Raw genomic sequence first — 140,146 nt, forward strand, 5'->3', positions numbered from 1 at the left:
AGTTCCCTCTTCCAGGCCTCTGGGAGGAGGGGACAAGATCCTGCCAACAGGGACCTGGGGCCCTACCCCCACCCCCCACCCCCCGCCTGGAACGCCAGGCCTGGGAGGGCAGGGAGGGCCTGGGGCAGGGCAGCCTCCTGTCCTTCCTGGCCCGCTGGGGTCTTCAAGGGAAAGGGGGAAGGGTGCGCTTGGGCGGGGTAGGATTGGGAATCACGTGGATTCCCTGCTGGTAGCATCACCGCGAGACACTGGCATGCACCCAGCTGCCTGTGCCGAGGTGCAGGTGGCTTTCTCTAGCTTTGCCCCTCATGGGTGCCTGAAGTCAGGACTGAGATCCAAGTGCTAAGCCCACACGAGTCATCAAAATATTGACTTGCTCCCTAGAGGGGCTGGTGAAGGGCCCTGGAGCTGGCCTTCTAGTCTCTCTGCCCTGCACGGGCTGCCCCGCCCCTTCCCTGGCATCTCTCCGGCCCCTGCCCCCAGTGACAGAGAGGTGAGGCCTCCAGCAGGCAGCATCAGCCCCTGGCTGGCTGTTGGATTGGCCAGCGCCTGAGCACATGACTTAGCTGAACACACAGATCTCATTCCTGCCCAGCTATGTCACACGACTCTAGCTTGCTATTGCCCCTGTGCACCTGCAGTCCCAGCAGGGGCACGATTTTGTGGACTGGGACCCGGGGACAGGGGTGGGGAGTCATGTGGGGCCAAACTGCCCGAGGAACTACCCCACTGCTGCGTAATGGTCTTTCCCTGCTCAGGGCTCCCAGCACCTGCCAGGTGGGCCAGGCCTGGCGGGGAGGGGTGAGTCCCACGGTGGAGCCCAAGTACCCACCAGAAGGAAGCTGAGGGTTCCGGTTGGACTGGGGGTCTCCGATGGGGCTGGAGATGGTGGGCATCCCCATCAGACAGCGAGACAAGGGTGTGGACTCAGGCAAGGGTGCCATAGAGAACTCGTCCCTGACGACACAGACGGGCTTCCCGGTTAGATCTGTGAAGGGTTACAGGCTGTAGGATGGGAGGCATGGGGGCACCCGGCAGCTCTGGAGAAAACTTCCATTGCTTGGCAGCCTAGGCAAGGCCGTGAGCCAGGCAGCCCAGAGGTGAGGGGACCTTGCCACCTGAGGGACCTTGCCCCAGAGTCTGGGTGACTGTTAGGTGATTCCTGATGGCTCACCCTCAAGGACCAAGCGACTCAATGCTTCCTGAGCTGCCTGCCTGCGGGACTCAGGACCCCACTCTGTCGGCCCCTCCCCGCTCAGTGGCCTCTGCTCATCTCTTCATCTTGAGATCCCCGGGCCCAGGCCCCGGGCTTCTCTTCTGAGCCCATCCAGGCACACCAGGTGAAATACCATCTCTCCCCAAGTGGCTCTCACATTTGTACACAGGACTTCAAAAAAGGTCATGGGAAACGGAATGAAAGGTACGCTTCCAGGGGACAGCTTCGTGGCGCTTGCTATGCTGGCTTCCCGTTTGGAGCACCAGCTTCAGTCCTGGCTGCTGCGCTTCTGGTGCGGCTTCCTGTTAATGCACCTGAACGGGCAGTGCATGATGCTCAAATGTTTGGGCCCCTGCCGTCCATGTGGGCCATTTGGATGGCGTTTCTGGCTTCTGGCGTCATGACGCCTGGCCCTGCCCTAGCTGTTACAGCCACTGGGGAGTGAATGAATCAGTAGCTGGACCATCTCTCTTTCTCTTTCGCCTTCCCTCTGATTCTCTGCCTTTCGAGCGAATCTTTTTTTTTTTTTTTTAAGTATGAGTTTCTTTGGGTGCAAATTTTTAAACAAATTCATGCAAGTTGTTTTTAATAATATGCAATTTCTACATTTTAGGAAAAAAAATTGTGAGCCGAAATGAACTCAAACTTTTTTTTTTTTTAAGTTACTTTTTTTATTTGAGAGGCACTGAGAGAGAGTGAACTTCCACCCACTGGCTCACTCCTCAAATGCCTACAACAGCTAGGGTTGGGCCGGGCTGAAATTGAGAGCTGAGGACTCAGTGCAGGTCTCCCACGTGGGAGACAGGGACCCGAGTACTTGGCCGTCACTGCTGCCCCTCAGGGTGTGCACTGGAGGAAGCTGGAGTCAGGGGCTTGGACTGGAAATCGAACTCAGCCACTTTGATGTAGGAGGCAGCAACTTGCCCAGGAGGCTAAATGCCTGCCCCAACTCATACCTTGAATTCCGTTTTTCACGAACTTCTAGAAGCACACTCTTATCTCTCTCCCAGATCTGGCACCTCTAGTGGCAGCTCACACTCATACCAAACCCCTGGCGCTCCATCCCACCCCGCCTGGCCCCGGGATGGTCCGGCAGATGGAGTAGCCTGGGTTCAAGGACAGAGCAGAGCTGACTTGTAAAATGGGAGGATCTGGCAGTGAGGGAATTCCCGTGGGGCAGCCGTGCTCTGCCCTCGGAGTCCGTGCTTCGGTCCTCACCTGGCCACTCAGCTGCTCTGGGACTTGGCCAGGCCCCATGCTCGGTGGCCTCAGCCTGGAAAGCGGGGCTGGGCTCCATTCTTCCTTCCCAGTCCTCAGACCAATTAGTGATCCCCCACCCCCAGCCCCCATCCAGCCCCCCGGGGCGGGCTGTCCCTACCTTGGATGTGGGTCACGTGCTGAGGGTGAGGGTGGTGCCGGGAGAAGAAGGAGTGGTGGCTGAGGCGGCCAAAGCGGTAGGAGCCAGGGGTTTGGGGCTTGGGGGTCGTCACCGTCTCTGGGATCAGCTCAAAATCCACGACCCCTGGGATCACCAGCTCTCTCTGTGGCCCTCCGTCCCCCTGGCTCCGTGGCCTGTGGCCTGGCTTCTTCTCGGGTTTCAGCTCAGCCTTTGGACTGAAGGAGAGGGTTTGAGAGAGGGGCGTGGAGCTGCCTCTGGCTGCTGTGCGCGCCCGGTCAGAGCTCCACGCTTCTTCCACCCTGAAATCTCGCTTCTGGATTTCACCACCAGCTCCAAGGCGCCCGAAGCTGGGCCCTCCCCAAGCCCCTTCCCAGGGGCTGCTGCACGCCAGCCCCTGCGAGCCTCGGTCTTCCTGGGATCCACAGCGGGAACTCGCGTGGAACAACCAGGGCCCCTGGTTGCTCCCACAGACCAAATCTAAAAGCAGAAACAGAAGCCCACACCTACCTTCCCCTCTGAACACCTGGGATGGAGCAAAACCCCCTTAAATAGGGCCTCTGGGGGCAAGGGGCTGGCCCCACTAAGGGCTTCCCCAAGCCAAACTCTTGACAGCCCTGTAGAAGCCAGCTGCGGGCCGTCACCCTGCTGTGCACCCCCATGCTCAGCCTGCAGAGCCAGAGCCAAAGCCAAGGCCGACAGGTCCTTCCCCCACCAGGTCCCCCCAGGAGAGGCCACAGGGAAGCGTCAAGCTCTCGTTGGGCTTCGCTGGAGACGGCTTGTCTCTGGCGTTCTGTTCCCCCTCCTCCCCGACACACCCTGGCCCTGTCCTGGGACACTGCCCCTGGAGGACGTGGAGGAGGCCAGTCGGGCCCAGCAGGGACGCCGTGGTGGGCTGCTCGGGCGGGGCCTGGTGGGAGCACCTGCCTGGTGGCTGTCTGCACTCCCTGCTGGCGGCCCTGGCTGGAGGGTGTCCCTCTGCAGGAGTACAGATGGACTCTGGATATGCTAAGCAGCGTTCGCTGCCCCTGGGCCCTCTGGGGACTCCGCTGGCCCGGCCCCTGGGTTTCCTGTTCCAGTCTCGATTCGTCTCTAGAGAGTCTGGGACTTAAAGAAATAAAATCTGAAAATCGCAGTCAGTTGGCTCCCTCTGCCCCCAGCTAACAGAGGAAATCCCTTGCAGAGAAACCCCAGCATGCCTGTGCGCTGAGCTCCTGCCTCCTGCCCATATGCCCTCCCCATCCCTGGAGGGGCCCTGCCGTAACCGCAGCTGATGCGGGCCTGGGCTGGCGGGCAAGGGCGAGGAAGAGCTGCCTGTGTCGGGGGCCCCAGGCTACCCAGCTCCCCCAAGGCCACCCGGGTCTTCTGCCCCTCCCCGCCGCCCGCCACCCTCAGTCGGCAGAGGAGCTGCTGAGGGCCTCACCTCGGCAGTGGGTGTTCAGCCAGCTGAGCCGTCACCTCCGTAGCCATTGCAGAGTTCCTGACGCTGTGCAGGCCAGCGCCCCGGCACCAGTGTTGAGGATGCAGAACTGGAAGTCTCGAGGTCTGACGGGGGTGGGGGGGTGGGGGTGGGCGTAGGGACTGGAGCAGACGCTTTGGGGGAACAAAGGGTAGTAGCTTGTGAACTGAACGTTTGCACGCTGTACCGCCAGCAACGTCTCTCCCAGATGTGAGACAAGCTTGCAGATGTACACAGGGGGTATTTTAAAGACTATTCCTACTGACGTTGCTCCAATGTAGCAAACATCTGGTCCAAACCAAATGTCCATTGGCAAAAGAAAAAGTGGGTAAGCTGTGGTGCCTTCAGACAGGGGATTCTTATTGCTATGGAAACACAGCGACAGGGGTGAGTCCTGTAAACACATGTCAAGTCAAGGAGGGCCATTTCCAGAGAACTGAAGAGCCTCAGACACTCTTTAAAAACAAAACTTCAGGGGTCGGCGTTGTGGGGCAGCAGGTTAAGCTGCTACCTCTGATGCCAAAGCACCAGTTCAAGTTCCCTGCTGCTCTGTTTCCCATCCAGCTAATACACCTGGGAAGGCAGCGGAGGATGGCCCAAGTACTTGGGCATTTGGGCCCCTGCCACCCATGTGAGAGATCTGGATGGAGCTCCTGGCTTCAGTCTGACCCAGTCCTGGCTGTTGCAGTCATTTGAACCAGTGGGTGGCAGATTTTTCTCTTTCTCTCTGTCTCTTCCTCTCTGTCACTCTGCCTTTTAAATCAACAAAATAAATCTTCAAAAAGTAGATAAAAATACAAGCTCAAAAGCAAGCAAACAAAAAAATCATAAATATATGATAACAGCAACAAAATGGAAGGGGGTGCAAAATCTTCCTGTGGGGGGCAGGGGAGAGGGCAACCAAAGAGGGTAGCGAGGTACCTGAGCGACAGCATTCTAGTTCTTGGCTTAGGGGTGCGTTCCCCAGGGCTTTTGTAGTATTGAATAAATTAATTAAAAAGATGAGAGATGGCGGGTGTGAAACCCAAGCACTGCAGGGCAGGCACTTGAAATAGTGTGTGCGCTCGGGCTGCTTGCGCCCCATGCCGGCGTGGCTGAGCTTGAGCCACAGCTCCGCTCCTGAGTCCAGCTTCCTGCCGATTGCCCGTCTCTGCCAGCCAGGTGGGAGACCCAGATCGAGTTCCTGGTTTCTGGCTGCAGCTTGGTTCATCGCTGCTATTATTGGAATTTAGGGGAATGAACCAGTGGATGGGTTTTCTGCCTTTCAAATATAATAAATAAAAATTTTAAAAAGCCAAACAAATCAGGAATTGAGGTCCATCTACATCTATGTAACCAAAGTGCTAGGGATGGGGTTGGGATAGGAAATGGGTGCATCATGAGAATTAACCCCCAGAGTCCCAGAACCTGCATGGAAGCTCAGCCATGCCCCTCCTTCAAGTGCTGGCCACTGTCAGGTTGGAGTGGGGTGAGTCCCCTTTGTCTGAGACCATGGAAGAGGAGATGTCCGCTGAGTGACACAGCCAGGGACGGGAGCCCCGGCACTCTGACCTACAGGCCTCTCATGTTTCCTCTAAAAGCAGTCAACAGAGCTGTCTTCTCAGCAAGCTTGGGACAGCCTCTAGGACAAGGCCTGGGTGCTAGGGTGTGTGATGCTGCGAACTTCCGGGCAAGGCATTTGCAAGCCCCAGACCCACCCGCCCACAGGAAAAGGGTCCTTACAGAATCGGGACTTTCAAATACTTCTGACTCTGACCATGGAAGAAATCCAGTTTTCCATCACAGCCCAGTTCACACGTGTGTGTGTGTGTGTGCACACCTGTGTGTAAGTGTGATGCTGAAATAACATCCTGAAGCAGCACTCACCGTGCTCCGTGGGAGGCACACTGACACTCAGAATGATCTAATAAGTCAGCCACGAGTCAGAACCTACAGCTGCTGTGTAGAGGTCCTCAAGGACTCTAACAGGCCAGGCCTGCCCCTTCCCCAGCACAGGACAGACGGGATCCACTGTGGTCTGCCCCGTCCCGCCCAGACTCCGTCCCTGGGCCACCAGCCAGCCAGGCACAGGGGCTCCAGAGGCTCCCAGCAAAGAACTGCGCCTCCCACAGCCACCTGTCTGGGCCCTCTGCCGGGGCCTGACCTGGCTCTGGGCTCTGTTCCCTCCCGAGAGACCCCCGGACTCACCAAGGAAGGTGCCAGCTATGGCTTGTGGGTGAGGAGTCCCTGCTGCCAGAGCAAGAACGGGCAAGAGGGCAAACAGGGAGAAGGCTCATGGGCTCTGTGGCAAGGCTGGCCGCTTTGTGACAGCGCTGAGCCTGCTGGTTGCTAGGTTACTCCTCCCCACAGCTGCACAACTGTTCCCCAGCACCCCTCTCTCTCACCCCCTGCGCAGAGGGCAGCAGGACTCCCTCCAAGCCCCCACTCCGCCTCCCAAGCAGCACTTGCAGTGGGAACGAGGCAGGGGAAGGAGAGTGTGGGGCTGGCCTCTGGCGGCGAGCAGCGGGCAGATGGAGAGAACTGGCCGCGGGTGTTGCTCAGGCTGGAGCCCTGCTTGGTCCGCGTGACCCAGCCTAGTGTAGTGTGCAGGGATCTTCCTCCATGCACCCTGTGCCTGGGGTGAATCTTCAGAGGCTGGCTCCCAGAGACGGGGCGGCCACCTGTGACCCAGAGCGGCTCTCGGCAGGGCAGGAAGACTCTGGGTTTTCAATTAGGCAAGGAGTTCCCACCAGACTCTGATACCTTCTAGAAGCCGTCACCTTGGTGAATTGCCTGGACTGCCGGAGATGCAGAATAGTCGTAAGAATCCTGCGTTCAAATCTTTGCTCTACTTCCTCGATGTGTGGCCTCAGACAACTCACCTGATGTCTCTGGGCCTCAGTCCCGTATCTTTGAACTAGAGATTATAGTTGCTCTTATTTTCACAGGGTCATTGGGAATATTAGATGAGAGAATACATATCACAGTGTTCAGAATCATGCCTGGCACCAAGTGTGATCACTTCCTGGTATCACCCCCTATGGGGGCTGGCACTGTGGAACACTGGGTTAAGCTGCAGCCTGCAGTACCAGCAACGCACATGGGAGCACCGGTTTGGGTCCCAGCCGCTCCATGTCTGAGCCAGCTCCTTTCTGATGTGCCTGAGAAAGCAGCAGGCAATGACCCAAGTCTTTGAGCCCCTGCCACCCACGTGGGAGACATGGGTGGAGTTCTCAGCTCTTGGCTTCTACCTTGTCCAGCCCCAGCTGTTGTGGGCACCTGGAGAGTGGACCAGTGGGTGGAAAATATCTCTCTCTGTTTCTATCTCTCCCTATCTCTCTGTTATTCTGTCCTTCAGGTAAATAAATAAATTTTAAAATCAAGATTTAAAAAGTCTACAAGGTATTCAGATTGAAATAGTTATTCCGGATTTCAGAAACAAGCTTTAGAAAAGAGAAACAACTGAGGTCAGCTTTGAGGTATAGCGGGTTAAGCCACCACCCACGATGTCGGAATCCCATATGAGTACTGGTTCAAGTCCCCCCTGCTCCATTTCTGATCCAGCTCCCTGCTAGTGCACCTGGGAAAGCAGTGGAAGATGGCCCAAATGCTTGGGCCCCTGCACCCACGTGGAGACCTGGATGAAGTTCCAGGCTCCTAGCTTCAGCTTGGCCCAGTCCCGACTGTTCTGGCCATTTGGGAAGTGAACCAGTGGATGGATGGAAGATTCTCTCTCTCTCTCTCTCTCTCTCTCTCTTACTCTGCCTCTCAAATAAATAAAAATTACCTCTTCTGAGCCTGAGCATTGGGTACCCTCACCTACTTCTGGCCCCTTAGACATGCTTAAACAGGTAAGCCAGCATTGCTGTTGCAAACTTGATGGAGTAGGATCACAAAGTGGGGTACTTGTTTTTAGTCTGAGGGCTATCTTGGATAATTCACTTTATTTTTCTGAGATCCACTTGGACAGCTCTTAAGTTGGGGGTGAGGCTGGTCCTCACCCCACAGAGCTGGGATGACATCAGAGGCCCTGTAACCAATGAAAGGTCTGTGGTGGTGCTTGGTGCTGTTCTAGGAGCGAGATCGGTGTCTACTAGCTGAGCCTCAGACCAGTGGGCAGTCAGCACCCCTGGCTACGCATCAGTATCCCAAGGCTCTGAGTCTGGGTTCAGCTCCAGGCAAGACAGGATGCCAGGGGCCAAACCCAAGCCCAGGCCAAGTTCTGTGCCTCCCAATTGAATGCAAACCTCTGTGGTGGCCCAGCGAAGGTGGCCTCTGATCTTGGCTTTGTTCCAATGGCTTCTCCATTCACAGGGGTCAGTGTGTGCCCCGTGTACCCTATGACTTTGCCAGCCTGACTCTCCAAGGACGAGGCGACCTCTTTGAAGCAAGCCTGAACACTCCCTCTTGCACGCTTCTGGGCTTGCTGGTGAGTGTCAAGCTCAACAAGACTACGCTTGGAAGATGAGAAGGCTTGTTGCCCCGGGGCCAGCGGCTTCCCCTTGGGGGATTCTCCACAGCGCAATTGATGCACAAGAAAGGGAAACCCCATCCCACCCTACCCGGGTGCCTGTGTTCTCTATTCACTTCTTCAAGTTTTTATTTATTTGAAAGGCAGGGAGAGACAGAGAGATCTTCCATCTGGGGGGGTTGCTTCCCAAAAGGCCACAACATCCAGGGCTGGGCCAGGCCAACACGTGGAGCCAGGAGCTCAATTCAGGCCTCCCACAGGGATCAAACTACTTGGGCCATCACCAGCTGCCTCCCAGGGTCGGCTTTAGCAGGAATCTGGAATGTGGAACAGAGCCAGAACCTGAACCCAAGCACTCCCGAATGGGATGTGAGTTTCCCCATCAGTGTCTTAACTTGCACCAAATGCATACCTGCCCCCCACCCCCCATGTTATTTAGAACTGAAGGCGGAGTCTGCTTGTGGACAGCAGCTGGGGGCTGGGAAGGGAGTGCCTTAAGATAGGTCTACAACTCTGGTTTGTAGAAGAGTAACTGGAGAAGCCCTCCTGACTCTTGTGGAACGTGGGGAAGAGCAGAGAGGCCTGCTACCTGGGAACAGCTTGAGGGTCTGTTCTGAACCTGGATGTCCCAGTTGTGAGAGGAGCACTGTAAAATATTACTGCCTGGGTGGCAGGCACAGTGCTTTTCCCTTTAGAAGCATTACTTCATTTAATCACACAGATGGGGAAATTCATGATCAGGATATATATTCTCCTCTCATGAGACAGGGGAGAGAGAGAGAGGGGGGAGGAGAGAGAGAGAGAGAGATCTTCCATCCACTGGTTCACTCCCCAAATGCTGACGACAGCCAGGATTGGGCTAGGCTGGAGCCAGGAGCCTGGAACTCCACTTGAAACTCTCTGTGGGTGGCAGGGGCCCAAGTATTTGAGCTGTCAACTGCTGCCTCCCAGGATGTGTTAGCATGGAGCTGGAGCAGAAGTAGAAGAGCTGGGACTCAAACCAGCACTTTGCTATGGGATGTGGGCATTCCACGTGGTAGCTTAACCTGCTGTGCCACAACACTAGTCCCAATTTGCATTTTGTTTAGGATTACTGCATTACTCTTCATGAGGGATACTGATCTGTTACTTCCTTTTTGTAGTAGCTGTGTCTGGTTTTGGTATCAGAATAATATTAGCTTCATAAAATGAATTGAGAAGTGTTCTTTCCTTTTCCATTTTCTTGATGAGATTTGTGTTCATTTTTCTCTAAATGCTTGCTGGATGTCTCCAGTGAAGCCATATGGACCTGGAGATTTATTTATTTGCAATTTTAAAATTAAAAATTCTATTTCTTAATAGTTATAGGACTATTCGAAGGATCTATTTCTTATCGAGTAACTTATATCTTTTTGTATTTTTGAAAAAGATGGTCCATTTTCCCTAAACTATCAGGTTAATTTGTGTAAAGTTGTTGTAATATTTCCTTATTATGCCTTTGATATTCCTTGTTCCGTTCCTGATATTATTAATTTGCATTATCTCTTTTCTTCTTTATCAGTCTTATTGGGTAGAATAAGATCAATTTTATTGATCTTTTTAAAGAACCAGCTCTTTGTTTATAATGTTTTTTCCCATTCATCTCATTTGTGCTCTGATTGCTCATTGAAGATTTATGTCTATTTCTCCATAGCTGCTCTAACATATCTGTCAGGTAACTCTAACATTCAGTCATTTTTCTAAGAACTTCTCCACATCATCTATATTTTCAGGTGTATTGAGTGAAGGCTATGTATTTGTGATGTTTCTAGAACTATAGTGGTGTCTCATATCGGATTGGACCTGTCCTCTCTCTTTTTCTCTCTCAATCAGTACTGCTGGGATTATTTTTACTGTTTTCTTTCTCCAAATAACCAATTTTTAATTTCCTGTTCCTCTTAGTATCATCCTCCTCTTGTCTTTTGGTTTAGCTTGGTGTTCTTTTTATAGTTTGTTGATATTGATGGGTATTTAAGTCATTGACTGTCAATCACTCTCTCCTCAATCATTGTGTATGGTTAAGGCTGTGATGGCTGCACCATACGAGTTTCTCAAGTTCATAGGAGACAGGTGTCACCTTAGAGTAGCTGTAATCTGCATTTTTCCAGTGAGTCCTTTGAGTGTGTTTTCATACGTGTAAGCACTATTTGTGTCTATTTTCTGTGAGCTTTTAAACTATCTCTTACCTGTTTTTCTGTTGGCTAGTCTTTCTCACATGGATATATACATTTATATATTGGAAGAAGCATCCCTTTATAACGGGAGCAATAAAAACATTTGGTACGACTTTGTTTTCATTTTGCCCTTGCCCGTGCTGTGGACTGGTATTTGCGTTCCTCTCTTGCTAAGTGTTGCTGCGCTGAGAACTCACTCCTACCTTTGGAGTTCTGAGAGCATAGCTCCTTCAACTCACTCTGCTTTGATGGGTATTCATTCGCTTCTATGAAAGTGTTCATGCAACAGAAGCATGAGCTCTGCAGATACTCTGACCCTTTTTCTCTGATAAATTTTGACAATTTCTAAGCCTCGGTGTACATATATGATCGCCCAGCACAGGCCTGGCCCGTGGTAAAGACCTGATGAACTGGACTTAGCCGTGGCTTAACAGGCTAATCCTCCACCTTGCGGCGCCGGCACACCAGGTTCTAGTCCTGGTCGGGGCGCCGGATTCTGTCCCGGTTGCTCCTCTTCCAGGCCAGCTCTCTGCTATGGCCCGGGAGTGCAGTGGAGGATGGCCCAAGTGCTTGGGCCCTGCACCCGTATGGGAGACCAGGAGAAGCACCTGGCTCCTGGCTTCGGATCAGCGAGATGCGCTGGCCACAGTGGCCATTGGAGGGTGAACCAACGGCAAAAAGGAAGACCTTTCTGTCTGTCTCTCTCTCTCACTATCCACTCTGCCTGTCAAAAAAAAAAACAAACAAACAAACAAAAAAAAAACAAAAAAAAACAAAAAAAAACCTGATGAATGGGATTTGTTTCCTATTGTTTTTGTCTACCAAAATCAAGCAAACCTTTCATGAATGGCTGCTGTACTATTCTGATATTGTTCCTCATAGCGTATGGGAGAAAATGCTCTGACCACATGCCCCCTGTCTCACCTGCTTTTCTATCTTCTGCTTTGTACACGGAATTCTGGGTTCTGGCCAGTGCATGGGGTGTTTTGAAGAGGGCTGGCCATTCTGAGAGCTTGAGTCTCTGCCAGGCTCTTGGGGTGTACCTGCCGAGGCATCGCCTGTCTTTGTTGTCCTGAGGTTTATGTGGCTAGCAGAGACGTTCTAATGGTCTTTCAGAGAAGTCAGGATGGAAACAGGGGGTGAGCTACAGACACCCCCCCCCCACAATGGCTCACCCAGCCATTGCCCTGGGATGGCCAAAGTCACCTGGTTACCTGTCATCTGAGCAGGGCTCAGAGCTCGGGAGCTGACATGTATGGGCTGGTCGAAGCCAGCGCTCAGCCAGGTCACTCGACTGGAATAACAGGCATCGGAGTAGGAAGAAGCAGTCTGGGCTCTCCTGAAAGTCTAGGCCCATGGATCAAATCAAGCTTCCTGTGTTCATTCCTTTTCAACTTAAATGTCTGTTCTCTGACCCTCTGCCTCCTTTGCCCCTTGCATTTTTAGTGCCCAGTAATTCTTGTAATTATTTGTATCTCTTCTGCAATCCTGTAAGCTCCAAAAGGTTAGAGGCCACCTTTATCATATTTATCACCGAACATAGGACCTTGACCCGTGTGGTGATGACATGGGCATGTTGGCTTAGTGTTAACTCCTCAAAGTCATGGTACAGCCTGGTGCCCACTCGTCACTGAATGAATCCAGCAGTCAATCATTCACAGAGTCTCAGCTGTGTCTCCACATCATTACCTGCTGTATGCTTGTGTCCTTGCCTCATTCCCACGAAATGCTTGCTAGTATTTGTCAGTTAGTCACCTCCAACGGTAGGGAGCTCTCGACTGCCCAAGGCTGACCATTCGTTTTCTATGTAGTCTGTCCATTGGACAGAAAGTTCTTAATATTGAGTTGAAATAGATCTCTGAGATTTCTGGTTGGTATTCTTGTTCTATCCTTTCTGGCCACACAAATCTCATCTAGGCCTTCTTTGCCATGACAACCCTTGAGCCACTTGAAAAGAGTAAAATTCTCAAAACCATTGATGAGATACTATTTGTTAGGTATCTATGACACGGACTACAGGATACAAGGATCAAAAGATGTAATACCTGTCCTCACGTGGTTGTCGGCCTCGTGGGGAGCCAGAGAAACAAAGGTAGAATGTGAGAGGTGTCAGGAGTGTGCAGGCACAAGGGCAGAGAACCCACACCCACCCAGGGTTCTTGGGGAAGGTTCCACAGAGGAGTGGGCTGGGAATTCTCTCTGAGGGGATCAAGAAGAGGAGGAGGGTCGCAAAACGCTGGGCGTAGGACAGCCCGTGGCATGCTGTGGGCCCTCGCAGTAGTTCTGTGTGGCTAGGGAGACCAGCAGCCCTGGGGTATTTGGGACGGTCCGGGAGATGGCTGTTGGTCTGGAGAACTTACTACGTCCTCCGTCTCAGAAGTGTCTCAGCTTGGCTGGTGCATGCTCCGGGTCACTCTACATGGGGCTGGGTACGATGTCCGAGGGTGAGACAGAAATGGCAGGGATAGAGGCGCGGAAAGGCGGGTGCTGATCATGAGGGGTTCTGTGGGTCAAGTTCAAGAAGAGCTTTCGTTTTAACAGGGCTTCCCTCTGAGGTCTTCTCCTCCAGACGTGCTGTAAGTCACAGATAGTGCACGCATGGTGCACGCCTCTGGAGGGGGTTCTTGCTGTGGGCTATCATTCACGTAGGGCAGGTGATTTCCACACGGCCTGGGGCGAGGCCCGGGAGCCTCTGCGGACCCTCTTTTGTGCTTGTCCCCTAACTGATTCTCTGCCAGTCAGCCTTGGGGTTTGACTTGTTTGTGTGGATGTGAGGCTGCGACATTGAGCAATCCCCACAGGGCCTTCTGTCCCCAGCAAAGCGAGGCTGGCTTACCTGGCGGGGAGCAGCTGGGTCAGGAACAGGTCTGCTGTTGTAAACAATTCGTCTTCCAGGACCGGTGTGACCTGTGCACTGAAGCAATTTGTAAGAAAATGCAGATAAAATGAGTTTAATTGCCTCTAAGATGATGAAATAACGGAGGGTGTTTAGATGTGCGATTGGGAAACACTGGAAGTGATTTTTTTTTTTTTTAAAAGATTCATTGATTGATTTGAAAGGCAGAGTTACACAGAGGCAGAGGCTCAGAGAGAGAGGGAGAGAGAGGTCTTCCATTTGCTGGCTCACTCCCCAGATGGCTGCAAAGACGGGAGCTGTGCTGATCCGAAGCCAGGAGCCAGGAGCTTCTTCCAGGTCTCACATGTGGGTACAGGGGCCCAAGGACTTGGGCCGTCTTCTATTGCTTTCCCAGGCCAAGGCAGAGAGCTGGATGGGAAGTGGATCGGCCAGGACTCGAACCAGCACCCATAGGGGATGCTGGCACTGCAGGCGGTGCTTCACCTGCTTCCTCACAATGCTGGCCCTGGGAGTGATTTAAACAGTTGAATTTAATGGATAACGGAGAGTGAGAGGGAGCATTTGAAATGCAGTGAGCAGTTTTCTCAGCAGGGCCCCTGTGATTCCTGGCAGCAGGTGGCAGGGAGCGGCTTGCACCCCAAAATGAAAGTGTCCGTTTCCTCCGGGCAGCCCAGCAGGGCCAGCTGCAGGCGGCTTTGCCCACCAGGAAGCCATGCCAGTGGCCCCAGGAGCACTCTGGAGGCCTCCCCCCAACACACACCTATGCCGCTGCTCTTCGACTTGGATGCTGAGCAGGACAGGAAGCCACTGAGACTGGCTCTGTTACCTGGTTTCTCACTCCTTGGCCATCCTACTGAAGCTCGGGGCTATATCTTGGTCCACTTAGAGGTGCTGTAATAAACCGGGTGATTTATGATGAGCAGAAATGTATTGGCTCACCATTCGGGAGGCTGGGAAGAGCAGGCTGGAGGGGCCAGGACCCGCCGAGGGACCCCTGCTGCATCGTTCCACAGAGTCCGTGGTGAGCAACAGACACAAGAGGAGGCTGCTCCCGTTCTTTTGTAAGGAACCCACCCGGAATAATGGGGCCACCCCGTGACCATGTCGCAGGCCCATGGACAAAGGCAGACCTCTCCTGGTTTAACCATCTCTGGAAGGTCCCACGTCCTGGCACCAGGGCTCAAGTTTCCAACACATGAGCTTCCAGGGACACTTTCATGCCACTGCAAGGCACGATGGAGAACACAGGTGTGTCTGACAGTCAGGCTGTTGTAACCAAATGGGGTGGCTTGAGCCACAGAAATGCATTGCCCCACAGATCTGAATCCAGATGCCCGAGATCAAGGCCTTAGCAAGGCTGGTTTGTCTGAGCCCTGTCTGTCCCCTGCTGCTGCTGATTTGCTGGCAATCTGGCGTTCTTTGGCCTACAAGTCATCACCCTGCTCTCTGCCTTCATCGTCACGTGGCATTTGTCGTACAGGCATGTCTGCTCAACTTTCCCCTTTTCGTGAGGACACTGGCTGTATCGGGTCAGGGGCCCAGTCTCCTCCAGCACTGCCTTGTCTTAACACCTGCTACAACCCCACAGAAAGGGAACTTTCCGAGGTACTGGAGGTTTGGAGTTCAACATAAGAGGACATCATTGAACCCATAATACTGAGGGTAGATCAGTAAGCATTAACGTAAGTGTAGTACCCTGTTGGCCACTACAGCAGTCAAGTCTGTTTGATGGGAAACTGTGAGGGGAAGAGATACCCTAACCCGGCTGCAGCCAGTGAAAGGTGCAGCCCACTGCCCTCCTGCTGCTTCGCCCTGCACTGTGTGTGTGGCTCTTCACCCGTGCCTTGGCTTGGGGGCTTATGTGAGAGCCTGCTGGCTCAGGCACAGCCTGTGGCTTTAGGAGCTTTATTTTCAATCTGTTACCTCCCTCAAAGGGCCATATTTTAAGCCTATGCTAGCATTCTAGAACCAACTGTCTTTATTACTTGCCTGGGTGAATGTAGAAACCTACAGACTGGTTTGTCCATCTGGATCTTCTCCCAGCCATCTCCACACCACACAGAGCGCTTCCTGGGGCTGGTGCCCCAGGAAAAGTCCAGGCTTCTCCACTTCCTGTCCGGGCCCTGCTCATGCACCTGGGAAAGCTGCAGAGGATTGTCCAAGGATGGGGTCCCTGCCACCCACATGGGAGACTCAGGTGGTGTTCCAGGCTCCTGGCTTTGGCCTGGCCCTGAGCCCTGGCCGCTGTGACCATTTGGGGAGTGAATCAGAGAATGGAAGAGTTCTCTCTCTCTCTCCCTCTGCTCTCTCTCTCTCTTTTTCCCTCTCTCTCTCTCTCTCTCTGCGTGTGTGTGTGTATGTGTGTGTGTCTCCCTGCATGTCTCTCCCTCTCTCTCTGTAACTCTTCCTTTAAATAAATAAATCTTTTTAAAATTTTTCAATTTTATTAAAAAGATATTTTATTTCTTTGAAAGGCAGAGTTACAGAGAGAGAGGGAAGAGACACACAGAGAGATTTTCCATCTGCTGGTTCACTCTCCACATGGCCACAATGGCCAGGACTGGGCCAGGCTGAAGCCAGAAGCCAGGAGTTCTGGGTCTCCCACGTGGGTGCAGGGACCTGAGGACTTGGGCCATCTTCTGCTGCTTCCCAGGTGCATTAGCAGGGAGCTGGGTTGGAAGTGGAGCAGCTGGGGGTCAAACTGGCACCCACCCATATGGGATGCTGGCATTGCAGATGGCAGTTTTACCCACTGTGCCACAATGCTGACCCCAAACAATCACAAATGCGGTACTGCTTGGCTCCTTGATGAAAACTTCCTCCATGGCAGTTGTTCTTTGGGCAAAGATCAAAATACGGTATCTTACAAGACCCTGAAGCCTGCTTTCCAGCTTTGGTTTCATTTATTAAAAAACAAAAACAAAAACAAAACAAAACAAAACATAACAAAAAATTTAACCCAGTTGCAGCAGTGATGTCCTGCTGGTTCTGGATCTGGGTGGTGCTGGACAACTGTGCTTGATCTGGGAGCATCCGCCCACCTCTGCCTTTGATATGCGACTTGTCTGCACAGGTGGTGTGGTCAATTAAGTCAACACACAAGCAAAACTTTGATGAGTTGTCCAAAGTCCTCGGAGTCCCTTGTCATATTTCCTTTGTGACCTTGTTTCATGGTCACAAGACCACTTACACAGATTATGACAAGGAGATCACTGTGCCTGTTTGTCCAGTCCTTGGGCTGGCTTGCTATTTCCTGGTGCTAGCAGAGAATATGGAGGGCCTGCGTGTGGCACCTGCCCCGGCACCCAGAGGGGATGGGGAAGGCGTTCGTGGGAGGCAGCACCGAGCATCATTTCTGCAGGGAGGGCATAGTTCCCTTTGCAAGCATCAGCCCCTGGCTTCCCATCTGCCCTAAGAAAATGGCAGGTGTTTTTAAAATTGATTTATTTACTCATTTGATAAGCAGAGAGAGAGAGAGAGAGAATGAGAGAGAAAGAGAGGGGGAGAGCTCCCAACCACTGCCTTGTTTTTCAAATGCCCACAACAACCTGGACGGAGTGGGGGCAGCCCAAACTCAGGGGCCCAGGACTCAGTCTGGGTCTCCCACATGGGTGGCAGGGACCCGAGTACTGGAGCCATCACCTGCTGCCTCCCAGGGTGTGCATTAGCAGGAAGCTGGATTCAGGAGTGGAGCTGGGACTTGAACCCAGGGATTCTGATATGGCATACTGGAGTAGCAAGTGGTGTCTTAACCCCTGTGACAAATGCCAACACCTAAACGGAAGTCCTAAGCAGTTTGGGTGCACGGAAAAAGGAAGTGCTCTCCCTCAAAGGCTAAAAAGGCATCGTTAGTAACCTCTGAAGGTTGCATCTGTGGGGCAGCAACAAGCCCTGGGCTGAGCTGTTTCTTGGAGTGCTGAAACTGTTCCCGTCGTTTCAAACAAGCAATCAACACAGTCGTGGCAAAGAGAACAGGAACAGTCCCTGACTCAGGCGGGCTCCTGGACGTCACAACGTTAAAGCTGAAAGAGTTTGCACAACATTGGATTCTGTCTTTCCTCGGAATGTTGAGGGGCCTAGAAACCCTTCTGTTAAAGTGGTACTATCCATGCCCACGGCTCCAAGCCCCCGCTTCCTGTTCCCGGGCTCCGGGAGGTTCTCTCTTTTCCATAGCCCTCAGCACCATCTAACTTATTGTGCTCTTTCCCCGCTGATGCTGCTGTTTTGTCTACTTCCGCCACAATGTCTGTTGCATGAGGAACAAGACCTTTGTTTTGCTCAGTGAGCCACTCCAGGCCCAAAATGTCACAACCAGCTCTGAATAATCGAATGAGCGAGCCCGAGGTCGATATTCCCAAATGGCAAGTGCTTCTCCCTGAAGGCAGGTGCATGGGGCGCCCTGGCCTGCACATCTGCTTTTACTGATCCGTGCACTGGCCTCCACCCCCTCTCCTCCACTGTCTCTCTGGCCACATGGGCCTTCCTGCCCCCGCCACTGGCCTTGGCACATGCAGGTTTTCTCTGCCTGGTTGACTCCTGCTTGTCCTACACTCAACTCACCCTGACCTTGATTCCACTGCCTAGGCCAATTGCCTGAGCATCGAGAGTAATTCTGCCCATAAATCTTGAAAAAAAACCTTTTAGAGAAAACTCCTTCTACCCAGTTTTCAAAGACATAAGGGCTTTCCGTCGTGGCGCCATGAGGATGGGCGACCTCTGGCTCCCTTGACCTCTGAACTGGAGTACAGGTGCTTCTGCAGCCTTCCCAAGCCCAACCCGGCTGAGTCAGCCTGGGAACCCGTTCTGCAGGGCCAGGCAAGGAGCAACCGTGGGAGGAGGTTGTGATGACCCCATGGGCTCTCTCTTCAGCTGCGACTCAGGTTTCACAGCTCCCATCTGTGTCAACAAGGCACAGATGGGAGTGTGTGTGTGACATGTAGGGGTGTGTGCGTGTGTGACACGGTTTTGGTAGTCTTCCTGCAGCACACCTACTCTGTTGAAAGTGTCTTGTAAGCTATCCTTTATCTTGTTTGGAATTTCACCAGCTGTTAACACACAGTGTTGGGAGAATCCGTGGCAATGCTCTATCCTGGTCTACTGAACATAGTTACAAGACTGTCTTTATCAGGCCTTATTTAAAAATGTTGGACAATCGGGCTGGCGCTGTGGCACAGCTGGTTAAGCCGCTGGATGCAAGACAGCCCATGATTCCATCATCCCATCAGAGTCCTGGTCTGAGTCCTGGCTGTTCTGCTTCCCATCCAGCTCCCTGTTAATGGGCCTAGGAAATCAGTGCAAGATTGTCCAAGTTTTGGGTTCCTGCCACCCATGTGGGAAGCCCAGACATAGTTCCTGGCTCCTGGTTTCAGCCTGGCCAGGCACTGGCCATTGTGGCCATTTAGAGAATGAACCAGCAGACGGAAGATCTCTTTCTCTCTCTGTCTCTCCTTCTCTCTCTGTCATTCTGCCTTTCAAATAAATAAATCTTTTTAAAAGAGGTCCAACACAAAGGGAAAAGTGGTGCCACCATTCAGCTAATCATGATCTTCAATACACACTGATCCCTTGTAAGTTGATGCATCTGCTCACTTCATGTACGATTGTATTATGATGTTTGCTTTCTTAAAAACATATTTATTTATTTGAAAGAGGCAGAAGCAGAGCAAGCGAGAGCGAGAGACAGAGAAAGAGAGAGAGAGGTCTTCCATCTGCTGGTTCACTCCCCAGATGGCCGCAACGGCCTCAATGGACCAATCTGAAGCCAGGAGCCAGGGCCTTCTTCTGGGTCTCCCACACGAGTGCAGGGGTCCAGGACTTGGGCCATCTCCCACTGCTTTCCCAGGCCACAGCAGAGAGCTGGATTGGAAGTGGAGCAGCTGGGACTCGAACTGGCGCCCATATGGGATGCCGGCACTGCGAGCGGAGGCTTTACCAGCTACGCCACAACGCCGGCCCTGACACTTGCTCTTAGAGTACAATATGGCGTGATAAAAAGAATTATATGTGCAGGTGGGTTCTGTTGGGACTCAGAAACCAATGCCCCAAGCATGGCGCTCGGGTGTGCCGAGGCCTTAAAATAAAGAACCAAAATTCCTTTGACCTGCTGCTGCCCTGCTCTCTCACCCCAAAGCAAGGAAGCAGCTTCCTTTGAGCCTCCCTTATCTGTCTAAAGATAGAGGCTTCCAAGAGGAAGTCAGCTGTCGTGTCACAGGGTCATCACAACTCCCCTCCCTGGGGAAGCCCATCAACCAGGGCGGCTCACTGTGGCAGGACAAGAGGCTGGCGGTGGACACCCCAGACTTTGTCACTGGCTGGGCCCTGTGCTTCTGAGGGCTGCTCTGGGACAGCTTATTACCTGAGACTCCTCCTCTGTGCTTTCTCTCCCTCACCCTCCCATAACATCACTGTCATCCCCAAAGGCCAGGTTCCTGTTCCTTTCTGTAGGATGCTGTCATCCCTTCAATTATCTGGCCCTCCTTCAAACCTCAGACCTACGGGACACCGGCACATATGCACATCATAAATTGTATGGTTTTTCTCTTGCTAAGCTGTTTACTGTCAGTTTATCAGACCTTCACAAGGTCTTACAGTTTCACTCCCTTACAGTTTCTAAGAATCTGATTCCAGTTAGAAAAAAGCTATTTTATTTTTTTAAAAAAATTATTTATTTACTTGAAATGCAGAGTTACAGAGATAGGAAAGGGGGGGGGAGAGAGAGAGAGAGAGAGAGAGAGAGAGAGAGAGAGAATCTCCCATCCACTAGTTCATTCACCAAATAGACACAATGGCTAGGGCTGGGCCAGGCCAAATCCATGGGCCAGGAACACTGCCTGGGTCTCTTACAGGGGTGAAGGGGCCCAAGCACTTGGGTCATCTTCCACTGCTTTGCCAGGCACATTAGCAGGAAGCTGGATTGGAAGTAGAGCAGCCAGGAGTGGACCAGAGCTCATATATGGGACCCTGGTGTCCCAGCCAGTGGCTTAACCCACTGCACCGCAACACTGGCCCAAGACTGTTGTCATTAACAGGGCTGTGTTGGATCCAGTTGGTTTGGGAGTTCCCATCTGTCAGCAATGCATGGTGCAGGAACACAGTAGATCTGTAGCTCTCAAAGAAGCTTTGGAGAGACCTGGGGTGCTATAAGAGGCGGGGGCATGTTGGCAGGAGTAATCAACTTGTCCAGATCTGATCGTGATGGGGATGGAAGCCAGACCTTCAGCAATAAGGTGAGAACTGGGCTGGGCGGGCGGAACTGATCCAAGCTCAGATTAGAATCTCATCTGAGCACGCCCTGGATGCAGATGGAGTGGGGTAGACTAGCAGTTCTCGGGGGTGCACTGTGGGTCAGGCCCATATGTGTTGAGTAAACGTATCTACCTCTGGCAATTGTCCCAACAGTTACAAGATAGATGCTATTAACCCTTGTTGTACGACGGAGGAAGCCCAGGCTCAGACGGTTAACATACCTTGGGGGGAGACAGGACTCTACTCACTGGCTTTGCTTCAGTTCCTCTACACCGCGCCTGACAAACCTTCCAGGGCTGAGACAGAGAAATTGGGTGGGTTGCAATGGAAGAAGACAGAAATGTGATAGCAAAATCTGCTACCTTCCGTTGAAATGGTGGAACAGAAATGTGAGCAGGAGGACCAGAATGAGGTGCGAGCCGCCGGCAGGCACGGTGCATTACCACAAGCAGTGCCTTCTCGTTTTACTTCCTTGAGCTGTTCAAGTATGCACGCTGCAAAGAGAGGGGCTCAAGTTCAAAGGACTGTGTTGCCGCACAGTGGAGAACCAGTAACCAAGGGGCTTGAGCCTGCCTCTCCCATCTGCCTGCCTGGCTGGCAGGATGGAAAAGCACATGTAGACGCTGGTGAAGGAGGAAGCAAGTGGGATGATGGCAGATCTAGAGGAAAATCCAAGCTGGTCCAGAGCGCCTTGCACTCTAAAATATGCGGTGTAATCACAGTGCCATTTTTTTCCCAAATTATTTCAATCGCGGAAATGCATTTCTTACAATATGCAAATAAAAGATTTTAAGGCCTGGAGAAAGAACTTGCTGAAAGCCACGCATTGATTTCTGGGTAAAGGCCCCTCTGCCTGCCTTCAAACCTGCTTTGTCACTGCAGGTCACAGCAGGCATCCTTCTGCCAGAGGAAGTTTGTCTTCTGATAAAGTCTCTCTGTTTCTGATGTTTCGCTAGGAGTGAGTGTGCAGCCCATGGAGAGCTTCTTTGAGAAAGGTGGGGCTTCCTTGGGAAATTGCTCTTGGTTCTCTGAGGGTTTTGTTACTCTGGTTTTGATTGGACTGGTGCCCGGGCAAGGCCAGAAGACCCAGTCAATCAATGTAACTCAGTGGCCCCACTGCCCTTCGCTTCTCATTCTGGGGTGGCCATGTCTGTGCACTTGCTCCTGGCTGGGGGTGCTCCCGTGGCTGGCTGGCTCTCGGCCTCTCCTTCTCGTGGTAGCTGACTGTGCTGTGGCCACCCCGCCGGCCACTGGAGCTGACTGCTGGTCTCTGGGCCCTGCCTGGGTTCAGGACTCCACCAACTGCTTGCTGGTTTCCCGCAGGGAGCTTTGCTACGGGCTGCTTCTCCACGGGTGAAGTGCAAAGGCCACAAATCTCCTAAACTCTGTCTGTGCACAGTCCTGTCCTGAAGCGAGCTTCCCAGGAAGATCCCTGGGTGCTCGAGAACCAGGGGTGGAAGTGTGAGGGAGTGTGCCCCTGCTCTTTAGAATCAGAGTATATGCTCACAACCAGGCGCGGGGAGTCACAGACTTGGCCATTTTAGTCAGAACCATATTTGCCAGCATGAATTGTTTTAACCATCAGCAGAGGCAAGCACTCAGTGAGAGTCTCCCAGCCTGAACGAAAGAAGCTGCTGGGGGAGCCTCAGGCCCTCTTCACTACAGGGCCCACCCCTCCCCAGCCCTTGGTCGGCAAGTGTTCCGGCTCCTCAGTGCGTTTCCAGTCCCTCCCAATCTTTTGTTGATGGGACCAAAGGACAACTGGGGAGCACTGGGCCCCCCAAACAACCTCCCCCCACAGTTTCTTCATGGGCTTCCTTAAACCGTCTCGGACAAACACACACAATCTTAATAAAACGTTGTGCTTTCTCGGCACGCTGAGAAGCGCGTTGAAGGAAGGACCTGCAACCCCCTCTTGCGCATACCCCGCCCCGGGGGCTTGTTCACGTGGGCCTCCCGGCGGGCGGCGCAGGAGCTCTGCTGTGAGGCTCCGAGAACCTGCTTTTCTGGCAAGCTCCCAGGAGATGCCAAGCTGCTCTTGGGAAAACACACTTGAGGTATCGAGGCTCCAGGCCACCCCACCTCTGCCTCCCACCAGCCAGCTTGGTCCTTCCTAGTGTTACTCTGCAGTTCGAGGGAATGTGGGCACGGGGGCAGTACGGTCCAGGGTCAGTGTCTGCCCGTCTGCCTGTCTGTCTGTCTCCCCTGGCAGCCTCATGGACTCATGGAGTTGCAAGCCCAGGCCCACTCAACAGTCCGGGTGTTGCCAGGAGTCTTGCTCTACTTTGAGCCTCATTTTCTGGGGCCGACTTGGAAAATAGCTGAAGGCCCCTCTGGGTCTATCTTTGATTCTAATTCAACAACAAGCTCATCTGAGCCTCTCCCTATGAAGCCTTGGCTTCAGCACAGAGCCCCACCCCATCCTACTTGGGTGTCTTTGGTAGGAACACCGCCTTCTCTGGCCTTGGAGCCCTTGTTGACAGGTTGGGGCTGATGTGAGTCACCTGATCTGGGCAAGTCAAGACGTAAACAGGGCCTTGTGTGTAAAGATGCCTATTACAGTTCTCGGCAAAATAACGACCAGTCAGTAGGGTTGAAAAGGGTTGTGCATCTAGGAAGAGAGAACAGATGGCATGCCGTCCATGTATGGGGTGCACGTGGGCAGGAATCAGACACGACCCACCCTCCAGGCATCGGGGGGTGCACAGCTCCACACTGAGGACTGGAAGTGGCAGCTAATCAGAGACTTGGGATCCGAAGAAGCTATAAGGCAGAGGTGGGGTGTGGGGCAAGGGGAGCCCAGGGCAACTTCTGATGAGTAGTGTCCTAATGAACACTCTGTTCCTACAAATGGAGGTTGCTTGTCTGCCTGGGGACAGCATTAAGAGGGGGAAGGGTCCAGGGGTGTCAGTACTTGACTCTGAGGCTCTGGATGGTAGAGATGGCTGGGACTTGGGGGGGGGGGTTAAGGAAGGGCAGAGGGACTGGGACAGGCTGATGGGCTGTGCTGAGGAGGGCAGCTGTGATAACAAAAAACCTCATCCCAAAAGCAGAAGGTGAGGATCCTGACGCTCTAATTTCACCCTCATGACAACTCTGCAAGGGGTTCCTTGTTGTATTGTTTCTGATTGAAATGTTCCAAGGTTCACTTTTTTTAAAAGACTTATTTATTTATTTGAAAGTCAAAGTTACAGAGAGGGAAGTCTAAGAGAGAGAGAGAGAGAGGGAGGGAGAGAGAGAGAGTTTCCAACCTCTGACTGACTCCCTTAGTGGCTGCAACTGCTAGGGCTGAGCCAGCTGAAGCCAGGAGCCAGGAGCTTCATCTGAGTCTCCAACGTAGGTGGCAGGGATCCAAGTACTTGGTCCATCTTCCACTGCTTTTCCCAAGCCATCAACCGGGAACTGGACCGAACTGCAGCAGCCAGGACACGAACTGGCACCCGTGAGGGATGCTGGTGTTGCCGGCAGTGGCTTGACGTGTTATACCACAATGCCAGGCCCTAAAATTATTAAAAAAAAAAAAAAGTGGTGGGCAGGTTGCTGATCTGTTAGTTATACATAATTATGCTGCCTTCCACTTGCACTAACTTGGTGTCATGACTACATGTGCAAGTCATGGGACACTTATTTGGCTTTTAATTTTTTCATCTGAAGGTGAAAGGTGACCTTTATGATCTGGGTGGGCCGGGAATGTTAGGTGATTCCCTACATTGCAGAGGAGAGAGCTTTTTTGCCCAACACCTGTAGTCTCTGCTCTCCATTTATTGAGGGAGAGGACGGGAGAAGGACATGGTGTTTGCACTAAATGAGTTTCCTGTTGCTTGACTTAAGTGGAAAAAACCAAGGTCTCTATTAAAATCTCCAACCCCTGCTTAGAGACCCATCTCTGGGCGTGGCTCTGGATCAGATCGGCTGTCTCCGGGGCTCTAAGGGGCAACTGTGACCAGAAAGATGGTTTTCAGAAAGTCCGCCTGAAACAGAGGTTGGTGACCACCTGCCTGGCGACCAAGCACGCCCCAGGCTAGCCTGGGAGAGACCAGCGCTGGAGGACCTGGAGCCGCTCCCTGCCTGGCCAGCAGGTGGCGTGCACGCGCACTGGGGCTCCGCGGGAGCGTGCGCGCGCGCGGCCTTCGGCGCGGGGCCGCGCACGTCGGGGCCCGGCGAGGCGGGTCGGCACCGGGGGGGGGGCTGTTTCCGGGAGGGGCGGGGCCGCCGGCGGCCGCACCTCCAATCTCGGCGGCGGCGGCGGCGGCGGCAGGGGGAGCCCGAGCCCCGCGGCGCGCGAGTCGGTGGCGAGCTGAGGAAGCGAGGCGGGAGGTGGAGCCGACCGGCGAGGGACCGTGCCGGAGGAAAGGAGCGGGGACGCTGGTTCCGGCCTGAGGAGGTGGACGGGCCGCCGCGGGCTCCGGGGGAGGGGGCGGGTCGGGACGGCGGGGCCGGGGAGGGCGAGGCCCGGGCGGCCGAGGCCCGGGGCCGGCGCGCGAGGGGCGCTGAGGGAGAGGATGGAGCCGGGTCCGGGCCCCGGCGCGCTGCGGAGGGCTCGGCCGCCGGGTTTGCGGACCTCAGCCCCGGGGACTGGCCGTGGGGACGGCGGGTGAAGGCGAGCGCCGGGCCGGGTTGCGGTGGCCGGAGTCCGGCCCTGGTGGGGTGAGGGGCGGCGCTCGGGGCGCGGGACCCCGGCCGGGACGGGCTGGGCGTGTCCCCCGGCGGCGCCCACCTGCGTGGACGGCGCCGTGGGCCCCGGGTCTGGGCGCGCGAGTCGCCGGCGAGGGTGGGGTGCGGCCCGAGCCCGCGCGGGGGACCCCGCGTGGGCCGCCGGGCAGAGCCTCGCGCGTGAACAGACGTGTCTCCCTTTGACAGACGCCGAGAGGACGTGGGCGAGGCGATGCCCGGCTCGGACCTGCTGGCGCTGGTGAGTCCCGGCCGGCCGGCCTGCAGCGCCGTGCGGAGGGTCGCCCTCGACGCTGGCCTTGGGTAGCCGAGCGGTTATTTCTGCCACGTTTTACTTGGGGCTCCGTGGTCAGGGTGAATACAGGACCTCTTCAGTTCGGGAGAACTTACCCACTCTCTTTTTCTTGGGTTCCGTCTCTCCCTGGCTACCCGGACAGTTAAAAAAACAACAACAACAACAACAACAGAAACCTGTTACTGAGTGTGGTCGGGGTCTGCCGTGTCTTTGTACGTCTTTGTCTCCCAGACCGGAGTTAGAATCCCGGGAAGCAGATCCCATGCCTGAATTGTTTGAAGATGAATAAGCGCTTACTGTGGCGCTGCGCACACAGCCAGGGCTTAGCAAACGCCGGGGAACTCGAGCTCTTCAGTGGCCCACAAGTGTGCCCGCTGTGGTGGAGGCTGTGCCCTCCCGCCGAGAGCTTTCTGTGCTGGGCGGAAAAGCTTTGCAGATGAGCGTTTACCGTGATACCATTTTATTCTTGGGACATTGGTGATTCCACGGAAGCTCTTTAGTGTCAGATTTGTGGGGAGCCCGTAGCTTTCACATAGAGATACAGGAAAAGTATCTGGGTTTATTGAGTTCTGGTTGAATAAGTTTGATAGCTGCTTGTGTAAAATCGGTGATTTACATATAATTATTTTCTCTATCTCACCGACCAGGAGGTCGGTTGGCCCTGGGAAATTGGGAAACACGGCTAGTGAGGGTTGCTTATATCCGAGCAGGAGGGATAGAGAAGAGGGAGATTGAGTTTGAGGTGGGCATGAGGATGGCCTTAGGTTGTGTTTGGGAGACACAGATCCCCATGAAAAGTTCACCTAAAATAGCTCCTTGCCCCAAATTACCTGAATTTTTAAGAGCTCATTAATAGACATGCAATTTTAAATTTTCATTCCAAGAGCGTTATGTTAGAAACATTGGCAACTAAATTGCAAAAGGAAACAGCCCCTTCCCCCCAGTGCCCTCCATCCTGTCCGCCTTCACCCCCACTGCAGTGGTTCCATCACCCAGGGGTAAATGCCGCCAGCATCTTGGAGGGGGAGGCTGTGACTTGTGACTGTTTCTCCTGTCAGAGCGCAGCACAGCGTGTCTGTGTGTGGTAGGTCGCCGCCTGTGAGTAGGATCTCTCTGTGCGGAGATGTGCTTGTTACTTCTTGGGCCTCTGAGTTGACTTTCAGTGAGCAGAGGTTGCTTTTATTCATGTTAACTTTGGAATCTGTTCTGAAGCTTTTCTCTGTCTGTCGCCATCCCTTTCCCGTCCTCAGTGGATAATCTCAGATATTTAGGGGTTTGCTTTGTTGCTTTAGGGGCTAATCCATGGAGGAGCGGCCCTGAACAGCCACCACTTTCAGAAGCCGGCATTCTCGTTGCGTGAAGGGCTTTCACTGAAGCGCTCATCCCTTCCTTGACTCGAATGTGCTGTTTGGAGCCGAACTGCAAAGAACTGATGACTAGGGCTGGGTCTTCAGCGGCACAGCAACCCACCCCGGGCAGAGCGCATGGTGTTTCTCCAACCACTTTATGTGATAAGTTCTTGGTCCTCCACCGTGGAAGAAAGGACCCACGTGATAGCTTGAGTGCAGAGCAGCATCCCAATAGTCGTAGGAGTTAGAGCAGCCTCTTCTGTATTAGTGGTTTGGAATGTCTCTAATGGCTGTCAGCCACCTGTCCTTTCTGCTAATGGGATAAATTAGCAAAAGCTAGGAAACAGTACCGGGTAGATACAGGAGTAATAAAATAACTCCTGAGGTTTACATCTTTGAGCTTATGGTACATGCCAGGCGCGGAAGTAGGTACTCTACAAACTTCATTTTAACAAAAACCTTTGAAAAGCGCACTGACATCTTCCTAGTTTTGCTCAGGTGACCTGACTTCAGGTCCCTCCTTCTCACTACTTGTTGGTGACAGTTTTCATGGTAGGGGTCAGAGGTTGCTGGTGGTTGTGTCTGGTGGGAGAGAACTGGTGCAGAGCAGAAAGGGTGGACTAGCTCTGCCCTCCAGGGGGCACTTTGTGAAAGTGGAGAGGTGGTAGGAGTCCTTGTCTTGTCTTCTGGCATACATGTTTCATTATAAAATCTCGTTTTTTTTTTTTTTTTTTTTTTTTCCGTTTAACACTGTAGAGAGGCCAATTATCTTGAGAATCTTAAAGTTAGTATCTGTAAATATGATGGTGTAGTCTTTGAATTTCATTTCAGAAGAGTAGAGGGCATTACAAAATGAAAAAAATTTTAAAGATTACAGATTAGCAGGATTGAGAGATCTTCCATCTGCTGGTCCATTCCCCAGTTGGCAGTGACAGCCAGGGCTGGGCCAGGCTGAAGCCAGGAACCTGGAATTCCATCCCTGTCTTCCATAGGGACCCAAGTGTTGGACCATCTGCTTTCCCAGGTGCATTGGCAGGGAGCTGGATTGGAAGTGAAGTGGTACTCCAATCAGTACTCATATGGGATACTGTTGCTGTTGCCAGAGCGGCAGCTTAACCTGCTGGCCTCAAAAATACTTTTTTTTTTTTTTTTTTTTTTTTATAACAAAAGGAAGTTGGGTCTGATAGGGTGTAAAGTCACTGTGTTTGGAGTAAAACATGGAGATCACCTGGAGTACATATATAGCAGAACTCGAATCCAGACCCGGGAGCTTGGGCTGTCGGCCTCAGTGTGTTCCTGCTGCCACTTTGGTCTTCGTTCGATTGCCTGCCTTTCCCATTTGCTCTTTTGTGACGTGTGGACCGTAACACTTTCTACCGACGTCTCAGAATACCGGGTAGTCATGTTCTTCTCTGAGAGCTGCGGTGCTTTCAGGATTCTAGTCCGGCGATGTTGTAGCAGCCTTTCTCTGTGTTGCCTGCCATTCATCTCGTCTGTATTATTCTCCTCTGTGGAGGGTGGCGTCACTTTGCAAGTTATGAAACCCTTAGGATTTTTAAGGAAAAGGTGCATTATAAAGCCAAATCTATTCCTTTGGTGGCTTTTCTTTTTTCCCTTCCAAAGATGATGAATAAATTAGCTGGTATTCATAGGTGCATCAGGGTTATTAACAAGTGCACTCTGGGAGATCTGGGTGGGGTTTGAGTGACCAGTGTCTATAGAGGGTAGGGGTTTTCAGCCAGGGACAGTTTTGCCCCCCAAGGACATCTGGCAATGTCTGGAGACATCTTTGGTTGTCACAGCTGTCTGGTGCTACTGGCATTTAGTGGCTAGAAGTCGGGATGCAGCTGGGTATTGTGTGATGTGCCTCGTCCCCTATGATGGGGCTTAGAACCTCATACTACTGAGGCTGAGAAACCCTGCTGTGGGCAGGAGATGACCAGGTGTCTGGGTGGTATGTGCTATGGTATGGGTGGGGACTGAGTCTTGGGGCCTGATGGGAATGCTACAGTGTTGCTTGGGCATGTTTTGCCCATAGGCCCAGTGCTGTTGGAAAGTGTCCAGCACCGTCTCCTGCAGCAAAGCACCATTCTTAGGGAAGGTTTGCCTTCTTAGCATTTCTGCAGCACTCGCGATTCGATCACAGCAAGCCTCTCTTGGCTATGGCTTTTTGTTTGTTTTTTTTGATTTGAAAATGGAATCTTTCCAGTTCTTTGAGCTTTATCTTTGACCTTTGATTCTTTTTCAGGGAAACTTTCTTTCTGATCTGAAGTGGGATTTTAGTATAAAGCTGAAAGATTGACATTAAAAGCTCATTTCTGTTATTTGAAGCTGATGCGTTGTTTATAGAACTAGGTAGAAGAAAGAGAAAATTCACTGGGACTGGCAGATAGGACATTTAAAATTCTGTTGATGATTTGCCATGTAGGATGAGCACTATGTTTGGCACTTGTCCATTCTTATAAATGAAGTAGAATAGTAATAATTTCTCCAGCCTTTGTTCTAGGGGCAGGGGGAGTTATAAATAAACTCCAAATCCCAGTGTTTGGCTTAGCTTTGCAGTCTGCATGTCAGGAATTTTTAGTAACATTTATCTTCTTAATTAGGCTTTGCCCAATCTAGTATTGCATACAGTTTGTACACATAGGTGGCATAATTGAGAATTGGCCTGGCGTTAAGAATTTTCCATAGGGAGCTGATTTGTAGTGAATCAGCTTGTATGTGTAAACATACAGAGCCCATTTACTGAGAGACCAGCCATGCCATGGGGTGAGGGGAGGTCGGGGCCATCTGGGAGCATGGAACAGTGAAGGCTGAAGGTAGCTGATGAACTGTGTCAGTCATCTGGCGCCCTCCTGCAGTGTGGCTGAGGAGGTCAGGGATATTCACAAAGGCTGGGCAGGTGAGGGAAAACCAGCAGGGCATGGTGAAACAGCCCAGGGCCAGCAGCCAGAGATACCATCACTCTCAGACCTGAGGGGACAAAGGAGAGCGTAGCTTCTGGAATCTAGAGAGTGTAGCTGGAGGAGAAAGTCAGCTGTATGAGAGTAGCCGCTGCCTGCCAGTGCCCCGGCAGAGAGGGAGTCCAGGGGAGTAAATGCCTCCAGCTCTTCCCTACTCTGATTTCCATTGGCCAACCCAGCTGGAACACAGAGGACGGAGCGCCTGGGGGGGCCATAGCACAGCTGGAGAAGTTTCCGTGGAGGCTGTGGAGGAGAGAGGGGGAACGCCCAGCATGCCGAAGCTGAGGTCAAGTTAGTTTTAAAAAGCAAAGCAGGAAGATAGGACTCGGGCTCAGTCCTGAAAATGGATAGGATATAAATTGTTAGGGAAGAGCAGTGTTCTTGCTGATAGCAACAGGAGGAAGGTAGACTCAGAGGCAAAGTGTCACTGGCTTTGGCAAGCCCGGAACGGCTTTGTGCCAGTGGTGGGTAGCCATGGAATCAGACTCGCTGAGAGGGCCTGTAGAAGTCCTGTGGTCCAGCTTTCTTGCTGTGTAGGCGCCCTTGCACAGTGCTCTGTCCTGTGTGAGTGCCGAGTGCTTTCTCAGGAAGTCCTTTCTGCGGTTGGAAGCTTATGCGCTGGAAAGGTTTTCACCTGTCCAAATCACCAAAGGAGTCAGTTAGGATAGATTTGGCTGGATGAGTATGTAACAGAAAAAGCAAACGCAATAGAGAGATTTTTAAAAAAGTTCTATTTCTCTGAAGGCAGAGAAATGTGGCCCACGTGGTCATTCTCAGATGTTTGAGATTCCAGGCTGTGGCGTCCCCACCAGGGGTGCATCCTCTCCTGGTGCAGGGTAGCTGTGGGTTCCGCCTGTCAAGGTCATGTTTTGTTCAATAGCAAGAGGAAAGGGGAGAAGGAATTACCTTTCTTTTTAATTAAAGATGCTTTTGTGTGAAATTTATGAAACAGGCAAAATTGTGTTTAAAGCACGTCTACATTTTAAAGAATGTTACAGAAAACAACCCTATATTTGCTGCCCATGTTAAGAAATGGAACATTTACCCCAATGCCATGTGCCCTACCTTGTCACATACCTCCCGTCTTCCCTTCATCAAGATGTAACCACGATCCCGACCTTTAGAATAATTACTCCCTTGCTGCTGTTTTTAAATTAGTATTACCACCTACATATGCATAGTTTAGTTTTGTTTTTTAACTTGATATAAATGGATTTATATGTATTTTTTGAGATTTTCCTATGTTCAGTATTTGTGAGATTCATCCAATATTACTTGCATGTAGTTCATTCGTTTTCATGCTGTTCAGTATTTTAATTATTTGACTACAATATAGTTTATTTATCTACTTGATTAATAGTGGACGTTTGAATTGTTTCCAAGTGGGGGCTTTTTTGAACTTTACCATTATGAACTTTATTTTTTTTAAAGATTTATTTATTTGAAAGGCAGGGTTAAAGAGAGAGAGAGAAATCTTCCATCTTACTGGTTCATTTTCCAAATGCCCGCAAAGGCTGGGGCTGGGCCATGCTGAAACCAGGAACCAGGTGCTTCATCCTGGTCTCCCATGTGGGTGCAGGGGCCCAAGGACTTGGATCTGCTGCTTTCGCAGGCACGTTAGCAGGAATCTGGATCAGAAGTGGAGCAGCCACAGCACCGGCCCTTTTGCTCAACCTTTGTGAGTCAGGGATGCTCTTGTGTTCCACTACTTTTTTTCTTACTGCTGTGTAGTATTACTGTGTATAAATATGTTGCAACTGATTTATTCCTTCTGCAGTTGATGAACAACTGTTTTCAGTAATTTTGACTGTTGTGAATGACACTGTTGGCTTCCTGAATGTGTCTTTCGGTACTCATAAATAGAATTGCTAGAGTAATGTATACTACCAAATTGCTTTCCAAAGTCATTGTGCCAGTTTATACTCTTTTAGAGTCTTCTGTAATAATATTTTTGGGTCTACCTTTGGATAATGCTTGTTAAATTTCTGCTGTCTGCATCCTGGACTTAGAGAGAGCACTGAGCACACTTTCTCAAAGTAGCATAGGACCTTTTTAAATGTGAAATGTGCTTAATTTTCTGTAATTTCCCCAGAGAATGAAGCCTGCTGCATTTTTGTTCATCTAGTCTATACATAATAATAAACGTTTGGGATCAAGCAAGCTTGATTATTTTTTAGTATTAAGAGGGCAGTGATGAGGGCAGGATTTTAGTGTTGCAAAGTAACATTTGTACTAGCATGGAAGTGGCTCTTGTTAACGCTTTCTCTCAGTGCTGGGGGAAGCACGCTCTGTGGAGATGGCTCTGAAAAGGAACAGACCAGTGCTGTGGTGCGTTCCAGTCTTAATGGCACCTAGCCTTTGAGACACTTGAGGCAAATAGAAAATTCTGTTTTCAGTTTCTCACAGAATGGAATCTAGGGCAAATAGGAGAATGCCCTGGTGGACTTGCTCCTTATCTGGCTGGTGTGGCCAGGGAGAAGAAAGCCTCAGAGTTCACATCCCCCAGCTCTTCGTGGAAGCGTGTCCGATGGTGCCCTTTGCAGTCAGCGTGGGCTGTTTGGATGACTGAATGCGTACAGGTTTATGATGTGTACACAGAGTAGGTGACTGATTTTATCCTGTTTTGTTGGTGGGTAAGAGGGCGTTGTAGCCTTCTGATTTATTTAGTAGATTGTCGAAGGTTAAGAGTAGACTTCTCATGTTCTTTACAGGTATCTGAGGAGCACCACATTACTAATATGTGTTTTATCACAACTGTCTATAAGGAAATACAACGTAGGCATGGCAGGCAAACTATCTAAGCCTCTCCCACGCCTTTGGGATTCTCTTAGGCCTTTGCAGAAGTTGTTTTCCCTAGCTATCATCAGAGAATTAAAATCCATCAAATATTTGATAAATTTATTCTCTGTGGTTGTTTCCTTACTCTTTTATCTCATTTAATATTCACAGCAAACCTATGAATGGTTTCTTTTTCTTGTCAGTCTTTTGTTGAGTTGTGACAGTGGCATTCTGCAGGTGAGGAGACTCCAGTTGCAGAGGTTCAGTCACGTGGCAAAGGTCACACTGCTTCTCGGTGAGACTGAATATCAGTGCAGACTTTGTGGGACACCATGGCTACCTTTTTGTGGCTCTTGGAGGGTCCCCGGGAGGAGTGACGAAGTGTCCTTCAGGGAGAGTACTCACCGGTGACTGCCCTTCGCACATATCTTGGGCAGTTGCTGTTTAGGATGTGCTTAGGAACGACCAAAGATAAAAATCAGTTTTAAGCTTTTCTCATTTTAGCAGTTAGTGATGAATGTTTATGAATCCTAAGGGATATGTTTTTAGACAATAATGGCCCTCTTTGTCCAGTTGTACATAATTGCCCTATGGATTTTGAAGTTACTACTCATGGTCGCTTTTACTTGGAGTCCAGAGCATTTCTCTCTCTGGAATTGCCGTTTCTGCTTTGTCCCTTTTGGAAACTTTTTCAGTAGGCTTTTTCTTTCTTTTCTTTCTTTCTTTTTTTTTTTTTTAAAGGAAACCTGGGAATCCAAAGAATCTTAGGCCATTTGTCTTAGAGTACATTTGGTGAACACAAATGGAATTGTTTGGTCATGGTTCTTTTTTAAGTGTACAATTCTGTGTGTGTATGTGTGTGTGTGTGTTGACAGAGTTGTGCAGCCACCACAACACATTTTTAAAAAATTATTTCTTTATTTGAAAGGCACAGAGAAAGAGAGCCAGAGGGGAGGGAGAGATCTTCCATCTGTTGATTCACTTCCCTAATTCCTGCAACAGTTGGGGCTGGAAGCCTGGAACTCAGTCCAGGGACCCAACTACTTGAACCTTCTCCTGCTGCCTCCCAGGGCGTGCAGTAGTGGGAAGCTTGGAATCACAAGAGGGAGCCAGCACTTGAACTTGGCCATTCTGATACGGGTTGTGGGCATCCCAGGCAGCATCTTAATTACTGTGCCAAATGCCCAGCCTCACAATCAGTTTGAGGACATTTTTCCAAAGGAATTCAGTACTCACCAGTCACTTCCTTATTTCCCCCCAGTCTACTTTCTGTCTGTAGATTTGTTTATTCAGGACATTCCATGTGAAAGTTTCATATAATCTCATACAATGTGTGTCTTTCATGATTGACTTTTTCACTTCTTATAATGTTTTCAAGGTCTACCATGTTGTGGCATGAACCAGAACTGTGCTTTTTTTTTTTAATTGCAGTTATTGGGCTTACCTTGAAAATTTTAGGTAATGGATTTGTCTAATAATGTTTCTGTTTTGTTCTCACTTGTAGGATATATAGTATAGAGATCTTGGACTTATTTTACAAATAATAGGACCTTTTGTAATACTAAGGCTACTTCTGTGATTAATTTTAGAGCAGGGATTATTAATTGGGAACTATAGACCTCAATGATTGGCCTTCAGGATGTCCTGAACTCTTTGTAAATATTTTGCAAGATTTTATAACCACAAGGATTTTTTGAAAGGAAATTTTCGGACCTCTGAAGCTCTCTAGATTTTGTTAAGAGATAATGTTCTTTTTTTTTTTTCTTTTTTAAATTTTTGTTTATTTATTTATTTATTTATTTATTTTGACCGGTAGAGTTAGAGAGACAGAGAGAAAGGTCTTCCTTTTCCGTTGGTTCATCCCCCAAATGGCCACTATGGCAGGAGCTACGCCAGTGCGCTACACTGATCCGATGCCAGGAGCCAGGTGCTTCCTCCTGGTTTCCCATGGGGGTGAAGGGCCCAAGCACTTGGGCCATCCTCCACTGCCTTCCTGGGCCACAACAGAGAGCTAGACTGGAAGAGGAGCAACCGGGACAGAATCTGGCGCCCCAACTGGGACTAGAACCCAGTGTGCCAGCGCCGCAGGCGGAGGATTAGCCTAGTGAGCCATGGTGCCGGCCAAGAGATAATTTTCAAAAACAAAATCATGGGGCCAGTATTGTGGCACAGCAGGTTAAGCAGCTGCTTGCAACACTGGTATCCCATACTAGAGTACTGGTTTTAGCTCCAGTTGCCACACTTGTGATCCAACTTGCTGCTTGTGCAAAGCTTGGGAAAGCAGTGGAAGATGGGCCTAAGTGCTTGCGCTCCTGCTGTCCACCTGGGAGACCTGGAGTTCCTGGCTACCACCAGGCCCAGCAGCCATTGCAGCCAAGTGGAGCGTGAACCAACAGATGGAAGATCTCTCTCTCTCTTTTTCTCTCTGTCACTTTGCCTTTCAAATGAATAAAACTTTAAAAGTATTTTAAAAAATTATAACCTGCATACAGATTTGAAATGAAAACACATTAAAGATTTTGTTTTACTCATAAGAAGAAACCAGGTTCATGTTAACCAGTTCAAAGGAGAAGTCCAAAGAACCATACATTTATATATCAGGAATGTTGAATTTACAAGTGGAGGAGAAGTGCTTCCCTAGTAAGGAGGGAAGTCATCTGAACCTTTGCTGGACCTGGTAGAATTTGTTTATGGATGAAAATTTAATTTGCATTGCTTTCAGTCCCCTATAACTTTCAGATTTCTCCAGTCAGAATCAGGTAACCCAGAAAGATATCTTAGATAATGCATACTTTTCCATTTGAGGCAAACATCCTCCACCCTTTAACAGTTTATCTGAAACTTTGGAGTGCTAACTTTAAATTCCCTCAACTGCTTATTTCAGGTTTTAAAAGTAGCTCCTTGGTGACTGGATTTTGAAGGCAGTCTTTCCAAAGGATGTTTATCTGGGTTGAGGGTCAGAGGCCCAGGGAGAGATCTCTGTTTATACTTCTGAACAAGATTTCACGTTAGCCGTCTCCAGAGAAGGAGCTGTTGTAGCTTCTTTAAGTCACATTTCTCAGTGTGTACTCAGTATGTCTCATCCATGAGAGCCACTTGGCCATTGCAGGGAGTTCCTGCAAGTGGTTATGAATTTGGAAAGTCTCGGTGTCTTTCTGTAACAAAGAAAGATAATCCTGTTAGCAAGATGAGTATGGGAAGAAAGACACTCAGCTGACCTCTTCCCCAACTATGACAACCTCAAGGAAGTCAAGACTTCTCCTTTCGGTATGAAGAACAGGGGATTATTTCTGCCAGAGCTTGCTTATCTGGAAGTTCTCATTTTTAGTCTTCAGAGGATAGTAAAATTTCTACTTTTTTTTTTTTTTTAAGTTTAGTTTTATTTATTTGAAAGGCAGAGTGACAGAGACAGAGAGAGACTGAGACAGAGACAGACAGACCTTCCATATACTGGTTCACTCCCCAAATGCCCACAACAGCCAGGGCTGGGTCAGACTGAAGCCGGGAGCCTGTTACATCTTCTGGGTTTCCCATGTAAGAGGTAGGTACTCGAGTACTTTAACTGTTGTTTGCGGCCTCCTGGGATATGCATTGGCAAGAATCTACATCAGAAGCAGAGCATGGTGTGGAACCAAGCACTCTTATGTGGAATGCAGGTGTTCTGAGCGGCAACTTAGTGCACTGTGCTGCAGTGCTTACCCCGTGTGTACTCTGAAGATAGCATCTGTGCTTCTGCACATTGAGTCACGTCCAGCTTTATTACAAGAGACTCCGGGAATTCATAGCAAGTTTAGCAATGTACCATGTGCAAGTTTGCAGAGAATTATTTCCCTGCATCCATCCTACTTGCCTTACCCATAATTACTGTCCCCTCTCTCATTAAACTTGTTGTATGCGTTTTGGTCTTTCCTAATTCAGGGCCCTTTCTGATGTGGTTCAGAAGAGAGTTGTTCAGAGTGTTACTTGACAGAATCAGCATCTGTCTTACTTGATGTGTTGTCCTGAGTACAAAAAGTAATTAAGTAATGGATTAAATGCTGTGATCATTTAGCAGTGTTTAGGGCCATCAGCTTTTATGAGCTTAGAACCTTTGATTTTTCCATGAGTGCATTCCTGATGAGTTGGGAAAGTTGCATATCTGTCTCTTTGGGCAGGATTGTTTGTATCTCAGTGATGGAAAGATACTTTGCCTGGATACCCCAGGGCCAGGTAGAGAGCCCCGTTAGAATTAAAAGTACGTGTGGAATAGTGCTGGTCATATCTGGGAACATGCGGACTCTTAAGTGCTTGGAGTTGCACTTCTCATCCTGCATCCCTGACTCACGTAGTGGAATTTTAGGGGAAGTATGTGGTTTGCTCTTTATCTCCCAAAAAATGATGATTCAGTCGCTTCAGACATTGCTGTATCACCATTACTTCTGATTGCTTGTAGTGGCTGTTTGGTTTTGTTGCTCAATCCTTACTTCTTCTTTAGTGACCCATGGGAGTTTTTCCTTTGGGCTGTGATGTTTTTGCCGGGACACTTAATACCCTTTCAGGCTCTGCAGGCGGCACTGTTTTTTTCACCTGTTTTACTTTGCCCTTTGAAGTTCTACAGAATGTGACATGAAAGAGAATCAGACCATTTAGCTTTGTTTTTCATGCTTTTAAAGGAAGAAGTAGAGTAAGCATAAGTGTACTGACCCCTCTGGACTCTTAACTTGGCCCTACTTAACCCCAGGCTCAGTCCTTAGGGTACCATTTGATTTTAAGCTTTTCAGGCAGTGGGTAAACTGAGTAAAACAGGTTTTTGTTTTCCTCAACAGCTCATTCCTGTTTTAAAGCTCAAATTTCTGGCTTTTCGGGAAAAACTATATGGCTATTGAATCGTGCCATTATCCTAGAGGTGAAGAGGAAAACAAGTCCTTTGCTCGCTATAGGATCACGTGGTGGAGGTTTTGATTTTCATTAGTGTCTCGCCTGGGATAGATATTAGCCAGGAATAGTTAGTTGATCTAGAGGACTGATGGGGCTAGGCTCTGACTTTAACACTTAGCAGGAAAGCCTGGTAGGTGTCTCTTTCTCCAGTGTCTGAGAGCTGGGTAGCACCAAGTGGGTGCTTGGCTCTCAGGCTGATTCTAGAGAAAGGACTAGACCCACTTCAAGGGAAGAAGCAACATCTAGTATAGGTCTGGAAGAGTTTACTATGTAGCTTTTCTGTCTTAGTCATGTTAAGTTACAGGATGTCTCTCTTTTTTTTTAATTTAAAGATTTATTTATTTTATTTGAAAGGCAACATTACAGAGCATTACAGAGAGAGAGAGAGAGAGAGAGAGATTGAGAGAACCAGAGGAATGAATACTTCTGGATCCAGAGTATTCCTTCCTCTGGTTCGTCCCCCAAATGGCCTCAACAGCCAGAGCTGGGCCCATCTGAAACCAAGATCCAAGAGCTTCTCCTGGATCTCCCACATGAGTGCAGTGGCCCAAAGGCTTAGGCCATTTTCTGCACATTAGGAGCTGGATTAGAAGTGGAGCAGCCAGTACTTGAACTGAATCGGTGCCCATATAGGATGCTGGCACCACAAGTGGTGGATTTATCTGCTATGACACAGTGCTGGCCCCAGGATGTTTCTTTAGGTGTAAATTACTGATGAGGAAATTAATCAGGAAAAAAAAACCAAACAAACAGTAATTGTCAGTTGGTCAGAGCTGCATCAGTTCTCCAAAAAGGTGTGTTTGTGGGGAGAGGAGGCAGAGAATGCCACAGTGGGAAGTTTGCTTATGGATCTTTTGTTCTTTGGGAAGTGATTTGGGGGCTGAGAGAGTTTAATATCATTAGAATAGCTGTGGGCTAGTACCCATAAGAAAGTAACTGGCCACTGGGTAGAATGCTGAATCTCCTGGGCCTGTCATTTCAAACCATAATCCCAGCCTCACCAAAACATGGAGAGAAGAGGTCATAAGTATACAAAAGCATTGAGATCGTGTGGAGTGGAAACTAACACAAGCGTTAGTTCCCTTCATTGCATTACATAAGCTTGCCAGATGAAAGGGAACCAGGAGTAAAGTCACTGTGAGGCGAGAGTCTAAAACTACAGGTCATGCTTCATTTAGAGGGACACGGAACCAAGGTCGCAGGTCAGACATTAAAAACAAAGAAAGAAGAAATGGAAATGTATTTTACAAGTCATGTGGTGTTAGATATTATTTCGGAAACATTTAGGGTTTTAAAATCTGTTTCCATGTTCACTAGATTGTGTTGTAAGGTGTGTCTCTGTGGGCTGTGTTTGAAAAGTTGGAAACTCAGTGGTCCAGCAGCTTCAGGTTTACTATACGAGTAGACTTCTGCTCTGTCATCTTATGTTCATGAACGTATCTTGCTCCCTTGATGTGATTGGGGGCCAAGGAGTTCAGTGTCACTGGGGATGGAGGGTACCAGGTGCCCATACATTCTGGCAGCTGCCTTTTGTCTAATGATGAGGTTTACTGAGTACTGTTCTGTACTGAGCATTTTGGGCATCAGCTGAAACCTGATCATTAGATTGGAAATAAAATGAACGAGAAGAGAAAGGCTGATAACTCATTTTTGACAACAGCTGCTGCATTTTTAAAAAGATTTATTTATTTATTTGAAAGGCAAAGTTATAGAGAGCAGAGAGAACAAGAGAAAGAGAAGTATCTTCCATCCGCTAGTTCACTCCCCAAATGGCCGCAACACCCAGAGCTGCGCCGATCCAAAGGCAGAGCCAGGAGCTTCTTCTGGGTCTCCCACGCAGGTGCAGGGTCCCAAGTGTCTGGGCCATCTTCTGCTTTCCCAGGCCATAGCAGAGAGCTGGATGGGAAGTAGAGCAGCCGGGACTTGAACTGGCGCCCATATGGGATGCTGGCACTGCAGGTGCTGCTACACCTGCTACATCACAGCACTGGCTGACAACAGCTTCTTAAAGTAGTTAATATTTTGAATCTTCATGCTAAGGTTTATCATAGCTTTTCTTTTAATTGTTATACTTTTAAAAGACTTAGATTATTCTTAACTATCATTTTATATACATTGATTGGGAAAGTAGTTTATTCCCCCCCACCCTCCCTCCAGTAGTACATTTCCAGTTTTATAGCATGCTTTCCTTGTGGAAAGACTACTAAAACTACTGTTCTGTTGAGTGGGGGCTGGAGGTACACAGCCACACCTGCCCTTGATTCTTCACTGTTTTCAGAATACTAGTTACATTATACTCTCTTGTTCAGTGCTGTGAAGAGTGGAGAATATCTATAGTTTATAGAATATCTGCTGGTTGGGACTGCACATAGAAACAGATGCTGTGTATTTACTCTGTGTCCTTTCTTCTGGCTAGGTAACACAGAAGTACCAACTGGTGAAGTAACGTGCTGAAGTTGAAGTTAGCTAGTGGTCCTCACATACAGCTCTTGTGTTTCCTGAGAGAAAATACATAGATCAAGTTGAAATAAATAGAAGTCTAAGTACTGTAATTATAAATATGCATGAAAGGTGTGAATAGATGGAAAGTGTATTGCCATAAGCAAAAAGACAGTGGGAAATGTAGCTATAATAACAATAAGTTCTTGTGCAATCTCCATGTGCGAGATTATCTATAGTCATGGCCTGGCTGTGCAGCTTTGGTTTGTTATGAATGGGAACATGCACCCAAGGTCGATTGTGCTCAGAACATTGGATTGTGATGTGTTGAATGATGTTCTGCCTGTGAACACTGGGAATCAGTATGGAATACGGAGGAGGTGTGGGCTCCGCTTTGTCTCAGACTCATCTCCAAGAGCTGAGGGACACCGTTTCCCTTTAAGGCCTCTGCCTGTGAAGTGAAAATGTTGGACTTTTTCTCAGAGGTTCCTTTTAGCTCTTAGATTTTGTGTTTCCCAAGGGCTGAAGTGTTGCATCAGGACCCAACCTGGGGTTTGTGCTGATTTGAAGCCCAAAGGAGTGCCCTGTCCTCTCCCCCCCGCCCCCCAGGAGATTGGTTACGTTACCCCACAGAGCCCAATAATGCAGTGAGCTGTCAGTGCTGTAGTGCTTCTGCACTGGGGACTGGTCCTGGCTTGTTTGTAATAACCTTATAATGATGCCAGAGGATGTAATTTCTGTGATCAACTGTTGCCTACTCAGAAAGCTTGTCAGGACTTATCTACATCAGTACCATTGTCCTTATAGTTAGAGAAGTTAGAGGTAGCTCCTTTAAAAATAGCCCCTTGGAATTTAAGGAGTCCCCATTATCTTCTTAAGAACAAAAGCAATTTACCGAGAAAATAGATTCTGCTGAATATAGTTTTATAGATGTTAGTAAGGCATGTCTTCATTTTAAGGCTTTCAAAAAACTAGTTTACATTTGCTGATTCTTCACTGTCTTCTGAATACTAGTTACTTTACACTCTCTTGTTCAGTGCTGTGAAGAGTGGAGGTTATCTATAGTTTTCTTTTGACATTGGTAACCTTTGTTTTCTGGGTAAATTAGGAATTAGCATCACCACAAGAAATGCTCATCTGGCACTATTCATATATACTATCTCACTGTGTGGTTTGATTGCAGCCTTTACACTAGAAGATTCTTTATCCTGATGGAAATCATGACATACCTTTAATGCTGATGGCCCCCTCTGGGCTCTCTCAGGTTTCCTCTAGTCTGTCACTGCTTTGCGGGATTGATGTTGTTCATAGCAACAGTGGGCTTTGGGGAATGGCCAAAAGGAGCCCCGGGGGCAAGGTGTAGATAAGCTGTTTCCATGGGTGTCTCTCTAGGGAACCCAGCACTTGCCTAATGTGAATTGCTTTACCCCCCAGTCTAATTACTGAGGGTACCCCCTTAGTTCACAGAGCCGCTGTGACAGTGCCATAAACTGCCTGGTCTTTGAACAAGAAAAATGCCTTCCTCAGCTTCCCTCTTTTCCAGTCTTACACATGGTTAATGGTGATACCACTTAATCAAGTCTTGACCCTGAGCTTGAAAATTTGGAATTATCTGTACTCTTCCTACTCCATACATCCTATAGCGAATAAGTTACCAAGTTCTATTTGCTTGTTCTAGCCGCAGAAATCTCTTTCAAATCCTACTACTGTCTCATCTCCAATGTCATTGATTTCTCCCCTAGACTGTTTCAGCATCTCTCTCTCTCTCTCTCTCTTTTTTTTTTTTTTTTTTTTTTGGACAGGCAGAGTGGACAGTGAGAGAGAGAGACAGAGAGAAAGGTCTTCCTTTTTCCATTGGTTCACCCCCAGTGGCCACTGTGGCCGGCTGGCGCGCTGCGGCCAGTGCATCGCACTGATCCGAAGCCAGGAGCCAGGTGCTTCTCCTGGTCTTCCATGCCGGTGCAGGGCCCAAGCACTTGGGCCATCCTCCACTGCCTTCCTGGGCCACAGCAGAGAGCTGGCCTGGAAGAGGGGCAACCGGGACAGAATCCAGCGCCCTGACCGGGACTAGAACCCGGGGTGCTGGCGCCATAGGTGGAGGATTAGCCTATTAAGCTGTAGCGCCGGCTCAGCATCTCTTAACTAAGATTTTTATTGCCAGTCTTTCTCTTCTGTCACCACATTATCTTTTTTTAAGTTAAAAATTCATGCCTTTTGCTTTGTTTTATTGTTATTGTTTTGTAATTTGTTTCTTTTAAAAAAAGTTTACTTTTATTTCTTGTCATCTGCTTGAAAGAATAAGAGCAAGAGAAGGAGAGAGAGCGAGCTAGAGTGAGCTCCCATTTACTGGTTCACTCCCCAAATGCCTGCAGTCGCAGAGACTAGACCAGGCCACAGCCAGGAGTCAGGAACTAAATCCGAGTCTCCAGCTACTTGAGCCATCATCTGCTGCCTGCCAGGATGTGCACTGGTACAAGCTAGAATCAGAAGTAGAACCAGAACTCGAACCCAAAGACTCTGATATGGGATATGGGCCTCCCAAGTAGCATCTTAACCTCTACCCCAATGCCTACCCCCTTTTAATCCTGTTAAAATAGTATAAGTTTTATTCTCCGTTATTGTTATTGTCCCCTGGGTAGATAGGCCTTCCTCTGCGCTCATAGCGCTTAAGCATTCTTTCTATTGCTTTTCCCTGAAGAGTTAATTTGTGTGTGTGCCTGTGTATGTGTGTACAGGTTCGTGTGTACCTGTCCCAGTAGATGTACTCACGACCAGGAACGAGGATATTTACCTGGATGCTTCCCCAGCTTCATGCCTTGAAATGGTGTGAACTTATTTTGTGCAGGCCAGTATGGAGGATTGTAAACAGGATTAGGAACTGGTCTATCTGTCCTCAAGGCTCTCACCAGGGAGATAAGAAAGAGGTGAACTGGGCAGGTTGTGATAACCTCACAGAGCTGTAGAGAGCTTATCACAAATGAATATTTGAGGAGAGCTGACAGGGAGAGATGAATTCTCATGAATGAGATAGGTGAGTTCACAGGTGGAAGGCCTTTCTCTCGCTTGTGCCAGATCTGAGGCTGCATTCCATGGTAAGATCTGGTCCCTGAGTTTATGAATTTTGCAGTCAGGTGGGGCCATAGAGCAGGGATTGGCAGACTGTTGCCTGTTGCCAGATCTGGCTCTCTGCCTGTTTTTGTGTGGACTATGAGCTGAGAATGATTTTTATGGTTTTTTTTTTTTTTAAGAATATTTTATGACACATGAAAATTGTGTGAAATTGAAGTTTCAGTGCTATAACCAAATGAACAGTGACTGCATTTGCACAATAGCAGAACTTATTTGTAACAGAGCATGCTTGGTTTGCAGGGCCTAAAATATTTACTGTCTGGCTCTTGTTGCTGCTGCTGGGTTAGAGGATGAGAAAGATTGAAATAAAGTAGAGAAGAAGAGAAATGCTGTTCATATTGAAAGAACTGGTTTGGGTTAGGAGAGTGGCTTGTTCACCACTTGGCAGGCAGGTAGAAGCTTTAGGCCTGACGTGATGATCTAGTTCAACCCCTCATTTTCCAGAAGAGGCAGAAGGTCAGAAATCCTGTCAAAGTCCACATGGCTCGTAAGTGGCAGTGTCAGATGGAGTGACTGGTACAGCCTAGGGCTGTTGAGGGTGATAAGATTATTGCTGAGGTGGGGCAGAGCCTCAGTGACCTTGCTCTTGAAAAATAAGTGGAACAAAAGACTGTCTTTCTCTTCCTGAATGTAATGTTTCTGATTTGTTTTTTGTATTTCTAGAAGGCCTTTGAGCCCTACTTTGAGATTTTGGAAGCATACTCCACGAAAGCCAAGAATTATGTTAATGGGCACTGCACCAAATACGAACCCTGGCAGCTGATTGCATGGAGTGTCCTCTGGACTCTGCTGTTGGTCTGGGTTTATCAGTTTGTCTTCCAGCCTGAGAGTAAGTATACTGTTGTCTCCGTAAAGGTACAGTGGAGCGTCGCTAACCTTGGGACTCATAGCTAAAGGATTGGACTGATTTCTTGCCTTTTGTTTGGGTTTTGGTTTTAAAATCTATTTAAATGGAAATCAGTACAATGTCTTCTGATTGGAAAGGTTATAATAAAACTGTTGTGTAACTGTTTCTGTTCTGTTTTTTTTTATTTTATTTTTAAATATCTATAGCTGAAGTAAAACTCTTTGAAAGTTAGTTATTGCCAGATGCACAGAAATCCTGGAGGATGGCTTAGGCCTTCTTCAGTACCAGTTTCTTTCCTAAACATAATGGCATCGTAATGGAGTTCCTAGAGTAGAAATGTGCTGCTTTTGTTTGGGGCCATCTTTTTCAATAAGCATTGTAAAAATTGAAGCAGCACTCATGTGGTGGTCCCTTGACTGCTTGTTTTGTGCCAGGTACTGCAGTGGGGATATCTGTACAGGAAATGCAAGGCTGCTGACCTCCTGAATTGAACTTCAGATGTGAGGGGCCCGTGTACTTTGAGCTTTCCTGGTAGTGACAGGTTGACAGGGAGAAACAGGAAGCCACTTCTCAGGGAGTGCGGGTCAGTCTCCTAGTGATGCCCTTGTAAATCCTCGGCCCTTCCTGAGCCCCTTCCCTACCCACTGGCGTCCTGCCCCCAGACACCTGGTTGCCTGCGGCCATGTGGTTACTGCTTCCTGCTCCCCCACTGGCTGTGCTTGGGGAGTTTCGATTGTGTCTGAATAGAAATAGTAGATGTAGTGCCCTGCACCCTGCCCCCCTCTTGCTGGGGTATGTCTGCAGTAACTTTCTTAGGATAAGAAACAAGTAACATTGGAGAGAATTCCTGATCGTTTTTCATTGTTTGAAATGTCCACAATGCTCTGCTGCTTTGATAACATCTGTTTGAACCAGCTCTTTAACTGTACTTTTCTGCTTTTCTTTGTTTTCCCGAAAAAAATCTGATTTAGAAGCCAGATTCTGTTTTTACCTCTTTACGATACAGATGGCCATCGAGCTGCTCTAGGCACAATTACACAGTTACAGTGTGGTAAACATTGTAAAACGCGACAACCAAGAAGTATATGCCACTGCCGCCAGAGCTTTTTAATTAGAGTGGAAATGAGATGGGACTGTCCTGTCTGAAAACTCAGTCCTCAGTTCCTGCCCCTTGTCCTTCCCAGAGGCTCTTAGACTTTGACAGGTGAGGCTGATGGCCCTTCTGCTGCTTCTGCTCAGTGGTTTGGACAAGGACACATCCCACATGGTTCTGCCCAGGCTAATTCCTTTCCCAGGAAGCATTTGATTTGATGAGTGGGATGCTCTGGTCCAGAGGACTCTAAAAAGCAGCGGTAGATGTATTTTTCTTTCTTACACAATAAATGTGATTATATATATTTATTATATATTTATATATTTATAATATATTTAGATATAACATTTATATATTATGTAAATATAACATAGTTTATAAATTTAATATATATTTATATATTATATATTATATATAAAACTTAAAATTTACCATTTGAACTGTTAAATTTTTTTATTTAGTTATTGGATGCAGTAGGGCAGAGAGAGAGAGAGAGAGAGAGAGAGAGAGAGAATGTCAAGAGAGCTCACATCTACTGATTTACTCCCTGTGTGCCTGCAATGGCTGGGACTGGGCTAGAGCCAGGAGCTTGGGACAGAATCTGGATCTTCCACACAGGTGACAGAAACCCAGTCCCTTGAGCCATCATCACGGCCTCCCCGGCTTTGCATTAGCAGGAATGCTGGATTAGGAACCTGAAATCAAAACCAGGCACTTCAATGTGGAATACTGGTGTCTTAACCATTAGGCTAAACGTCCAGCCATGTTGCTTTGAACACATTGTATGTGTACATGTCTGTGTAAGTGGAGCTGAGAAAATGCATTACCTCACATGATTCTCATCAGCTGTGGGCAGGTATTTCTGTGTTCAGTTTCATAGCTCACTGTGCCTGTGTTTTGCTTATCTGGGAGTGTAGAGGCACAGCCATCTTAGGTGTATTTACTTAGCTGCCTTTCGTGTTAAAAAGAAATATGCTGGCCTGTGAGGATTGCATGAGAAAAATAATCATAGTGAAACTGGAATATGGGGTGCCATATGATATCACTGTGTGCTTATTAATAAATTCCCAATATTAATAAGCCCATGTGGGTTCTTCCCTAATATCAGAGAAGAATTCTGAATACCGGCATAAATGAACGAGGCAGCATGGTACATTTTTTTTTTTTTTTTTAATTTGACAGCTGTAGACAGTGAGAGAGAAAGACAGAGAGAAATGTCTTCCTTCCGTTGGTTCACTCCTCAAATGACCACTATGGCCGGCGCTGTGCCCATCTGAAGTCAGGAGCCAGGTACTTCTTCCTGGTTTCCCATGCGGGTGCAGGGGCCCAAGCACTCGGGCCATCCTCACTGCCCTCCTGGGCCACAGCAGAGAGCTGGACTGGAAGAGGAGCAACCGGAACTAGAACCTGGTGCTCATATGGGTTGCCGGCACCGCAGATGGAGGATTAACCAAGTGAGCCACGGTGCTGGCCCCAAGCATGGTACATTTTTAAGCTTTTATTCAGTGAGAAAGATGCATAGGAGAGTGAGGGCTTTATCTAGGAAAGAGGTAAATAGTAAACTCCCCGAAGGCCATGCACCCTGGAAGCACAAGGTGGCCACAAGCCCCTACTGGCAAAAGCAAGGAAGGGATGGGCACACCTAGGTACCAAGCAAGGAAGGGGTGGGCACAATGTTTCCCAGGCTTTTAATTCACTTTCAAAGGGGAGTGGTTAATTAACATGATTGGCCAGTGGTTTCATATGTGTGGCCAGATAGGGGTAGGAGGGGCGTGGTGAAGGCGTGGTCTTCCAGCTCACTAACCTAATCAATTTTAGCATGTATGCCTGCCTACATCAATAGCAGTGTATTAATGATACGTCATCTAACTTTCTGAACTGAATGGACTCTAAGTTAGTATTTTTTTTTAATTAATTAATTTATTTAAAAAGGAAGAGAGAGGTCTCCCATCTGCTGGTTCGCTCCCCAAATGGCCACAATAGCCAGAGCTGGGCTGATCCAAAGGCAGGAGCCAGGAGCCTCTTCTGGGTCTCCCATGCAGGGGCCCAAGGAGTTGGACCTTCTTCTACTGCTTTCCCAGGCCATAATAGAGAGCTGGATGGGAAGTGGAGCAGCTGGGACTCAAACTGGCACCCATGCGGGATGCTAGTGCTGCTGGTGGCTTTCCCTGCTACACAACAGTGCCGGACCCCAAGTTAGTGATTTTTAATAACAGATTTCTTTTTATTGTAGAAACAGTGCATATTGACTGTAGGAAATTTAAACAATATGGATAAGCCGTAAGAACAAAAGTAAACCCTTGCCACTGGGGGATGCTACTTTTTGTATATCTATGTCTACAGCTGGATCAGGTTGAACCATATGAAATGCACATTTATAGATCAAAAGTTATCGAATGTTTTCAGAGTCATACAGTTTAACACAAAGACACACAGCACATTTTTATGTTGTACTTCCAAAATAAATTTTAGACATATACAAAAATGTCTTCCCTCCAGAGATCAGGGAAAACTTGGACAGATTGCCATTTTTTTTTTTCCGCCACCTTATTCAGGTTGTATTATGCTACATATCACTGAATAATCAAGCTATGCTTAGTATATTGATTAGAATAACCTTAAATCTGGACTGAATTTTGCTGATGTTTAAACTTTGAATTCCCTCCTGGGTGGAAGAGCACGTAATCCTGGAGCAAAGACCGGGAGCTGGGATGTGAGAACTGAAAGGCCCTGGAGTTTGGGTGGAGCTGTTATCTTTTCCTCACCTCTGCTGTATGAAAAATCAGCACAGAGCTGATAGCTTTCAAAAACAGGTTGCTGATTTGACCTGTGGCATTGTCCATAGTTTATCACCAGAATCGAATTTTACCTGGGGGGAGGAGGTGATAAATACTTGGCATTGTAATGCCTGCCTCACCCACTCACAGGTGGGGGTGGTGGTGGATGAATGTCATTTGCATGAAAGGAACTTGTAGAGAGCCGCACACTGTTGTTATAATGGCATTTCCTATATATTTTTTTTAATGGACAAAAATTGCGTTCCTTTGTACAACATGACATTTTGTAATATGTATACATTGCTAAGTCAAGCTGATCTAATGCATATGTTACCTCATGTCCATATTTTTCTGTGGTGGAAACACTTTCCTGCTCTGTTAGCAATTTGCCCATCTGGAAATTGTCATTACTTACTATGTCCACCATATTGTAAGGTAGATTTCTTGAGCTGATTCCTGCCATGTAACTGGAATTTTGTATCCTTTGACCAATACCTCCATAAGCCTCGCCTCCCTGCCCAGCTTCCAGTAACCACTGCTAGAAAACTCTAATTACTTTTCTTTCTGTGCCTCTGAGGACTTCTACTTTTTTTTTTAAAGATTTATTTATTTACTTGAAAGTCAGAGTTACACAGAGAGAGAAGGAGAAGCAGAGAGAGAGGTCTTCCATCTGCTAGTAAACTCCCCAGATGGCCGCAGTGGCCAGAGCTGAGCCAGTCCAAAGCCAGGAGCCAGGCCGGGTCTCCCATGTGGGGGCAGGAGCCCAAGGACTTGGGTCATCTTCTACTGCTTTACCAGGCCATAGCAGAGAGCTGGACTGGAAGTGGAGCAGCCGGGACTCGGACCAGCGCCCTTGTAGGATGCTGGCACTGCAGGCGGCGGCTTTACCTGTTACACCACAGTGTCAGCCCCAACTTCTGCTTTTGAGGTCATGACCACGTGATCTGTTCATTTTAAGTATCTCCATTTCTGATCCTGTGTCTTTTTCTTTTTGCCTTGTGCCTTTTTTTTCTCACAAGTTTCACAATCTCATTATATTCTTTTGTCCTCTTCCTAGTCACATTACTGGTTTGCTGAATTTTAGACTTCTTGTCTTCTTATTAATTAGTTTGTTTAACTTTGTCAGAAATGGTTTAGTAATAAGAAGCTTAACTATGCAAATTTAGAGTATACTTATTTGATGGCCTATGATAACAATTAAAATATATTTGGGAAGAGTTTGCAACATAGAGAATGCTTTATGAGAGAAGAGGATATAGTTGCTTTACATAAAATAAGATCTCAGCGGTGTATTACAATATGTAGGACATAGGACAGGAAGGAAATGCTTCAAGAGTTAGAGAAAAAAGTAACCACAAACACGTGATTTCAGTCCCTTTGTCTTACTGTTCAGTCTTCAGCTGATTCTGTCCCAGGCATTTACAGCAGTGCCTACAGGTGAGGCACTGTCGGGTGAGATGGAAAGACAGGGATGCATCCTAAGCAGAACCAACCAGCAAAGATGCAAGACATCTTTATGAAGACTTGAATTAAATCGCTGCTCGGTCACTGATCATCGGATCTTGGGACGTTTCAGTGCCGCCTTTTGTGTCACTCTTAATCAGTATGCGAGGTAATGCCTCCTGTGCTCACCTCGTGGGTGGTTAAAGTTATCATCAGCGCCGCCGGATGAGATACATTGCGTGTGAATGTGTTAAAAGGCAGGCCAGGCTATTTAGATGCAGTCTTTGTGATTGCTGTAACTGACAGGGTTAGAATTCTGTATTTGTCCTTTATGCTGCCAGACAGAACGGACCCTGATTGGTGTCCTTGGTGTTGAAAGGCTTCTTAGGTCCAGGCAGTGCTAATAGGTCTGGTGTTGGATGAGAGACTGGAGTGTTGATGCTAAAACAGATCTGGGTTGGTCACATGCTGGGCAGAGGGAAGAGAAATGTGAGGTTTCTGGACACCTTGCAGGGTCAGATACTCTGGGATATATACATCATTTGACCTTGGTGTTCTTGGGGAACATCTTGTAGATGACATGTGTGTATACCATGTAGTGTGTGTTACAAGGTTGTTTATTTGGCATGGTTTGTATAACAGACAAATATTAGAAACAACCCACATCCATTAGAAAGGGGCAACTTGAGTAAATTATGGTAAACTTGTATAATGGAACACTCCAGCTATAAAAATGAAGAAGCTCTCACCTTTAAGGTTGAAAAACAAGGTCTATTCTAGTACTAGAGTATGGTACCTTTTGGCTAAAATGGAGACTGGAATGTGTGCACATCAAGGAACTCTGGAAGCTCTAGAAGGGTATACTGAAGCTAAGGTAGTACTTACCTCCAGTGAGGGTGAGCTTCTCTGGGGATAGGTGCAAGAAAAAGAAACTCATCATTGTGTGTGCTTTTCTTCTGTAATACAAAACTTAAATATATTACTTATTCAAAAAATCAAATTGAAAAAGTCTTTATTTTGGAAGAACCTACCTTTGCTATCGGAAGGCAGGTGAGGTTGTGGGAGACACATTGCCTAGTAGGCCTTATCCACTTAATATTTGAATAATAAAGCGTTTGTTTCTTTTAGGCTTGTGGTCAAGATTTAAAAAAAAATGGTTTAAGCTCACCAGAAAGATGCCTATTATTGGCCGCAAGGTAAGTAGGATCTACCTGGATCTCTTCTCTTTCTGTTTATTTAACCTAGTATTTTGAAAGGTGAAGTGTAATTCTGTCCTCCAGCTCCAGGGGACATTTGGCCATGGTTGTGATGAGGTGAGTAGCAGAGTGATACTGGCATCTGGTGGACAGTGGCCAAGGAGGTACCAACCATCCTACACTGCTCACGGCAGCCCCCGTAACAGAGAGCTATCTGGGTGATAACCACAGAAAGGGCTATTGTTGTGGCAGAGTGGGTTAAGGCTCTGTGCCGTGCCAGCATCCCATGTGTTTGCTAGTTCAAGTCTCAGCTGCTCCACTTCCAATCCAACTCCCTGCTAATGCACCTGGGAAAGCAGTAGAAGATGGCGTAAGTGCCTCGGCCCCTGTACTCACCCAGACGGAGTTCCTGGCTCCTGGCTTCGTCTTGGCCCAGCCCATGCTGTTGTGGTCACTTGGGGAGTGAACCAGCAGATGGAAGATCTGTCTGACTCTCCCTTTCTCTGTCAGTCTGCCTTTCAGATGAATACATAAATCTTGAAAACACACACACACACTCCAAATGGCCCAAGTTGAAAATCCCAAACTTAACCCTTTCTCCAACATGTTTGACCAAAGGACAGAAGAAAAGTCTGTTAAGGAGGAAAAATTCAAAATTAGAGCATGTGACTTAAATGTTATCGTGCTTCAGAACAATACTTGACTGTGGTGAATTTAGATATTTATCTAGGAGTTGGGTGATTACATGGTTCAGGTCAGGGTTGACAAACTTTCCAGGGCTAGCTAGTAAACATTTGAGGCTCTGTGATGTCTGTTCTTACTGTATCTGTGACAGCTTCTCAACTCTATCCCTGTAAAGGAAAGCAGCAAAAGGAAGATAGGGTAAGGAATGAGCCTGGGGGCCGGCGCCATGGCTCACTTGGTTAATCCTCTGCCTGCAGTGCCGGCATCCCACATGAGTGCCAGGTTCTAGTGCCAGTTGCTCCTCTTCCAGTCCAGCTCTCTGCTGTGGTCCAGGAAGCACTTGGGCCATCCTCCACTGCCTTCCCGGGCCACAGCAGAGAGCTGGACTGGAAGAGGAGCAACTGGGACAGAATATGGCACCCCAACTGGGACTAGAACCCGGGGTGCTGGCGCTGCAGGCGGAGGATTAGCCAAGTGAGCCGCGGCACCAGCCAAGAAGAGCTCTTTCTCTGTCTTTCCCCCTCTGTCACTCTGCCTTTCAAATAAGTAAATCTTAAAAAATAAAAAGATAAACAGGGAAACAGGGCAGGCTGCTTGCAAGCTCTGAAGAAGGCAGGTGAGGCCTTGGTGTCTGCCTCTTCCCCAGTGCCCTGTCTTGCCCCTCAGCTTTCCTTTACTCTTTTTTTTTTTTTAATTAAAGGTTTATTTATTTATTTGAAAGGCAGAGTTAGAGAGAGAGAGATCTTTCATCTGTTGGTTTACTTCCTAGATGGCTGCAAAAGCCAGAGCTGGGCCGATCTGAAGCCAGGCGCTTCATCTGGGTTTCCCATGTGAGTACAGGAGCCCAAGCACTAGGACCATCTTCGGATGCTCTCCTAGGCAGTTGTGCAGAGAGCTGGATCAGAAGTGGAGCAGCCAGGACACGAACTGGCACCCATATGGGATGCTGGCACTGCAGGCAGTGGCTTTACCTGCTGTGTCACAGCACCAGCCCTTCTTTTGCTCTTTCCCACCCTTACCTACCTTCAAGTTTCATTTCACTTCTGACTTTTAATTTCCCTTCCTTTTTCCTGACAAAACCAGAAAAGATGGCAAGTATCTTTAGCCTTTGGCCTGAATCCATTCAGGTAACTGCTTACTGTCCTAGAAATCTGTTTTCAGGTTCATTTCCTCTTGTGGAAGTGGTAACAAGGGTGCTGAGGGCAGTGAGGCTTCTGCTTGCTCCCTAAATCATATTGAACCTTCAGTTCAATCTGCTGTAGTCTAGAGTAAGGGATGGAGCAGGGAGGAGAGTGCAGGGGATGGACTGAGTCACGGGACAGTGGGATTTCCTTCCACACCTACGTTTCTTCTGTCCTTTCCTTTCTCATTTTTCTATTTCAATTTCTAGATTTTGAGAGAAAAAAATACTAGGATTCTAGAACCTGTTCTTAAATTTAGAAGAAATAACAGAATTGGAAGATCCTTAGTGACTGTCCGATCACCCCTCATTTTTCAGTAGCAGATTCTGAGACTTAGGGATGGTGTTGTTTCATGTGTGTGTGGGCAGGTGCACCTGCCTGTATCCTTCTCTCACTCACACTCTGCACTCAGCACGTGTTCACTGAGTACCAGCTGAGCCTCAGATGCTTTGCTAGATGCGAGCTAGACCAAACCCTTCCTTTCATAGAACTTACATTTTAGTATGAAAGACAAGCCCATAAGAATTGCATTTTAGAATGAATGCTATGAAGAAAGTAAAATTGAGTAGTGCAGCTGAGGCTCTGAGGCAAGGATTGGGAGTGTTTTCTCACAGTCACATGGCATTGTGACTTTATTGGTGTTCTATGGGAACAGCATTGTCTATACATGGAAGCTCGGCTCTCACAGTTTGTTTCTGGTGCATGGTCACCATTTATGCTGTATAGTTTTTTATTTACAACTTTAAAAATACCTCCATGTGCTCTTGGCATGCACTGGCATTACTTGGGATTGTGGTCCTGTTACCTGCCAACCTTGCCTGTTTGACTCCTGCAGATGTCACATAAGTGGCTTCATGGGGGCGGCTGGGAACAGGGAGTGTACAGATCTAAGAAGATCCTCTTGTGCTCTCACCTGTGGCTAGAGCTGAGAAAAATCTGTATTAGAGATCTGAAGCATCCCATGTTAACAGATATGAGAGGGTACTTCAAAAAAGTTTGTAGAAAATTTGAGTTAATCGTAAGTTTAATTTTATGCAAAGAAAATTGGCAATCTGTGCATAGTTTTTTCATAATGGTCATTTTCCACATACTTTCGGAAGATCTGTTGTATTGTTGAAACTAGTACTGTGGCGTGAATTGTGACATGTAGCCTCTCTACCGAAAAGTCTCTGCCCAGGAATAGCCGCCCTGCCACTCTGCCTCCCTACTTTGATCTGGTCTTCTTCCCCACTTTTTATTGCATGGATTTTGCTTTCTGTATCTCCTGCTAACAATAAGCTTCATGCGAACAGAGGTTTCTTTTCACCGTGTTGTTTTATTCACTCTGTATACCTATCCTAAGGTCGCTGTTCAGCATGCACTTGTTAAGCAGGTTGAATGAGTGAAGGAGTGAAAGACAGTGACTCAGAAGCTGAGGCTGGGATCCTGGGAAAGCAGTAACCACAGCTGATAAATTACGTTACTAAAAGGACCTTAGTTTCTTCTAGCATTTCACGGTCAGGCAGTACAAGCTGTCCATAGCACCCTAAGGAGCTAGAATGCAGACTTGCTGGCCATTCTTAATCCTTGTGCCTGTGTACAGAGAGTCATGTGAGCCTTCCAAATTCCTGGTATGCTCTGTGCATGTCTGTGGAAGGAACTCATCACTTACACAGGGACCACAACCTTTTTTACTACATCTTGGCTAGTTTTCCTAACTACTATTCGTGACTGCACCTTTTTTGCTGTCTCACATACATACTGTATCTGCTGCCAAGGCAGGAATGAGGTCCAAACACTGCCCTCAGAGAAGTGCTGAGCTCAGCAAATGCAAACCAGATCTAGCAGTGGTGATGTCAACAGGGCAGAGAAAAGAGGTGTGGGGAAATTTAGTGCATCTTTGACCTTTAGGGAGAAGGTTAACCTTCCAAACTTCTGGGAGACGGTTGTATATGCCAGAAAACAGCTGAATGGTGGAAATATCATTGGATCTTTGAAAAGAACCTTATTTATGTATTCTCATTTTGTTTGAAAGAGAGACAGAGAAGACCTTCTGTCTGCTCATTCAGTATGCCAATACCCACAGCAGCCAGGGCTAGGCCAAGCCAAAGCCAGGAGTCCAGAACTTCATCCAGGTTCTTAAGTAGGTGGCAGGAACGCAAGTACCTAAGCCGTCATCTGCTTCTTCCCAGGGTACACATTAGCAGTAAACTGGATAGGAAGTGCAGTAGCCAAGATTGGGACTCCAGTCAGCACTCTGGTATAGGATGCGGTGTCCCAAGCTGTGACTTAACTACTGCACCCAACACCTGCCCCATACCACATGTTTTTAAGAAGAAACCTGCGATCCTAGTTCAGTTGACTGGACATTATAACTGCTTGTTCTGTTCTTTGTACTGCACTTTTTGCTAACTTTGTCTTTCTTTCCTTTGGAGATTGAAGACAAGTTGAACCAGACCAAGGATGATATTAGCAAGCACTTGTCCTTCCTGAAAGTGGACAAGGAGTATGTGAAAGCCTTGCCCTCCCAGGGTCTGAGCTCATCTGCAGTTCTGGAGAAACTCAAGGAGTACAGCTCTATGGGTACGTGCTCAGCCTGCACAGGGTCTGCTTCCATAAAATGGCTAGTTTGGGGGTCATTTACTGTTTGAACATTATTAACTCATCCCTGCTACTTCCAGCATATGGTCAGGAGGGCCCACTCTCTCAGGCTGAATTTAATATTTTTAAAAATTATGTGAGATTAATCTTTTATCTACAAGGCAAGCGAATACTAGACAGTGGAACTTGGTTCTGTTTTCTCTTACAAGCATGAATAAAATGTGTATTTGTGTTTTAAAAAAGAATCCATGTGTTTTAAAAAAGAATCCATTGTGAAATCAGTGTAAAGGCACCAAAGGAAAAGTCACTGTATTTCCATAATCAAAAGGTAAACACAGGTGTTAGGTTTATATCTGTCCGTATGCACAGGTGTAGAGACAGTTCTCTCTGTATATATATCTCAGAATGTTGGAGTACAGTGTGTGAGTGTGGGTACACATGTCTGTGATCGTGGTGGGAGAGATAGATTGACCAGGTAGCTTAGTGTTACGAGTGTAGCCTGTAGAAGCAGTCTGGAGTCATGTCCTGGTTTTGCCACTTAAAGGATGGCTTTGGGGGAGTTACTCAAATTCTGAATGCCACAGTTTCTGTGTGTCTACAGTCTCTACTTACCTGAAAGGATGGTTGAGATTAAATGAGATCTTAAGTGTAAATGGTGGATAGAGCATGTCATATTGTAAGTGCTTAATAAATGTTAACTATTGTTGCTGCTGTTACTAACACAAACACATGCGTATTTATTACAGGTTGAAGTCATAGTTTTAGAAATAAGCTTTTTAGTTTGGTAGTATTTTAGATTTATAGAAAAGTAGAGGGGCCGGTGCTGTGGCGTAGCAGGTTAAGCTGCTGTCTACAGTGCTGGCATCCTATATGGGTCCGGTCGAGTCCCAACTGCTCCAATTCTTATCCAACTCCCTGCTAATGTGCCTAGGAAAGCAGCAGAAGATGGCCCAAGTCCTTGGACCCCTGTACCCACGTAGGAGACCTGGATGAAGGTCCTGGCTCCTGGCTTTAGCCTGGCCGTTGTGGCCATTTGGGGAGTGAACCTGTGGATGGAAGATCTCTGTCTGTGTCTCCCTTTCATTCAGGAATTCTGACTTTCAAATAAATAAGTAAATTGTTAGAAGAAAAAAGGAAAGTAGAATGATGACAGAGATTTCTCATATGCTACTCACCCAACTTCATCTGATAATAATATTCTGTATAACCGTGGTACATTTGTCAAAATTGAAGAATTAACATTGGCACACTATTAGCAACTAAACTATAAATTCTATTTTATTTCATCAGTTTTTATACTCATGTCATTTTCATTATTCCAGGATCTAATCGAGGATACCATGTTGCATTTTAGCAAATACCTTGTAAAATTTCTAATTGATGTGTATTGAGTTTTTTGCCATTAGGTGGCACAAAAGTAGACACAGTTTAGGAAATAGAATACATAAAACAAGATTAGTACCCTGAGACCTGTCTTAAATATTTCTGTGATTTTGAGGGCTGCTGTTTGCTGCCACCCGATTTCCTTCCCTTCAGTTTTTAAGTCACTGTCCCCGGCACCAGTGAAAGAACAGGAAATGAAACCTTGTGTACTATTTTTGAAAGGCTGGTGACTGCGGGTCCAAAGACAAGCATGGTACCTATCAGCATCTTCTAAAGAAAGTGCAAATCAGACTGGCAGCTAACCGGAGCTTGGCAGGTTGCTGTGAGCATGAGGAATTTGTCCAAATGCTCACTACTCAACCTTCTGCTCTCGTTAGCCTGCAGATCGTTGGTGGTAGAGCTCATGGGTGTGTGCAGTTTCTAGCTGGTGTGTTTCTGTGATTGCTTTCTCACTAACCACTTTCAGTAGGGCATAGCCGTGCTATAGCCAGAAGACTGAGACACCTGTATCAACAGGTTGTTGGGCTGTGTAGAATGTCTCTCCGGGTGCACCTCATACAGGAAGTGAAAAACCTGATTTTGTATTCTGGTCAGGGACTTGACTGTTGCAATCTTGAAGGACACAACATAAGCTGCTGGAAGCAAGCTGTTTTGTGGGGCCCCTGAAACTAGGGTGCCTGTGATTCATTCCTGCTCTGGTTTGTTTTGTTCTTTTCTACTGACTACTTGTCGCTGTTTCCACACTTTCCTGTGACGGGCTAGGATGGGAGAGGAGGAGGAAGCTATTGCAGAAAAGGCCGCTGTGAAGCTCTGCTGAGAACAGGAAGTGGCGGCAGACAAAGGACAGTTTTCCTGCTGTTAGAAGGCAGTTGAGGATATGCAGTGCTATCTTTATTGGCCTCCATGCTGTTTATTCCTTTCCCACATTGTTGTTGACACTAATTGATGGTCTCTTATCTTGCTATAGGTGCTGTTAATATCTTCACACAGTTGTCCATACTAATGGATGAGCTTTCTTTCCTCTTATGTGACTGTGATAGCTGTTGATTGACATTCTTTCTTTCTTGATTTACTGTGAGAATGCCACTGGGTTTCAACTGGTGGTTTTTTTTCTTTCTTTTGTACCCAGAGGGGTGTCTTCCTGATTCTGCTTTTTTTTTTTTTTTTTTGACAGGCAGAGTTAGAGAGAGAGAGAGACAGAGAGAAAGGTCTTCCTTTTTCTGTTGGTTCACCCCCCAAGTGGCCGCTACGGCCAGCATGTTGCGGTGCGCTGATCCGAAGCCAGGAGCCAGGTGCTTCCTCCTGGTCTCCCATGCGGGTGCAGGGCCCAAGGACCTGGGCCATCCTCCACCGCACTCCCGGGCCACAGCAGAGAGCTGGACTGGAAGAGGAGCAACCAGGACAGAATCTGGCGTCCCAACCAGGACTAGAACCTGGGGTGCTGGTGCCGCAGGTGGAGGATTAGCCTAGTGAGCCGCGGCACCAGCCCCTGATTCTGCTTTGCTAGTACCTGCCTTCCCGGTGATCCCTGCTTACTCACCCGTGCCCTCACCTTTCTCTGCAGATGTCTTTTGGCAAGAAGGGAAGGCCTCTGGAGCAGTGTACAGTGGCGAGGAGAAGCTCACTGAGCTGCTCATCAAGGTGAGCGGCAGGGGCTGGAGGGCAGCGCAGATGCCCTGTGCTGGTTTGTGTGACCTTGACCTTCCTCTATACTTCTGCAGTTTAAAAAGTGACATATGGAAAATGTATTGTTACAACAAAACCATAGAAACAGAAAGTGTCTGCCCAAACATATGCAGGTGTGTGTAATGCTGTCAAAGACACTTTTGGTCTGTAAGGAGTAACATTACGTGTGTCCAGGCTTCATAGGTGTCACTTGGGAAGGCGGCCCTATCGTTTGAGGATTTTAATGGTAGGATACTTAGTGATTGATAAGAGACAAGGTGGGGACACGCAGTTATAATTTCCTCCAGTCACATGACCTGAGATAGTGCAGTTGTCTCACATATCAGGTAATTACCATTCTTTGTCAACTTTAGAATTATCTTTAGTTTCTTTCATTTCTGATCAGACTTAGCTTTGAAGCTCTACTTCATCACCCACAATTGAGGTTGGACTGATGAGCTCTAAAGCCTTTGTTTCACTATCATTGTTATGACGCTGTGCTCACACCTTGTTAAGTATTGCACATTTTTACTTAGCGATAGCTTGGTATAATGGTCTTGTGTCTGTACTTAAAGTCTTCCAGTTGCTTCCTGTTATGCAGGGGATGAAACCAAGTTCTGTGTAGCAGAGAATACAAGGCCTTCGGGAGCCAGATCCCGCCTGTTGTATTAACCACTGCTTTTATTTGCCACATAAACATTAATCCTGTCGTATTTCTTTACTCAATACTCCACTCATGTTGTTCTCCCACATGTCCCAAGTGAAGAACCCCTGCTCTCAAGGTTCCACTCGACAGATACCCCCAGAACACTCAGGGAGTTAGTCCCTCTTCAAGACCCTTTGCACTGTGCACGTGAAGCTGGTATTGCACTCATTTACTAGAGCTGCCTGGTGCTGGACACACACTAGGAAGGGCTTTGCATGCATTACGTGTGATTTCATTATTGTTCAAGCCCTACTAGGTGGAGACCATAATTTCCCCTCTTGGTGGATGAGGAAACTGAACCTCAGACAGTTATTTGACCCACACAACTAAAAGTCCTAGGCAAAGCTGTGACTTCAAACTGGTCTGGTTAGTGTTATAGCCTGTGCCTTTCACTGCATTTGTACTTGCCTGTGCCACATTGTCAAATTGTTTATTTATTTGAGCATCTGTCTCCTCTGCTGTATGTTGATTTTTTTGGTTGGGGAACATCTGACCTTTTTCTAGTTCCCAGCATTGTGTTGATACCTAGAAAGTTTGGTTCAGTGCGTGATTCTGTGTCCGACCCAGTGTAGTCCGCCCTCACATCTGCTTGCGTTTCTTTGCAGGCTTACGGAGACTTTGCATGGAGTAACTCACTACATCCAGATATCTTCCCAGGATTGCGTAAGATAGAAGCTGAGATTGTGAGAATGGCTTGTTCCCTCTTCAATGGGGGACCGGATTCCTGTGGGTGTGTAAGTATGTGCAAGCAACATGCAATAATCTTTTTTTAGCTTAAAATAGAAGTGTATTTAAAATATTTTAGTACAAGGTTATGATTATTGTAGAAAGATCAGATTAAGTGCAGTTTTAAAATGTTACTTGTAATTTTGTAATTCAGAAAGTATCAACATTTTGGTATGTATTTTTCTAGATATTTTATCTCTTTACCTTTTTATTTAAAAATTTTTTAATCTACATAAAATTGCTGTGATAGTTTAAAAACCACCCTAGGCTCATCAAATATAAATATTTTACCTCATCTACTCTCTACTTTCTTCCTTTCTCCCCTGCCTACCCACACACTACCTACCAGCTACTTATCTGTATATAGTTTTTTGAATTACCTAGCAGTCTTTTTTGCTAAACTATTATACTTGAGCTGGAAGTTTATTATTTTGCTGTAAACCAGACTTCATTTAGTTGGCATCAGGAATGAGAAAGAGAGTGTAACTGTATTTAAGGACACATAGGAGGATTCCTTGTTTCTTCTGTTTTTTCAAATATATCATTATTTGTTTTCCTGAATTGTGGTGGACAAACTTCTGTTTGAGTTTGTCACTGCGAACTGACATTGCCTTCTCTAGGGAAAAAAACCAAACCTTAGCTTGTATAGTGTAACTGTATTTAACTCAGTGTGCTGTGGTGGCGACCCGGAGGTGCTAGTTCTCTCACACATGTTTACAATCCAATATTTATTTTGAAGGCACAGTTAGAAAGAGATGGAGAGATGGGGTTGGGGAGATCAGTGTCCCATCTGCTGGTCCATTCCCCAAATGGCCACAATGACCAGTGCTGGGCCAGGCCAAAGCCTGGAGCCAGGAGCTTCATCTGGATCTCCTACATGGGTGGCAAGTGGCCCAGGTACTTGGACCGTCAGTCTCCATCTTTGACCAGGCAGGAGCATCTTCACTGTGGCTCCCGGGTCCTTCTGTGTGACCCAGGTCAGCTTTGGAAGCCTTCTTTGGGCAGAATATTCCAGATTCACCAGATATATTTCCTGCTCCTGACACAGTGTCTGCTGTTTGTCCATGGAGCCCAAGTTCCATTTAAACTATGTAAATCACAAGAGTAGTTCAAAAGGTTTGTGGAAAATGGAACTATAAGAAAAATTTATTTTGATACAGAAAAATTTGATGCAGAAAAATGTGTGTAATGGGAAAGCAGCATGATGGAGATACGGGTACCTATTATTGTTTTAAACTGTATGACCCACACATTTTCTTGGGAACTTATAGGGATTCTTTGAGGCCTCATTTGAAGTTAAATTCTTTTAGAGGAGATTTTTGAAGACTTTTACCAGTCACTAGAGTTCTCTTGGACCCAGTTTGTGTCAATCAGTTTGTCATTTTGTAACATCCAGGTGGTGTAGACCAGACCACAAATCCACCTAAAGGCCGTCATCTTTCACACCCTTGATAGAGTCTTATTCTTCTTTACCTGAATGTCAGGGTTGAGAACAGCAGTTTTTCTTGTTATCCTTTTTGGTGCAAGTTGAGTTTATTTCTAGTACTCCAAGGAGGGTGGATTTTTTCAGTGATTTCTTCCCTGTTAGACTTAATACCTTGAGCAGGCCCTAAATTTATCATTGATCTCTATTCTGTTCCTTTGTGAGCACAGGAGTTTGAGGTCTCCTGGGGTTGGCACCATCCTCAGGGGGAAAGCTAGCTTTGATAATCACTTATCAAGCAGGATTATAGACATTGCTTTGTTTGGGGATTTAGTATATTCCTTAGTTCATGGAAAAAATATTTTTAAAGTATTTATTTGTGAGGCAGAGAGAGCTCTCTCCATTTTCTAATTCAGTTCTCAAACACCTGCAATGGCCAGGGCTGGCCCAGGCCAAAGCCAGGACCTGGGAACTCAGTCTAGGTCTCCCGTGGGGGTGGCAGGGACCCAGCTACTTGAGCCATCCTGTGCTACCCTCTAGGATGTACACCACCAGGAAGCTGGAAATGGGAGCAGAGCTGAGACTTAGACCAGGAACTTGATATGGGACATGGACATCCAACTGGCATCTTTTAAGATTAATTTATTTACTTTAAAAGGCAGAGTTACAGAGAGAGAGGGAGAGACAGAGAGAGATCTTCCATCTGCTGGTTCATTCCCCAAATGGCTGCAATGACCAGGGCTGGGCCAAGCCGAACCCAGGAGCCAGGAGCGTCATCTGGGTCTCCCATGTGGGTGCAGGGGCCTGAGGACTTGGGCCATTTTCTGCTTTCCCAGGTGCTGGATTGGAAGTGAAGTGGAGAAGCTGGCACTTGAACTGCCGGCATTGCAGATCATGGCTTAACCCACTGCACCATGGTGCTGGTCCCCCAGCTGGCATCTTAGCTGCCAAGCACCAGTCCCTTAAAAAATTATTTGAAAAAATGTTTTACCAAACTTTTTAGTTGCTCAAGAAATATAACCTATATTGCTGGAGATAGAAGTTCCATAATTGCTTTTCCCGACCAAAGACCTTTGTAGATATGAAAACCCTCTTCACCCTGAATCATCTCTCCCCACGTCTTTCCTGTTACTCAGCTGCTCGTATGAGTTCACAGGTTTCCAGTCATCCTGGTCCTTCTGTGACAAATGCCTTGGGGCTGTCTCTGGTTGGCCAGGTGTACTCAGTTCTCCCAGTGGGGAATGGATTGATCTTTCAGTCTTTTTAAAATCTGCGTTCACTAAATGTATCTCAGACCTTTTCTAAGTATTTTTCTCCTTAACTGTTTATTCTGTTTCTAGTGTACTTACTGGTTCTGTATTGGTACATATGCTACTTTGTTGTTGTAGGTTGTATTCTCATTCTGTTGGTTTACTCTCCAGTCTTTTGAACTCTGGTTTCTTATGAATTCATGTTCTTATGACATTGTCCTAGAGTGGGAGCACTTCGTTCCCTAGCTTGTTTCCTTCAAGTTGGGCTTTAATTTTGCATGTTACCTAGCACTGCCTCCCCTTCAGTATGCTTCGTCTTAGCTCATCCCGCGGTGGCCCTCTCCAGGTGTCCCATTTGTTCTGATGCACGGTAAGTGGTTTGGGGCAGGATTCCGCTAAGTGCTACGTCTGCCTGACGATCTCTGGGCCTGGTGTGAGCCTCTGTGGGAACCTAGCAGGATTAGAGTACACTGCCCAGTTTGAAGAACCAATACCCTGTGACCACTGATTATGTCTTAGTTCATCCTGTATCCCTGAGGTCTTCATTCTGGATGTCAGTGCAGTTCTCGCTCCCCATTTTGTTCTATCCTACCTAGCAGCCTTGTCACCATTCACCAAGCAGAAGAGGAAGAACATAAGTGAGCGGCCCCTGGCTCCTCTGAGGTTTTGCAGGGTGTCAGAATCCCTGACTCCTCTGAGGGTTGCGGGGTATCAGTGAGAATCCCTGGCTCTGAAGGTTTGCAGGGTGTCAGTGAGAATCCTCGGGAATTTGTTGACTCTCCGGCCTGACGATGACCTCTGTGTTGCTGTACCTCTGTGCTCCTTGGGCATTAATGTTTCTCTTTGTTTGTTTGCTTGCCAGTGTTTGTTTATTGTATCAGATTATTTCTCTTTCCTTATTTGGTTGTCAATATTGCAGGTTTCAACTTTTTTCCCCCCTCAGTATTTCAGATACTGAGGGAGAGAAAAATCCATGAAGGAATTTCTACCTTCCATCTTGATCCAGAAGAAGCCCAGCCCTGTGGGGGTTTTGCATGGCTGCAGTTAAACCTTGTCTCTCTCCTTGTGATCTTTAGTGGGTACTGGAGAAGGGACGAGTCTGAGACCCAGTCATTTCAGATAGTTGCTTGTCGACTCTGCTGTTATTTGAGTCTGTCTCTCTTTAGTATCCCTGCCCCTCTTTGGTGAAATAAGAGTTCAGTGTGCAGAGGTGGGAAGCCAGGAGACAGTTCTAACCAGCTGGGCAGTCTTTACACTGTCCGCGGGGTGAGCATCTTAAGCTCCTCTCATTCTTGGTTCTTAAGCCTTGTTTCTTTTAGCTCCTTCCTCAGTCACCATGATGATTTCATATGCTAAAACACACCAGGTTGCCATGGAAACCCTCTTGGCATGTGCCATCAGGTCTCAACAGCCTCTGAAAGGAAGTTTGCCAAGTAGGTCATGTGCTGCTTTTGTTTTCTGAACTACATACGTTAGTGTTTTAATACCCTCTGAAGAAAGTTGAAAATAACAAGTAGCTACTGAAGCCACTGTTTTCTCACCTCAGTAAGTTTCTTTTTTTTTTTTTTTTTTGCACATGGGGATGGGGTGAAGAGAGGATTGGGAATGTAGAATTAGGTATTTTTGCTTTTATAGTTGAAGATCCACTGGAATTCACCTTTTGACTTGACTGGTTTTGGACCTAATAACGGGTTGTGCGAAGTGGGTGACCTGGGATTTAGGGGAGTTTTGCTGGGAGGTTGATGCGCAGTGCTGCCCCAGCCTTCTGCACAGCTGGCTTGTCTCCTCATGTGATCTCTGGGGTTTTACCCTGAACCAGAGGACACACTGCTGACTTGAGAGCTGACCTCAGCTGTGAGTGCTCTGTCTTCTCTAGGACAGAAAGCAGGGGCCAGCAGTGAGTGCCCCATGCCCAGGTCTAGTGTGTGGTTTGTGGGTGATGGCCACATGTTTCATGAAGACTCCTGGAGTCCAGAAATGACTTAACTTTTTTGAGCTGATCTTCCATATAACTTCTGATGACTGCGATTTTGTGTCTAGTGATGTTTTTTCAATAATCCTTTCTGATTCCATTTCATAGTAAGCTCTACATAATACTAAACCTAGAAAGTTTTGTTTATCATCAAGTGAATCACTTTGTCTCTGAAGGACTCGTTTTTCTCAACTGTAAAGTGAAAAAGTTACCTGAGAGTGTGACTCTTCAGAGGTGGTAAGCTGTCGGTTCAGGGATCGTTTTGTTTTTTTTAAGATTTATTTATTTATTTGAAAGAGTTACACAGAGAGGAGAGGTAGAGAGAGAGAGGCCTTCTATCCACTGGTTCACTCTCCAATTGGCCTCAATAGCTGGAGCTGAGCTGATCTGAAGCCAGGAGCCAGGAGCTGCTTCCAGGTCTCTCATGTGGGCGCAGGGGCCCAAGGACTTGGGCCATGTTCTACTGATCTCCCAGGCCATAGCAGAGAGCTGGATTGGAAGTGGAGCAGCCAGGACTTGAACCAGTGCCCAGATGGGATGCCGGCACTGCAGGAAGCTGCCTTACCTGCTATGCCACAGTGATGGCCCCAGTTTTTTGTTTTGAAAGCACTCATTCTCGGTTATTATGGGAAGACAGCCGGTGGCTCTGATGTGCCTGGTTGATCACAGTTTACTGAGAGTCAAGTCTGGCATCAAGAACTGTCGATGGAGGCTGGGTCTGTTAGGTGTCAGCTCCCAGCCCAGGTCTGGAATATCACAAACAGATATCCACCTTGATGAGTTTGTAGTCAGTGAGGAACACACTCTGCATCTTTTGTTTGGACTCGTCTGTCAGAGAGGCAAGGCCTAGCTTTAGGGAATTGTTTCACTTCATTTAAAGACTGTAGGATTTTTGTTTTGATTTCAGATAAGTAAGACAACAGACTTCTAAGTAGAAACTTCTGTTTTTCTGGCATTCAAATTTGTCAAAACTGCAAGTTCACTTCAGAAAGTCTGAAAGTCTTCTTGATCTTGTAATATATTGCATAACTTACTAAAATTGTAACTTCACAGTTTCACATGATGCTTCAACAAGCTTTAAGAAATTAAGATTAAAATCAGTAATCCAGATGTTTTTGAGTGGCTTGTGCTATCCTGTCTGAAAATGGGAGAATTAACATGGAGATGTGAGTGGGCTGTCAGGAGGTGGAGCTGGGCAGGTGTGCCTTTGTGCAGACAGTGCAGACAGTGCAGAGCGTCTGCGCATTCTTAGTAGTTTTTCTTTCTTCTCCTGAGCCAGGATCGGACTTAGCCAACAAAGCCAAATTTTCCTCCTGGAAGAAGTAGCAACATCTGCCCTGCAGCATGACCCAAGTCCTCATCTGTTTCTGCATCCAACCTTGTCAAGGTCAGGGCAGGAAGTGCATGCTTGTATCTGTCCCTAAGTAGCCCTACAGATGGCATCTCTTCTTCATTATAGGTGACCTCAGGGGGCACAGAAAGCATACTGATGGCCTGCAAAGCTTATCGGGACCTGGCTCTAGAGAAGGGGATCAAAACTCCAGAGATGTATGTATGCCTGGCTCTTCTCCCCCACTCTGGGTTTGCCTCTTTGGAGCATTGCTGTGTGAAACTGAGCCTCATCGTCTCTCTTCCCTTTCCTTCTCCTCCTCTGGCAATCCCAGTTCTCTCTTCTCCTGTCCTGGCCCCTCTGGCCTCGTGCAGCACGGTTCTGGAGGGGTCGGCCAGTTATTCTTCAAGATTGTTCCCAGCTGCACAGCGTTTATCCCTGGCATATACTCCAAGCCGGAGTGACATCATTTTCCCAAAAGTGGCAGAGTTAGAACGCTCTTTGAATCCTGTGATATTGTCAGTTCTGCAGCCTAAGGAAAGCTCTGCCTGTCTCAGTTCAATGAGCATTCCTTCCATAGTACAGGCTCCACAGGGAGCTTACAGGTGCCCCGGCAAGTTGTATTCTAAACACTTCTTCTGTGCAGAACTTTCAGCAGTCTTCCTGAGGTTTACCCACTTGGTCACCTGTGGGCATATTTTGGTGTTTGGTGACATGTTCTCCAGACCCTCTCATGTGCAGTGTGCTTACACTGTGTGTTTGGGTTAGTGCTTTTCCCACAAGTGGCAGTGACGGAGGGGTTTGGCCCGTAGTCCCGTGCTACAGTTCATACTTGGCCTAGGAGAGGAACTCGGTTCTCCAGTCTCTCTGCGTCTTGGGTCTTGGTGCTTGTTCGGTGGTAATGGAGATGAGCTGTTTTCCCCTAAAGGGAACAGACTCATGACAGGAGTGGAGTAACAGATACATCTGGAAGCACACATTTCCTCCCAACTCTGTTTGCTCTTCAAATACTACTTACAAGTGGTATAGGAGAAATGAGGACTGGAGTTTCTTGTGGTTCTATGGTCTCACCGAGGGGACAGCTGCTGTGATGCTTGGCTGCCGCGGTGACATTCCTGTCCAGCAGCCTTGCGTCTGCCTTGGCGTGTGTTCTGTCAGGACGCTCGCCTCTCACTGAGGTGCCTGTCTCTCAACAGCCGACTGTTAGGACCCTTACCTTGTGCTGCTGTCATCCAGGTGCTCTGTCCTAGAATTTTCCTCCCATCAGCCCTCATTTGTGCTGTGGATCCATTGGTGTGGAAATACTCCCCTTTAAAAAAAAAGATTCATTTATTTACTTATTTATGTACTTCACAGAGCGGGAGAGACAGAGAAATCTTCCATTTGCTGGTCTACTCCCCAAATGGCAACAACAGCCAGGTTTGGGACAGACTGAAGCCAGGAGCCAGGAACCCCATCTTGGTCTCCCAGGTGGATGGCAGGGGTCCGAGTATTTGGGCCATTTTCTGCTGCTTTCCCAGGCATATTAGCAGGGAGCTGGAGCCAGGATTGGAACTGGCACTCTGCTAGAGGATGCAGGTGTCATAAGTGGTGGCTTAACTCTCTGTATCACATTGCCAGCCCCTGAAAATACTTCTGAGTTCTCTTTTTTGCTAAAATGATTTCCTAACTAGTAGGGAAAAGGTTTCCACAGAAAACCAGTAGGTGAACACGTACAATAGTTTGGGGGAAATGAATCAGAAGTTTACTCCTGGCAATTTAATTTAGCTGCCAACTGTGTCCACTTTTGAATCCCATTTTGGTTTGAATTCCATTATTCTCCTTCACCCAACCCTCTAGTGTGGCTCCCCAGAGTGCTCACGCCGCATTTGACAAGGCAGCCTGCTATTTCGGCATGAAGATTGTGCGGGTTCCGCTGAACAAGATGATGGAGGTGGATGTGCGGGTGAGTCCCCTGGTGCCCGAGAGGCAGGAGGTGCCTCTCTGACTTGGGTTGTGGTTGCTGCTGGCGTTGGGGACCCCCTGCGGCTGCCGCCTTTTCGGTAGTTGATGAATCCTGACTCAGGGCTGGAAAGGCCTGGGTTTGCTTTCAGCTTCATCACTTTCCTTTGCTTTCTCTCTTTTTAAAATGGATGTGGACTGACTTGCCCAAGATTCACTGTAATTTTGATTGGTTTGAATTGGTTCCATGCGATTTTGGTAGTCATTATTTTTGTGCCTCACATTTGTGTGGAAGAACTGCCTGGTTTGTCAGGATCACACTTGAGCCATTCACAGATGAGGAGCTCGATTGACGTCAGTTCACAAGGTGTTCTGGTTGGTTGTGGGGCTGGGAGTCTGTCTGAGTCTTCTGCCCCTGAGCTCAGTATTGATTTCGTCCCCTCAATGTTGGTGGTATTGCTTGCGGACAATTCTCCCCAAACACACCTCTCTGGCCCTGCTTCTGTATCGCCCCATGATAGGGGCACAGGCTTCGGCCAGGTTGGAGTGGTGAAGAAGTGGGCATCGGCGGGATGGGTGCTCTGAGCTTTGCTACCCAGAGTGCTCTTGGCAGCCAAAGGGGAGAGTGATTATCAAGCAGATTCTCAGTTTGCTTTGCACCTTAACTCTGTAGGCGATGAGGAGAGCCATTTCCAGGAACACAGCCATGCTCGTCTGCTCTGCTCCACAGTTTGCTCACGGCGTGATAGATCCCATCCCCGAGGTGGCCAAGGTACGTCAGGGAGATGGGCTCCTTTCATAGTCACATTGAGATCTTAAAATAGACTAATGGTGCTGTGCTTGGCAGATAGAAGCAGGTTTGATTTTAGGTTTGACTATCCTCGTGAGAACAGCTCCCATGAGCACTGGGATAAGCCCTGCAGCTCTGTTGGGAGCCACTGCCTACCTAGCCTCCTTCACAAGCCTAGAACTTCCCTTAAGCTGAAGAATACTACTATTCTGGAGTAGTACTGACTTGTTGATGCAGGTTCAGGAAGTAATTTGCATTTAGGAACATGCCCCAGGAGGGTGGTGTTCCACGTGGGGCAGGCTTCCACAGCACCTTCAACTACCCCACCCCAACCCCTCCACCCCACCCCCCGCCTCCCCTCTCCTGCTGTGACCAAAGCAGGGCCTTTTTCCCTTCCAGAGGCAGCCTCCATCAGAGCTCTACCCGTTTCCTAGTTGATTTTGCGGGGAGTTTGGGGTCATGCATATCAAATAGATAGCACATTGCAGATGGATTATTTTTCAGACAAAATATATTTCAAGGATAAACCTTGCTAGAAATGTTAAAAATAGCCAGTTGTTTAAAACCTGGAAACTTGGGACAAAATAGCCTGATGTTTATAGTCCCCTAACCAGCTGTGTTCTGAAGAATTTGTAGTGTTGGGGTCTGAGATGAAGTATTTTTATGTTGTTTGTTTTTGGACCCAGCTGGCTGTCAAATACAAAATCCCTCTGCATGTAGACGCATGTCTGGGCGGCTTCCTCATCGTCTTTATGGAGAAAGCAGGGTACCCACTGGAGCAGCCATTCGACTTCCGGGTGGAAGGTGTGACCAGCATTTCAGCTGATACCCATAAGGTGAGCCAAGGAGGAGGGCGAATGTGAGCAGCTGATTGTTTTCACTGTTATTGAGAGGATAAACTTCTTAGGCATAGCTTTCCCCCAGAGTATAAAATGAAGTCTGGCTCTTTGCTCTTACCAGGTCAGCTAATTTAGGTGATGGGGTACAGGGGTAAAGGTGACCAGTAACAGTGAAAAGTTTCCTTTATCTCCCACTGGCCAAGACATTTTCTGTGTGCACTGATCGTGTGTAGCTTGGGCAAGCTAGTGTAGTGGCCCTTCTGAGGCACAGTTGCCTGGGGCCTTGGGATTTTTTGAGGAAGAGGAAGTGAGGATGACCCTGGGCCTCCTGAGGGGTGGGTGTTAGCGCTGTGGCTCCTGAGCTGGAGTGGTCAGGAGCGTGCTGGTGGAGAGTCCTTTGGGCAGAAGGAAGAACCTGTGTGCTCAGGAACGGCCAGCCTAGGATGTTCAAAGTCGCCGCGCCTGCCATCCCTGGTGCACTGAGGTGCGGTCCAGGCAGTGGAAGCTCCTGTGAGAGTGTGTCCCCATGTGGATGGAGCATTATGTCTGCCTTGCTTTGACTGCATTTCTGGATTGCATTTGAAACTAGAATATAGTAGAGACCTGCTTTTCACACTCTAAATGATGTGCAAAAAATTTTCAGTCAACTTTCTGCCTTATGCCCCCTGCCCATTTTCCTCAGCCATCCGTTTTATGTGGTTTGGGAATGACGTGAGCTCCACGTTAGCTTCTGTAGGAGTTACTCAGAGGGTGCTTTTCTATGTAGAAACTGGCTACATGCATTATTTCAAAGCTGGTTTAAGTAGCTTTTAGATTCTGAGTACCATTATGGTCTTAAAAAGAAGCACAATTATAAAAGGTGGTAATTTTAGTAGCTCCAAGTGACTTGAGTGCAGTCTTTCTTTGCTTTCAGTGGAAATTTATCCTTGTTTCCATCTGGACATACTATCCCAGAAAAACATTTTAAGTAAGGTAGACCACATGTTAGGAGTGGGAGGGGCTAAGTCACACATTAACTGGGCTGTTCTGCTCTGGCCTCAGCTCCCTCTTCCTGAACAGGGAATTTAAACTCCATCCCTTAACTTCCTTGTCCCCTTTGGTATTCCGAGTTTGTCTTTAACGTGGGTGAGAAACGTTAGAGGGCAGCTGCAGCTAAGTCGGCATTACTTTGCATGAAGAGGGCTCTGGGAGAGGCTGGCCAGACAGAACCACACTTTGACCTGTCTGCTTCTTTTTCTCAGTATGGCTACGCCCCCAAAGGCTCTTCTGTGGTGCTGTACAGTGAGAAGAAGTACAGGAATTACCAGTTCTTCGTTAGTACGGATTGGCAGGGCGGCATCTATGCCTCCCCAAGCATCGCAGGCTCACGGCCTGGGGGCATCAGTGCAGCCTGTTGGGCTGCCTTGATGTACTTCGGGGAGAACGGCTACGTTGAATCTACTAAGCAGATCATCAAAACTGCTCGCTTCCTCAAGTCAGAGTATGTGTGCAAGATTTGAATTCTGCCTTGTCTTTTTTTTTCTGCTGGTGGGCTCAAGGCACGTACCTGGTCATGTTCTCACGACCCTTGGTCATTTGCTATCTCCTGATAGACCAAACGTTTTAGGACACAGTCTAGAAGTGATCTTCAGAGGCGGGGTGTCTTTTGGAGATCTTCCTGTCTCTATGGCTACCTCTGAACAATGGTAGCTCTTCCTGTTGTTGATGTACAGTCTAATGGTTAAGATAGTGGTTGTGAAACTTGAGTGTGCTTCCTGATCACCCAGAGGGCTCACGCCCTGCTCCTAGAATTTCTAATTCATTAGATTGGGAAGAGGGTCTGAAGGTTTCCATTTCTAGTAAGATCGCAGGAGACATTGATGGCACTAGAGCAGGCATCACCACCTGGAGAGTCACCGGGGTCGGCAGAGACTGGAAATGAGACAGAAGGAAAGGGGAGAGGAGGACGCTGGCTTCTGGGTTGGGGGGGTGGGTAGCCAACGCTAGAAGTGGCTGCAGCTCTGTCTGATGTGTCTGTTAGGACATCACTAGCAGACGCTGTTTCAGAATGTAGTCCTGTCTCCTGTGGAAAAGGTCCCGTGCAGTTCCACGAGGGCCCTCTGTTGTGAACCACTGTACAGGCTCTTGCTTTAGGGATTACATGTATAATTTTTTTTTAACCACTACAGAGATGGAGGAATCGTTTTTCTGGGATTTTTTTTTGTTGTTGTTACTGTTATATCTTTAATCCCTCAGATGTCCCTAGGGGAGTTTAACTTGAGAGTTGAGTAGACAAGTTAGAAGCCAGTGGTTTGGATTCGTTAGGTCTAGATGGGGGTGGGCTGGGCCTTGGAATATTGTTAACGTTCTGTCTGTGATTCTGATCTCCACAATATCCACTGGTCCCATCCTAGCCTCCTTATTTTAGACAATGAGAACAGCAAAGCCCCCAAAGGTTGCACTGTACTGTAAGGGAGACTTTGGAGATGATTAAAGAGACTATAACCAGAGGACGGTATGTGGCTGAATTTCCTTTTTGTTCCTTTTATTTGTTTAAGACTGGAGAATATCAAAGGCATCTTTGTTTTTGGGAATCCTCAATTGTCAGTCATTGCTCTGGGCTCCCGAGAATTTGACATCTTCCGACTTTCTAACATGATGACTGCTAAGGGGTGGAACTTGAACCAGTTACAGTTTCCGCCCAGGTAAGTTGGAGAAGCCGCTTTGCCTTCCTTTACTCCGTGACTTGAAGAACCTGAGTAGCTAAGTAGGAAGCCTGAAATATGGTCTGACTGCTTTAGTCCAGCACGTTGGTAGCAACTGTAGTATCTGCAGGTTTCCATTTTGCCACGTGGAGCTACTAGTTATAGAGAAGAGACTGTTACCTTTAGTTCTGGCAGCATTAGGTGGTAGCCTCCTGAGACCAATAGTCAGCTGAGATTTTTCTCCCACTCTCTCTGTATACTCTGCAGTCAGACTGTTCTTACAAAAACTCACTTCCTGGGTCATGGCTTGTGAAAACACTCCAGAGGTTTGCCGTCGTGCAGGCCTGCTGTCGTCCTCTCAGGCGCCTCTCCAGCCTTGTCTTCGCTGGTGCCTGGAGGGTGGATTCGGTGTCTCTGTTCAGCTCAGCTTGGTACATGTTGGTGCCATTGCCAGTCCCATCTGGACTGTGTCTCTTCCTCTGCACATCTGTGTACACCCAGTCCTCACTCCAGAGCGAGTTAGAGTTCCTTCCTGAAGTCCTGCAAGACTGCAGCCACGTAGTCCTCTTCCCTCGAGGCTGTGGCCTGTAAGTGTCCCATTGGTGGTCAGTAATTGACAGTTGGTGAGGGGAGGGGCAGGACAAAACAGTTGTGGTTCTTGATCATGCTGAGAGGCCCTGGATCAAGCCCAGGATTTGAGCCCCCTGATTCCCACGGTTGGGAGCACTGCAGATGAAGGAACCTGTCATAAGTAGTGTGCAGCCAGTCATTTCCTGCATTTGGGGCGGCTTTATTTTGGAACATCTTTTCTGCCTTATTTCAAGGTTTGTCTCGCTCTCTGTTCTCCCGTAGTATTCATTTCTGCATCACATTAGTACACACCCGGAAGCGAGTAGCCATACAGTTCCTGAAGGACGTCCGGGAGTCTGTCACACAAATCATGAAGAATCCTAAAGCAAAGACCACAGGAATGGTAAGGACATTCGGAGATTGCTTTTCCTTGCAAAGTTAGGTGTCGGTGTGCAGGTTTGAAGGAATCGAATGGCCCAGAACGTCGTCCTGCCCCTGCCCTTCTCACCCTAGCCTGTCTCGTTAATTGGAGCTGGTACTTTGTGCCTCCCCATTCCCAGGGTCGCTGGGAGCCTCAGTGAGGTAACTGACATATAAACATCTTGCAGACTAGACACAGGAAAGGCAATAATTTTCTCTGGAATTTTCGATAGCAAATCCCATGGAGTAGTTACTTTATGCAAGAAGGGAGAGTGGAAAGAACCTGTGAAAAATAGACTGTGCCAGCCGGTTTTCTGCCAGAATGATGCCTAGAGCTCTAGGACCGGAGGAGAAGGGGCTTGTCGCCATGGCTTTGTCCCTGCTGTGTATGTGTCGTCACTAATGATGGATTCTTGGTTGGATTTGTAGGGTGCCATCTACGGCATGGCCCAGGCAATCGTCGACAGGAATTTGGTTGTGGAATTGACGTCGGTCTTCCTGAACAGCCTGTACAGCACAGACACAGTGACCCAGGGCCCCCAGATGAATGGTTCTCCAAAGCCCCGCTGAGCCTGGACCCTTTCTAGCCCCAGGGGCTTCTGGCCTTCAGAAGGTTCTGGGGGTACGGAATAGCCATGTACAACTTTGACCTCTGGTCTTGGCCCAGAGCACAACCAGATAGACCGCAAGACAGCTTGAACCTCAGGATTCTTGTCTCTCTTTTTGTTATCCTTCTATGGTTTCTAATTTAAATGCCCCAGAGGTTTCTGTCATATAATGGATTTGCCCTTGTTACAGACATTGCCCTAGGAATTACTGTAATCATTGCCTTCTCTAACTTCTCTGACTGTCAGCTTCACTTCATCACCGTGTGGCCGCTCTGGCCTGTCCTGACTCCCTAGGGAAGCTGGGCTCCAGTGTGCGAGAGTGGCAGGGTTGCTCTGTGAGGTCATGCACGTTTCAGCTAGTCAGTAAGAGCAGCCGTGTCACAGGTGGTTCCCAGGTAGCGTGGGCGCTCTAAGCAGGAGGCTTCTCCAGCTCTGTCCAAGGGTAGCTTAGCTGTGTGTGTCAGCGTCACTTTGTGACTTCTTTCACTTGTTCCCTTCTGGGACGGGGGCGGTTCAGCCGTCGGCCCAGTCTCCCACGGCAGGGTTTGTGGTGGGCCGGTGATCCTCTTCTGGGCTTGCAGGCCCCATTTGATGCTTGTTGCCATCATCATTGGAGACTCAGAACTGATGCTCCCGTTAGTTTCATGGACCAGGATGGGAACATGGTTTCCAGAGGATCTGGGACTTTCTGGCAAGACGCTGCCTCCCAAGTGGAGCCCCTCCTGGGCAGAATACAGACTAGTTTCTGTCCTTTTCTGAACATCCCAGTAGAGTGAGCACACAGGTTCAAATGTGGGTCACTAAAGCTGGTGGTGGTCTGCCCGTCCTCCCTGCTTTAAGCCCTCATGTCCTGAGGATATGTTTGCTTGAGGGGAGCAGCGCAAAGCCCCTCCACAAGTGGCCTTGACTCACCCTAGGGGGGTGTGAGGAGAGGTGGGAGAGCCCCGTGGCAAGGAGAATTTCCTCTCCGTTAGTGTGCCTGTCCTGCCCTTCCCCCTTGCTCGGCTTCCAGAGGTACTACGGCAGTTTCACCTCAGGCGCTGGACCGCTGGGCCCTGACCAAAAGGGAGCAGTGCAGGCAAAGCTACACATTTTGGAATAGGAAGGCTGATGGCAAGTAGCCATGTGGCCTAGAGCCTGGAATTCCTTCCCTAAGACTCAGGGTGGTGCAGGGGCAGGGCCAACCCTGCACCCACTTCCTGCCCTCTTCTTCCCTGTCTGGGGCCGTGATCCGGGTTGAACCACTGTCCTGCTGTAATGACATCATATCATGTGCCTTTCTCCTCAGCAGTGAGCAGGCCCCAGGGGAGTGGACCCGTTCGCGAGGTTTCTGTTTGGATTGGGGAGAGCTTAGGACAAGTGAGGAGAGACCTCCCTCAGGGACTCTGGCACATTCAGCCTCTCCAAGCTGCCTCCCCAGGCATGTTGGCTGGGAGAGCCTGGGCTACCAGACTGTTCCTTAAGCTCCTTAGCACGTTTGTCCGACTGTCCTTTAGCACTGCGCTTCTCAGCTGTGGACTGTGACTAGCTGGACGTGTCATTGCAGAGCTGGAGTGAGTGAGTGTGTGTGTGTGAGAGAGAGAGAGAGGTGGAGAGATGGCGAGACGGAGAGGCTGAGAACCTTAGGATGTGGGAGTCGCACAGTTGCTGAACTGGCAGGCGCCTGCCTGAGAGTGACTGTGGTCAGACCTGTTGCAAGGATTGTCTCAGAGTCTCCAGAGCGTCGTGTTGGACAAGGTCTGACGACATCACCGTGGCTTGCCAGCTGCTGGAGTGGAGAAGCATGTTCCCTAAGTGTGCGGACGCTTCCAGTGTCTCCCCAGAACCAGACTCCTGAGCTGCTCGCGTCCTTGTGTGGTGACAGCATTGGTGCCCCCGGGGTGGTGATGTTTTTCAAAGGGACCTACTGTAGCCACTTTATGATGAAGAGCCTTAAATTGACTTAATGCTTTGGCAGGCTTTCCACTTGGTGCGTGTCCATGTGTGTGTGCATGCACTCAGTCATACCCAGGCTATGGCACGGGTGGGTGGGGTGTCTCAGTGGTATCATGTTGCTAGCAGATGGCCCTCTGGCTTCTGCAAAAACTGTACTGTTTTGATTCTGCTTTAGAAGTAGTCATGTGAATATACTGCCATGTGACTTTTAATATTGCCAGTTTTATACTTGGAAAATGGTACTTACCTTTTTTTAAATCTTCTGTCTTCTCTAACCTCTCCCTTTCTCTCTCCATGCCCCCCTCCTAATTGCAGCAATAATCTCTAAAAGCAATTAAATAATTAAATGTCTCAAATTAAATCGTTGTGGATGGTTGCATTTGTTGGTTTATTTGGGCATAGAGATCACAAATGGGATGGTGGTGGCACGTGAATGGGCTGTGAGAGAGCGCCTCCTGGTGGTGAAATGGTTGTGCGTGGCCAGATAGGAAGGCTAACAGACAGTGAGTAGCAGTCCATGGCCATGCATTTTAATAGGTAGCTTGCGAACTGATCTTCACACCAGGAGTGGTGGGCACACCTGTTTTAGGGAGGTCTAGAACTGAGGCCCTTAAACCCCAGGACCTGGGCCCTGTCCTTTGTTTTCTGCCGTTTTCAGTGTCCACTTCCGTTCGCGACTTCCTGATGGATTGAGCCATTCTTGGTGATCTCTGATCAGCTGGGCAGTACGACTGTGTTTAATCAAAGGCCGCTGACTGATCCCTGCATTTGCTCTGGGGGCTAATAGAGCACTTAAGATACCTTCACACCCACAGCCGCTGCTGGGCGTCTTGTTCTGGTATGAATTAGAAACAAGAAGTCTTTCCAAAGAGTGAGTCCGGGTCTAAGGGCCGTCATTCAACACATTCCCATTCAGGCTTTGCCAGAACTAAGCCCAGGACTGCTGCCTTTGCTCAAGGTCCTGCCACATGGTCTGGATCCTTGAGGGTCTGTAAGCCCAGAGAAACAGGCAGGGTAGGCTGACACAGGAAGGCTGGCCCATCTCAGAGCCGTCTGCTCCCTACAGCCTTGAGCCCCATCGCCTTCTTTCTGGTTCTTGGTAGCCAGCAGCAGCTTTCAGCTAGACCTAGCAGTGGCCCAAGTCACCACGGAAGCCAGCTACCACCCGGATGGGCAAAAGCCTCTTTAAAAAAATCTTGAAAAAGGATTATTTATTTGAAAGGCAGTGTGTGTGAGAAAGAGGAGAGAGAACGAGAACGAGAGTCCATCTCCTGCTTACTCCCCAGATGGCTGCAACAGCCAGGGCTGAACCGTGCCCAAGCCAGGAACCAAGAACTCCCTGACTTGGGGGTCTGGGAACCACGTATTTGGGCCCAAGTTCCCGTGCTTTCCCAGGCACAATGAGCAGGGAACTGTGACTCAAACTGGTGCTCTGATACGGGATGCTGGCATCTCAAGAGGTGGCTAAACCCACTGCACCACAGTGCTGGCCCCAAAGCCAGCTTAGTGAGAGCCTTTTCTTGGAGTATCCATGCCTTGTTTTCTTTTACGCTTTCCTCATTGTCATATCTTTTTTTTTAATATCCTCCCCTGGCCAGTGCCGCGGCTCACTAGGCTAATCCTCCACCTGTGGCACCGGCACACCAAGTTCTAGTCCTGGTCAGGGCGCCGGATTCTGTCCCGGTTGCCCCTCTTCCAGGCCAGCTCTCTGCTGTGGCCCAGGAGTGCAGTGGAGGATGGCCGAAGTGCTTGGGCCCTGCACCCCATGGGAGACCAGGAGAAGCACCTGGCTCCTGGCTTCGGATCAGTGCGGTGCGCCGGCCACAGCATGCCGGCCGCGGCGGCCATTGGACAGCGAACCAACGGTAAAGGAAGACCTTTCTGTCTGTCTCTCTCTCTCACTGTCCACTCTGTCAAAAAAAAAAATCCTCCCCCTAATCTTAATTATTTGGATTAATTTTAGGATAAACCTATTTATTTCTAAATGTGTTGCCTGGGTCTTTGTCCCACACGAAGGTACTTTACCCAACTGTGGTGCCACCTGTGTTGGCATTTTTCAATTTTTGATCCATAGTAAAGCAGGAAGGTGGTATAACAGTGCAGTCTGTACCTCTGCACGTGTCCCCTAGGCCCCAGTCATCAGATCAAAGCACACTTAGAAACGTGTAAGAACAGAGCAGATGGGATGAATTCTTGTGGATGCTGAACTTGGCAGAGGTGTTGCCATCAACATAGGTGTTGACAATCTTTTACTAGCATATGGGCTGGCGGGGGGGGGGGGGTGTCCTGCTATCTTTTCTTTTATTTCCTTAAGATTTATTTATTTATTTGAAAGGCAGAGTTAGATCTTCTACCCACTGGCTCACTCTCAAAATAGCTGCAATGGCCAGGGCTGGGCCAAGCCAAAGCCAAGAGCTAGGAGCTTCATCCACTTCTCCCATGTGGATACAGGGGCCCAAGTACCTGGGCCATCTTCTGCTGCTTTCCCAGGTGCATTAGCAGGGAGCTGGATTGGAAGTGGAGCAGGCAGGACTTGAACCAGTGCCATATGGGATTCCGGAGCTGCAGGGGCCAGCCCCCCTGCTATCCTTACTCTTCCTGACAGTATGCTTCTCAGTCACCAACCTCTTTGTCCTGGCCGTGGTTGGAGTTTACAGACTCCCGGCTGACTGTTGGTGACAGTGTCAGACGCCTGCTCCAAATGACCCTGGTATTTATGAGTCTCCGTAGTACCCAGGCAGTGCTTGAGGTTAGTCACAGGTGAGAGCTGGGACAAGGGCTAGTCCACCTCTGTATCAGAGCATATGTGACATGAGGGGAAGGGATGTGACATGCACACTGGCTGCCCTTAGCGCTGCCTCCTGCCAGCCATGGCTCATCAGTGCACACATCCTGTGCCAGGGTCACTGGCTGGAACCTGCGCGAACCAGCTCCTCTGCTGCTCAGACGGTCAACAGCCTGTCAACTCCTAAACTCTACCTCTGGCTTCTCCCTTGTGGAGTGCAGCAGGTGAGCCGTGAGACCTTTGCTGTGGTTCTAAGAAACAACAGAGACCACCAGGGTTAGAAGTCTCATCTTGGGGGGCCGGCACTGTGGCACAGTGGGTTAACGCCGAAGCACTGGCATCCTATATGGGTACCAGTTCAAGACCCGGCTGCTCCACTTCTGATCCAGCTCTCTGCTGTGGCCTGGGAAGGCAGTAGAGGATGGCCCAAGTCTTTGGGTCCCTGCACCCACGTGGGAGACCCGGAAGAAGCTCCTGGCTCCTGGCTTTGGATCGGCACAGCTCCAGCTGTTGCGGCCAGTTGGGGAGTGAACCATTGGATGGAAGACCCCCCCACCTCTGTAACTCTGACTTTCAAATAAATAAATAAATCTTTAAAAAAAAAAAAAGAAGTCTCATGTTACAAGCCAGTGTACAAGGGCAAATGGAATTAAGAGATGTTTATTTTGGTGCAAAAAAAATGATAGAAACCCAAGCAAAGTGTTTTTGTAGTTTTCCTTTTTGAGGACCCCTCAAATGCATAGATTTCACCAAATTTTTGCATCAAAATAAATGTACCTTTTAATTGCATTTTCCATGAACTTTTTGAAGTTGTCTCCCGTTAGTCAGTGTTCTCTGGAGAAACAGAAGCAACATCCACACACAGAGAGAAGGGAGAGTTTAATAACGAACTGGCTCATCAGATTCCGCAGGCTGAAGCTCAAGGTCTGCATCTGGAAGCTGGGGACGCAGGGGAGGTGATGCCATCCTCCCAGGGCGGGGGCCAGAGGTTCCAGAAGACTGGATGTTTTCTGCTGGGCCCTCAGACCAGGAAGAGTAAGGCCCCAGCTCTAGGCAGTCGAGTGGGCAATGTACGTACTGGGTGTACGGTCAGCCCTTCTGTTTATGTCTTCCGCTGAATGGGTGGGAGAATCTCACAGACACCCAGAACCAAAGGCCCGGGCAGCCCATGACCCGGTCAGCCAGTCACATGACACTACAGTTAGCTGGGAAGATGACATAAGGCCCCAGAGTGCCTTTGCAGACATTGGGCCCACAGGCACAGCAGACACATGCCCCGCGCACCTTCGTGTGTGTTCACATGCTCCTCAGCCACTCTGCCTCAGGAAGCCCACTCGAGTCTTGGAGGCTCAGCTCAGCTTGGCCCTGGAAGCCATTCATCACTGAAAGCACACTTTTTACCCAGCTGTGTGCCCGATCCCCCGAGGTAATAAGGAACCTGAAAGCAGGCTGGTGGTCCCTCCTTTCCCCACCCCATGCCTTGAGCGGTGCCTCATACAGGCTGCTTTAACTTAAATGCCTGTTGGCTCCGACTGGGATTGACCTGTGGAAATGAAGGTTCTAGAGCCTGAGACCAAGGGATACAGTAGTTTTATTTGAGGCATTAAAGCTCATGTGCTTCCATGGCGTAGGCTGAGGTTTACTTTGGGGTCCTGGGTTCTAAGAGAAGACTTTATTTCACCTTATACCATAGCTTCTTGGGAAATGAGTTTGAAAGGAAACTAGACAGCCTGTTAGGAAATCGTTACTGTTACAGGAAAGTTATCAAAGAAAGGGGAGAGCTTATTCAAATTAGTGTAACACAATAGCCCCAAGGCGAAGAGTGGCACAGGGGAAAGGTCCCAGTTCCAGGGGTCGCAGATGCAGGGACTCACCCCTACGACGCAGGCACAGGGGCTTGGGGCCCAGGGCTCCTCCGTCCCCTCCCTGCCACGGAATTCAAAGGACAGGGTCTATGTCATGGACACTGCTACTTGTTCGATGAAACTGGCCAGGTTTATGTCCCGCTCTGAGAGGCCTGCACACTCATGGGTGCTCAGGGTGATGTGGACCTGAAACAAACAGATTCCGGTCACTGACTCCATCATCGTCACTTAGGAGGGTCACTGGTGGTTGGGCTTAGGGCCACCGTGAGCTCCAGAGTGGCAGCCAGACACCACCAGCTCTCCCTGCACGTTAGTGGCAACAATGCCACCTTGTCGTCTGTGTCTCCCCATGGATGTTCTTCAAAAATAATGGCTATGGGATAAAAATTTAACATGCACATATCAAGAGCAACCTAACAGATAAAGACAAAACCAGCAGTAACTTGTAAACACCATCTATTCCATGCCTAATGCTTTTATCAACAGTCCAACAGAGCTCTTGGCACATGGCAGGCATGTAACGCCTGCTGCACTAGGAAGACAGTCTGATCTGCTATATGCATGCATATTCTGAGTTCAAGTTTATTCCTGCCCGATTCTCCTATACCTCCAGAGACTTTACAGTGAACAGGGACGCCTGACTCCCAGAGCCTTGCCTTTCTTGGGTTTTGGTTTTCAATGTGTACTCAAACCACAGGTATCTCACAGATGCTTTCATTTGCATTTCCCGAATCTGACTTGTTTCCAGGAGGCATTATATGTTGATTTCTAGGCACAAGGGGAAAGGACCAGAAGGAGTAGACAGCCATCCTGTGAGTGAGGAGGGCCCAGAGTTAAGTGCACGGAAGAGGACTTCAGAACGTGGACGGGGCCGAGCACCTTGGAGTGGCCGCCGTCACTCACCTTGTTGTACACGTTAAACCATTCAGGATGGTGGTCCAGTTTCTCAGCCTGCAGGGCCACTCTTGTCATGAACCCAAAAGCCTATGAAGTGAAGCGAGACCCAGGGCTTAGTGTTCTGAGAGAAAGGACTCCTAGGAACTTTTTGACCACGAAAGGCCTAGATGCAGGAGGATGGGCCGGCTTCCTTCAGGGGGACCCTCCCAGCTCTAATCATGTCCCCCCGGCATCCTCCACTGGTTCTGAGGCTTGGGCCAGAGGCTGTCTCTGCAGCTGCATGAAAGCCTTGGTACTAGGCTCACAGACAAGGCACACACCCCACGAGAGGCTTTTAGCCTTGGCCAATCGTGGCCATCTATCAGAAGGTCCCGGATGTACATCTGTTCGGCACTGGAAAAGTCTCAGGTAGGGAGAGCCCCTGACCCATCCTCAGTACCAAGGGGTGACAATTCCCAAGCTAGCCCGGCACAGTGCCCAAACCAGTAGCTTGGCGTAGCGTCTGCGAGTCTTGGCTAACAGGACTTTATGGAGATACAGGTCCGGAGTGAGACCCCATCAGCCCAGCCTGAAACCCGCCCACTTTGGTGTCTGTCGTACCCTGTTGAAGTCTTTGAAGTGGAACTGCTTGAAGATGGCGTCGCGGCCCTCCAGCTCGTTCCACCCCACGGCCCGCAGGTTTGGCAGCAGCTGGTCCCGCTCCTCAGCGCTCAGCCTGTGTGCTTTGCCAGCCTGCAGGAGGGAGAAGACACAGGCCCAGGGCCTTTCTTTCTGCAGGCAGATGGGGCCCTGCTTTCCTGGTGCAGGCTACAGATGTGTGGAGTCGTCATCTGGGTTTCCGAGACTCAAACGTTGGGGTCTTCTGTGCACGCAGGAGGCTGCACCAGGCAGCTCTAAGGCAGTCACCAGGCCACAAAACAAATACATTGACTTACACAGGCAAGGCTATGCGTATTGCAATGAGAAAGAGAAAGCAAAGCCAGGAGGCTCCTGGAGGAAGGCAAAAGAATGATTGATCTGCAGGCCAAGCTCTACCACAGCAGTCACCAGGCTGAGAAAATACAGAGGAAAAAGACTCAATTTGCATGAAAAGAGAAACACCAAGCAGAATGGTCCAAACACTTCCCAAGGGAGCAGCAGCTGCTCATCTGCTGGACAGAGAGGGACAGTCCCCAGCTAACGTCCTTCCAACCTGATGAAACAGAAAGCAGGGAGAACGGGAAGTCCCTCTGCCTCAAGTTTGTGCCCAGGGAGGAAGGGGAGTATTAGAAGTCGTCTGGACAGGAAAGAGAGGAGGCCTGAGAGGACGGCTGCTGATGCCTGCTTGGTTGGAGATGGCTGTATGAGAAAACCGCCTTAGCATGAAGGCCACGTAACACTCGCTGAGCTAAAGCCGCCTTCTGGGCTGCCAGTGCTTGGAACAAGAGGAATCGCCACTCCCATTAAGTGCAACTTCGGGTGTAACTAGCAAAGGGACTGTCGCTGAGGTGGAGGTGAGCGGGCCTTGGGACACAAGGAGACAAGGTTGTGTGGGGGACGGATGCCGAGGCCCCAGCAGTCCTGACGACAGAGGCGTAAGCGCAGCCCTACTTGTTGGACTGCAGTTCCGTGCCGGTAACCTCTAACGGTTGAAGACTACGAACTAAGTGGGAAGGCTACCCTTATTGTGCTTGTCTTAACCCGGCAAGCAGCCTCACATACCAGCAGTCATATCCCAAGAGAAGGAGTAAGCTGTAAAATTATTAAATAGCCCAGTTTAAAAAAAAAGGGAGAGATCTTTCATGGAATTAAAAAGATTTACTTATTTATTTGTTTGAAAGGCAGAGTGACAGAGAGGGAGAGAGAGCGCTTCATTTGCTGTTTCATTCATTCCCCAGATGGCTGCAGCAGCTAAGGCTGGGCCGTGCCGGAGCCAGGAGTCTGGAATTCCATCCGAGCCTCCCATGTGGGTGGCAAGGCCATCACTTGGGCCATCATCTGCTACTTTCCCAGGCACATTAGCAGGGACTTGGATCAGAAGCTGAGCAGCAGGGACTTGAACCAGCACTCAGATATGGGATGTGAGTAGCAGCTTAACCTATTGTTGCACAGTGCTGGCCCCTTTGGGGGCTTTAGCCTGCCTCCACTGGCTGCTCTGGATGTGCATAACCAAAGGGCAGCTGGTCTTTAGGCCACAGGCTGGGATGTCTCCAAGGTGGTATCCTGCCCAGGAGGTAGAGTGAGGCTTGTTCACTGATAGGTTCTCAGGTCTAATACACTCAGAGAGAGAAAATCCCAAAGGAAGTGTAATTTGCATCCCAGCCACCCCCCACCTCCCAAACTAAGAGTCATTACTTTAATGAGAAAGAAAAAGCAAAATTCTGTCCCATGCAAATGAACCCCAACACAACCGCTCAGGAAGCAAGTACTCCCACGATCCAGCCTGCCTTCCTCTAGCACCATCCTGTCTACCCCACGCTCTCCCCAGAACTCTAAGGTGTGCTGAAGAGGAAACTGGGGCCTAGAGAGGGGAGTTCATTTGGGCACTGCTCTCATCACCCCCAGCCCAGTGATGGCACAGGCAGCCTTGCCAAAGTGAGGTTTGTGTGCCAGTGTCCGAGGCTAGACCCAACTTCCAGGAACTTAGCCACACTGCACCACGGTACCATGTGACCTCTGGGCCTGAGCTGCCAGGCCTAGGTCTCAGATTTGCCACGTGCTTTCTCTGGAAGCTTGGGACACGGCTGCCCGGGCTCAGTCCCCAAAGTGGAATTAACCTGGCCAAGGACAACTGGCCAATCCAATGCCGTTTCCTATTTACCTATTGTGCAAAGTGCCCTCCAGGCGGCCCACACTGGCACTGTTCAGGCCAATAGTGGAACCTCAGAAAAGACAAGGGAGCAAGGGTCAGTTTGTGCCCTAGAAGGGTCCAGGTGTGGGAGCTTAAGGGAGCCCAGAAGCTGGGCTCCTGCAGTGGAGTCATGCCAGGGGCAGAAATGGATGGAGGGCTAGACTGAGAGCTAAGCACTTAGGTGTGGATGGAAGGGAAGGCAGCCAACAGAATGGATGACCTGGGTTGAGTGGGTGGGGCAGGTGCAAGCCCCAGTTCCACCATTTACCAGCCATGTGGCAATATGGCAGTCACCTCTTCTGGCTTCATGACTAAAGGGACAGGAGACTCCAGAGGTGCGAGAGACAGTTCAGTAAACTGCATTGTTGTTAGGCAATGCCACCCACTTTTGAAAAAATACTTTCTGAGGCCGGCATTGTGGAATAGTATGTAGAGCTGCCACCTACGATGCTGGCATCCCTTATGGATGCCGGTTTGAGTCCCAGCTGCTCCACTTCTGATCCAGCTCCTTTCTAATACACCTGGGAAAGCAGTGGAAGATGGCCCAGGTTCTTGGGCCCCTGCACCCATGTGGGAGACTCAGAGGAAGCTCCTAACTTTTGCCTGGCTCAGGCCTGGCCCTTGCTGCTACATGGGGAGTGAACCACCAGATGGAAGACATCTCCTCTGTCTCTGTAACTCTGACTTTCAAATAAATAATAAATCTTTTAAAAATATTTCCTTGGGCAAGTAAGCAGTGTGTGTGTGTGTGTGTGTGTGTTGGGGGGCTTGCAGCATTGGGGTGGTCACAGGGCTCTTATGCTCTAGACCCGTGGGGCTTGGTCCCTCTCCCGTTGGCTCCAGGTGGCAGCAGATACGCTGCACAGGCCTGCATCGCCCACCCAAAGAGCAGCCTCCTCTCCAGCTGCCCATTCCCAGTGGCTGCAGCTATGTCTGTGTTCCCAGCAACAACCTTCAGCCACGGCATCGATACGTTTTTTTGGTGCTGAAAGGGGTGGGTGGGCATCCCTGAGCTCCCTTCCTCTTTAGAGCCTGCTAGAGCCCTCCAAGCGGTACTACCTGGGATCCTGGGATGGAGTTGGGGGTAGGGCCTTGTTTGTCCCATCACCCGTCAGGCTTAGCGGAGTGTGTGGAGGGGTTACTGATTACCCAGGTCTGCATCTTTAGGGACTCACGTTCCCTCCCGGGCCCTCTGGGCCAGGAATGCACTGTTTGGTGCAGCTTCCAGGTCTAGCTGCGGAGAATCTACGCAGGGTGCACGGAGACACCCCCGCCCCGCCGCACAGGCACAGCTCGGTCTCCGGTTCCCCACCCCATTCCACCCCACCCCCGCCGCCGCCCCCCTGCTGCTGGGCACAGGCCTCAGGCCAGGCGCAGGGCGGGCTTCGAGGCCGGGGCAGCCAGCCCGTGCACTCAGGAGTGCGAGCGAGAAGGGACAGCAGCCAGACCATTCACCCATTCAGCCTCCCCGCCTCCGCCGCCGCCGGTGCCTGTGGAAAGCGCAGGCGCCACCCCAGCGCGCGTCGCCGCCGGACGAGCAGGGCCTGGGAATGGGCGGTAGGCCCGGGTCGCCGCCCCTCTGCTGGCCTCAGCTTCTCCCTGGGCACCGCCTGCAGTCGGGACTGGGGCGGAGACCCCAGTTTTCCGAGCCCGGCCGTTGCGGCCCTGCCAGGGGCTCGGGGGACCCTCCCCTACCCGCTCCGCGTCCCCGCGCGCGGTCGCGGGGGTCCCTCCGCTCACCATGTCGCGGCGCAGGCGGGCGGGCAGCAGCAGGTGGCGGCCCAGCTAGCGAGCGGTCGGGCGCACTGTGGCCGCCCTGGGGCGGGGCCGCGCTCGGGCCGCCCCCTGGTAATGATTAACGGCGGGCGGGGCTCCGCTGGGCTCCCTTCCAGCACTTTCCTCGCCCGCAGAGACACTCCCCACGCAAGTGACAGGGTTTGGGGTGATGCTAAGACCCCGGGTGCGCATCATCCAACTTGAAAAAACAAACCTCTGTATTCAGATGTGATTGACAGACAATAAACTGCACAGGTTTTAAATACACAGTTTGCTAAGTGTTGGCACAGGGCTGCCCTGGGACACCCCGCTCCCCAGTTCCCTTCTGCCTGTCCCTGCCTCAGGAAGCCCCTCCCGAGGCCCCACACCTGCGTTTCTTTCATGTGAATGGAGCCATACACATCCACTAGAGGGAGCTTCATAAAGTTCATGGAAAATGCACGTTATAAGAAACTGTTATGCAGTTAGTATTCTTTTGCACCAAAATAAACTTAATTTTTAAAAAGATTTGTATCTTTATTTGAAAGGCAGCGTAACAGAGACTGAGAGGCAGAGACAGTGACTGATTTTGGATCCACTGGTTCACAACCCAGATGGCTACAACAGCTGCCAGGTCAAAGCCAGGAGCCTGGAGCTCCATCCTGGTCTCCCACATGGATGGCAGGGGACCAGGCACTTTGGCCATCTCTGTGGCTCTCCCAGGCGTGTTAGCAGGAGCTGGATCAGGCACAGGGCAGCAGGGGCTCAAACCAGCGCCCACATGGAATGCTCGTGTCACAGGTGGCGACTTAACCCGCTACACCACAGCACCGGCCCCAATAAACTTGTTTTAATTCCACTTTCCATGAACTTTATGAAGTCTGCCCACGTTAATATTGCAGACATAGGTGAACTCCAATTTGTCAGTTCACTGTTGACGGACAGTTGGGTTGTTTTGGCTTACAGACAAAGCTGCTGGGAACATTCCTGCAGGCTTTGTGTAGACACATGCTTTCATGTTTTCTAGGGTGAATTCCTAGGAATGGAATGTCTGGCTTGTAGGAGAGATGTGTAACTTGTTAGGAAGCCACCAAACTGTTTTCCCAAGCGGTTGTATCCGTTTACATTCCCACCAGCAGTGTGTGGGAGTTCCAGTTGTATGTTCTCCCCAACACTTGAGGTAGTCAGTCATTTTAATTTTACCCATTCTAACTGGTGGCGCAGGTTGAGTATCCCTTATGTGAAATGTATGTGAGCAGAAGTGCTTCATATTTTGTATTTAAATATTGTTTTCATATGTGTTATATTTGTATATACATCTTGGGGGTGGGACTGAAGACTAAACATGAAATTCATTTGTGCTTTATATATACCTCCCGAAGATAATTTTATACAATATTGTTTTCAAAATCTTTATCTTTTTTTTTACTAGAGAGAGAGAGAGAGAGAGATCTTCTATCTGCTAGTTCGCTCCTTAAATACCTTTGGCAGTCACGGGCCAGGCCAGTGGCAGAGCTAGGATCTCCATCTGGGTCTCCCATGTGGGTGGCTAGTAGGATTCCAGCTGCTTGGACCATCACCTGCTGCCGCCCACGGTGTGCAGTGCAGGAAGCGGGCAGTGGGAGTGGAGTGAGGCCTTGAACCCAGGCACCGAGGTTCGGGATCCGAGTGTCCCAGGTGGCGTCTTAACCACTGCACCAAGCACCTGCCCCATCCACAGCATTTTTTTTTTTTTTTTGACAGGCAGAGTGGACAGTGAGAGAGAGAGAGACAGAGAGAAAGGTCTTCCTTTGCCGTTGGTTCACCCTCCAATGGCCGCCTTGGCTGGTGCACTGCGGCCAGCGCACCGCACTGATCTGAAGGCAGGAGCCAGGTGCTTCTCCTGGATTCCCATGGGGTGCAGGGCCCAAGGACCTGGGCCATCCTCCACTGCACTCCCGGGCCACAGCAGAGAGCTGGCCTGGAAGAGGGGCAACCGGGATAGAATCCGGCGCCCCAGCCGGGACTAGAACCTGGTGTGCCGGGGCCGCAAGGCGAAGGATTAGCCTATTGAGCCCTGGCGCAGGCCCATCATCCACAGCATTTTTAATGTGTTTGTGTTCTGACTACAGTCACGCAGGAGCTCAGGTGCGGGATTTACAGTTCTGGTGTCACGTCAGCACTCAGAATGTCCCGGATTTGGGAGTATTCAGATTTTGGATTTTCGGAGGGGGGGTACCCAGCCGTCATCTCACTGTGGCTTTGGGTTTCCTTGGTGACTCGATGATGACTGTCCTTTGAGATGCTTATTTGCTGGAGGTAAATCTTCCGTGAGTTTCCTCTTCTGCTCTCCTGCCTTTAAAAAAAAAATTGGGTTATTTGTTTCATATTGAGTTTGAGAGTTTTTATTTGGGATACAAGAACATCATCAGATACATGATTTGTCGGCATTCACTGCATGCCCGACCAGTGCCTTTGGAAGAGCAGACGTTTCCAATTTTGATGCAATCCAGCTTATAAAACGTTTCTGTTCTGGACTGCTCTTTTGGTTGTTGTAGCTAAGAAATCTTTGTCTAGCCAGAGGCCTCAGAGGTTTCTCTGTTTTCTCCGAGGTTTTATTGTTTGGGTCTCACTTTCAGATCTATGATCCATTATGAGTTTATTTCTGTATGTGTTTCAAGTGTGGACCCAGGCTCACTTCTGCATCTAGTTAGTCAGTTCTTCATTTCCTCGCGGAAACAGATGTAGGTATGTGTGGCCGTGTTATTTCTTGACTCGCTCTCTGCTGCTTTATTGATCTCTCTATCTTGACACCAATGCCACACCGTTTCCATCACTATAGCTTTGTAATAAGTCTCAGAGCTATGTGTCCTCTAACATTGCAAAAATATGTTTCTGTTAACTGTTTATTTATTACTCCACTTCTGTTCCCCCCACGATAGCAGCCTTTCTAATGGGTATTTTTATTTGTCCACATTCTTGCAAAACATGTGTTGCTTTGTCTATATGTATTTTTGAATTTATATAAATGGTGTTGTAGTATGTATCTCATTGTTTTTCTTACAAAACAGAATACTTGGTGGGAAATGAAGCACCGTCTATGTTACTATTGTAGTTAATCTGTAGCTTCTAACTGCTGCTCGACATCCCATGATGAAAATCCACCATGGCTTACCATTCTCCCAATACACACACACATACACACACACACGAGAGAGAGAGAGAGAGAGAGAGAGAGAGAGAGAGAGGGAGGGAGAGAAAATAACAGGGAATGATCTGCAAAGAACACCTTCTCTGATAGCCCCCTGGCCTGCAGGAAGCATCCTAGGCACCATAAATATGAGTACACACCTGTAAACCCAGCACGACCTCTCGTGGGCATGTCTCTCACAGTAGCTCCAGCTGCTGTCCGGAACGGTCGCACCTGCCCTCACCCTCCCTCGTCCGTCTGCTGACTTCTCACAGCAGGCGTTGTCTGCCTTTGTATTCCTTGTCGCTGTGAAATGAGAGCTCGCTGCTTCACTCGCGTTTTTTCCCATTACCGATGATTTTGATTACCTGTTCAAACGCCTCTTAGCCTTTGTGGCCCACTGTTTGTAAATTGCTTTTTAATATCCCTTGCCGATTTTCTTAGAGTTTATGGTGCTTTTTTTAGCTGCTCGGTGGGCGTGTGTATCTGGATGTTAGTGGCTCATCAGGCTTAGGTATTGCGAACGTCTGCTCCCATTCTGCCATCTGGACGTGAACTTCATCCACGATGTGCTTTGTGAGCAGAAATCTTCCATGGTAGTGTAATAAGATGGATCTTTCTCTGCCTTGTAATTTGGTGCATTTGAAGGTTTATTTGACAACGGCGCCTCCTCCCTACCTACAAAGATATTCTCCCCGTCTTCTGCTGACTGCACAGCTAGATCGACCCAAGTCCTAGGTGTGAGGGACCCTGTCTGCGTATAGCCTTAGGCAGGATGCTAGCCCCATCTCTTAAAGGCCCCACCACGTGCCTCCCACACAGGAACCTAGGGGACAACCCCCACGCCATGTAACTTCCAAGATGAGACCAAGCAGCCCCGGGCTCTGCTAGCCCCGGCCACCATGGAAGCCTTCTTGGGTGTCCAGACTTGCCAAACCTCCAGATAACGGCACCCTGACTGCACGCCCATGTGAGGCCCCAGGCACGACCAGGATTCCCCTGAGGAATCATAATAGCGATTTGTGCTTGAAGCTGTGCCAGGCTGCCAAGGTTTGTGGGCACAAAAAGTGCTAGGAGGTGGGATGTTGCCCTGAGGACACTGGAGTCAGGTAGATTGAGCTTGGGAATGGGTGGGGGGGAAGGGGCGAGGAAGGAGAGATGGACAAGAGGGACTCCTGCCTTTGCCCAGGAGGGGAAGAGCTGGGAACTGTAGGCCCCACTCCAACACTGGGCAGACCGCACATCCTGCAAAGCCATCGCTTTCCCTGAGCTCCAGGAGGGCTTATAAGCAAAGAAGTCTTAAAAAATAACATCGCAGGGCTAGACCACCGCACGCCTCTGGATGACCACGCCTGTGCTGCTGAGGGTGTGGAGTCTCTGGGACTCTCACACATGGTTCAGGGGAATCACCAACTAGTTTGGCCCTTAGGAAAACTATTGGACAATTTCTTTTTTTTTTTTTTAAAGATTTATTTATTTATTTGAAAGTCAGAGTTACACAGAGAAGGAGAAGCGAGAGAGAGAGAGAGAGTCTTCCATCCGCTGGTTCACTCCCCAATTGGCCGCAATGGCTGGAGCTGCTCCAATCCGAAGCCAGGAACCAGAAGCTTCTTCCAGGTCTCCCACGTGGTGCAGGGCCTAAGCACTTGAGCCATCTTCCACTGCTTTCCCAGGCCACAGCAGAGAGCTGGATTGGAAGCGGAGCAGCCGGGACTCGAACTGGTGCCCATATAGGATGCGGGCACTGCAGGTGGCAGTTTTACCCACTACGCCACAGCGCCGGCCCCTGGACAGTTTCTGAATGAGATCACACATACACTTACTTTGTGTATCAGAAACCCCACTCCAAGGGAAGTGAAGACACAGAACCGCATGTGTTCACGTGTATGGAGCCGTACCCGGACACAATCCCAACGCCCATCAGCAGGGGAGTAGACAGACGCGTCACAGCTCACTCCTGCATTGGAGCACTGGTGCCGATCCACTGACCAGCCACTGGCTCACTCCCCTTAGCGTTGTGCTAAGGACAGCAGCCTGCCTCAGATGGCCACACACTGCACTATTCTTCATGATGTCCTGAAGACCACAGAACCACAGGGAGCGACGGGATTGGTGATTCAGGGGGCTGCAAGTGGCGGGAGGGCAGGGCCTGGCCACCAAGGGGTGTGAGGGACCTTTCTGGGGAAATCAAATTGGACTGTGATGTGGTCTCCTGGGCAGATTCCCTTGTCCAAAGAATGAACGTGTAAATTATCCCTCAGTAAACCTGACTTAGAAAACTCCTGTGTGGTAAGCGTGGGGAATTCGTGACGAAGAGAGGAGGGGCTGTTGTGTGTTCTGTGTTGTTCTGTGTCCTGATGGGCGAGTTGGGCATGCGGGCCTGCGCCCTTGTCTAGCCATGCACCTGTGAATTGTGCACGGTTTTCTGGGGGGTATTTCCAGGTTACATGGCCGGGACTGGAGGTCAGGGGCTTGGGAGGCTGCAGCTGTGTTCTGCTTTGAGCTCCCTCTGTGGAGTCTTGATGTTGCTATCTGGATGGGTTTGGGCCATCTCCTGGCATCCCTCCCCACCCTCCCGAATCTCATCTCTCCCTTAAAACGATCCATTTGTCACCTCTTCCAGGGAGCAGATCAGAATTTTCTGTAAGCTGATGCTGATGTGGTTGCTGAGTCCCTCTTTTAAATGTTTTTCCCCATTTACTTGAAAGGCAGAGCAATAAGGGGACAGAGAGAGAGGGAGAGAAAGAGGGGAGAGATATTTTTCATCTACTGGTTCACTCCACAGATAACATGGCCTAGAGCAGCTATGGTGGGGCTACACTGAAGCCGGAAGCCCAGAACTCCACCTGGGTCTCCCATGTGGGTGGCAGGGGCCCAAGCACTCGAGCCATCATCTGCTGCCCCACTTTTCCTGTGTTAGCAGGAAAGTGGATTGGAAGCCGAGTAGCCAGGACTGGAACCAGCACTCCCATAAGGGCTTAGCCGCTGTGCCACAGCATCAGCCCTGTGTGGGGAGAGCTGTTTGGTGCAGCAGCTCAGGTTGCCACTTGGGAAAGCCACACTGCTTGTCGGAGTGCCTGCTTCAAGTCGGGGTTACTCTGCTTCTGATTCCAGCTTCCTGCAAACGCGCACCTGGGAGGCAGAAGGTGATGGCCCAAGTACTTGGATTCCTGCCATTCACATGTGAGACCTTGATGGAGTTCTAGGCTCTGGACTCCAAGGGCTCAGCCCTGCCTGTTCTAGGCATTTAGGAGGTACACCAGTGGTTGGAAAAATCTCTCTTGCTCTCTGTCTTGGTCTCTCTACTTTTCAAATAAATGAAAGATTTTTGAAAAGAGCACACATAACAAAAGCAAATTTAAGTCAATATTTCTTTGAAATAGAAAAGAAGTCACAACAAATTGCCAATTTAAAAATCCTACCACAAACATCACAAAGTTTGGAAAAGTAATAATTTCGGGGCTGGCATTTGTGACGTAGCAGATTAAGCTGCTGCCTGTGATGCCGGCATCCCATATGTGTGCCAGTTCGTGTCCCGGCTGCTCCACTTCTGACCCAGCTCTCTGCTGTGACCTGGGAAAGCAGTAGAAGATGGCCCAAGTCCTTGGGCCCCTGCACCCACGTGGGAGAACTTCAACGAGCTCCTAGCTCCTGGCTTTGGCCTTGCCTAGTCCTGGCCTTTGCGGCCACTTGGGGAATGAACCAGTGGATGGAAGACTTCTTTCTGTAGCTCTGCCTTTCAAATAAATAATAAATAAATCTTTTTAAAAATAGTAATTTTATTTCTGCCTTCCATTCACCTACGGGGGTTTTCATTTCCTATCATTTTGACTGTGTTTGATTGCCTTGCACATGATGATGATTTTGCATTAAACTTTTCTAAACAAAGAAGAGGAAGACAAATTTGGGTAACTACACTTAAAGACACCGAGTGTAGCCATAATTTGGGTGCATAAACTGGTCACAGATGCACACACACATACAAGTTTTCTGTTTGGGCCTGACAAAGAGTAAAATTCTAATTTGTTCTGTTTGTGCAATAAAAAAAAGAAAAACTGATATTTATAATTGACTATGTTACATTGCTGGGACTATTCCTAAAAAAGGAGAGCGATCTGTTTGAGCAGGTCCGGATGGAAGTGAAATCGTCTGCAGGCCTGGTAACGGGAAGGCGTTTGGGGAGATTGCGTGCTGGCACTCCACGTGTCTCCTCTGTCGGCCACACGCTTCGCTGTTGAGGACTGTGGACACACCTGGAGAGGGAATATTCCTGGCAGCATTCCTATAACCAGGATGGCTGGCAATCACTCACCTAGACAGGACTGTGGCAGAGGATTACATAAACCTGTCCTACTAAACCCAAATTAAATATGTCCCTAACTCACCTGGCTCTTAGCCAGATCCGCACACCTGCCCAACTTCTCCCCTGATAACCCGACAGGTGACAGAGGAAGCTGGATAAAGACCAGGGGCTGAGCCTACTGCCCTGAAAATGTCTTCTGCAGATTTTGCAAAACCCTAAGACAGCACATAGGTTCTTGGATGGGTCCTGCTCCGGGCAGGGCCCGAGGCTCAGGCTTCATTTGCTCCCCAGGAAGCCCCTCCTGGCCGGGGCCCTCATCACTGCGCCTGCCCTGTGTAGACCGAGCTTGTTTGGCCTTTCCTGCAGGGAGAGAAGAGGCACATCTCTGACCCCCGGTGTGGCTTGGCACTCTGCCCTGTACTTAGCTTCTGCCCAACATATGTCTCCCAAGTCCACATTTGTGAGTGCAGACTGTGTCCCAGCAGTCCCTGCAACAATGACAGCTCTAAGGAGCTGACCATTTCGCTCCCCAGATGGCACAAAAGCCAGGTCTAGGCCAGGCTGAAGTCAGGAGCCAGAAACTCCTTCCATGCTTCCCATATGGGTGGCAGGAACCCAAGCACTTGGGCCATCTTCTGCTGCTTTCCCAGGTACTTTAGCAGGGAGCTGGATCAGAAGCAGAGCACCTAAGACTTGAACCAGCACTCCAACATAGGATGCTGACAGTCACAAGCAGTGGCTTAACTGCTGCACAATGCTGGCCCTAGAAGCTTTCTTAAAAAAAAAAAAAAAAAGTATGGAAGAAATGTGCTCATGTTAAAAAACAAACAAAATTGTGGCTTCATAGAGTCGGAGGTAAAGAGATAGGTGTCCCCCACCACCGCCCTGCTCTGCCCCTGCCCAGGACCCCTTCCCAGAGGGCGCCACAGCCTGTGCCCTGAGGTCTGCGGCCCCACCTGCTTGCCCCTGGGATCCTGAGCAAGTTCCTCAGCCCTGACACGGCGGTAACAGTCACAGGTGCAAGTCACAGGTGCCCTGCAGGCCCAGCACAGTGATCCAAGGAGCTCCTGCACGTGCGAGGCTGGCGCTGACAACACAGTCTTTGCTGCTTCATGCTGAGGGTCATGCCAAAACCACCACTTCCTGCCTGCTGTGCCTGGGGACATTGTCTGGCCATGGAAGATGCCCTGTCTGGGTGCTAAGCGAAGCAGTTAGACCCCCCTACCCTCCCACAAGGGAGGCGGGGTGCCTGGGGCTTCCAGCAGGATTCGGTGGTAACCTGCCCTGTCACCCTACCAACTCACCTGCTGAGGATCTGGTTAAAAAAAAAAAAAAAAGTTGAGCTTATCTTATTGATTTGTAGGCTAATAGCCTTTTGTTTAGTATCTATATTGTAAATATTTCTCCAAATCTCATTTGCCTTTGAGCTTAGGAACATACAGAAATGTTTAATTCCTACAGGACCAAATCAGTCTTTTTCTGTGTGGTTTCTGGACTCATGTCTTGCTTAGGGGGCATTTCCTCACCCTGAGATTCTCAAGTGTTTCTCTGTTGCTTTCTAATACTCTCACGGTTGGGGACGAGTTGGTAAAAGAGCTTTGTGTCTCTCTGGAACTTACTTTTGGGCATCATGTAACAATACTACTACCCTTTCATGCTGGGTTCCCATGACCCAGTGGCTTGCGTCCTGGAGCCTTTGATCCATCACCTCCACCCTCTTCTAACTTCTTCAGCCTCTATAGTTCGTTTTGATATCCGGTAGGTCAAGTCCCGTCTCATTTTTCTTCTTCAAATTGTTCTTGCCTATTCTTGCTTGTTTACTCTTTCAGATGAGCTTTCAAATCAGCCTGTCAAGTTCTATAAAAATCCCTTTAGGGTTCTGATTGGGAATGCATTGAATTTATAGATTTAATCTGGGAAGAATTGACATCTTCATATTATCGAGCCTCCCCGTCTCGGAGTGTGATGTATCGCTCCATTTATTTGGGCCTTCTTTATGTCCTTCAGTAAAGTTTTATCGTGTTCCTCATAGAGGACTTGGGCATTTCTTGTTAAGTTTATTCCTAGGTGTTTTATAGGCTGGGGCAGCCATTGCGCCAGGGATGCCTTTCCCATTACATTTCTAATTGGCATTCGCTGGGTCTGCAGGAGCGGTGTGAATTTTGATGCGCTGTCCTGTCTCCAGTTGTCCAGACGAGCCCCCTGTTTGCTTCAACATTTGTCGGTGCTGTAGGAGCACTTGGAGCTGGCCATGCCCCTCCCGTGGGGCGGGCCCCCTGGTCCCTGGATCGCCCTCGTGGACTCTCTGCCTTCCTTAGTGCCGCTGTAGGGACGCTGCGTGGGGCCAGGCTTTGGACCAGGCGGCCCTGGGGACTGTTGCCAGTCTGAGCTTCTGCGTGGCTGTAGTCCTGGCCCCTGAGTCTGTGCCCAGGTGCTGTGTCTCCTGTTGCATAAACACCAAAGGCAGCTGCCCCGCCTCCTACCTGGGCCTCCTGGACTGCACTCTGGTTTCCACACGTGCAGGGCTGGGAAGTCCGGGAGGGGAGACGCTGGTGATGCTTGCAGGAAGAAATGCTGTGCTCCTTGAAATAGCCGCTTGGTGTGGAGGTGCCTGTGCCGCCTGCTGGCTGGAAGCACAGTTTCTACTCTGGGGGCTCCTCCACCATCTCCTTTGGAGGTTCGTGCACCCCAGGGCTGCGCACCCTCCCATACAATGGCTTCTGCTGTCCACGAGCCGAGAGCCCCCACTGCCTCCATCCTGGCCTTTGCCGGTGCTTCCCCTGGGAAGGCTTCCCAGGCCCCTGCCCAGAGTGGGCGGTCTGCTAGCAAACAGCTTCCACCAGCGACCACAGAGCAGGGCTGCTTCCCTTGGCTGTTCCTCAGCGTCCCTCTGTGTGGTCCTTCTCCAAGGCAGGCAGCCCAGCGCCCATGGGCAAGGGCGGCCGGCTCAGGCCCCACCCACTGAACCCGCAGGGCCACTGCTCGCCTTCCTCTTCCCCCATCCTCATGCAGACGTCACTCTCCATCCGCCTCTCTCTGGGGAGCAGGTACCTGTTAGAAGGGGCTCTGGCAGTGGTTCTCAATCAGGGTGGCAGTGGATTTTGTCACCAGGGCTCAGTTAGCGAGGTTTGGAGACAGTTCTGGTTGTCACACCGGGGGACAGGTTACACCTGCTTCTGGTGGGTGCCAGCCAAGGATACAACTGAGCATCCAGTGGTGGTGCCTGGGCCAGACCCTCCCGAGAAAGAACAACAGCAGCGGTGCTGAGGTTCGGAACGCCAGGTCTCCTGCGTGATGCTCAGTGGAAGTAACGGAACCACAAAGGTCATCAGTATGCACCGTTGAAGTTTTAAAGAAAGTGAAAAGAGGGTAGGCAATTAGCCAGCAGTTAAGACACCACTTGGGATGTCTGTGACCCCCGTCACTGTGCTGGGGATGCAGTCCCAGCACGCTGGGAAGCAGCAGGTGATGGCTCAAGTAGTTGGGTCCCTGCCACCCACCCACAAAGGGAGTCAGGAATGGAGTTCCTGGCTACTGGGCATTTGGGGAGTGAACTAGCAGATAACAGGTTCTGTCTGACTCTCTGTGTCTCTCTGCCTCTCAAAAAAATTTTTTTTGAAAGAAGCATGAAACTACTTTTAGTTTAGTGTCTTTGATCTAACACAAAATCTCCAAAATGTTATCATTTCAACATGTAATCTGTATCCAGTTGAGACATTATATTCTTTTTTTTCATGTGGAGTGTTGGAAATTCAGTATGTGTCCTGCTCTAAAGGCATTCCTCAATTTGGACACCCTGTTTTCATCAGAAATGCTTGATATGTATTTACACTTACTAACATTTATGGTAGAAAAAGTAGATTCACATTCTCAAGCTGTTTGAGTAGCAGAGTTTAAATGTCAACTAAAAGTAATGAAAATTAGCTACTTGAAAAATATTAAATTGAATTCGCCGGTCACAAGGCCATTTTGCAGTGCTCAGTGGCCACGTGCGAGCAGTGGCTACATTATTGGATGGCACTGGTATAGACGTTAGAAGTAGGAAGCCCAGGGCTGGACGTTTGGTGTAGCAGTTGGGATGTTGCCAGGGCCACCACATCCCGAATTGGAGGACCTGGTTCAAGTTCCAGCTCCACCTCCCAGCCTGCTTTCTGCTGATGCACACCCTGGGAGGCAACAGGTGATGGTGGCTCAGGTACCTGGGTCCCTGTCCGTCATGTGGGAGACCCGGATTGAGTTCCAAGGCTTCTGGCTTCAGCCTGGCCCAGCTCTGGCTGTTGTGGGCACTTGAGGCGTGAGCCAGCAGGTGGAAGACTTCTGGCTCTCTATCTCTGTCTCTCTGCCTTTCCGATAAGTAAAATTTTGAAACAGAGAAGGAAGCAGCAAGTCCCAGTTGCTTCCTCAGGGAGGAAGAGCCGCCATCTGTTCTCTGTGACGAGGCAGCTGCCTTCCCAAGGCACGGGGAGCATCCGTGACGGTGCTGGAATCCAAGGGCACCAAATCCGTTCTCGAGCTGGGGGTGGGGTCCGAGCCGTGCGGGGAACCCGGGACTTCTCTCAGGGGCCTCCTGATCTGGGGGAGGAAGTGGGCACACCCTGCTGCAGGGCGGCCTGTGGCAGGAGAGAGACACAGAATTCTGCATCGCCTCTTGGGAGGGGAGGTCTGCTTGAGGGGTCACCAGGAGCAGGCCAGGCAGGGGCAGGGGAGAGGGTGTGCAGGGGCATGGGCACCCCAGGCAGGAAGGCAGCCTGAGCCCTGGCCAGCGGGTCTGTGAGGGTGGGGCACATTCCTCTCCGGCGGGCTCTGCTCACCGTCAGACCAGACTTGCACCTAGGGGTCTGTCCCTGCTTCCAGCCACCCCTGCAATGCTTCTTTTCAGCAACAGGGGGCAGGGTGACCTCAAGAAACAATACCCATCCTTTGGGCCTGGCCAGCCAAGGTGACATCCTGAGTTAGGTGGGGCTTGTCAATCATTTCCTGAGCTTTAGGCCCGGAGCTGGGGCCTAGGTGCACTAAGATGAGCCCTCAGTGTCCCAGGACACAGGAATTCTGGGGCTCCCAGAAGGCAGTGGGCGATTGCACCGGTGGAGGGGATGAGGACTCCTTCCTGGACGAGATGCGGTAGCTCTGAGGACCCGAGCAAGGCAGGAGGTGAGCAGATGTGGCTCAGCCTGGGCGTCCCCTTGCTGACTGCTCCTGGATGCTGGAGTGCTGGGGACGGGCCCCTGCTCGTGGAGGGCCCTGCAGCCTTGGGACGAGTTCCACGCTGGAGGAGTAGGGACATGCAGGCTTTTTTAAAAAACAAAAAAGCCTCTCTATCATTAAAAACTCTCAAGTATGTGCCAAAATACACAGTGTGTTCATGAACACTCATCTAGCACCCATCATCTAGCCCCAGTAATGGTCATTTCCCAGCCTTTCTCCCTCCACATTTTAAGAACTCTTAGTTGGGGTCAGCGTTGTGGTGGAGCGGGTTAAGCTGCGTGTTCTATGTCAGACTGCTAGTTTGAGTCCCAGATACTCCACTTCCCATCCAGCTCTCTGCTAAGGACCTGGGAAAACAGTAGATGATGGCTCAAGTACTTGGGCCTCTGCCACCTGTGTGGGAGACTCAGATGGAGTTCCAGGCTCCTGCTTTCAGCCTGACCCAGCCTTGGCCATTGCAGTCATTTGGGGAGTGAACCAGTAAATGGAAGATCTCTCTCTCCCTCCCTCTCTCTCTCTCTCTCTGCCCCCATCACTCTGCATTTCAAATAAATAAAATAAATCTTAAAAAGTAATTTTTAAAAACAAATAAGAGACTTTTTGTCATAGAAAATTCTGCACACGCAGAAGGAGGGAGATGAGTATAGCGATGCCCGCAGACCTACCCCCAGGTCAGCAGCGAGCAGTACCCCGCCGAGCTTGGTTCACTTCTATCCCTCTGCAGCCTCAGATTCTGTTGAGGCAAATCCCAGATCATTTAATGCAGAAATACACATCTCTAAAGTGTAGGGCCTTGTTCCTAGAACACAGTATCTTTCACGTCATCCCATCTCCAGGATGGACAGATGGCCAAGCCCCGGAGTGGCCAGGCGGAGGTAGCAGTGCAGGGAGAGCACCCTGGGCTGAGTGCCAGGTGGAGGAGGAAGTGCAGGAGGAAGGGGCAGGGTGGGCAACCACCAGGAGACTTTCAGGAGGGTTTTGGGGGAAGCAGTGGGGACTTGAGGTTGGTGAGGGCAGCGCTGTGGAGGTGGAGCCCTGCTGTTCCCCCAGCCCTGGCCCCACTCTCGAGGAGCCCGTGGCTGCAGGATGGCAAAGAGGGCACGCTGGGCCGTCTCGGGGAGGTAGCTCCCACTGAACCTGGGTGTTGGCTCCTCTTTCCTCTTTGCTGCCTAGGGGATCCCTTAGGTGTCCAAGGGGGACTGGAGGTGTTGGGGGGCCCGGTTCCTAACCTGTAGCCAGTAACACAGCAGGGAGCCTGGTCTTGGTGTCACCTCCCTCTCCTGCTCCCCACCTCAGCCCCACCCTTGGGAGGCTTTGCAGGAACCTGTAAGATCCGGCCTGGGTTCCATAGGAACCTGCCCGTTTCCCTGCTCCTTAGAAGGAGGGAGCAAGATAGATGTCCCCTCATAGGTCTCTGCCGGGGCACAGACCACCTGCTGTGCGATTCTGAGTGGGTTGACCCAGCCACATCCTTGGACATTGTGATACCTCCTTAGAAGAAAATCAGACTTCCCCCAAGCTCCACCTCCCTTCCTGCCTACTTGCCCACCCCTTCTCCCCAGCAAGAACCCCCTCATCTGTCATCAGAGTGCATAACAGGAGCTTGGCCAGGACTCCCAGGCGTTGTGGACTGGGTGGAGAAGCCCTGGGTGGGCTGCTCCAGCCTCCTGGGGAGGGGAGGGGTTGAGTCTTCCCAGCAGAACCCCCAGGGGACCACAGCAGAGGGGGAGGGCTTTGCTGCTGGGGCAAGGGGCACGCGGACCTCCTGCTTGCTCAGATTACAGATCTGGAGCCAGGTGTGCTGGGAGCCTGCTGGGCTAGAAGCCGTCAAGTCCATGGTCAAGGCTCCGGCTCTTCTGGGTGAGGTGGAGCCTGTCTCGGGCCCTCTCTGGGCCTCGGTTTAGCCATCTGCAATGTCAGTTGGCGGTACTTGCCTCGCACAGTGATTGCAGGCTCCGGGGATCATTCTATGGAAGTCATCAGCAGGCGCGAAGGTGCTGTGGCTGTGCTAGGGCCTGGAGGGGCGGGGGAAGGCCAGCTTTCGTCCCCTGCTGCTTCTCGACCTTTTGACCAAGACCTAGCCAATGCTCATTCCCTCCCAAAGTCAGGATGCAGAGGCTGAGGGCTGCTCTCCCCCTGGCACCCTGCACAGCCCCTGTTGGCACTGCAGCCCTGCACCCCCAGGGCGGTTTCCCAGGAGGGGCCTTGGGATCATCCGTCCTGCACCCGCTCCCGTCCTCATCCCTCTTGGTAATTAATCGCTGCTCCCCCTCCAGTGCCTGCCCATTTAACAGTTCCCATTCGTCTCCAGCCCAGCCCACCTTCTACTTCCCTGCACCCCGGGCGAGCCCATCTGTCTTCATTAGCTGGGGACTCGGGCTGGCAGCGCTGCCCAGAGGTGGGCACCACCCGCCCTCCCCGCCTGAGCCTCCCAAGGCTTGGCCATTCTGGGCTTGAGTTCTGGGTCCAGTGGTCTTGGAGGAGGATGGGGTCAGCCTCCCTGCTCTCTCTCCTTAGCCTGGGCCCCTGAGGGGTTCTCGGCGTGGGCCACCCTGTCCCCTCACCCTCCTTCAGAGCCACCCCCGCTGCCCCTGGAAGTAGTGTCCCCCAGCAGACTGGCCTTGACTTTGCCCCTTGCTCCCCCTGCAGGCAGATGAAAGAGGACAAGGTCTTTCTTTGTCCCTCAGGTCCAGAGCCCACCCCAGGGTCCCTCCTGGAGCCTCCCCAGCTCGCTGTGGGGTGGATGGGGCAGCTGGATGCATATCTTCAGCATGTCCACTGCTGTGTGGTCCTGGAGAAATCCCTTCACTTCTCTGAGCTTGTGCAGTAGCATAATTCCACCAGCCCTGCCTTGATCAAATGGGGTCAAATCTGGAAAAAAAAACCCAGGGTGCGGCTGGCCTGAGATGGCCAGAGGGAGGCCGAAAGGGTCCTTCTGTCCAGAGCCCTGGGCCCTAGGATACTGCAAGTACTACTTTGGGCTCTGTCGGTGACTGGCTCTGTGTTCCTGGGCTGGTGGCCTCACCTCTCTGGGCCTCATAAAAACCTGGAGATAAATGCTTGGCTGTGCTATGGTATCGACCCCCTGGCAATAAGGGAAAGCTAAATGCAGAAGAGCTTTAAGGTCCTTGGGAGAAAGGCCATCTATAAATGCAAGAGCTTATTAACACGACCCAGCGATCACACTGTCTGCTGACAGAGGAACACGGCCCTGAAGCTGGGCCGGGAGAGCAGCCGGGAAGCCGCTGGCAGCTCCTCTCTGCTCTTCCTCTTGCTCCAAGGGCTAATCACCCTCTGTGTCTGTTTGTGCGGGGCTTTGCCTCTGCAAACCAACCACTAATTAGCTCCTCCACGGGCGTGCCCAGGAGGGAGGCAGGAAGGGCACAGTGATGAGAGAGCTGGAGCTCTGAGAAGGAGGGATCTGGCCGGGCCACCCAGCGGCTAGGGGTAGGGCGGGGCTGGGAACGGAATGTTCTCCTTGTTCTCAGCGCCCACTTCTGCCACTGTCCTGAGTGCCTGGGCAAATAGGGTTCCCTCTCTGGCCTCAGTTTCCCCAGCAGAGCTGCCAGTGCTGGAAGGTGGTGAGGTGCCATGAGATGTGTGACCCCAAATCACTTTTTTAAAAAAAATTTATTTATTTGAAATTGCAGAGTTACAGAGAGGCAAAGGTAGAGACAGACAGAGAGAGAAGTCCTCCATCTGATGGTTCACTCCCCAAATGGCTGCATCAGCCAGGGCTGAGCTGATCCAAAGCCAGGAACCAGGAGCTTCTTCCAGGCCCCACACGTGGGTGCAGGGACCCAAGGACTTGGGCCATCTTCTACTGCTTTCCCAGGCCACAGCAGAGAGCTGGAGTGGAAGTGGAGCAACTGGGACTCAAACCCGTGCCCATGTGGGATGCCGGCACTGCAGGCAGAGGCTTTAGTGCTATACCACAGTGCAAGCCCCCCAAATCACTTCTTTTTAAACATTTTTTTTATTTGAAAGGCAGAGGACAGAGAGAGACAGAGACAGAGGGATCCCTTCCCTGCTGGTTTGCTCCCCAAATGCTACAACAACAGGAACTGAGCCAAGTGGAAGCCAGGTGCTGGGAACTCCATCTGAGTCACCCCTGTGGGGGCCAGGGACCCAAGTACTCGAGCCATCACACTTCCTCCCAGGGTGCTCATTAGCAAGAAGCTGGAATGAGGAGCAGAACTGGGGTTCGAACCCAGACATTCTGATATGGGATGGGGCACTGCAAGTAGCCTCCTCTACCTGTGCCACAGATCTGTGGCTCCCAGGTCACTGCCGGCTGCCCCAGCCTTGTCTTCTTCCGTTCCTCTGGATGTGTAAGCCTAGGAGGCCCAGCAGCCTGCCCCCGGCATCTTCCATCCTGAGCCTGGGGGAGCCCATGGGCGGCATCTCTGGGGCCGAGTCCTTTTGGCACCCCCCAGCCTCGTGTCCTGTGTGCATGACGGGGCTGTCAGCCCCACTGCCCCACTGCACAGTAGGGTGGGAGCTGTCACCGGCCGCCCTCCCGCAGAGCCTGGGCTGGCTGGTGGGGCAGTCCTAAGCCCTGCAGATGGACCCATGTATGGCCCGGGGTAGGGGGCGGCCTGGGCGGGAGAGACACAGCTGCCTCTGCTGTTGTCATTTTTCCTCCCCTCGGAGACCTGCGGGCCTCTCTGGTCCCGGCTCGCTCGCCTTCTCTTCAGAGGACTGCTCTCATTCTGTCTCCCTTTCACCACACAGCCTATTTTTAACTTTCGGCTTTGGGGATGGGGGGGAAGGGCTTGAGTGGTGATTCTCCCCTTTGTCTCCTCCTCTCCCTCTGTCCTCCTCCGAGGTCTTCCTCGGCTGTCCCCTCCTCCCGGGCTCCCTACAGCGCTGAGCCCAGCCTCCTCTCCTCCCCAGCCCAGCTCCCCACCCTCTCTCAGCCTCTGGGCGCCTCTGTCCTTGTCCTTCCTCTGCTCAACTCTCTGCTGCCCCTCCTAAGGTCTGCTCCCCGGCCCTGTCTGCCCGGCGGTTCCCCCAGTGCCAGCTGCCAGTCAGCCTTGTTCATTCTGGCTGCGGCCGCTCTGCTTGTGGCTGGTTTAGAGGACTCTTGGCGAGGCAGCTGCCAGGACGCAGTGCCAGCATCCCCTGCTCCACTTCCAATCCCACTCCCTGCTAATGTGCCTGGGAAAGCAGCAACGATGGGTCAAGTGCCTGGGGCCCTGCCACCCACGTGGGAGACCTGGGTGGAGTTCCAGGCTCCTAGCTTTGGCCTGGTCCAGCCTTGGCCATTGCGGCCATTTGTGAACCAGAGGATGGAAGATCTCTGTTTCTCCCTCTCTCTATAACTCTGCCTTTCAAATAAATAAAATAAATATTTTTAAAAAACCCTGCCTATGTTTGTTGAGGGCTTACTTGGTGCCAGGTGTTGTTCTAGTTGATTTACCCACATAGGAGCTCATTGGACACTCACCTCAGAGCTGTGCAGTAGGGAGTATCATCAATGTCCTGGAGACGAAGAGATGAGGCCCTGGCGGCTAAGGGACCTGCAGGAGTTAGTCGGGAGCTGGGCCTCCTTGGCTCTCAGGCCAGAGAGTTGGAACAACTGTCCCCTTGTTCCCACTCTTTGCCATCTACTGGGGACCACATCCTGTGGCCTGGGCTTCCAAAGCCGCTCTCTCAGTCCTGTTTCTCTCAGCTCCCCTAACTCGGGACACCTGTGTCTTTCGGAGCCTCTTGTCCCACGTCCCCCACTCATCTCATCTCTTTGCTGGGGCACCGGCCCTGCTGGGTGGTCCTCCCTGGAAGCCCAGGCACAGGCAGGCAGGTGGCCATGTTGAGATGCGTGTACGTGTGGCAGGCCTGAGGCTGCGTCTGGGCTGTGCTCACCATCATATCCAGGAGCTGTGCTCAGTGCCTGGCTGGTTTAGGCTCTCCCTGAGTGTTGTTGGGTCATGACAGATGGCCAGGGGTGCAGAAGCGTGTCCCCCAGTGTACCCTGAATACCTCCAGTCACGGGGTCTCACTCCCTACGTTCATTCCCTAAAGGGACAGCTCAAGCTGTCCGAGCGGCTCTGGCTGCAAGGTGCCAGATGTGTCTGACACATCCCAGTGTCCGGGGCTGTGTCCAGCTAAGCACCCCATCCACTGCCTCCCAGTGGTAGGAATCCGTCTGCTCCCCATCAGATGCATGGAGCTGGGGAGCCTCCCTGCCTACCCTCACCCCTCATCGTGGCAGGCTGTTCTGTGAATGGGGGACCCCAGGAAACTGAGGCTGGGGCTGTCTACAGGTAACCAGAAGCCTGGAACCCGCCTGGCAGTCTGATGAGGCCCGAGGCAGCTGGTTGGACCAGACCTGGGAGGCTGGCCTGGGAGGCTGGGTCCTCCTGCTGGCAGTGGGGCTGTCCCAGGCCCAGTCAGCAGTGCTACCTCTGGGCAGGAGATAAGGACACTGGGCACGTGCTGGGGCTGCCTTAGGCGAGGATAAGGAGGGAGCAAGCCCATCCCGTGTGCCTGTTTTGGGTAAAGAAGTTACCCCAAGGGACAGGTGGGCTCACCACTCCAGCTACCACTCCTGCAGAACCTGCTGTGATATTCTACCCGACCCTTCCTCTCCCCTGGCTGCCCGTGGTCAGCCTTCTTGTGGACACAGGACTGCCCAGTGGGCCATGTCGCCCTTGCTCTGAGCTGTGCCAGGTCAGAGGCTCTTCCTCCCCACTGTGCCCCGGGCCAGGCTGGCCACACTCCCTTCCCCCTTCTGCTCTCTCTTCACAGTGTTTCCTGTAGGACCCCAGGATGATGTCCTCAGCCTGAGCAGGGACAGTCCTGCTGGGAGCCATAGTGCTGGCAGGCACTGTTGCCTGAAAACAGGTGGGGCTGCCACGGGAGCACCCCAGGGCCAGGCTTGCAGGGCCTGCGTTTCCGCCCAGCCTCACCTGCAGCCCCCGGCCCTGTTGTCTCGTGTGCTTTTCTGGGCCCTGCTGAGGTCCCTGCCGGCCAGCGCTCCACTGTGGCTGACCTGGATCGCCACCTCTGGAGCCCCCGCCCTTTGTGGGAGAGACTGGTGTCAGGCAGCAGAGCAGAGGCTCTGGGGCTCCACCACGTACATGGGACGAGAGGTGCAGAGAGGCACCTAACTTGCCTAGGCCGCTCGGTGGGTCTGATGCAGGTTGGACCATGGCTGTGGGGTGACCCTCCCTCGCTCTTCTCACCTGTGGCTCTAGACCCTATCAGAGGGCTTCGCCTGCCAGGACCCAGCGAGGGCTGGAACTCTGTGGGGCAGTAGAGGGCCTAGCGCCTGTGTCGCCGCCTCATCTGACTTTGTTGGGACTCTCCTCCTGCCCTTGCCTGCCCTTCCTGGCCTTCCTAGGCCCGCTGGAGCCTCAGAAACCCCCCAGCCCTGCCCCATTCCCTCCTGCAGGGCTCTGTCCGTCTCCATGGAGGCTCCCAGAGCCCAGCCCAGTGAGCCTGGGCTCCCTGGCACGCAGCCCTGACAGTGTGTTGGGCCCCTTGGCACGGTGGCATGGCTGGTGGCTCTGCTTCTTGAGTGCCCCTTCCTCAGCACCAGCCTGTGGACCCTGAAGCTTGGGACCCCTCTGTGAGCCCCTCACAAGGGGAGAAGAGAAGGGTGGGCTTCGGAGCCAGGCACCTGCGTGGGGCCTGCAGCCCGGCTGGGGTGGTCCCTCTGTGTCTCTGCACCTCGGTTCCCTTGCATGTGAAACGGGGAAATGAAAACCTGCCTTGGATATGTGAGAACGGCCCAGATAGGTCAGGAACAGCCCAGGGCTCTCTGGTTCCTGCCGCTCTGAGCGCCTTTCCCCTCCCTGCGCTGCCCAGGGCCTGGCCCGGGGCTCAGCACCCAGGAGGGACTTGAAATCCAGCTGTGGAATGTGGGGAGACAGCTCGGGTGATGCCAGGGAGGTGTCTGCTGGGGAGACGGGGTGAGTCGCTGTCGTCAGCTCGCAGCTGAGCTGGGAAACACCAACTCAGCACTGGCTTCCCAGTGAGAAGCTGCGGGCTGGGGGCAGAGAGGGGACAGAGGGAAGGAGGGGAGGGAGAGGGCAGGGAAGGGCGGAGGCGGAAAGGGAGGGATCAGAGATACAGCAAGAGACCCGCAGGGAGACACGTTAAGTGACCAGCAGGGAGTGAGCCAAAGACAAAAAGCTGTCCAGAAATGTGGAGAGGTGGAAAGCCAGGACCCCCGGAGTGCAGATTCGGGAGAGAAGGAGAGAGAGGAGGGAGCGCGTGTGCGGTTGGTTGCAGCGGGTGCCTGCAGCAGTCCACCGACCACGGATCCTGACCATGGCCTCTTCACGGGGCAAGAGCTCGAGACTGCTTGGGTGAGGCCCTTCTGCGGTGTGGATTTCCTGGGCAAAGGCCACGTTCACTTGTTCACTCGTGAGCCCTGTGTTTGCCACCCTGGAGTCCTGCAGCTTGGGGCAGGCTGTTGGCTGTGGCCTGAGCTATGGGGACCCTGGAGCTGCACCCCAGGCCATTCAGAGGGTGCTCCCAAGTGCCGGAGCCCTGCTGAAGGGGACGGGATGTTCTTAGACTTCGGTTTCAGGCCTCAAGGGCTAGAGGGAGAGGAGGAAGAGGAGGAGAAGAAGGAGGAGGGGGAAGGGGAGGTGTTGACCTCGTCGTCATCGTCCAGTGTCCACGTCTCTGGGGCAAACGGGTCCCCTCTGTCCCCTCTGCCTCCTTCCGCTGCCTTGGCTTGCACACCTCAGAGGCAGCCTGCCGCTGTGGCCTTGGCTGTGGGCTGCGCGCGTGTGCACACTCGTGTGTGCTGCTGGGGGAAGCTGTGGGGCCGCAGGGCCTCCTGTGGGGAGAGAACTCTAGGAGCTTTTCTTGACCTTCCTCTTTGGGGCTCTTATTTGACCTCAAGCCCCTTGTGCCCAGGAGAAGACTTGCACCAAGTTCAGCTACAGCAAGATGGTAGGGAGTTAGGGAGTTGTGCCGTGACACCCTGCCCCCTGAGGAGAGCCATGCTGTCACTCACGGCAGAGTGGTGGGGACGCTTCCATGGGGGGAAGGCTACTCTGTATCTCTTTTCCCACAAGAATCCCATCCTCTGCACTTAACTTGTGGTCGTGGGCAGGTGGGGGCCACATCTTCTCTGTCTTTCCCTATCAGGAAAACTCCACGAGGGATCAGGGCCACTCTGTTGCCTCTCTCGATTAAAGTGCCCAGATATCTCACAAGTAGCATTTGCTGCTTTATTGAGGAATAATTGACAAATAAACGTGGCGTGCGTTTGTGGTATGCAATGTGACTTTTCCCTGTACGTGCACACTGCAGTGTGTCCAGTTACGCCCAGTGGCGCCTGCAGTCAGCCGTTTTGGTGTGGTGGACACTGTCAGAGTGGACTCTCCCAGCAGCTGTGCAGTGTAGTCACCGCGCGGTCCACGGCTGCCCAGGCCTTGCTCAGCCTGTCTACTGCCCTTTGGCCAGGAGCTACATTTCATTTGCATTTTAAAAAAAGTTAAAGCTTGAAGCGTGGATCAGGCCCTCCCAGGGTCCCAGGGGCCGCAGGGAGCTACAGCTCACCTGCAGGTTGGCTGGGCTGACCTGGGCAGGACCTGGCGTGGGGGGGGGGGGGGCGGGGAGGACATGCCCCCACGAGAAGGAACATCACAGCAGCCAGCTGCAGGCAGGCGTGTGAGGGTGGAGGGGCGTGCGGCAATGCCTGGGACATGGCCTGGGCCAGGCCACAGGCAGGGGCTGACCAAGGGGGTTCAGCAGCCACAGCCCTCAGAGGCTTCATTGTGCAGATGGGGAGACTGAGGCCCAGAGGGCAGCAAGGCCTTGCTCAGGGCCCTGGGGGGAATCCTCCAGCCAGATCGCCCAGATCTCCCTGTGACTCACTTCTCCTCGCTTGCCCTGTCCTCCTCTTTCTGGGCCCCCGCAGGTCTCAGAGCCTGGGGCTGCCCAGGAAATCCCCGGGCGTGGGTGGACCTCTGTGTCCTGGACCAGGCGCCCAGGCTCTGAGGTCCTGGGTCCTGGGGAGTTCTGAGAAGAGCTGGGGACACCGAGGGGCAGCTGCAGGTGCTGGAGTGGGCTCACCCTGGCTCCGGGAGTCAATTCCGTCGTCTCTTCCCAGCTCCGAGTTCCATGACTGAAATCAGCCACGGTGGGAATATTGACACCTTAGGGATGGGCAGTGCCACCGGCCTGCCGGCTGGGTGTTGGACGTTTGCCAGCACCTGCTACCTGGGCCCCAGGACCCTGTCAGCCAGGACAGCCCCACTTTGTCTGCTTGCGGGGGATGAGTTTTGCAGATTGCATTTGAAGGAGACGTCTGCTTTTAAAGAATCTGAACAACAATAATCTGTTTCAGTTCTGGGCACACAGAGGGGCTCTGTGCCTATGGACTGACCTGGGCTCGTGTGTGTGTCTGCTTGGAGGCGACCTCTGGGCATTCGGCTACCCTGGGCTAACCCAACCATTCCGGGATGCATTGTGTCTCTGGGCTAACCTGGGCTAGTGTGTGTCTGTATTAAAGTGTGAGTTCCAGCCCAGCCTAGGCTAACGTCCATGTTCTGAGATAACTCGTCCCAAGCTACTCTGTAGGACCTTGGGGAACCTCCCTGTTCCCCGCCTGGGTACAAAGACAGGCAGAAGAGCTCGCACGTGCTCTCTCAGTTCTTGAATGATGGGAAAGAGGCTCCCAGCTTTCCTTCTAAGTGAGAACCACCAGAAGCCACCAGTCAACCTGGGGCTCCTTTGGGAACGAGTACCTGGGGTGGCTCAGCAGGTCCAGACCAGCCCACTCCTTGGATCGTGGAGAGGGAGAAGACACTGCCTGTGCCTGCCTGGGTCAGCAAGGCTGGGTGGTGGGACCATTGTGGATGCTAGGAAGAGGCCAAGCAGTAGGAAGCTCCCTGCCTTGTTGATTCTTCTTCCAGAAGCAAGCTGGGGACCCTCAGTTCTCTTTGGGTTAACCTGGGCTAACATGTGACCTGGCCTCACCCCCCACCACCAGGAGGCCTGGGGCGCGTGCACAGCGCTGTGTCTGCCCAGGCCACCCCACACACCCACTTCTGGGAGGAACGGCAGATTAGCAGCCTTGCTGGCAGTGAGGCAGCTGAGGCTCAGAGAGGGCAAGTGAGTCCTGGGCCAGAGTTCCAGACCCTGTGTCCCCTCTCAAAGCCCCGTCCAGTGCCCTCTCTCTGCCCTTGTTCCACCACTGCTGCCTTCCCAGAGCCACGGAGGCAAGAGCTGCTGGACTCCCCACTGTCCTGTCCCAGCAAGCTCTCTGCCATCCCACGCCAAGGGCCTGGTTTCCTGGGAATCTTCTGGGCCTGCCAGGGAGAGTCCCCCATGTAGATGCACTGTGTGTGGCCACATCGGGCGAGCTGGGTACAGTGGCAGTGGCATCACTGCTGACGGTCTGAGGTCCTGCCCATGCCCGAGTTAGGGGCATCCCTCAGCCTCTTCCCAGCTGGCTCCATTGTCCTGTCTGGCCTCTCCCTAGCCTCCATCTACCCACTCAAACCCCACTCATTGTGTTCACCCTTCAGTGCCTAGCTCCTGGGCCCCTCTGAGGGTGGGGTGTTTGCACACCAGACAGAAACAGTTCGCTCCTCCACCCTGCTATTCCTGAACCCTGACATTGCTCCGGCCACTTCCTCCATGCTCACGACTCTCACCAGACCCTCCTCCAGGAAGCCTTCCCTGATGCCCCCTGGGAACCCAAGGGTCTGCCTGTAAGCCCCAGGGCACCCTCATTCCCACAGGGAAGCCAGATCCCTCTGCTAGACGGGCAGCCTCCAGCACACCAGCCTGTGAGAGAGTCAGCACAGTCCTGGCCCACAGCACAGTGGGGTACTTCATGCACCCCCAGCCTCAGTGGGGGCCAGCTCTGCCCCAAGGCTGCTTCTCCTGGGCTGGCTGGAAGCCTGGGGAAGCGATACCATGGGCCCTAAGTTGAGAGGCTTCATGACTCTGCACTGGCATCACCAGCCTCACCTGAGGGTTCTGTTGATGGTGGGAGTCCACACCCCTTGCTGTCTGTGCTGGGCCAGAATTAGGGAGGGTGGGCACGGCTGCACGGAGGTGTCCAGCGTGCTGAAGGGTGGGCCTTCCCGAGGAGGGGCACACTGCCCTCGGGCTCCCCGTGGCTCTCAGGACGACTGTTACCGGTGGCCTGACCCCCAGGCTCAGCTCGCACCACCCCCCACCTGCGGGCAGCTCCCTCCCTGCGGTCCCTCTCTTCGATTCTTCTCCACCTCCGCCGATCCTCTCCTCACCCGATCACACAGATTCATCTTCCAGAGCTGAGGTCAGAAACCCCTTCCTCAGGGGGGCCTTTGCTGAGCCCCGACCTCATCGCCTGCACCGCCGCTTGTTCTTGGGTCTCCCCCGCTTCTCCTTTGCAGCCGCGATCTGGATTCCAGTGAAGACTGACTGTGGGGTTGGCTGTTTGATATCCGCCCATCGCAGCCCTGTCTCGCCCTATGGGAGCTCTGCAGCCACGGGGCCCCTGCCTGTGCTTGCGTGCACGGCTGAATGAATGAGTGGAGAAGAGAGGGAGGCCAGACAGGCAGGCTGTGTTGGTGCAGGGAGGTGGGGCAGGCACAGACGCCCAGGTGCCCTGTGCGGTGAGCATGAGTGGGTGGCCCTCCTTGGAGCAGGGGTGGTGATGGTGCTGACAGGTGGCTGGATGCCAGGTGTGTACTGAAGGCAGTGCATGGTGGGTTGGGCGTGGAGAAGGTAGGAGAAAGGGAGTTTTGGCGCAAACCATTGGTGAGATAGCGATGCCACTGGGACGGGACCTCACTCCTGATTGTTGTAAGCCTGTTGGACTCCGAGTACAGGTGTCTGGTGGACAGCTGGGCGTGAGCCTGGGACTCGGGGGAGACTTGGGCCAGACAGGTGTGTACCTCCCGGAGTGGCTGGTGCAAGGATGGGATGTCCAGCTCTGAAGTCAGCGGGGTTTCCAGGGATGGTCGAGCCTGCAGGCAGGTCTAGGGGATGGGGCCCGCAGCAGGTGCATTGGAACCAGAGGGAGAGGGGGGCTGGGGAAGGTTCCAGGAGAGGGGGGCATGGGGCTTAGAAAGGCAGAGAGGCAGAGAGAAAGCCTGGGAAATGAAGTGGGGCTGCCTCGTGGAGGGCTCTGAGCATCGGCAAAGAGAAGGGTTACTGTATTCTACCGGAAAAAGGGAGCTATTGAAGGTTGCTGAGCAGACATGGTAAGCTGGGGGGGGCCACCTTCGTACTGCACCTAGGAGAGAGGGGAAGCTTGGAGGAGGGGACCAGCATTCCAAGGCAAGGTTCTTGATATAAATTTAGTTTGAGGGGGTTCTTTCTTTTCCATCAAGTCAGGTAGAAGTCTGAACTTTGTGCCAAGAGGCTGTTTTGTGGGGGTGCCTACCTGCCCTATTCCACCGGGCATCACAGCCTGCCATTCTGATACTGGCCACTAGGAGGCAGCAGAATCCCAGTAGCCCCACCTCCAGTCCAGGACTGGGCCAGGAGGACTTCGCTGTATGGGGACCAGGTTCAGGATACTTTTGGGGTAGAGTCTTATTCCTTTGCCCTTGCACTAGCTCCTGTCCACCAAGGAGGCTCTGGTAGGAAGCCAGGAACGAGAAACTCACATTCTACCTCTCTAGGGTAGCTCTACTAGGCACAGCTCCCAGGGCTACCTGCTTGGGGCGGCCAGCTTTTGCAAGTAATCCCAGTGCTTAGGACATAATTGCACTGACAGTTACCCATCACTAGCCTGCAATTCACACTCCAGGTCCATGCCTTTGTGGTGCTGGCCTCACGGGGACAGGACAAGGCTGGTCACTCACACACTTGCGCTGGGGCAGAGCACCTGTTCAGGCTGTCATTGCTGTTGGAGAGGGAGTAGTTTCAACTCATGGTCATTTCCTGCCTGAGCATTTCCCCATCCCCACCCACCCATCTGATTCCCTCCCCAAGGAGGGGCCAGGCTCTGTGGACACAGAGGCCACCTGGCATTGTCCCACCTTCTCATGGGCTCCATTTCTGTCCTTCCAGGTACAGGCCACCTGGCTTCCCTCTTTAGCCTTTTCAGAGCCTGGTGGGGGAAGCCGGAGGGGGCCCATGGCTCCTGCTTACTCTGGGGACCCTGCCATTTGTACACCCTGTGGGCTGCATTTCACCTGGACCCACACACCTCACTCACCAGTCCCCCACTGGACTGGGTGCCCGGAGGCCGGGGTGGCTGGGTGTGCCTGAGGGTGTGGGCAGTGAGCCTGCAGGTGCATGCATGGCCAGGACCAGGAACGTCAGGGGAGGGGAAGGAGAAGCAAGAGCTGAGAGGCAGCGCTCTGAGGCACAGAGAATACAGCTTTTTGCTGGGGTGGGGTGTTGTGGAACAGTGGGTTAAGCTGTGCCTGTGATGCCAACATCCCATATGAGCACCAGTTCGAGTCCCAGCTGCTCCACTGTCAACCCGGCTCCCTACTAATGTGCCTGGCAAAGTAGTGGAAGGTGGCCCATGTGGGAGACCTGGATAGAGTTCCTGGCTCCTGGCTTTGGCCTGGCCCAGTCTGGGCTGTTGCAAACATTTGGAGAGAGAACCAGCAGATAGAAGATTCTCCTCTCTCTCTCTCTCTCTCTCTCTCTCTCTCTCTCCTTCTCTTTGTCACTCTGCCTTTCAAATAAATAAATATCAAACAAAGCAGCAACAGCAGCCGCGGAAGGCAGTGAGGCCACTGCACTAGGTCTGTGGGACCCTGCAGGCAGAGGGAGACTTCCTGGAGACCGGCTGGCCTCACTAGGGGTGGGGATTGAGCAACCCAAGGCCACAGCGTGTCTTGCTCACTGTCTGAGCTACTTCCCCCGCAGCCTGCACGCTCTGATCTGCTGTGGCTGTGGGCTCGGGGGCACCTCTGTCCTGCAAGCCCCGAGCAACGGTGTAGCCCCGGGTCCCGCTGCCGCGGCCTCGCCCGCCCTCTTCTCCAGGATCAAGATTCACGAGGCAGGTGGGTGAGTTTAAGGCACCTGCAGTCTTTTTATCACCTTGATGGCCGCGATGGATTTTGTTTCGGGAGTATCCGTAAGACTTTAATTAAATCAGGAACTCAGGCCCCGCGGCTTCCCTGCGGCTTATCAGCTTCTCAAGGCCGTGATTCATTACCCAGGATTATTTTTTTCATCCCTGAAATCATCTGTAAGGCCTTCTATCAGGGAGATTAAAGCCATAAGTCATGCTTGCCCACGTGGCCGCTTTGTCTCCTCTGTGCGTGGGCCGTGTGCAGTTTCCCGGGCCCCTTAGGGCCGGGCCAGGGGCCGGGCCAGTTGGCTGGGCAGAGGTGCAGCTACCATTGTGGGTGCTGGGGAGCTGGGGAGAGAGGAACTCCTGGCCTCATGGTTCTTCTCCTTTAAAAAAAAATTGATCAGTGTATTTCACAGGCAGCGAGACGGAGAGAGGCACAGAGGTCTGTCACCTGCTGGTTCACTCCCCATCTGCCCAGAATGTCTTGGGCTGGGCCGCGTCGAAGCCAGGAGCTGGGAACTCCATCTGGGTCTCCCACAAAGGTGGCAGGGACCCACGTACCTGAGCCGTCACCTGCTGCTTTCCAAGGGGCCTGTGAGCAGGAAGCTGGAATGGAGAGCAGAGCTGAACCCAGGGGCTCTCACGTGGGACGCGGGTGTCCTAAGCCACAGCCTCTCTGCCAGGCCAAGCCCCCCCCCACCTCCTGCTATGAACAAACCTTCGTTGGCCCCCGGTCTGTGCCCCTCTCTGCTGGGTGCTGGGCGGAGCAAGGCAGACAGCGTTCATCGCCCTCGGCCTCTGCTCTCCCCGGCTCTCTGTCTCCCTCAAGTCAGACAAGCAAGGCCCTCTTTTCTGATTGGAAGCAGCAATGCTCACAGGAGGTAGTGGCCTTTGAGCTCTCCTGGAACTATTCCCTGTCACTGTCCCCTGAGCCAGCTCCCTATAGGGCAGGGTGGGCTCAGTCCGGGTCCCTGGGCCCTCGAGGACAAATGAAGCGCCCTGTTCAGCCTCGGGGGGACAGCAAGCTGGGTGCTGGAGAGAGGAGGGGGGCTGCCTGGAGGAGGGGTGGTGGGGACTCCCACTGGGCTGCAGAGAGCTTGGCCTTGCAGCATGACTTGCCCTTCTCAGGGTCCTGAGGAAGCTGAAGTGGCTCCTAAACCCCAGGCCTTGAGTCCCTACCTTGCCTCCTTTTGGGGTAAAAGATGAGGTCCTAGGGCTCAGCTCTTGGCAGACCCCATGCCCACTGCCAAGTTCACACTTGTTAGCCACACTCCAGGTGTCCGTGGCCTTGGAGATGCTGCTGTGGCTGTGCAAGGGTGCTTTGTCGGCAGGGCCAGCAGGTGTCCTGCTGTTGTGGCTGCTGTGTGTACAAGGTGGGAGTACAGAGGTGTAGCTGGGAGAATTCTCATGGGGAGCGCTGGGAGACTCAGAATCCTGCTGCACCTGCTGGCAGTGAGGCGGGGCAGCCCCAGGCACCTGCTTGCACAAGTCAGTATCACTGCATGGGAAGGGGCACCTGAAGAAGAAATTCCAGTCTGGGTTGTGGGCAGCCAGTGGGGGGTGTGTGTGTGAGGGCAGCCAGGGAGCTGGGGCCCTGGGATGGGATTGAGACCCTGACCCCTGCCCAGGGGACGGCGCCCGGCCCCTGTGCCCCACCACAGCACGTGACATGCCTTCTTATCCTTGGCTCCTCTGGGACTCTACCTGTGCGCTCCTCTGCCTGCCTGCAGCCCCCTGCCATCCCCTGTGGCCTGTGAGACCTCCCAGCTCCACAGCTACCTCCAGGGTGCTCGGGAGGCTCAGGCTCCCTGCAGGGCAGGGTGGTGGGGGAGGGGTTGGGGGCCATGAAGAAGGCACCCAGGGGACGTGGAGTCCATGAGGGCTGCTTCAGGCCCCTGGAGCCCCGTGGGATCGGGGCACAGAAGCAGCACCATCCCACCTAGGCCCAGGCCGCTGAGTCTCGCATGGCTCCGTGGGAACAGGCAGGGTTCTGTCACCCCCAGCTCCTTTCTCACAAGGCCACGTGGGCGACCTCTCTCCTCCCTGGCTTCCCAGGCTCCCTGTGGGGGTGGGGTTGGGAGCAGAGACTACACTGAAGTAGGTAGAGACAGTGCGGCGTGGGGGTGGGAGGCAACCAGGGCCGAGCCTGTGACCTCCTTTACACACCCACGCAGGCCAGGTAGGCGACAGCTGTACCTTTGTTGATTTGTGTCACCCACAAGGAGCTCATTTCTGGAACATAAGTCAGAAATCCACGCGGAGCCCGAATCCCAGGCTGTCCTGATGCCCGGTGACATCTGCTCCCAAGCCTCTGTGCGGGGGGATTTGATTAGACAGTGGTTGAGGTGCAGGGGCTGAGGGCTGGCCTGTGGTTCATGCAGAAATTGGGGGCAAGGGCTGACCACGGAGAGTGTTAGTTTGTGATCCCATGGGGGTAAAGGCCTTTCCTTGTCCTGTCCTAATAGCTCCTGCCCTTCCGGCACCTGCTGGGCGCTCTGGACTCCCGGAGACTCCTGCGCCTTACACCTTACGGGGACAGCGGCTGCACCCCTGTCTCACAGAGGTGGGGATGGGGACGCTGGGACACTTCATTCCTTCCTTGGCTCAGTCGTCTGCTCACTGAGATTGTGTGTGGAACCCACGCAGGCTGGTGAGCCCCCGGGCCAGCTGGGACCGCACCTGCGTGTGCCGCCCTTCAGGCGTCGCCTCTCCGGCATTGCTGCTGCTCGCCACTGGGCGCTTCAGAGTGTTTGCTTAAAACCCGAGGACCGACTGGAAAGCCCTCTGGGGTGGGGTGTGGACGTCTGGCACAGCAGTTCAGACCCCGCAGAGGGGGCTGCATCCCGTGGCAGGGGGCTCAGGTTTCAGTCCCGGCTCTGCGGCTGATCCCAGCTTCCTGCTGATGTGCGACAGATGACTCAACTGGCCATCGCAGGAGACCTGGCTTGAGTTCCAGGTTCCTGGCTTTGGCCTGTCCCGGCGCCAGCTGTTGCAGGCATTTGGGAGAGTAAACCAGTACATGGGAGAGGTGTGTGTGTGTGTGTGTGCACGCACCTTACAGATACATAAACACCTCAAGGGGGTCACAGGGCAGGGAGCTGGGACCCTGGGCAGCTGGGCTGACCAAGGCTCAGAGACAGAGGCCCCTGCCCCTGGGGTAGGCACAATGCAGCCCCAGGCTGGTCCCACAGGCTCCACTCCCTCAAAATCCTGCCAGAAAATGTCAGATCCTGGCAGTCCGTCATCTTCCTGCCTCCCTGGGGACAAACCTCTCCCCCCCTTGCCTTGGGTACGGCCCGCTCGGCTCTCGGGTCTGTTCTGCCTTTGGTGATGGTAACACAGCAGGAGCAGTGTGGTGAGCACCAAATCGTAAGCCTGTGCCTGTGCCAGGCTCCTCCGTTTCCCAGCCATGAGCCCGTTCCACCCAACCACCCGGGAGGGAGGCGCGTTCATCATCACCCAGTTCCGAGGGCAGGAGACGGGCGTCTGGGCCCACATGCAGTCACCGCAGACACATCAGTGGCCTGATATGGCAGGCAGGAGAGCTGAAGGCCACAGGCTCGCAGCTGGGAAGAAAGGATGAACTCTGGGCGTTGAACCTCAGCCTCTGTCTGTGCAGTGGGGCTAACGAGAGCTCCGGCTCGGGCGGCTCTTGTGAGGGCCCCGAGCTGGCGCGTGGAGAGCCCCTGGTACAAGGCCAGCGCAGAGCACAGCAGGAGAACACATGCTGATGGCGAGAGAGAGGTGGGGAGCCTGCGATTCCCTTTCCCGGGACTACCCGCTACGAGGGTGGGGAGATGTGCCCAGCAGGTCACAAGCTTGGCCAGGAGTTCGGCAGGTGGGGCTGGGTGGCCTCAGGTCGGCTCACCTGCCTGCGCCTTGATTTCTTTGTTCCTTGTGGAATAGGCTGGCCATGCCGTGGACCAGCTTCTGGGCTCCCAGGAGCTGGAACGAGGAGGCATACATGACAGCTCTCTGAAGTTCCCGGCGCTGCTCACATGAGTGCGAGTGGCGTTTGCAGTGCCGCTCATGAGTTACCTGGTTTTTAGCTCTCTGCAGGTGCAGGAGAACCTGCTGCGTCACCTTGTCCCCAGCTCATCCTCTCCAAGGGGCCTGCCTGGCAGGGCGTGCAGGGCGGGGCAGGAAGCCCTCTACGCTTCCCCATCCCTTGACCCTGAAGGGCTCCTGGCCATGTTGCTGGCGCCGTCCTCTACGAGGCCGTGAGCCAGACAAGCGCAGCTGATCTCACGAACGCTCACAGACGCCTGCACCCCCATTGAACAGAAGGGGAGGCAGAGGCCGCGGTAGTGTGGCTCTGGGGCCAAAGGTTGCCAGCCCCACAGCAGCTGAGCCGGGAGGGCCCCTGTGCATTCCGGCTGGATTTACCCAGGCCATTAGCCAGGTCCCTGACAATCAAATGAATTCTGTAATTTGTAAACGCAGCGGAGTGGCTTTCACCGAGGAATGTCGGGAAGTGATAAAAATATCTCCGATAGATTTACAGAGCAGCTGAATGCCAGCGTCTTGCCTCCCTCCTGCCTTCTCCGGGAGCCTCAGGCGGCCGGAGCGGAGGCTCAAGAAGGCTTTTGTGGCTGACAGCCAGGCCCTCCGTCAGCTTTTATAAGACAGGTTTACAGCATGGAGGAGAGCGGGATGCAGGGCTGGAGCGGGAGGCTGGGTTAGCGTGTAAGAGCGGGACCAGGAAGCCTGGGGGTCGGGAGCTACCACACCCATCCCGACAGTGCCCGGAGGCTCCCAGGGTGCAGGGCCGGGACCCTCAGCCTGCTCCCTGGCCCTGCTGCAGATGTGCCATGAGACGTGGGGCCCCGGGCCCCTTCTCTGGGCCTCAGTTTCCCCAGGTCTAGTGCCGGTCAGGCTCCCAACTCCTGCAGGCGGGATGCCGGAGAAAGATGCAGACACAGGATCGACAGACAGCAACGGGCAGTTGGCCACCCGGGTGCCACCTTGAGGAAGGTTTCGCAGAACCTGCTCTGGGATTCTCTGACCTCATGTGACGCAGCAGAGCGGGTGTTGGGGAGAGCACGTGCTGCATTCCCGGGGACAGCTGTCCTGCTATGCTCCGACCACCATCTGGGCAGACGTCGCCCTGCCGCTGAGTGTCCTGCAGGGCGGAGGCGGTGCCGGCCTGCGGAGCCAGGCCAGGGCCAGGAGGACGAAGGCACTCAGGACTCACTCAGACGAGGGGAGAACAGCACGGTCGTCCTCCAGTGTCTGGGGTCTGTCCAGGGACGAGGAATCCCACTTGCTCCAGGTGATCCCCAAAGGCACAGCTGGTCCCAGGGGTGCTGAAGGCCAAGGACACCTCCAGATGCCCCCGATGCCGGCACGTGGGCAGGGGTGAGAGTCTCAGCACTGGCTGTCGTGTCAGCGAGGGGTGGCTCTTTGTCGTGTGTCTTATACACCCAGAGTACCCAAAGAGTGTTTGCTCCAGTGACCTCCCAAGAAGAGTGTGAGTGACTTCTTGCAGGCTGGCCGTGTTGTCTGGGAGACTGAGTCGGACCAAACACACAGGGGACTGTGGTGAGGGACCCACTCTGAGTCTCGGGCCGGGGCCACCTTCCTGGAAGAAGCCGCCAGTCTCAGTTAAGGCGGCCAGGGCAGTGAACAGAGCCTGTCCTTGCCGGAACTGGGCCGAGACCAGATGACTTTGGGCGGCGGGGACACTGGAAAGGGGACTCCAGTTTCAGGCGTGAGGAGGGGGTTGGATGTGGACAGACGCCCTCTGTGGTTCCTCGGCAGAGAGAAGCAGCCACAGAGCGGGCGCAAGGTGATGGAGGACGGAGCCGGAGGGGGAAGTAGGCCCTCAGGACAGACGAGCAGGGGCACGAAATCAACGAGGCTGGAAAGGGCTGTGCTCAGGGACACGGGTATTCACAAGAACAGCGGGGAGAGGAGATGCAGTGGAGGCTGCTACGGACGCTGGGTGGCCGCCCGTGGGCTAGAGCGGGGCCTTGTGGGAGACAGAGGCCATGGTGGCTCTCGCCCGCCACACAAGGCGGGAGGGAATGGCTGAGTTCTGGAATGCGGCGACGCTGACTGGGGTGGCACCTCCTGCCCACACCTGGGCCCAGCCCCCTAGCCCGGCCTTTCTGTCCCCACCTGCCTCTCTTCACTGGGCACTCCTGTCCCCTCTCTGCCTTGCTGCGTGGGCCCCAGGACCCGAGTTCACAGCCCCCAGGAAGCCACCTCTGATGCGGTCTCCCACTCTGAGCCTCGGGTGGCCACCCCACTCCCTCGGCACTTAGAGGGACACACATACTTAGGAGGGCAAGCAGCCTGCTCGTGCGAAAGGGGCAGGACTTGTCCTGGGTGACTTCCAAGGGTTCTGCTCAGCTCCTGTGGCCTCTTGTGGGGGGGGGGTGTAGGGGCTGCCTGGGTCACCTCCTGGGTGTCTAGTTGCCTTGGGGCCCTACCTACCCTGTCCTGCCCCAGAGCCACTGGCCATGTGCATACCTGTTCTCTTCGAGACGTGGGATACCTGGCGGCAGAAGCTCGGTTGGATTTCTTTCTGGCCATCCTCAGCCCTTGGGCAGACACCTCAGGCAGAGGGAGACAGAGTGGGTGGATGGATGGCCAGACTGATGGATGTATGAATGTACGTACGTATGGGACGGATGGGAGGATGAGTGGATGGGAGGCTGGATGGACTGATGGGTAGAAGGGTGTGTAGATGAATGGATCTGTTCTATTCTTACACCTGTATGACAGCTGGCAGAGGCTATAATCAGCTATGTTGGAACAATTCCATCCTTCATGGGATGGGAAGGGTGGAAAGTCTGGAGAAGGAAGGGTGAGAGAGGAGGGAGGGGAGGGGGAATCAGATACTTCCTATCTAGACTGAAGAAGAGGAAGGCCCCCTTCCTGCCTCCTCCCAGGGCAGCGCTATTGCCCTTGTCACTGTCCTCTGCCAGAGCCGTGCTCTCTGGGAGCAGAGCCAGGAGGGAGAACTGATGGTGAGAATCGGCAGGGGCCGTCAGAATCTGTGCTGGGGGCTGGAGGTGGTTTAAGGAATTTGGGGTCAAAAGAGGTGGGAGGGGGCCTGGGCTTGAACTGCAGGGCTCCTAGTCTGCTACACCTGGGTGGGGGTGTTGCCCCAGCCTGCACTTCAGCTGAAGCCCCCAGGGGAACAGGAGCCTCAAGACGCTGGGTGGCTTCATCAGGCCCCAAGGGGTGCCCTTCATTGCTGTGGCCCCGGGTCCTGGGGTGCAGAAGCTCAGGCCTGAGCTGAGCCCCTCCAGGTACCGGCCCCCATCCCCACCTCGGCCTGGGGAAGGGAGAGCACCGGAGCCCATGAGTGCAAGGCCCCCTGTGCGTCTTCCCCAAGCTGGGCGCTGACTGTAGATGCTCCACCCCGGCAACCAGGCTTGCTTCTTCCAAGGACTCTGGGAGCTCAGCTTGGGAATGCCCATTCCCCCGGGCATCATGGTTGAGGCTCTAGGAGTGCCACCCCGAGCTCACCTACTCAAAGCCTCGTACCCCCACCCTCATGGTGCAGGTGGGACCTAGAGGGGAGGGGAGTCAGCCATTGCCACCCAGGGCCCCATTCCCGGCATCCTCAGGGCAGGGCCACAGTCCCCTAGACAGCCCCTGCTTCTCTGAGCCCCCTCCCCGTTAGGTGGGCCCCACGAGTGACTGTCCCTGCAGACATGTGTGTCGGGGAGGAGGTTGGGGGCTCAGCGGAGGGGTGCTGAGTGCCAGGCTCACCAGGCTGGGTCAGCAGGGGGTGGCGAAAGCAGATGGACAGCTGTCTGCCCTCACTATGCTGGCCCCTGACATTCAGCGTCTCCTGAGGCCCCTGCTGTGCCCTGTCCCCTACCTAGGATGTGGCGTAGAGACAGGAGGGCTGGAAGGGCTTCTTGATCCTGTTCCCTTCCTGTGGGCCCGGGGTGGCCTCCTGCTGCCAGGCCAGCTCGTCCTGTGGCCCTGCCCAGGTGACGAGGCCCTGGGCGAAGCTTTGGCAGCTGTACTCCCACAAGCAGGCAGGAGGCACCACAGGGGCTGCAGAGCCCCTCCTCCAAGAAAGGGGGCAGACGTGGGGGTGTGGGGAGCCCAGTGGCCATTTTACACCTTGCCCTTAATTGCCAGATTTGGATCGCAGGCTCCAGGAAGACCCCATAATCGATGCCCCCTGCTCCTCGCTTTTCTGGGCTCAGGAACTGTTCATAAAGCTGCAGCTGTCCCGGCTACTCGGGCTAAGCCATCCTGTCCAAGAGCAGGTTGTGGCTTCAGAAGCTGGGACTGGGCAGGGGCAAGCGGCCCTTTGCAGATCTATCATCCCTGGATAGGAAGAAAATCTCCCAGAGGGGAGTGGGGCAGCCCGTGGGGGGGTTGGAGATGTGTGAAGAAGGCTGTCACCCCCAAATTTCCCCCCTTTGGAGATACCCTGATGCTTATAATTCCACCATCAGAACGTCATTCCTCTGGATGGATTTAAGTTCAGATCTCAAGATGCGGGGGCCCGGGAGGAGGAATACTTCTGAAGGCTGGAACTTTCCAATTCCATGAGCATGCACACACTAGAAGTCTTGAGACACCAACAAAGCTCCGTGCCAGGGTCTGCGTGTGTGTGGCGGGGGGCACACTGGCAGATTCCAGGGTGTGGAGAAGGGAGAGTGACACCCTGGGCTGCTCTGATAGCTGGGGGAACTTTCCTCAGGGCACCTTGTTGAAAGCCCAGGAGAGGCTGGACCCAGGCCTGGGATGGCCGAAGTGGAAGGAGTCACTGGGTGCCAGGCAGGTCCGGAGTCCTCGGGATGTGGGACTGTCCCAGAGAGGACCGTTCAAGTTGGTGGGAAACCGTCCCCGAGAGGGCTGGTTGCCATGTCTGCCTGCGGCGGCTGAGCGCTCTGCCCCTGGGACATCTTGCCAAGAGCCAGAGACTGCCTGAGGACCAGGCTGTGGAGGGCCTCGGGCGAGCAGCATCGCACACCCTGGGTGCTTCCTGCTGTGGCTGCCTCAGGTGCAAGACGGAGAACAGAGGGACTCCCAGTGACTGGCCACACACTGTGTCTGCAGGCCTGAGCCAGGTACAGTGACAGCGGAGGGTCACCGCCACCTCGTGAGAAGGGCACTAGTGGCCCTGGTTCTCAGAGGAGGCACAGGTGCAGGAGGCCAGGTGGCTGCCCCATGGTCACATGGCTGCTGAGGCCCAGTGGGGGCGGGAGCTTGTGCCTGCTGCCTCTCGGGGGAAGGGCACTGGTCTCTGCCTGGAATGACCTCAGGTGTGGGGATGGAAGAGGCCTCTAGAACGTCCGGAGAGCTGGGTGGGGAGCCAGACAGTCTGTGATCCACCGACATTAGGACGCTGGGAGTCATGCTAACTGGGAAGAGCTGCGCAGTGTGGAGGGGATGCACCCTCACTGGCTTTGGAACTGAAGGGGCCAGGATGGGTTGTGGGGGTTTAGCCAGAGGTTGAGGTCAGGCAGTGGTGCAGGCATTGGATCATAAACGAAGACCTGCGTCAGGTCTGGGGCTGGCTTTAAGGACTTCAACCCGTGGCTGACTCCCAGGGTCCCAGGAGGTCTGGGCCAGGACCAGTTTTCTCTCTAGTGGGCGTGGCTGGGAACGGCTCTGCTCTCCGGGCCTCATTAGCTTCAGGTGCCAGTTAGCTGAGTGGGTAGACCTGGAGGCTTTCAGAGGGTGATGTCCTCCTTGTCCCCAGGTGTCCCTGGGGAAGCTCAGGGCTGCCCAGGGCCACTGCATTCTGTGTGTGTGCTGGGAGGGGCGGCGTGGAGAACGACCGGCTAGCACTGATGGCAGCTGGAGGAGGCGCCATCGCTGTTCTCACGCGTGCACAGCAGTCTGCAGTTTACCAACCCCCTTCCTACCCAGCGCCGGTCATGCTCCGTATGCCTGTGAGTGTGCAGGATGATGCCCATTTTACAGGTGGGGAAGACAGAGGCCCAGAGCGGAAACTTGCCAGGCCACTCAGGAGGTAGAAGTAAAGCCGGGAAAAGTCCCTGCATCTCCTGACTTCCCTTCTGGGACCACTGTGCGGTGGCCGGGCTGCTGCTGGGTCCCCAGGCTGGCCCGGCCCTCACACCCATGGCCCGCTGCCCACCGGCACTTAGCAGAGGTTAACGGTCAGCCTGCCTTGCAGCCTTTGCCAAGTCTGCCCAAGTCGCCTCAGTCGTCGCCAAGTCACATCGCTGACATCATGACTGCATAAAATTAATTTATTTAGTTAAGGGAGGTGTTAATTAAGAGTTCTCATTTATTGTGTCTTTGCAGACAGCTCTCGGGGGCTTCTGAGTTGTCGGTGCTGGTGACAGCAAAAGCTAATGGTATCACAAGTTATTAATAGGATGGTTCCAGGGGTGGGGGAGGGGATGGAGGGAGATGCTGGGGGAGGGGATAGGAGGGCCCCCCTCCGCAGAGTGACCCAGTGCTGTGCATTCCTCTGAAGGGTCTGGGGTTCTCTTCCTGGCTGCTTTTTGGGGTGAGAGTGAGCAAACTGGGGGTGCTGGGAGGAGTCTCACCAGACCCTTGTCCACCGTTGTCCTGTGGCTGGCCACCTCCCTGCAGCTCCTGGTGTGGCTCGAAGAGCCCCGGCTCTCATATGAGGAGCTCATTCCTGGTTCACTAACTCTCCCTGACCCCAGCCCCAATCCTGAAACTCTTGGGGCTGCTTCAGCCATGGAGCCCCAAAGCCCAGTGCAGAGCTTGGGTCAGCAGACATTCGTAGAACAAGTGACAGGGCATCCTGTCCCTGGCTTGTCTCCAGGTCTGGGGTCTGGGGTGGGGATGGTAGGAGGGGTGGGCAGATGGACCCACGACTCCTCCAATCCTTCAGCCCCTCCCTCTCACTCCCCTCAGTCATGCACCCTGGAGAGCCACAGCCCGGGGTGGGTGGAGGGGTGCAGAGGTCTTTGCTCATGAAGCTGGGGTATGTGCATAGGTTTGGGCAGCCAGGTGTGGACAGCGAGGTGCAGGAAGTCTTGCTAGGGTGGCAGAGTGAATGGAGACCCTTCAATTAGCTCTGTCCAAGGACCCTCGAAGGAAGAGATTTTATATGACTTTTGGCTAAGAGTGATGGCGGCGAAGAAGCCACTTGGTGTAATGGGCAGAGCGTAGCGGAGGCACTGGGACTTGGCGGGGCTGTCCCTAGCAGGCTCTGCAACCCAGAGGACAACTGCTCTCTGGACCTTAGTTTTCCCATCTGGGAGATGGAGTGATGGGGCTAAAACTGGCAAGAGTGCATCTCATGCCTAAGGCGTTTGGCTCCCCCACGTCCCCGCACAGTTCCGCAGGGATGGCTGTGTGTGGACAGCACTGTGCACGTCACAGCAGTGCGCAGGGCCCCGCTGTAACTGTCACCTGGGCCCCTTCCCTGGCAACAGGGCGGTGCGGGGGAGATGCTTGTATTCTCCTCCTGCTGCAGTGGGCAAACGGAGGCCTCCAGGGGCCAACAGACGCTGAGGTCGCCGGCCCAGGGCGCACAGGCAGCCAGGGTGAAACCCGGCTGGGCTCTTCCCAGAACATCAGGCCATCTGCACAGATTACCTGGGGTGGGGGTGGGGTACAGAGAGACCCCAGGCTTGAGGCTGGCTGTGGACCAGTGCAGGCAGGACTGGCGGGAGGGCCCAGCTGTCGGGCTGCGGGAGTGTTGTGGGGTCAGGCTCGGAGACCACCAGAGACCCTCGCCCAGCAGGCACCGTGAGGCCCTGCGGCCGCCTGCCTGCCATGTGTCCTGTCATCTCAGAGACACTCATCCAGGGACATGGCCTAGGGAGCTGGCCCAGCAACTCAGGGTGAATCAGACCGGCTCCTGGCCCCTAGGAGGTGAGCCCCCAAAACAGTGAGCTCCACAGGGGCTGGGGTAGAGTCAAGCACAGGTCAGCTGGGGGCTGCCTGGCTGGGAAGACCCTTTTCCCTGAGGCAGTGGCAGAGGGGCCTCCCTTAGGGAAGTGGCTCCGAGTCCTGGGAGGGGAGCAGTTGGGGAGGGGGTGGGGCCATGGGCTGGGCCTGCAGGCAGAAGGAGAGATGTGGGAGACGGGCACCTGCAGCAGAGGTGGGCAGCGTGGGAGCACACTGGCACCTCGCCCCAGCTTAAAGACCCTGAGTGGTTTCCCAGGGCACTGGGAGGCACACGGAGCTCCGTACAGGAAAAAGGTGTCCTTGTGCTGATCAGATCAGCCCTGCTGTCCTGCTCTGCGGCCTGAGGACACAGCTGGGAGTGGGGAGGAGCGGCTCCGCCTTGGGCTCCCCCAGCACCTGGCTCTGAGATAAAGTATTTAAGTGCAGCCAGCACAGGCAGGGGGAGGCAGGCAGCAGGGCTGCATTGGATCCAGCCACCATGGTAGTGAGCGGAGCCTCGTCCTGCAGGGGAGCACTGGGGGCTGGTGTGGAACATACACCTCGGTGTTTAAAGTCCCATCAGTCGCTGGTTGAAGGCCGCTCCCAGGAAGCACCAACTCTCTGGCAACTCTGGCCACCCTACACAGCCGGCAGAGATCCCAGCAGTCAAACCCCCCAGGCAAAGGAAGGAAGGTGCTGGGAGGCAGCAGCCGGACTGGTGTGTCCTGAGTTGGGAAATGGTGGGAGTGGAAGGGGGAGCCGTGGCAGGGACTGAGCTGGGAGAACCTCCCAGGAAGGTGGGCAGGGCGCGGCCAAGCTTCGCAAAGCCCCAGTCACCAGCCCCGGGCAGACAGACCTTGGAGGGATAGCACCCAGCCAGGGCCTGGGGCTCAACACAGGGGAGCATGAGGAGTTTGACCCTGAGGCTCCAGCTTTTGGGAGATACAGGTGTGCAGTTAAGTGCTGACTGCCAGTTAAGCTGTGTCCTTGGGCAAGTTACCTGGAAAAAGAACTTCAGTCTTTTCTGAAAAAACAGAGTTGTACCCGTGCTGTGGGATCGCTGAAGTCGACAAGCAAAGTGCCGCACGTGGAGTGTAGCCCAGAGCCTTGCACAGTGCGCCCCATGGTGTTCATTGTGCTGCTGCTTCTGTTAAAGTTACATATTCCAGCGATGTGCAAAAAAGGGGAGGAGCCAGGTGCAGGCTCCGAGCCAACACTGCTGACTCCTGACAACACTGCAGGCTCTGAGCCAACACTGCTGACTTCTGGGGGCCCCCCGTGCCCCTCGAGGGCTCCAGAGCACACTCTGTGTCGCTGGCCTTGGTGAGCTCACACAGAGTGGCAGTGACTCCCTGTGTGTGCGCACGTGGACTCTGGCTGTGACAGTCACCCTGCCTCGCCGACAGCTCCAAGGCCAGCTTCAGATGCCATCTTGTCTTCACTTTGAAGTTCTCAGACGGGGTCCCAGGCTGTGGTGCTGCGAGTTAAGCCTCTGCTTTCAACACTGGCACCCCACATTGCAGTGTAGGTTCAAGTCCCGGCTACTCCGCATCCAGGCCTGCTCCCTGCTAGTGTGTGGAGTTCCTGTTGTGGCCATCTGGGGCGTGAACCAGCGGATGGAGGATCCTCTCTCTCTCTCTCTCTCTCTCTCTCTCTCTCTCTCTCTCTCTCCTGCCTTATAAATATAAGCATACATACATAAGTCTTTCTAAAACGTGAACTTCTCAGACCATCCCTGAAACAGTCTCTGAAGACACGGTGCAGAGGAAGGGGCGGTAGACGAAGAGTCTGGATTCTAGTTCAGGCTCTCCAGCAAACATCAGCTTCTTTGTCTGGAAGGTGGGGATCAAGCCACATTGCCACTAGGGCTAGTGTGAGGATCAGATAAGACCATGAGAAACAAAATCGTGGGTGGGGAACTGCTGTGATGAGTATGGGAGAGCAGGGACTAGTGCCAGGTGACTCAGTTCCTGTACCCTGGGGCTTTTCCAAGGGGCCCCAGTGACCATGGTCACTGGAGAAGCCATACCTGTCATCACGCCATAGCACAGCGTGGCTCAGGCTGGGCCCCTGCAACAGGCCGCCTATGAGGAGGAAACAGTACCTGGGGAAGTGGCCCTTGGAGGGGGCACTGCCTGAAGTCCTTGCTTGGGGACATCAGTGGGTGGGGGTGACCTCACTGAGCTCCTAGGGATGGAGGGGTCAGCAGCTTGGAAATCAGGAGGTGGGGAGTAGTAGTTCCTGAGAGGCCTGTTACTTGCTGGGGACAACTTCCCCCATCACCTTGTAGGATGTGGCTAAAGGACTTCCTGTCCATGCCCAGTGATTGAGAACCCAGGAAGCCAACTCTGGCCAGGTTGGCAAGACCAGTGGTCGCTTAGAGGCCACACGGAGTTCCCTCCCCAGACCATAGACAGAGAGAACTCCTAGCCCCCGATCTCAGCCACACTGCCATCTTGATGGTCCGTCTTGATGATTGTAGAACGGAACCAGAGTGTGCTGGGGAGGTTGTGGGCCTGAGGCTGCAGGTCCAGGAAAAGGGGTCCTGCTTACACAAGCAGCCTGAGATCCCAAATCCCAGAATCCAGAGAGGGAAAGCCACACCCTAGCGGGGAGACAGGGAGGAGAGCACACCCCAGCTTGGGGTGTCAGGGTGGGATATGTTCTCTCCAAGGGCCAACTCCTGCCCGCAGTGCCTGCAGGTGGACACCAGGGAGATGCTTTGTCCCTTACAAAGTCCCAGAACAGACTGCTCACCATGTTCTTCCTGGACCCTCTTAGAGCACAGTGGCCTTGGCTGGGCCGACTTCCCGGGGGCTTCTCTGTGTGTTTTATTGCAGAGGCCCCAGATAGGGCATGAAGGCTCCAGTGCCATTCAGAACCCCTCAGCCGTGAGAGAAGGACCTGCTGTGGGGGCCCCAGGTCTCCTAGCTGTTAGTTCAGGCCAGGAGCAAGCAGTTCATGCATAGGTTCAGGCACTGGTTTTCAATTTTAATCAGATTCAGGGACTCAGTCAAATGGATTTCCTAAGATCTTACTTTAGTCTTTAGAGCAAAATCTCCCAAAGATCGTCTCGGGCTGTGGTTTAAGTAAAAACGTGCATACTTACGACCTTTCCGGCTTTCCTTCACTGGTTCACATCCACTTACAGCTGAATCCAGGACATGCTTTGTGAGCGGAGGTCAGGGCGGAGGCCCCGGGAAGATGGGGTCCACAGCATCAGAGGCACAGAGCAGGCAAGCTGGAGGGGAGCCCCGGGGGGGCCTGGGGGGAGAGTGTGGTGTTGGCAACAAGACTGAAAGGCAGTGGGTGAAGCCCACTGGGCCAGGACAGAGTCAAGAGCAGCAAGACCAAAGGCGGGAGAGACTGGGAGAGGTGGGGAAGGAGGGAGACAAAGCATAGTAGGATGTGGGGACAAGACAGGAGGGCAAAGAGGGACAGGAAGAAGGAGAGGCCTGGACGGCAGGTGGGGAGAAGGTGGGAGTGGGCTGGGGTAGGGCGTGGAGGTTCCCAGATCTGGAGCCCCATGCCCCCCTCACCCCCCAGGCATCTGCACAGCAGATAAATATAGTACCGCTGGGCTTCTTTCTCTTCTTAATTGACATCTTTGAATCTGTCCCCGCTTGACAAATCAGGCCACTTATTATTAGCGATGACAGGGATAAATATCACAGGCATTCATTTTACATCTGGGCCCCCTGATAATAGAAGTCAACACTTCTACCCCTCTCTCCACGGCTCCCTCACCGCCTCGGGCTCCCTAGCCGGGAACTTGCGTGCCCGGGGAGTTGTCCGTGACCTGTGTGGTGGGGAAGGCATCCACAGGCGCTCTTGGTAGGATGCCGACGGCAGGAGCTGTCCCGACCAGTGGCACTATGGGCCTCTCTACCCAACCCCCTCTCTGACCCCAGTGCAGGGCGCTTGGGAGCTGTCCACAGACTGTGTGCCCCTGAAAGCATGTGCTGGCCCTGGGGCAGGAGTGGCGTGAAATGGACAGTGGCTTAAACTCGTTGTGCGTGGCCACGGTTCTGAAAGTCCTGGGTGATTTCAAGCACGTTCCTTCCTCTCTCTGGACCTCAGGGTTGGATTAGGTGTTCTCCCTGGGCGCTCTAAGCTCAAGCCCTTGCTGTAACCAAAAGCCTTAAGAGCTTGTCTCTGCCTACAGGACTGAGTTATAAATTCCTTGGCCAGGTCCCGAAGGCCGACTCCCTACTTCCTTCTCCCCCCCTCAGTCCAGCTGCGTGAACTTCTCACTCACCCCAGATGCCCTCCTCTTTTCGGCCCCTGAGTCTGTCTTCTCCAGGGTGAGTCCAGCCTCTTATGCCTGAGTCTTGAGACCAGACCCATGGACTCCCCAGGGCCAGGGTCACGCTCCAGGTCAGGAGCAGTGGCTCATCAGAGTGTCTTGTGGCTCTGTGTGGGGGGTGGGGGAAGGGTGAGTACTTGTGCTATTTTGACCCGTAGAGCTTTTAATGAAACTGAAGTTGTTCTTTTAAGACCGTTAGCAAAGGAAGAGTCATTCCAGGGGGAGGTGGGCTGGGGTCACACACCCCTCCCCGAAGATGGACCCCACTGAGGCTCCTCCTCCATGCCTGCTCCAGGCATCAGTGTGCAAGACCACTTCCTGTAGACACAGAGCCTTGCCTCACCTCCCCACGGAGGGCCACACCTTGCAGGACTATGCACACGAGCCTCCACCCCCTGTTCACCCTGGGGCTTTGGGGGGTGACCTGCCACCCTCGCTCTGCAGTGGCCAACTCCAGGGACTGTTCAGGAGGTTTTCTTTTCACGCATCCCACTAGAGCCCAGGCTCTCCATGGAAAACGTCTCTCTCTGAGCTCAGCCTTGAGGGGTCCAGCTTGATTCTATCGGTGGAGCTCGGTTATAACGCAGGCGAGTTACCCTTCCCCTACTCTCTGAATGCTGGGAGGCTTCCATGGGTTGTGGTGAACAAGCACGTGGCTCGAGGTGGCCCAGAGCTGGGCACCGTGCACCCCTGCTGCATTTCAGCTGGGGAGGAAGAACTATTTCCTGGGAGGCTCGACGAATCCTGGGGGAAGAATCCTCTCTGTCCTTCTCCGGTCTGGTATCACAAGACACCAAGGCAGAGCTTGGTCTGCATTCTACCCGCAGCTCACTGTCCATAGCTTGGCAGAGCCCCTGAAGCCACGGCCAGGGACTAGAAGTCCCAAAACGCATATCCTTTTCCAAGAAGTGGTTCAGAAGGGAGAGCTGCACTTGTGCTTCGTGGCTCAGGTGCTGGAGGGACAGTGGGCTCGGAGCACTACCCTGCCCTTGGCTACACTGGCTTATTCTCAGAGTTTCCCCTGCAGAATCTTGTATTGGAGCTCGCGGGACTTGAGGACCCTCTTGATTCTAGGCCAGGTCTTCATTTGAAGATAGGAAACCTGAGCTCACATAACAGAGGAAGGAGCATCTTTGGCTCCTGGCTCCCAGTCCCATGCTCCTCCCTGTCCTGCCAGATGTCTTTGCATTTGAATAGACGCGGAGTGGGCTGAGGTGCCTGGGCAACCCCTTAAATGGAAGGGACTTCCAGGTGTGGTGCCAGGAGGTGAGGGAGCTGCCAGGGCCATATCCTGAGCCCTGGGGCCTCCTCCCTGGCAGAGGGTACCTTTGACCTCAGGTCGAGGAACTGGGGGGAGGGGCAAAGATGGCAGGGCAGCCCTGCCCTTAGGGTGCTGAGCTGTCCCTGCTGAAGGGCTCTGACGGCTGTATTGTCTCCGGGCCAGGGGACAGTGGCTCAGGGGGAGCTAATGAAGCCGTCTTCCCACCGCCACTCCGAGACAGTGACGGATGGCCCTCGGGGAGAAGGCAGGTGTTGGCACATGGCCCATTGGGCAGGATGGAGAACGTCATGTCCCTCAATGTCACTGTGGGTCACAGTGACTGCTGGGCCAGCAGAGAGGGAGCATGTGGGCTCTGGGGGTGCCGTGACAGGACTCGAGGGAGACCGAGCAGTGCATCCCATCTCCCGCTCTGTGTGACAGGCTGACACAACACCAGAGTAACAAGCGCTACAACCGTCGGACAGTCTCATTTTCTTACTGTCTAGTGGAGAAATACAGGTCCAGAGAGGGATGGTGGATTAGCTAGTGTCACACAGCAAGCTAACGGCAGAGATCTCTGGGAAGGGCCTGGGTGGTCCAGGAGGGAGGAGAGGAAGACCTCAGGATGCGTCCCTGGGTCAATGTCCTCACTCAGGGGTAGGGAGCGTGTGTTCCCAGCCTCCTGCGTGGTGGTAAGACCTGGATGAGCTCTCTGCTTGCAGCCTGAGCCGCCAGCCTCCCTGCTGCCCCCAGGGCAGGTGGCCCTCCACGCCTCTGCCACTGCTCAGTGCCCAACTGCCCCCGACAGCAGCACGTTCTGCTGGGCATTCCGAACCCACTCCCTGCAGGGTCCCTGCCTGAGCGGGGGCCGCCTCACACGACCAGCATCCACTCCCATTATTAGGGAAGACAGCCCCAAGGCGTTCTCTCCCATGGCAGCCATTCCTGACATTATTCCTGGAAGTATTGCCCGGTGCCCATCTTCCTGGTGTGTGGGGAGCAGCCAGGCCGGAGCCCGGGAGAGACTGAAGGGGAGATGTCCAGGGAGGCCTTGGCCTCTCTGCCAAGCCGAGGGCAGCTTCGCCCCCACCTGGCCGCTGGATCTTCCCTTCCCACTGGCCTAGGTGATCCGTGCAGCCTGGGGGGGGGGCATGGAGTTTGAGGAGGCAAGGGAGCGATGTGGGGCTCCCCTCACCTCTGCCGGGGCCTCCTGGCCATTTGAAGTGCTCTTCAGGTGGCCACCACAGCTGGGAGGGGAGCTAGGTGTCCTTGGCTCCACTTCCCTGATGAGGACACTGAGCTGCGGGGGCGGAAATGACTGTGGGTGAGTGGGGTCCGTTCCCTCGTCGCCATCAGTACCTGTTGACGGGGGCACTGCACAGGTGCTGGGGGTCCAGAGGCGACCCAGGCCGACGTGGCCACCACTGGCAGGAGCGCTGTCTGGAGAGCCCACCCTTGAAGCTCAGAGTCCAGATCTGTTCTCTGCCCTGGGGGCTCTCGCAAACCACTCCCAGCATCTCGGTGACACCCCAGCTTCTGCTCCCTTCGGAGCGTGTGTCCGTCCACCCCCGCCCAGCGCCTCATCTGTGGTTCCTGCCGGCCGATGCCGCCTCCTGGATCCAGGATCCACCACACAGTGTTCTGGCTGTCCCCACTAGGAGATGGGATGAACAAAGGACGCTTGGCAAGTGGGTGGGAAGTCGAGCCCTGCCTGGAGACCGCTGCCCTCCCCACACCAGGTCGCCTAGGGTTTGGGGGAGGGGCGGCATGCCGGTCCAGACACCTCCTCCCTCCCTCCCACTCTCCCACCCGCACCGTCCACGTCGTCCTCCCCTCCCTCTTCCTCAGTCCTCCTCAGCTGCAGCTCGCCAAGGCCAGATTTGTCTTGCAAAGTGGCATCATTATAAACGCATCAGCCTCCTCCGGACGCCGCCCCCACGCCCCCACCAGCCCATCCAGGCTCCATTACATCTGAGGCTGTCTGGGGTAATTAAGTGACATTAGGACGCACCCCCCGCCCTAATGCAGTGTTCAAAGCCCTGAGCCCGCGCGTCCCGGGAGTGCCGCCCGGCACGGAGGCCATGTCTGCCTGATGCGCCGCGCCGTGATTGCGGCTAATTACTCCACACACAGGCCTCGTTAGTGGAAGGTGGGGAGCAGCCGCCTCTCCTCCCCCCGCAGCCCAGCCCGCCTTGCTCGGCTGTTCAGGTGGGGTTGGGATGGGGCGAGCGCTTTCTGGAATGTTCTGGAAGCCACGGCCCAGAGGGGCTTGCGGACTTGCCCACGGCCACACAGTCTGAGGGAGGTGTGCTGTTTTTCCTAACCTGCCCTGCCTGGAGAGGTGGGGACACGGCCAGGGCCCTGCTGGGTCCAGAGCTGGTGGGACGAAGGGGCCTTGGGAGAAGGGCTGGCGGCAGCAATCCCCAGGGCACCCTCACTCCCTGGCCCTGGCCCTTTAGGGCTCTTTGTCTTGGAGGTCTCTCCCTGCCCCGGGCTGACTGCTTCCGTCTTTCAGCTCCAGGAAGCCCTCCTGACGCTGAACCTGAGCTCTCTGCTCCTCACCTGTGACCCATAGCGTTCCACCCTTCCACATCCCAGCAGCCCTCCCTTTGTGGGGGACGGGCCCTGGGACATGCTTGCCTCTGTGACCTCCCAGTGCCCAGTACACCTCGCTCATAGATGGACTCTGATAAGGATCGGGACGCTGGACCTCGTGCTCCATGGCTGCCTGGCCAGCGGCTGCTCTGGCAAAGGTGTTATGGCTCACCCTCACCTGGCAGTTTCCGTACACAGCACTTCCCAGCCTCCCTACACCTGGTTGGGTCATATGGCTCATCACAGCCAATGGGATGCGAGCAAAAGGCGGCGAAGTCTCGGGGGTCTTTCCCATTAGCCTCTTACCCCATGGGTTGCCCAGGTGCTGCCAGCATCATCTTTGCAGTGGCAAGATGGCGGAGCCACAGGTGAGGGGAGTCAGGGTCCCTGAGGCCTGGCAGCGGGGATGGGCGAGCCCTGACCCAGCTCAGATTGTGCTGGAGTGAGAGAAATGTTTCTGAGCAAAGCCACGGAGATGCGGGGCTGTGTGTTCGGGCAGCTAGTTGAGTGAGAATTACTCCGGTTCACACAGAGGGGTTGGACTTGATGGCGTGGAGGTGGGAAGTGGCTGTTTTTTTCTAATCATTTCTTTTAATTATTAGTATTATTTTAAATGTACGTATTTATCGAGCAAATGATAATTTGATACATGGCTTCAATGTGTGATGATCATATCAAGTTCATTAGCATTTTAATCTCTTAAAACATTTCTCATAACGGGGCCCGCGCTATGGCGTAGTAGGTAAAGCTGCTGCCTGTGGCACTGGCATCCCACATGGGCACTGGTTCAAGTCCTGGCTGCTCCTCTTCTGATCCAGATCCCTGCTAATGCACCTGGGAAAGCAGTGGAAGATGGTCCAAGTGCCTGGGCCCCTGCACCCATGTGGGATTACTTGGAAGAAGCCCCTGGCTCCTGGCTTCAACCTGGCCCAACTCCAGCAGTTGTGGCCCTTTGGGAGTGAACTAGCGGATGGAAGACTCTCTCTCTCTCTCTGTAACTCTGCCTTTCAAATAAATAAATAAATAAATAAACCTTTAAAAAGAGAGAAGACGGAAGATAATAAAAACAAGGTTCGGTTCTGATTAGCACCAGCAATTGCACGTGGTTACTATGGGGGCACGGGGTCCGGCCACTGCCTTTAAACTCTCTCCTGTAAGTCTGCTTTCCCTGGCTCTTGAAGGTACCTTGGCAGAGTCCTCAGCCTTTGGTCACCGTTGGTTGCGGGAAACGCTTCGTCCCTGTCAGGGCCAGCCCGGTTTCGCTCCCAGCTTCGCCCTCCACGTCCCCTCAGCTCCCCTGACCGGTGCCGTGAGGACCAAGCGAGGAGAACGAGGCTGGCTTTCCTCCCTCCCGCTTTCTGCCCTCCCTGGTTCTGCCTCCTGCAGAGTCAGGGCGGAGGAGGTGGAGAAATCGCGGGGAAGGCAGCAGGGACTCACTTCCGAGGAGGTGCAGCAGGTTAAGCCACCAGCCGCAGTGCCAGCATCTCACGTGAGCGCCGGTTCAAGTCCTGGTTACTCAGCTTCTGGTCCAGCTTCCTGCTAATGCGTCTGGAAAGGCCAGCGTCCCTGGCCCCGCTGTCCCCACCCAGCGTGCCCTGGGTGTCAGGCATTTGGGCAGAGCCGTCCCCATCCCCGGAGGTGCCGCCTTCCCGCCTGGCTGTGCGCGGCGCAGCAGGTCACTCCGTGTGCCTTCTTCTCCTTCCTTTCTTCTCTCCCCTCACGCAGTCCTGCCCCAAGCCACGGGGAGCTCGTGCATGTTTCCTGGAGCAACCGTGAGGCGTGCAGGCTGCCCGCGGGGACGCCCCCTCCTGCAGGACCTGCACCAACGTGGGCACCTGGAAGACTCCGAGGGGGGAGAGCCCCAAATCATAGGGCCCTGCAGGGGACGAAGGGAGGCTGGAAAGGAGGTGGGACTCGGAGTTCCAATGGCTCCAGACTCACAGAGCCCAGGGGGGTGGGGAGTATTTTGAGTCACAAAAGGATTCTTTTAAAGATCTCTTCATTTATTTGAAAGGCAGTTACAGAAGGAGAGACCCAGACAGAGGTCTTCCATCTGCTGGTTCACTCCCCAAGTGGCTGCAATGGCTGGAGCTGGGCCAGGCTGAAGCCAGGGGCCTGGAGCTCCACCTGGGTCTCCCACATGGGTGGCAGAGGCCCAAATACTTGGGCCATCTTCTGCCGCCTTTCCAGGCGCATTAGCAGGAAGCTGGACCAGAAGCTGAGTAACCAGGACTTGAACTGGCGCTCACGTGAGATGCTGGCTCTGCAGCTGGTGGCTTAACCTGTTGCACCTCGGAAGTGAGTCATTTGGAGGTCGGCTCCAGGGAGGGGGGTGAGAACAGTGAAAGCAGCGGTCAGGGCTCTGCGGAATATCGTGAAGATTCCCTGGAGCAATGCAGGTGTCCGGGTGTAGAAAGGACAGTCGACCTTCTTGTCCACGGGCCCACAGGTGGGCCATTCTGAAACATAAACCCCACCCATTTGGTCTTGCTATCACTTCTTCAACAACACGGTATAGTGACTACTAACATGGCATTTGTATTGTGTTAGATGTTGTGAGTAATACAGAGATGACGTACAGTACGTGGAAGGGTGTGTGGATCCTGGGTGGACAGGGCACTTCCTGTCCTTCCCAGCTGGCCAGGGGTGGTGAGGGGCAGGGAGGCCCTGGGGTGGTGCCAGCCTCTGCCAGGCAATGGGAGGAAGCCGCAGGGGAGGGGGAGCAGCAAGGGGTGAGGCGGTTAAGGCCCCCACACGTGCTCCTTGTTTGCACCGTGCTGTCGCTAACGTGTGGACAGTCCTACACATCCTCAGTGTTGAGCTGTGAGTGCACACACACATGTGTATACAAATACGCACACATACAGGCATACACGCACACACATGCACGCACTCCCAGCCTGAGCGTAACGAGACAGTGGGCGGCAAGGGGCACAGGTACTGCTCCTTTTCCTCCACCTGGCCCCTCTGCAGGTAAGGGAGTATGTGGGTGTGCACATGTGTGCACGTGCGTGCATGTATGTGGGGGGCGGGGTTCCTGGAAGAGACAGCTACCCACGGGGGTGGCTGCCTTGACCTGACCGCCTCCGTGGGCCTTGGGGTGGGGACAGAGTTGTCACACAGTAGGACTGCGTCATGATGTGGGCAAATAAACACGTGCTTGCTAGAGCTCCCTGGGGTAGGAGGCCACTCGCTGGCCAGGGCCAGTCATGGACACTGCCTTGGGTCTTTCTGGCTCGCCGAGCCTTTCACTTGAGTCTGTTGACCAAACCTGAGAGATTTCACCTTATTTACTGTGGAGGGGACAGGGGCTTCCAGAGGTGGCTGGGAGGAGCTGGGCCCAGGACACAGCCCCTGTGGCTCTAAAGCCTGCCAGACTCCCCCTGCCCTGGGCACAGAGAGCCCCTCACATGTCGGTTGCCATTGTAGGCTGTAATTATCACTGGTCTTGGGTGAGAGTGGCTGTGGGCGGTCAGCGTTGCCAGGGTAACCCTGAGCCTTCTGTTCCTCTCCCCCCCTCCCACTCCCCACAGGGGCTCCGCAACTTCCTCACTTCCCCTGTGCACAGCCCTTGCCTGGCTTGGTGACCCGGAGCAAGCCCCTGCCCTCTCTGGGCCTCAGTCTCCTCACCTGGGAATGGGGGCGGTGCCTCAGGATGAATGCAATGGCAGGTGCTCAGCAAATGCTGGTTTAGAACAAGAGCCCAAGGCTGTTTCCCCGTTAGCCTCGGGAGGCGGGGTGGGTAGTCTGCCGCTCTCCCTCCTTGCCCCTCCAAACCCACAGTCGCCTGGGAAACGGTCTGGGCTTGCTCCCCCCTCACCAGCTCCCCTGCTGCTCCTGCTACCTGGATCGCAGCATCCTCAGGCCTCATGGGAACTGAGGGGAGCCCCGGCCGCCCCCCGGCTTCCAGCGAGCTCCCCGCCTGTCTCCCAGCGCAGAGAGGTCCCTGCTTAGCCAGGGATGTGAAATCGTGCAGGGGATGGGGACATCCATCTTCACTGAGGGTCTTACCCTTTGCTGGGTGGTCTCGGCCAAGCCTCCCCTCTGTGAGCCTCAGTTTCCCCACCTGTGCAGTGATGCGCTTGTTGCTTTTTCCTCTTCCAGAACCTGCTGGGGCAAGGGGTCATGCAGCAGCTCAGCTCAGCCCCTGTGGGCTCCTCCTCCGCCAGGGCTTGGCTGAGCTGGCCCCCATGCTCTCAGACTGACCTCAAGGCCTGGGCACCAACGTGCCCTGGGCCTGCATGCTGATCTGCCTCCACGGAGCTTCCTGGAGTCAGCCAGGGGAGGGGTGAGCTCCCGGCAGACTGGAGGCGTGTGCAGCCCGGCAGCGGGGGGTGTGGGTGCCAGACCCTCGATGCTTGGATCTGGAATTAGCTGTTCTCTTGCAGCTGGGCGGCCTGGGGCGTAACAGTCCTGGATCTGGAGGAGTTGTGGGGAGGGTCCGCGGGGGCCGTTAGTGAATGAGAGACTCGGAGCAGGCTTGGCTCAGTCTGCTGCTGCGGCCTCTGCCATGGTGCCTGCCCCGCGCTGACCTGGGCCCACAGTGCCAGGACCCCCATCTGACCCTCAGCCCCTCCAGCCCCGTCCCCCTGTCTTCACTCCATCATGGCCACACGCACACAGTCTTCCCCCTCTCCCCACCCCACCCCGACTTAGCCAGCTGTCCCCATCCTCGCGGCCTGGAACCAAGCCGTTGTCCACACAAGGGACCCCTCTTGAGCGCCTGCTCCTCCAGGCCCCACTTGCGGCGCCAGAGGTGCAGTGAGGAGCAAGATGGACCCAGCCCTGGAGAGCCGCTGGCCGGCACTGACACTTCGTGCTGGAGCTGAACAGGGCGTGGGGAGGGTGAGGAAGCAGGACACGTCCCCAAAGGACAGAACCGGGGAGTCTCATGCAGGTGATCTGAGGCTGCCTACTTGTGCCCCGGAACCATAGCCAGGCAAGGAGGGGGCAGAGCACAGGCCCCTAGGACTCCCATGCCTGCTCCAGCTGGGGTCTGCTACCCAGGGACTCTGCACACTGTGGTAGCAAATGAACCGTGCAGTGACAGGACACTTGGGAAGTCCTGCTCCCGTCCTCCTGCAGAGGGACCTGCCCAGGTCAGCCCTGGCTGTCATCCGCCTGCCTGTGAGTGCCCCTCCCCAGTTCTCCCAGGTCCCACCTTTGGGCCTGCAGTCCCCAGCCCCTTCCTCTGAGTGGTCCCAGTGTCACCCTTGGAACTCTGCATGGCACGGAGGTCGGCTAGAGCGCCCCAGACCCCAGTGGACTGCCCCTCCCCCTGGCGGCCCACACTGTCCATTGATTAATAACGACATATTCGAGACGGTTGTGCGAATTAATTTCTGAATTGCACCATTAGTGAGTAATTAATTTCTTTGCTCTGGGAAATAAAGATATCCCTGGCGAGGACATTATCTAAATCTATAAGAGAGGAGAAGCACTGAACGGGCGACACCAGTAACGAGAACAGTGTTTTCTCCCCATCTCCCTCTCTGCTCTGAGGACGTCCCCCTTCCGTCTTCCCACTTTTGTTGGGAAGCAGCCTCTGCTATTCCTAAGAGAGAGGGGGGGCTCTTGGGAGGGGGAGGGCTGCCCCCCAGTCCCTTCAGGGGTAATTAAAAGATCGCGTGCACTTGCTTCAGCCCAAAAACGTCCTTACTGGATGCTGTTAGGGATACGGTTGCCATGGAAACCCAGGATCTTGACCTGCTAGGTTTGGGTGCCAAACCTAGAACACGCATTCTTCCTTCTGAAAGCTGCTAGAGGCCAGGGAGTGATGGGAGGAAAGGCAGCCGTGGGCTCCTCCAGTAGACAGTGCCTCCTCGAGGAAGTCCTCCAGGATCAGTACTTCTCCATGTTCCAGCCATTCTCGCCCCTCTCGTAGCTGGCACGCTGCTCGGCTCGCCCGATTCCAGGCCTCCTGGACTGTCTGCCAGCCCTATCCGTGTGACCCCATGCCAGTGTCTCAGCCTCTCTGTGCCCCATTTCCTCGTCCCTGTTTGCAGGCTGACTGTGGGGAGTGATGCCATCAGGGAAGGCTCCCCATGGCGTCCGGCTTGGGGTGAGCGAGCATGTGGTCAGTGGGAGATGTTACTACCTCGGCAAGGGGGATGGAGTTCCACGGACGGGGCTCTGCAGCCGGGCTCTGCCAGCTGTGCCCCGGGCAGTCACAGTGTCTCTGCTCCTCGCTGCTCTCTTAAATGGGGGTTGACGGTGCCGCTGCCCGGGCAGGACAACCCTGCCCCTCGGGAGGTGCTCGCTGCCTATCCCTGTGGTCCAGGTTCTGATCAGCCTCACTCAGGGGACACCTGTTGGATACGTGTTCCCCTCAAGGGGACCCAGGCTGCTGAGCCCGGAGGAGGTCCTGGCCACCTGGCCACCTCTCCCCTGCTACGGACCTTGCTGAAGCCCAGCTGGGGAGGGCTGGGTCTGGAAGCTGCCTCATTAGCTCGGATTCCAGGTCCCCAGGGGCAACCTCAGGCAGGCCTCTGTGCTGGGTCAGAGGTGAGGGGGCAAAGGGCAGACAAAGGCTGCTCACCCCCTGCCTGGCTCCACGCTTGGCTCCTCCCACCCAGCTCAGCCCCAATTAGTGCCCTGGGAGAGAGCCTGGCGGGGGCCTCAGGCGTGACTTCCTGGGGCCCCAGCGTCAGCCTTGACCCCCAGGGCCCAGCTGTGCCCCTGTCCCTACCCTTCCCCCAGCTCATTAAAGTCTTTTGGATCAAGAGGGCCCGTGACAGTTCCTCATCTGGTCACCTGCTGTGCCTCCCCCAAGGGCTGCCACTGGCCACCAGACAGAGCCTCAGGGTCCCACTCTGTAAAGTGGGTATAATAATCCTACACCACATTAACTCTGTGGTGATGTGTGCCCCTGGGGTCACCCTTGAGACAGGGGAAGCTCAAGTTGTGGTCTTGTTTCTGCCCCTGCCTTGGGGACAGTGCTGGGCCAGGGCCTCCCTTCCCCACGTCTGCCTCTCCCACGGGCTCCTGGGGGCGGCCACTCAGACAGCAGCCTGCC

General features: G+C 52.4%; 3 protein-coding genes across 3 annotated transcripts in view; 1 reads left to right on the forward strand and 2 right to left on the reverse strand.

The window, feature by feature from the left end:
* Nucleotides 1-4,105, reverse strand: part of TBATA (thymus, brain and testes associated) — a 10,920-nt gene extending 6,815 nt beyond the window's left edge. The window contains exons 1-4 of the mRNA XM_062214707.1: nucleotides 4,036-4,105; nucleotides 2,595-2,830; nucleotides 833-988; nucleotides 1-19 (exon numbers count right to left, since the gene is read on the reverse strand). The exon at nucleotides 1-19 is cut by the window's left edge and continues 61 nt beyond it. Of these exons, the coding sequence (XP_062070691.1) occupies nucleotides 1-19; nucleotides 833-988; nucleotides 2,595-2,830; nucleotides 4,036-4,082 (458 nt within the window). The 5' untranslated portion in view covers nucleotides 4,083-4,105. The remainder of the gene's footprint in view (nucleotides 20-832; nucleotides 989-2,594; nucleotides 2,831-4,035) is intronic.
* A 20,969-nt stretch (nucleotides 4,106-25,074) lies between these two features.
* On the forward strand, nucleotides 25,075-73,561 carry SGPL1 (sphingosine-1-phosphate lyase 1). The gene is made up of 15 exons (XM_062215386.1): nucleotides 25,075-25,199; nucleotides 25,676-25,727; nucleotides 44,020-44,185; nucleotides 50,645-50,712; nucleotides 54,992-55,139; nucleotides 58,105-58,181; nucleotides 59,517-59,645; nucleotides 65,742-65,830; nucleotides 67,452-67,557; nucleotides 68,227-68,325; nucleotides 69,030-69,179; nucleotides 70,424-70,662; nucleotides 71,720-71,866; nucleotides 72,719-72,839; nucleotides 73,286-73,561. The coding sequence occupies exons 2-15, from the start codon at nucleotides 25,701-25,703 to the stop codon at nucleotides 73,424-73,426; spliced, it is 1,707 nt and encodes a 568-aa protein (XP_062071370.1). The 5' UTR covers nucleotides 25,075-25,199; nucleotides 25,676-25,700; the 3' UTR covers nucleotides 73,427-73,561.
* Nucleotides 73,562-79,757: 6,196 nt separating this feature from the next.
* PCBD1 (pterin-4 alpha-carbinolamine dehydratase 1) lies at nucleotides 79,758-85,597 on the reverse strand. The gene is made up of 4 exons (XM_062214441.1): nucleotides 85,517-85,597; nucleotides 81,547-81,678; nucleotides 80,953-81,033; nucleotides 79,758-80,235 (listed from the first exon to the last, which is right to left on the reverse strand). Exons 1-4 carry the CDS (start codon nucleotides 85,517-85,519, stop codon nucleotides 80,137-80,139), a joined length of 315 nt encoding a protein of 104 aa, XP_062070425.1. The 5' UTR covers nucleotides 85,520-85,597; the 3' UTR covers nucleotides 79,758-80,136.
* Between the last annotated feature and the right edge of the window lie 54,549 nt (nucleotides 85,598-140,146).

This window comes from Lepus europaeus, chromosome 17 (genome assembly GCF_033115175.1).
Source record: "Lepus europaeus isolate LE1 chromosome 17, mLepTim1.pri, whole genome shotgun sequence".
NCBI classification, from domain to species: Eukaryota; Metazoa; Chordata; class Mammalia; order Lagomorpha; family Leporidae; genus Lepus; species Lepus europaeus.

Bases quoted from the DNA above. Each gene is read 5' to 3' on its own strand.
- SGPL1 (XM_062215386.1), top strand. From the start codon at position 25,701: ATGCCCGGCTCGGACCTGCTGGCGCTG. The intron at 50,713-54,991 runs GTAAGTAGGATC...TTTCCTTTGGAG, and splicing joins TGCCTATTATTGGCCGCAAG to ATTGAAGACAAGTTGAACCA. The intron at 65,831-67,451 runs GTATGTATGCCT...CCAACCCTCTAG, and splicing joins GGGATCAAAACTCCAGAGAT to TGTGGCTCCCCAGAGTGCTC.
- PCBD1 (XM_062214441.1), bottom strand. The intron at 81,034-81,546 runs GTACGACAGACA...TTCACTTCATAG, and splicing joins ACTTCAAAGACTTCAACAGG to GCTTTTGGGTTCATGACAAG. The intron at 80,236-80,952 runs GTGAGTGACGGC...TGTTTGTTTCAG, and splicing joins GGTTTAACGTGTACAACAAG to GTCCACATCACCCTGAGCAC.